Below are 144179 nucleotides of genomic sequence, written 5' to 3' on the forward strand. Positions count from 1 at the left end.
GGAACTTCAGAATTTCCTACAAAGCTTTTTAAAAACCAGATTTCAGAGCCTCAGCTCCAGTTTTTCTCATTTAGTAGGTCTGGGGTAGAGCCCAGGTATATACAATTTTAACAAGCTTTGCAGGTGATCCTGTTAAAACTGTATAGACAAACCAAGTCATTTCTTAGGGCTCAGTTTCTTCATCTATAAAATGGGAATGATCTCTTCCTTGCCTATTTCTCGGCTTTTTTTGAAGTCCAGAACTACAATGATATATGCAGAATGGCTCAGAACACTGTGGGTTCTCTACACAGATGAGATATTGGTATTGTCTAGGGTAGTGCATTAGAATCAACTGGAGGCCTTGTTAAGACAGCTTGCTGGGCCCTAGCTGTTTTGGTTCAGTGGGTAGAGCGCCAGCTCCGCAGACTGAAGGGTCCCGGGTTCAATTCTGGTCAAGGGCATGTACCTCCATTGCAGGCTCAAATCCCGGCCCCAGTCAGGGCATATGTGGTCAGGTCAATGTTTCTCTCTCTCTGTCTCTCTCAGTCCCTTCCACTCTCTCTAAAAAATGAAAGGGAGAAATATCCTCAGGTGAGGATTAACCAAAAAAAGGCATTGCTGGTTTCTGATTGAGTGTGTCCGAGGGGGAGGTGGGGCTGGAGAATTTGCCTTTCTATCAAGATCCCCGGGGATGATGAGGATGCTGGTCTGGGGACCACTCAGAAGCATTGGCCTTAGGCCAATTAACTGAAAGCTGCTGAGTTGGCTCAAAGGGTTCCTGCACTACCTTAGAATTGTCTGGGCATAGTTCTCACTGTTCATGGTCCCCAAAACTTTATTCATTCATTCAACAAATATTTACTGAGCATCTTTAATGCTCCAGGCATTGCTTTGGGCACCGGAAATACAATCCTCAACATAATGACCCAAATAAATAAAATTATTCCGGATAACAATAAGTGCCATGAAAAATATAAACCAGGGTAATGGGATAGAGAGTGGCTGGGTTGGAAGTGGTTCCTCACGTAGAGTGATAAGGGAAACCTCCAAGGAAGTAACATTTAAGGCAACACCACAATGAAATGAAGGAGTTAGCCATACTAAGGGGGCAAGAGCACTGCAGGTAGAGGGAACAGTGAGTACAGAAGCTGGGAGGCCGGAATTAGTATTGTGGGATACGACTGCAGAAGTGGGCAGGGCAAAGAATGTAGGATCCTGCAGGCCGTGGTTGTGTGGACTATGCATCAGGTCTGTAGTATGGTATATACTAGCCTTTCCCAAACTTCAAGTGCATGCAAATCACTGAGGATCCCCTAAATGAAAACCTGACTCCGAAGTCATAGAGAAGGTCCTGGGAGTCTCATTTTTACCACGCCAGATGTTGCTGTTGCTTCTGGGATCCAGATTCTAGCAAGAGCATAGAAGGGAATGTTAGGAAGCAAATAAGTTCTATCATCCTTTAATTAAGAAAAAATGGTATTTTTCCTGGAAGTGTGGCTAAAAGTTAAAGGGAATAGTGGAAGACGGGGAACCGAGGAAAAATCATGATGTTGGGGAATTCCAGACACTAAACACTATTACTCGGGAGGATCTATAACGTTTTTTCAAGCATATCGATAAAAAGATTAAAAGGTTATCACCCAAATAAAGAATCTTAGTAAGAATTCTCTCAATAGTTTATTTAAAAGCAACTGGAATAGATTTGTAGAGTGAGTTTGTCTGCTCACAGTTTAGTGCTGCTGCTTCATCCCTGGCTCCCACCACCCCTATTTTTCTCCTGCTTGATTGTTTCCACAACCTCTATGACCTTCTATAGCTCCCAATGGCTACAGCCCACAGCCAGAGCTCAGAGCTGCCTACCACTGCCTCTCGCCCTGCTAACCAGTGTTGCCAGCCCTTCTCTCTCCATCGCCCTGGTGAGAGCGCAGGACTTTGCAGGTGAGAGGAGAGCAGAGGACCGAGAACAGCAGGGAGGAGAGGCTATTGCAGAGGCCTGTTGCCTCTACCATACTGCCGGGAGCACAGCCTTGAGAATACAGCCAGCATCTGCCTCCCCTCCTCTCCTATCCTCCCGCTGCGTGGGAACTGAGCAATCTTCCTAGAATGAGTCTAGAAGTACGGCACATAAAAAAAAAAAAAATCTCCCATAAAATCGGATGCATCTTTTTGTAAACTTCTATACCACACGATAGATCCCTTGTTTGTTACCATAAGCACGTGTTTCCCAAAAATTTCCTGTTTTTTAGATGATTTGTGAATTGAAAATTTTTGTCTGTGGAAGGAAAGCCACATTATTGAAGCTGTAAACAATAGAACGACTATGGTTTTAATCCTTTGAATGAGGCTTTGTTTCCCATTGACCGAAAACTTCCTAAAGGAAGGAAAGCTAGGAACATTCAGGAAGGATTTGTATTTTATTTTACAACAGCTTTGTGAAGGGGGAAAATCACTTGGAAACCTGAGACTCCCTTTCCTGGTTGATGGGCATCAGAACACAGCCGTGCTGGGCTCTGGCTGCACACGGTGGCTCCCCACCCACCAAAGACTTCCTGACCCCTGTGCCAGCTTTGTTTTGTTATTGTCACACTGACACCAATAGACGTTCATCCTGTGCCAGAGTTTCATATATTCTCAGACAGGCTAGGAACAGGTGCACCACTGTTTATCTCAATTTATTTACACAGATCAAAAATGCTTCCCTAACAGAGTCCACCTGGCTTACTAATTCATGAAGTATCTGTTAATTAAAGAGATGCAATAATAACTGCAAAATTAGTCATCACCCAGTGAACTCTTAAATTGCTTTAAGTCCCCTCCCCCAGGCCTGTATTTTCGTTGACTTTATATACCAACATCATTTTCTTTAAAAATAAAGTTGAATCGATTAGCTGAATCATCCTTACAATTTGGAGAAAGGGCCTGTGGGTAAGAGAAGCTGGCCTTAAACCCCAAAACGCTGATGTGGCCATTCTTGCTTTCCACGATTCTGTGCCGGAGGCATCAATCACGCAGCCCAGGGCCCAGGCTGTCAGGCCCCACTGCAGAAGCGAAAAGGACCTCTTGGACACCTGCCACTTCTGAGTCTGGGTGAAATCACCCTCGTTTATTAATCCCCACTGAATGAAGAATACCACACGCACCCCCTTACGGCCCTCAGCCCTCGGGGCTTTGCCTCAGGTATGTGTCTGGGGACATAATTTAGATATTCGTCATCCCGGGAATTATATTTCAGGTAGCAAAGCCTAATTATAGGTCTGTTCCATAAGTGACTTCCCAGAGGCAGAAGGTGCAGCTGAGGCGAGGCTTTGGTCTTTGTCCTCTGTAATTTGAGACGGCAACACCTCCTCGTCCACGTGGCCCCCTCTGTACAGCATTACCTGTGCCCGTGGGAACAGCCAGCCTCCCACTCAGTACGGACACACTGGGGAAAAGAGGCTGGGCCTTGGCTGAAAGACGGGATCCATTTCTAGTGTTTTCCAAAGCTTTGCCTGCTTTGTCTTAAGTCAGGGAAGGCCTCCAAGTTGCTTTCTGTAGAAGATTTAAAAGGCTGTTTCTGTATTCGAGTTTCTTAGTCTTTTGTCCAAGCATGGACCCTTGCAGTGGTTCTCAACCTTCCTAATGCCGCGACCCTTTAATACAGTTCCTCATGTTGTGGTGAGCCCAAATTTCATTGTTACAAACTGAACATAATTAAAGCATAGTGATTAATCACAAAAACAATACCTACTTATATGTGTGTTTTCCAATGGTCTTAGGCGACCCCTGTGAAAGCGTTGTTCGACTCCCAAAGGGGTCGCGACCCACAGGTTGAGAACCGCTGCTTTAGAGAGTCTGTTCATACTTATGAATCATCCCCCTCCCAAATTGTACATAAGTGTAGACACACAGAACGTTGCATGCCCTTTCAAGGAGGGGGCATGGATTCCTCGGATTAAGAATAGTCCATGGAGCCCTAACCGGTTTGGCTCAGTGGATAGAGCATCGGCCTGCAGACTGAAGGGTCCCAGGTTCGATTCCGGTCAAGGGCATGTACCTTGGTTGTGGGCACATCCCCAGTAGGGGGCGTGCAGGAGGCAGCTGATTGATGTTTCTCTCTCGTCGATGTTTCTAACTCTCTATCCCTCTCCCTTCCTCTCTGTAAAAAATCAATAAAATATATATTTTTTAAAGAATATTCCATGGAGACTTAGATATTTTTTAAACTTATAGAAGTCAATTTCATACCACATAGTTCCAACGCATTGAAGCAATGAAAGTAAAAAGGGAAGGTTCTAAAAGATAGTACTTTTCTAAAATAGATTGTGATGACTGTCTTTTTCCTCAACAAACATTGTGTAGTGGAGCATGAAACACCAGCTTCACCCTTAGCAGCTTACGCTCTGAGGTCACATGGGAATTCATGGTTATATACAAGGCCAATATATCCTGTGTATGTAAATAATAGCACCCTAATTGTTGCTTGGTGTACCTGAGGCCAAGAGCTTTGCCTATAAGACTTATTCCTTGTGACAACCACACAAGGTAAATATCACTAATCCAGTCTACAGCTCAGGACAGTGAGGTTCAGAGTAGAAAGCAACTTTCCCCAAGCCACACAGCTATTAAGCAGCAGAGATGGGGCACAGATCCCAGGACGGTCTGTTTCCAAAGGCCTTGCTCTGAATACACACGAGAACACAGACCTTTGGAATTTTACAATTAGCTATTTTATTTCCCACAGAGTTCTAGAGGTAGCTATCAGGCAGATAGGAAGCAGAAAGACATTACAGCTATTTGAAGCAAAATCAGTTCCCCTTACAGTGACATCTCTAAAACGGCTGCCTAAGGGGGACCCGAGGGCCACAGTCCATTTGGCAAGTGGCTCTGGGAGCTTGTTCTAAGGCTTCCAATGCATAACAAGCACAGAGACTTCCATTTCCCTCTGCTTCGCGTCTGACTGGCATGGCTTTGGCTGCCCCTGACCCTGTTATTAGAAGCAGCAGTCTATCCTTCCTTCAGTCTGATGGGTGCTAAGGGACTTTGTGCTGTGTGCCCGCCTGGCTCTCAGACTGGCGCCTCGTTGGTCCTCCCTGCCAGCTCTGCTTCTCTGCCCCCTTCTCCTGTCACTGCTTGCCTGTCACTCTGCTGCCCTCTGCGGTGGCTGCAGGGGGATGAGGAACCTGGGGAAACCAGGCAAATGCTCTATTCTACTCTGAACTGTGAGTATAGAAATTGTCAAGCATTTAGACTTCTAACACTAGGCTTTTCTAAGTGTAAGTGGTAGCATGGGACCCAGCCCAGAATGTAGTATAATTAAAGTCTTAAAGGACTTTCCTAATTAAAGTAAGAGGACCACATATCATAAGTGAAAGAAACTACCTAAGTCACTTTCAGATAAACCTGATGAACTTGAGGCATTGTCTACGGGAGGCAGTACATTGCAATGGCTAAGCATATGGCTCTGGAATCTGATGCTTGAGTTCTGATGGTGATTCCACCACTTGCTGCTGTACTTTTGTACAAGTAACTTTACCTCTCTGTGCCTTGGTTTTTCCATCTGTAAAATGGGACTAATAATAATACCTAGCTCAAAAAATTGTTCTAAAGATTAAATATATTAATAAATACAGTATATTGCACTTAAAACAGTGCCTGGTACATCAAAGCTTTCAAAGAGTGTTCCTCAATATTGTGATTATCAGTTGGCCATTTTCATGATCACGAAGGGTGAACGACTTCCAGAAGGAGATCCAAAAAGTAAGCTTCATTTCCTTGCAGAGGTCTGAGGGTGGTGAGGTAAGCAGGTCACTTGGTGCAAAGCCTCAAAACAAGACGAGTGGAGCCCCAGTGGTCAGTTAGGTACTGCTGCATTACTGACTTCCTCAAAATGTAGTGGCTCAAAATAGCAGTAATATGCTAAGTGAAATATTTCAGTCAGAGAAAGACAAGTATCACATGATCGCACTTATATGTGGAATCTAATGAACAAAATAAACTGACAAGCAAAATACACCCAGAGACTTGGAAGCATGAAACCAACTGAGGATCCTCAGAGGGAATGGGGGAGGGAGGGAGGGGACAGATCAACCAAAGAACTTATAGGCATATATGAATAACCCATGGACACAGATAATAGTGGGGTGAAGAACCACTATTGGGAAGGGAAGAGAGTAGGATGAAGGGCAGTCAATGGGAGGGGAAAAGGGGGACGTGTAATACTTTGAACAATGAAGATTTTAAAAAATAGAAGCAATTTATTATTTCTCTTGTGTCTATGGGTTGATCAGGCAGCTCTAGTTCATAGAGTGTTGACCTGGGTCCTGAATTGGCTGCAACATCCAGAAGCCTCATTCACATGTTGGCTGGGAGCTTAGCTGGGATTTTTGGCCAATGGCCTTGGTTTCCCTCCATGAGGCTTCTTCAGAATGCTCCTTGGGCCTCCTCACAGCATGGCAGCTGGCTCCAAGAAAGAACTTTCCAAGACACAAAGGCAGAAGATCCAGATTTCTTAAGGCCCAGCCTTGAAAGTTGCACAACATCACTTCTGCTGTATCCTATTGGCCAAAATACATTGGCTCCAGGACCTCTGTGGGTACTCAAGTCCCTCATAAAAAAAAAATGGCATGATTTTTATATATAACCTATGCACATGCTCCTGTAAACTTTAAGTCATCTCTTATAATACCGAACCTAATGTATATGCTATGCAAATAGTTGTTATACTGTCTTGTTTAGGGATAATAACAAGGGGGAAAAAAGCCTGTACATGTTCCGTACAGATGCAATCATAGTCGGCCTAACTACATAGTGTGTCAGTAACACAGTAACTTTTTTTCCTGAATATTTTTAATTCATAGTTGGTTGAATCCACAGATGTGCAACCTGAGGATACAGAGGGCCAACTGTAGGTTAGTGGCCAGTCTAGATTCAAGGGGAATGAAAATAAACTCTACTTCTGGATGAGGGAGTAGCACGGTTGCATTGCAAGAGAACATACAGGATAGAAATGTTGCTGCTGCCATCTTTAGAAACATGGTCTACCACAGATCAGGGAATAGGGAGGAACTAGATTTCCTTTTTTTTTTTTTTTTTAATATATTTTATTGATTTTTTACAGAGAGGAAGGGAGAGAGATAGAGAGTTAGAAACATCGATGAGAGAGAAACATCAATCAGCTGCCTCCTGCACATCTCCCACCGGGGATGTGCCCGCAACCCAGGTACATGCCCTTGACCGGAATCGAACCTGGGACCCTTGAGTCCGCAGGCCGATGCTCTATCCACTGAGCCAAACCGGTTTTGGCGGAACTAGATTTCCTTAACATTTGGATTGAGTGACTCAATTAGGAAGACCAATACGAGTTTGGATCACAGAGTTACCTACTAAAAAAAAAGAAGCAAATGGAATTAAGTGTTTTAAAATGGCATCACTTGTTTACCCATGATTTAAATATGGATTCAGAATATAGAAAATAGTTCCTTTGGGTCTAATGTCATTCAGAATAAGTAAAAGTCATTAGGTTAGGAAAAATTATTATCAGTGCAAAGCATTTTTAAGAGTAAAAACTTTTCCTTAAAGGCACATGATAAAACCACATACTCCCTAAATAGTAACATGGGGAGCTTATAGTGAAAAACTAATGTGAACAAAGTTAAAGGGAACAAAGCAGAAAATAGCAAAGCAGCAGCTGAATAATGAACAGGAAGTCAGACAAGAGGGTCCTATAATCACTATGGAGATTCTGATTTTCCCCCACCTCCTGGCTCCTGTACAATTCTTCTAAAAGTGTGATATACTTTACATTTTACATTTAAATTTATTGGTGGGAGGGGCTTTAAAGGTCTGGGTGGAATTTGTGGATATAGCTACAGTTACATATGGAATTACAAAATAAGATTGGAGATAATCTAGCCAAATGAATTATTACTTACCTTGAACTCTCCAGTTCCCCACAACTATAGAAAGTCTGGTCTTTGAGATAAGTTATGGATGGATAATGTTAAAAAGGCAATAGCAGGAAGATTTTGCTAGATTTTTCAATGTTGGGGAGAAGAGAAAGCAATAAGAAATCTCACCAAGATTTGGGGCCTACGTCATAAATGAATAGTTGTCTTCTAGAGTGATTAAGAAGGTAAGTAGAAGGGAAAGTAAATTGGTTATTGCAGGGGGAAGATTACAAAAACAAATTTGTGACTGAAAGAATATTTTAAAGCAAAGCAGCAGCAGCTAGCCAGCATTGTCATAACATACGGATATTCCTGGCCTGCTTTCTTAGGGAGAGGGGCCCCACTCACTCTCCTTTTATGAACCTATAACTTTTTATTATTCATTTTACTGTTTGTCGTTATTGAGTTGTTTCTACCCAGTGTGTTTACAACTCACATAAAATACTGAAGACAATCAAATATAAAGAAACAAAGCTTGGAAATGCAGCTCGACCAGTGAAAATGTCATTAGTACCTACTGGCAGCTGCCCACTGTAAAGCAGTTGGAATTGCCTCCGATGGAAGGCAAATGAGAAACAAGGGGAATGATTACCTAGATGCCTCAATGGAAAACTTATTTTTAATAGAAGGTGGTTTTCAATGGGCTGGCAGAGAAAGAGGGTAAGTTGCCTTAGTGAGAAACTAGACAATCCATCAAGAATAGAGTACAAAGAGGAGAAAAGGTAAAGTTCTCATGGGAACAGGATATAAAATTGATGACAATGGGCCTTCGTAGAAGATGAAGAGCAACATAACAATGTGTGCTATGTATTATTTGCATAAACTCCAAAGAACTTGGCACCGTCTACATTTTCCATATCACAATCATAAACCAGGAAGTTAAGAAAAAAAGGGTTTCAAGCAGCGAAAATAGGGGTCGGAATACTCAACTTTACTCAAGGGAGTTTCCAGGTCCTTACTTCACAAATAAAGTAAGCTTGGCTACTGTCTTTCTTCCTAAACCCAGCTGTTTAAAATGAGATTCAGGTTCAATATTTACATATTATCTACTCTTATAATAGTTCACTTGTTGAGTATTAATTAGGCACCAAGCACTGTTCTAAATTCTATTTGGATAGATTCATTTACCACCATAGCAACCTAACATATAAGGACTAGGCTTTATCCCCATTTTATAGATGAGGAGATTGAAACAGAAGTTTTAGAACGTACCCAAAATCACACAGCTAGTAAGTGGTAGAGTTGGAATATGAATCCAGGCTAGTCAAGTTCCTACTGGTATATCCTGAACAACTAGGCAGCTCTTCTCAAACCTGAGTGTGTACCAGAGCCGTCTAAAGGGCCTTTAAAACACAGAATGCTTCCTTGGGCGAGGGAAACAAAAGAAACAATAAACAAGTGGGACTACATCAAACTAAAAAGGTTTTGCACAGCAAAGGAAATCATCAATAAAACAAAAAGACAACTTACTGAATGGGAGAAATATTTGTCATGATACATTCAATAAGGAGTTAGTACCCAAAATTTATACAGAATTCATACAACTCAACACCAAAAAGCAAACAAACAATCCAATTTAAAAATGGGCAAAGGACCTAAATAGACAGTTCTCCAAAGAGGACATACAGATGGCCAATAGACGTATGAATAGATGCTCAAAATCACTAATCATCAGAGAGATGCAAATTAAAACAACCATGAGATATCACCTCTCACCTGTCAGAATGGCTATCATCAATACATCAACAAACAATAAGTGTTGGGGAGGATATGGAGAAATGGGAACCCTTGTGCACTGTTGGTGGAAATGCAGATTGGTGCAGCCACTATGAAAAATATTATGGAGTTTCCTCAAAAAATTAAAAATACAACTACCTTATGACCCAACTGAAAGGACAGAATGGGGCTGATAACCGTGTTCCTAACTCCTCTTCAAGCAAAAGCCATAGAATGTATCAGTTGCTCAGCCAGCCCTTATCTCAGCCAATAGGAACGCAAGGAAACTAGCCCAAGGCCAAAAGTATGCTAACCACCTCCTGTCTTTGTGTAACCAGACCCTAGCTGCACCCTACCCTTGCGTCATTAGCCCCCCCCCCCCCCCCCCCCCGCCATCACTCAACCAACCAGAATCGGCCAAATCAGTGGTCCGAGTGAGCCCCCACCCCCTGACCCAAGCCCTATAAATTCTTTGTTCTCTTAGAACTCCGGGCTCTCTCTTGCATCCAGTAATGGAGGCAGGAGGGGGACCAAGTCCCGGGCTTGAATAAAAGACCCTTTGCTTTTGCATCGGAAAAGGCTCCCTGGTCGTGGATTATTGGGGACCCCGAACTCTGGGCATAACACCAACAATTCCACTTCTCTGTATATATCAGAAGAAACCCAAAAACTAATTTAAAATAATTTATGCACCCCTATGTTCATTGCAGTGTTATTTACAATCACCAAGATATAAATGCCCATCAATAGACAAGTTGATTAAAAAAAAAAAAAAGTAGTAGTACAAACCTAGCCGGTTTGGCTCAGTGGATAGAGCATCGGCCTGCAGACTGAAGGGTCTCAAGCTCAATTCTGATCAAGGGCACATACCTCAGTGGCAGGCTCAATCCCCAACCCAGTGCAGGAAGCAGCCAATCAATGTGTCTCTCTCACATCAATGTTTCTTTCTCTGTCTCTCCCTCTCTCTTCCACTCTCTCTAAAAAATCAATGGAAAAATATCCTTGGGTGAGGATTAACAAAAAGAAAAAAAGTAGTGGTACATATATACAATGGAATACTGCTCAGACATAAAAAAGAATGGGTGTTACCATTTGCAACAGCATGGATGAACCTAAAGGGTATTATGCTAAGTGAAATAAGTCAGACAGAGAAAGTTAAATACCATATGATTTCACTTATATGTGGAATCTAAAGAACAAAATAAACGAACAAAGTAACACCAGACTGATAGAGATCAGACTGATGGTTGCCAGAAGGAGTTGAGGGGCTGGATGAAAAAGGTGAAGAGATTAAGAAGTACAAATTGGTAGTCACAGAATAGTCATGGGGATGTAAAGTACAGCATAAGAAATATAGTCAATCTACACTAATAAAAGAGAAACATGGTAATTAGTGTACGACCGCTACCCTTCTCATTGGCTAATCAGCATATCCTTATGCAAATTAACTGTCAGCCAAGATGGCGGCCGGCAGTCATGCACTGAAGCCAACAGGGAGGCTTGCTTGCTCCAGTGACGGCTGACTCTAACGTTCCCCGCCTGAGTTGCCTGCCTCTCAGCTGCAACTCTAAGCAACTATGTACGATGTTGCAAATAAGAAGCTAAACAAAACCCCAGAAACCAGCTTTCAGTCAGCCAGGTTCAGCCAGCCGGACCACAACATTGTATCAAATACAGAAGGAAAAACAAAGGCCAGAAACCTGCTTTCAGCAGCCGAGGCCTCAGAGCTAAAGCTGGCCCAGAATTAAAAAAAAAAAAAGATAAAAAGGAGCAGTTGGGAGCTTTAGTCACCCACCAGCCGGAAAACGGCCCTCAGCCCCTCACCCAGACTGCCCAGGAACCCCAGTGGGGACCCCCACCCTGATCCAGGACACCCTTCAGGGCAAACCAGCAGGCCCCCACCTGTGCACCAGGCCTCTATCCTATAGAGTAAAAGGGTAATATGCCTCTCGGCACCGGGATCAGCGTGACAGGGGGCAGCGCCCAAACCCCCTGATCGCCCTGTGGCTCTGTGAGTGACAGGGGGAGGGGCCACAACCTCCCTATCCGCCCTGCTCTGTTCATGACAGGGGAAGGTGCCCCAACCCCCTGATCAGCCCTGCTCTGTGCCTGATAGGGGGGAGCTCCCCAATCCCCTGATCGCCCTGCGGCTCTGTGTTTGACAGGGTGCGGCGCTCCAACCCCCTGATCGGCCCTGCTCTGTGTGTGACAGGGTAGAGCTGTAACCTCCCCATTGGCCCTGCCCTGAGTGTGACAGGGTGCAGTGCCCCAACCCCCTGATCCGCCCTGCTCTGTGTGTGACAGGGGGTGGTGCCCCAACTCCCCTATCGGCCTTACTCTGTGATTGACAGAGGGAGCTTCTCAACCCCCTGATCGGCCCTGCTCTGTGCATGACAGGGGGTGGTGCTCCAACCCCCCAATCGGCCCTACCCTGAGCGTGACTGAGGGTGGCATCACAACCTCCCGATCCGTCCTGCTCTGTGCATGACAGGGCGGCGCCCCAACTCCCCAATCGGCCCTGCTCTGAGCCCCACCAGGGGCTGCACCTAGGGATTGGGCGTGCCCTCTGCCACCCGGGAGCAGGCCTAAGCCAGCAGGTCATTATCTCCTGAGGGGTCCCAGACTGCGAGAGGGCACAGGCTGGGCTATGAGGCCCCCCCCTCCCCCCCGAGTGCACAAATTTTTGTGCACCGGGCCTCTAGTTATACTATAATAGCTATGTATGGTACCAGGTAAGTACTTGAAATATCAGGGGGACCACTTTGTAAAGTATATGATTGTCTAACTACTTTGCTGTACACCTAACACTAATACAGAATAATATTGAATGTGAACTCTAATTGAAAAAGAAAAAAAACACAAAATGCTGAGCTCCACCTCAGAGTTTCTGACTCAGTAGTTCTGGATGGAACCAGAGACTTTACATTTCTAACAAGCTCCCATAGTTGCCATACCAAAGTACCACAGACCGGGTGGCTTAAACAACAGAAATTTATTTTCTCACAGTTCTGAAAGCTTAAATTTTGAGATCAAGGTGTAGTCAGGGTTGGTTTCTTTTGAGGCCTCTCCCCTTGGCTTGCAAATATTTATCTTCCTGTTTCTTCACACAGTCATCCTTCTGCGTGTGTTTATGTCCTAATATCCTCTTCTTATAAAGACATCAGTCAGTTTGGATCGGGGCCCATGCTACTGACCTCATTTTAATTTAATTACCTCTTTAAAGACAGCTCCATCTCCAGCCTGGCCCTACTGAGGGGTCAAGGATTCAATTCCTAGTTAAGGGCATGTGCCTCAGTTGCGGGCTCAGTCTCCAACCGTGGTTGGGGCTCATGTGGGAGGCAGCTGGTTGATGTGTCTTTCTCACATCAATGTTTCTCTCCCCCCTTCTACCTCCCCTCCACTATCTGTGAAGAGATTGATGGAAGATGTATCCTTGGGTAAGGCTTAAATAAATAAATCTCCCTCCCCCGCCCCCCCCCGCCCCAGATCTCCAATACAGCCACATTCTGAGGTACTGGGAGTTAGGCTTCAACATAAGAATTGGGAGGAGGACAGAGATACAATGCAGCTCATACACCAGGTGATGCTGATGTTGACACTGTTCGTCCAGGGACCACATTTCAGAGCTATTGAACTAGGACTGTCCTGGATGACTTTTTGTCATTTCAATTGTTATCTCATTTAATGCTCACATGAGAAAAATACCGTGATCCTCATTTCCTAAAAAAAAAAAAAAATCAAATTCAGAGATTTTAAATGACTTTCCTCAATTCACACACCTGGTACAGTAGACACTATTGGTTGAACTATTACTGCTATGATCTGTTTCTACTCACAGCACTTTTAACGCCAAAGATATGAATTTCCACACCAAGCAATTCTCCAATTCCCTGCAGACACCAACCTGGTGTTCTGAAATTAAAAATAATTCTGACACTAACTACCCAGAGTTAGCACAGATCCCACAAGTCAAGGGCTCAGCCCCGCAAGGCTGTCCCCACTCCAGAGGCTAGTTGAAAGTAGTGGGTTCCCAGGTTACCCACACTTCTGTCTGACTTGGCTACAAATCAGGGGTTCCTATGACACCCTCCCACCCCCCAACCCCCGCTCAGACCTGATAATTTGCTGTAACAGCTCATAGAATTCAGGGAAGCATTTTACTTACTATTACTACTTTCTCCTAAAGGATACAATTGGACAGCCAGATAAAGAGGTACATAGGGCAAGGTCCAGAAGGATTCCGAGCATAGGAGCTTCTGTCCCTCTGGAGTTTGGGGTGCACTACCCTTCTGGCACTTGATGTGCTCACCAACACAGAAGCTGTCCAGACTCTCTCTTTTAGGGTTTTTTTTTTTAAATATATTTTATTGACTTTTTACAGAAAGAAAGGAAGAGGGATAGAGAGTTAGAAACATCGATGAGAGAGTAACATCGATCAGTTGCCTCCTGCACACCCTCTTCTGAGGATGTGCCGGCAACCAAGGTACATGCCCTTGACCAGAATCGAACCCAGGACCCTTGAGTCCCCAGGCTGACGCTCTACCCACTGAGCCAAACCGGTTATGGCTCTTTTAGGGTTTTTATGGAGTTTCCATATATGTAGGCATGATTGATTAAATCATTGGTCATTGGTAATTGGCTCAATTCTCAACCCCTCTTCTCTCCCCAGAGGGAGAAGCTTTTAAAATCAGGATTTTTAAAAATAAGAATTGCTTGGCAAACTAGAGTTGTTTAGGCTTATGCTTCAGAGGCCCGGAAGACATTACTCTATTACATGGACCATTGGCCTTGTTCCTCTCACCTTAAAGCCTTTGCATTGGCTGTTCCCCTGCTTGGAATGCTCTTCCCCCAGATATGGGTCAGGTCACATCTCTCATTGCCTTCAAATCTTCAAATGTCACTTTCTCAGTGAGGCCTGCCCTGGCCACCATTTGTCATATTGCGACCCTCCTGCCCCTCCAGCACCCCCCATTCACCTTTCTTTGCTCGACTTTTTCTTTCTTATTATCACTTCCTAACATTTTACACAATTTACTTATTATGTCTATTATTATTTACTAGAGGCCTGATGCATGAAATTCGTGCAAGGGGCTCGGCCCTCACAGCCCCGGGTGCCTCATGGCCCGGCTGCATCACAGCCTCGCAGCCCCATTCCCCACCCACTGGTCGTTCCAGAAGGTTGTTCTGCCATCTGTTCTAATTAGCATACTAGAGGCCCGGAGCACAAAAATTTGTGCACTGGCGGGGGGGGGGGGGGGGTCCCTCAGCCTCACTTGTGCCCTCTCACAGTCTGGGACCCCTCGGGAGATAACCATGTGCTGGCTTAGGCCTGCTCCAAGGTGGCAGAGGGCAGGCCCAATCCCTAGGTGCAGCCCCTGGTCGGGCTCAGAGCAGGGCCGATTGGGGAGTTGGGGTGCCGCCCCCTGTCACACTCAAGGCAGGGTAGATGGGGAGGTTGCTGCACCACCACCTGTCACGCACAGAGCAGGGCCGATCAGGGGGTTGGGGCGCTGCCCCCTGTCACCCACAGAGCAGGGCAGATCAGGGGGTTGGGGCGCCACCCCCTGTCACCCACAGAACAGGACCAATCAGGGGGTTGGGGCACTCCCCCCATCACACCCAGGGCAGGGCCGATGGGGAGGTTGCGGCTCCACCCCTTCACACACAGAGCAAGGCCCATGAGGGGGTTGGGGCACCGCACCCTGTCACACACAGAGCAGGGCTGATCAGGGGGTTGGGGCGCCTTCCCCTGTCATGAACAGAGCAGGGCAGATAGGGAGGTTGTGGCCCTGCCCCCTGTCACACACAGAGCCGCAGGGTGATCAGGGGGTTTGGGCTCTGCCCCCTGTCACGCTGCTCCAGGGGCCAGTAGGCCTCGCGGCTCCTCTGATCCCAGTGCTGGGAGGCCTCGCGGCTCCGCTTGACATAGGGGCAGTGAGGCCTCACTGCTCCGCTGATCCCAGTGCCGGGAGGCCTCGCAGCTCCGCTGATTCCGGTGCTGGGAGGCATATTACCCTTTTACTATATAGGATAGAGGCCTGGTGCACTGGTGGGGGCCGACTGGTTTGCCCTAAACAGTGTCCTGGATCAGGGTGGGGGTCCCACTTGGGTGCCTGGCCAGCCTGGATGAGGGGATGATGGCTGTTTGCAGCTGGTCACACCCCCTTCAGGTTGGGGGTCCCCACTGGGGTGCCTGGCCAGCCTGGGTGAGGGGCTAAGGGCCGTTTTCAGGCTGGTGGGTGACTGAAGCTCCAAACCTCTCCTTTTTTCCTTTTTTTTTTTTATTCTTGGATTTATTTACCTTCTATGGCTGTCACTGGAACTGAGAGCCGGCTTTCTCTCTGAGGCTCGGCTCCAGCTCTGAGACCTCGGCTGCTGAAAGCAGGTATCTGGTTTGTTTGGGTTCTATAATCAAAACACTGTTTCAACTCCAGCTCTGAGGCCCGGCTGGCTGAAAGCAGGTTTCTGGGGTTTTGTTTAGCTTCTATATTTGTAACAATGTTTCTTAAACTGCAAGCTCAGAGGCTGGCAGCAGCAGGCGGGGAATGTTGGCTTCCTCCGTCACTGAAGCAAGCAAGCCTCCTGTTCGCTTCAAGCTGCCTGGCTGCCAGCCACCATCTTGGTTGGCAGTTAATTTGCATATCTCACTGATTAGCCAATGGGAAGGGTAGCAGAGGTACGGCTAATTACCATGTTTCTCTATTATTAGATAGGATTAGCTCTTTATTCTATAGATTGTCTGCTCCCCCCTCTAAAAAATAAGATCCATAGAACCAGATCTTCATCTACTGTGTTCCCCAATGTACCCCAAATGCTAAACTAATGCTTGGCACATAGCACTCAACAAATATTCGTTGAATAATGAAGGGTGTTCCTCATGGTAACTATGGGTCAACTGCTAAAAACCTTGTATACACTGACATTATAAATCAAAACAGGAAAAGTGACTTCTATGCTAAAGTGGCAAATCCAGTTTTGCTCCTGCCCCTAGTCCTACAAAAACTATAATCAAGAGGATTGAAGAACAAAAGGGAAGCAAAACCTGCAATATGTGGAAAGCTGGAGAGCAGACAGCCCAGCCCAACTTTGGGGATATGAAAAGCTGAATCCTAAGGTAGCCGTCAGGAAAGCTGAGAATCAACCTAATTTATACCACAGAAACCTCAAAAGACTCATGACAAGCAGCACCAGCTACTTCTGGAACTGTAGGTGGGAAGTGGGAATTATAATAAATACATGGAGAAAGCTACATGAGAAGTCTGATCCCTATTCCACTCTTTTGGCAAGAGTCTTCTTCCACCCTGACATCATGTTTTCTCTGGAGAGGGTGAAAGCGTAGGTCCTTGGACTTTAGGAGCTGGGTACCAAAACTAGGGGGATTCGGTGACCAAATGCGTGTTGAATGCCAAGTGTTCCCAGAACACTGGCAGACCTTCGCTCTTCAGGCAAGAGGTTAGGAGAGGTTTTTCCTGCACAATCTGACTAGCCAAGAGGAAAGAACTAAAGATACTGACACCGGGGTTGACTATACAATGGCCCAACCAGATCATCAACCAGTAAAACTCAAAATTGACAAATCCCATTCAAGTGCTGAGCTTCTAATTTGCTTTCAATACCCACTTTTAACATAAGGAGACAATCAAGGAATCACCAAAATATCACCGTTTACAGAAAATAAAAATAAGGATTTCTCAGTCAGCTGAGGTGAGTCTCTAACATGGAAGATAGAGACCAAAAACAAACAGAAAAGCAACTTGTAAGAAATGGGCTTTACAGAGAGAATACTTTTAAAATTACCCTCCCCGAATCACCTTATTAATATGCTCAGAAAGGTAAGATACTGCATTCATATAAAAGATCGAAGTGTTATCCTTTTAAAGGACCATTCAGAGAACAGAAAGGTGCTTTGGGGAAATTATAAACATGATGGCATAAAAGGAGAAAATCCCATTTCAAAGGTTAGAAGATAAAGTTGAAAAAAATCTCCCAAAAGCAGTGCAAAAGGCAATGAGATAAGAATGGAAAGAAATGATAAGAAATTAGAAGACCAGCTCAGAAGGGCTAACGTTTGAATTCAAGAAAGAGAGCAAAGAAGAAAAGAAAGGGAGAGAATCATCAAAGAAAAGTTTCAGGAAAATGCCCCCAAACGAAGTAACGAGCTTCCACATGGACAGGCCCTTACCCAGCACCATGGTGAATTTAGCTGCAAAATTCTTTTTTCTGGGGGAAAAAGAAACACATAAAATAACCCCCACTTACCCACAGGGGATATGTGAAATCAAATCGGGGATAGTACCAAACCCTACATATACTTTGTTTTTTCCTATATACATACCCATGATAAAGTTTAATTTATAAATTAGGCGCAGTAAAAGACTAATGACAATAACCCATACTAAAATAGGACAACCATAACAATATACTGCAAAAAGAGTTATGTGAATACGGTCTCTCTCAAAATATCTTAGTGTACTGTACTCACCCTTCTTACAATGACGTGGAAGATACAATGCCTATGTGATTAGAGGAAGTGAAGTGAATGGCATAGGCATTGTGACATAGTGTTAGGTTACTATCAACCTTCTGACCAAATCAGACGGAGGATTATTTACTTGCAGTGAATAGGCTTGGCTGTCACTGGTTTCAGGGGATCCTTTGCTGAAGTCTCCATATAAGCTTAATGTTTTCTGGAGCACAACATTGCCATCAATTGCAACATGTTTTTCATTCATGTCTTCCACCCACAATTTTAACACCCTTTTCATTTTAACTAAGCACTTATCATGCACTGTGGTGGTAATTTTTTCAGTTTGAGATGAAACAGCAAAATTAGCATAAATTTCCTTTTCCTTCTTCACAATTTCACAAAGATTCCTTATTGCCATAGATCTTAGCCACCTCAGCAAAAGATTTTTTTCTTTCCAAGTCAAGAATTTGCACTCTTTCACTTAAAGGAACCACTTTATAGCTTCTCTACTTTTTGCATTAAGACTGTTGTTAAGTACAATGAGAGTGACTTGACCACAAGTACTGTGATGCCTCACCCACGATGACTATGAAATGACTAACAGGGAGCATATACAGCGTGGAGACCTAGACAAGGGATGAGTCAAGTCCTAGGTGGTATTTCATCACACTACTTAGGCGAGATTTCATCACACTACTTAGGACGGCACACAATTTTACACTTACAAGTTGTTTATTTCTGGAATTTTTCATTAAATATTTTCAGATTGCAGTTGGATAGAGCGTTGGCCCACAGAATGAAGGGTCCTGGGTTCAATTCCGGTCAAGGGCATGTACCTTGGTTACAGGTTCGATCCCCGACCCTGCAGGAGGCAAACAATCAATGTCTCTCTCGCACATCGATGTTTCTCTGTCTCCCTCCCTTCCATTCTCTCTAAAATTTAATGGGAAAACATCCTCGGGTGAGGATTAACAAAACAAAACAAAAAAGGGAAATGGTGAAAAAGACTGTACAAAGGATTAGGAATCACAATGGTGTTTCAAACCTCTTAAAAGCAACACCTAGAACTGGTCCTTGGGGGCCTACCCATAGTTATCTTGCTGGTCCTGAAATGTATAGTTTGGAATGGACACATTTAGTAGTTGGCAGAAGCCCACATTGGTTCCTATCAAGCCAGGAACACACAAGACAAGTGAGGCTAAGGTCAAGCTCTGGTTGACTCAATCAGTAAAGATACAACAAGCCACTTTTACTTTTTAATTTTTTTTAAATTAAACTTATTGGGGGTGACACTAGTTCGCAAAACCATACAGGTTTCAAGTGTACAACTCAATAAAACATCATCTGCACACTGTGATCTGCCCATCACCCCCAAGCAAAATCTTTCTGTCCCCATTTTCCTCTGCCTTGCCCACCCCCACCACCCCTTCCCCTGTGGCTATCACCACACTATTGTCTATGTCTATGTGACATGTATGTATGTGTTTTGGTTAATCCCTTCACCTTCTTTCATCTTGTCCCCCCTTCCCCCACCCCTCTGACACTTGTCAGTCTGTTCCACGTATCCATGTCTCTGTTTCTATTTTGTTCGTCAGTTTATTTTGTTCATATAAGTGAGATCATATGATATTTGTCTTTCTCTCACTGGCTTATTTCACTTAGCATAATAATCTCCAGGACAATCCATGGTGTCCCACAGATTTTTTATCCACTCATCCACTGATGGGCACTTGGGCTGTTTCTAGATATTGGCTATTGTAAATAACACCACTATGAATATAGGAGTGCATATATTCTTTCAAATTAGTGTTTCAGGCTTCTTAGGATATATTCCCACAAGTGAGATTCCTGGGTCAAAAGGCAGTTCCATTTTTTAAAATCTTTATTCTTGAAAGTATTACATATGTCCCCTTTTTTCTCCCATTGACCCCTTATAACCCACTCCCGCCCCTCGCCCCAAGCTTCTACACCCAATTGTCTGTGTCCATGGGTTATGGATATATGCATAGAAGTTCTTTGGTTGATCTCTTCCCAACTCTACCTTCCCTCTGAGGTTCCAGTCTGTTTCATGCTTCTATGACTCTGGATCTATTTTGATCAACAGTTTATTTTGTTCATTAGATTCCACATATGAGTGAGATCATGTGATACTTGTCTTTCTCTGACTGGCTTATTTCACTAGCATAATACTTTCCAGGTCCCTCTATGCTATCTCAAAGGATAAGAGATCCTTTTTATTTTTTTTTTTTTTACAGCTGCATCGTATTTCATGGTATAAATGTACCACAGCTTTTTAATCCACTCATCTACTGATGGGCACTGGGCTGTTTCCAGATCTTAGCTATTATAAATTGTGCCATGAACATAGGGGACATACATTCTTTCTGATTGGTATTTCTTGTTTCTTAGGATATATTCCTAGTAGTGGGTCAAATGGGATAACTGGGTCAAATGGGAGTTCCACATTTAATTTTTTGAGGAAATTCTATACTGTTTTCCATAATGGCTGCACCAATCTGCATTCCCACCAACAGTGCACGGGGGTTCCCTTTTCTCCACATCCTCACCAGCACTTCTTGATTTATTGATGATAGCCATTCTGACAGGTGTGAGGTGATATCTCATTGTGGTTTTAATTTGCATCTCGGATGATTAGTGACATTGAGCAGTTTCTCATATGTCTATTGGCCATTTGTATGTCCTCTTTGGGGAAGTGTCTTTTCAGGTCCTTTTCTAATTGCTCATTTTTTAATTGCATTGTTTGTCTTCCTGTTGTTGAGTTGTATAAGTTCTTTATGTATTTTGGAAATTAGTCCCTTACAGATATAGCATTGGCAAATATATTCTCTCACTCAGTGGGTTCCCTTTCATTTTCTTAACGGTTTCTTTTGTTCTGCAAAAGCTTTTTAGTTTGATGTAGTCACATTTGTTTGTTTTCCTTGCCCCGGTGATGTATCTGTGAAAATTCTGCTATGAGAAATGTCTGAAATTTTACAGCCTATGTTTTCTTCTAGGCTTTTTATGGATTTGTGATTTACATTTAAGTCTTTTATCCACTTTGAGTTTATTCTTACATATCATGTAAAATAGTGGTCCAGTTTCATTTTTTTCATGTACTGTCCAATTTTCCCAACACCATTTATTGAAGAGACTAGCTTTACTCCATTGTGTGTTTTTGCCTCCTTTGTCAAATATTAATTGACCATAAAGGCATGGGTCTATTTCTGGGCTCTCTGTTCTGTCCTGTTGATCTATATGCCTATTCTTATGCTGTACCAGAATACAATTAGCCACTTTTAGATTCAAACGCTTTGTTACTTATTTAGAGAGTGAAAAGAAGAAGCCAAAGGTGCCAGCTCCCCGTGATCCGTGTCCTACACACCGAAAAAGACGACACTGAAACAAAGGGGTCATATGACTGCAGTGTGAGTTATGAGGACCCTGTTGCTTAGGAGCCACTTCTAGGCCCCAGCTATGCGGTTTCATATTGTGTAGCTCCATCGGCAGGAAGGTTGCGGCTCGAAGTCCTGCACCTCTTCAGACAGTCTCCCAGGGGAAACAGGGAAGTGGGTGGAAGATGGCTTCTCCCCTTCTGGTTTGAAAGGATCACAAGGCATTTTCTCAAGACAGATTAGCTGCAGTTCAAGCCACCAGCTCTTGCCTACATGGCTTATTTGGATATCTGCAAGGTGGTTGGGTGACATGGCCAGAGAGCTGTTCCCTTATTGGCCTGTGGGATAAGGCTATCTATCACATTGCAGAAAGCTTAACAGGAAACCTCTAAATTCTTCCCTAGTCCCCATTTAGGATAGTAAATCATAAACAATATCATGTCCCCAGGGGAAATAGCAGGATTTAGTGCAGTGATGGCGCATCAGCATTTTGAAAAACCCTAACTTAACTCTGGTGCCGTGTCACATATAGAAATTTTTTGATATTTGCAACCATAGTAAAACAAAGACTTATATTTTTGATATTTATTTTATATGTTTAAATGCCATTTAACAAAGAAAAATCAACCAAAAAAATGAGTTCGTGTGTCACCTCTGACACGCGTGTCATAGGTTTGCCATCACTGGTTTAGTGCAACCCTTAGAGACCTGATAGTTGATAGCCACCATCATATTTCTATTTCCACCAGTCTGGCTCCCACAAACACAGACAGATTCAGGAGGCGACAGTAAACTACTGCAAATTCAACAAAGTTGCAGCCGCAGTTGCAGCTATGGTGTGGTTACTAGCGCAGATCCACAGACCTCGGCATAGGGCGCGTGGCTGTTGGTCTGGCAAATTCCGTTCCATCACTATCAGGAAGGGAGGCCAGAGCAGAAGTACCTATTTATTCTCCCCTCACGGCTATGTCCTAAGTAAGAATAACCTATCAAGTCAGGGGAATTAAGGAGAGCCTGTAGAGGCCTCATAGGCAATGGAAAGATAGAAAAAAATAACCCTTACCCCTAGCAAAAGGCCAATATATGAGATTTGTATTCAGATTTCTGAGCATCAACTCATTCACTTGGATAATATCTAAATAAGGGGATACAAGCTTTTTAAAAATCCCGAGATAGAGCAGTATGTTGGAATCTCATAGAATGTTTTCTTGACCAGAAAGTCAGTACTGCTCCCCGAAGAATGAGTAAATTACCCTACTCTGTTGAACTCAGGAAGGACCATGTGACTGGTTTGGCCAGCGAAATAGGGAAAGAATCCCCTCCGAGAACCCAGCACTCCCGGGTCCCAGTCCACAAAGCAGCAGCGACAGGTCTCCAATGACTCCAGGCAGCCGCGCTGCCGCTGGGAAGCGGGGAGGCAGGAAGTCCACGGGAGGAAAGGCAGAGCCCGAGTTTAGTGAACAGTCCCCGGGGGAAGCGGCAGGGACCGAGAGGCTGAAAAGGGAAAAGGGCAGCAGTTTCACTTGGGAGCTTGACCGTCCGCCCCGGGACCCCGCCCCTCGCAGCCGATCCCGCGATAATACGACAAACTCCCGGGATTTCCCTCCAACTCCAGCTCAACACCCGTAGGGGCGGGGCCAGAGGACACCGCGGCGTCTGGCCGTCCGCTACTAGCTCTTCGGGATCTCGAGAGAGTTGCGTTTCTCGCGACATTTCCGGAGTCGCCCTTCCACGCGGAGTCGGGACGCGTGTGCTGTGACCGAAGTGCAGGGAGGGCGGAGACGGTGCGGGAGGGAGAAGCCCCTTTGGCCTGCCCTACGGAAGCCTGCGAGGGAGGGTGGTGACCGCTGCCCCGTCCAGTTGCCCCGATGCCCAGCGCCAGCGCCGGCCGCAAGACTCAGGAGAAGCCGCGGGAGGTCATGGACGCGGCGGAAGTGGGTCTCCCCCTTCCTCGGGCCCGGGAGGACAGACCCCTGGGCCGGAGCGCGCGGAGGGCGGGCGGAGGGTGAGCGGGACCATGCCTTCGGGGTCCCTGTCGGCACCTCGCCTTCGGGCCGCGGGCCGGGCGCCCAGGGCCCTCGCCGGGACTCCGGGGCCTTGGCCAAGAAGCGTAGCCAGACCCTCTCCGGACCGGACCGGACCGCTTTCTCACCGGCCGGGCTCCCCGGCAGCGGGCCGCGGGGAGGGTGGACGTGAGGCTCCCCCTGCCCCGGAAGTGGCAGCGCGGGGTCACACTGGCGTCTCCCTGGTTAGGCACGTCCCTCACGTAAACCACCACCTCGGACACTGACAGTGATGAGTAAAACGGTCTGACTGTGTGTTTAGTGACCGTTTGCCGTGTGGCAGCTCTAAAGGACACTTGTCGTTTTTATTGTCTTTCTCCATGTAAGTGATGGGGTGAGGCAGGAAGCTTAGAGGGCGATTGAGATGAAGGGACCCAGAATCTTGGGGGGTAATTCCTAACACCCAGCGGTCCCTCGGTGCTTTTCAGAAATGGAAGTCTGATACCATCCTGCTGGTTAGGTGTGTGGTATTAAAACTGAGCCTTTACTCATGCCCGACTCCTAATTTTCCTGTTGTGGAATTACGAATTTGTGATAGACTACATAAGGAATGGGACATTTTAAGAATATGAGGTGGAATAGGGGTTGCTGAAATATAAACTAATCCAGTGATGGCGAACCTTTTGAGCTCGGCGTGTCAGCATTTTGAAAAACCCTAACTTAACTCTGGTGCCGTGTCACATACAGAATTTTTTGATATTTGCAACCATAGTAAAACAAAGACTTATATTTTTGATATTTACATTATATATTTAAATGCCATTTAACAAAAATCAACCAAAAAAATGAGTTCTCGTGCACGCATGTCATAGGTTCACCATCACTGAACTAATCCATCTGTTGCCCTAATGCTATATTGTATAACTATATCTTTTTACTAGGGCTGGGCTTATCTTTGTCCTTAAGGTTAGTTGGTTTATTTCTGAATAAACACAAAAACCCGAGTCCTCCATATTAAAGGAGAGGATTCCAACAGATAGCTATAGAGTGATAGAAACGAATTATTTCATATATATCTCAAGTTACCTTGTAAAATCTAAGGGAATTATTTTGGGTATTCTTTATCTGATTATAAGCTACTGCAACCTTGCAGATAGCTCAGGTCTAGATATAAGGTAGACATTGTGGCAGAGTTATGTCATTTTATAGCTAGAAGGCTCTTAAGAGATCATTTTAGAGGTTAAGTGAGATTAAAATAAAAGATCACTTATCTATATAATAAAGCCTAAGTGACACTTAACCAGAACAACCGGTTGCTCTGATGCACACTGACCACCAGGGGGCAGACACTCAACGCAGGAGCTGCTCCCTGGTGGTCACTGTGCTCCCACAGGGCAAGCGCCTCTCAGCCAAAAGCCAGGCTCAAGGCTGGCCAGCAGTTGCCACGGCCGGGAGCCTCTCCTGGCTCCACTGCAGCAGGCGCAGTGGGCCAGGCTGAGCGTTAGTGGTGTGGCGCCTGGCTCCGATTCAGGCTCCTCTCTGGTCGCCTGCAGCTTGGCGGACTGCTACATCCCTCAGGAGATGTCCAACTTCTGGTTTAGGCAGTCGGACATCCCCTGAGGGGTCCCAGGCTATGAGAGGGATGTCTGATTGCTGGCTTAGGCCTGATCCCTAGGCTGGCAGGTGGACATCCCCCAAGGGGTCCCGGACTGCGAGAGGGCACACCACAAGCCGGGCTGAGGGCTTCCTCCCCCCCCCATCCCGCACAAATTTTGTGTACTGGGCCTCTAGTCTATTTAATAAATATAGTATTTTAAGAAAAGCCTGAACCCTAGATCTCATGTTTCCTGTTTCTGACTTTAAATCTGTAAAAAGAAATTTGATATATTGTCATTGTCACTTGCAACCTAGTATGCTGAAGCTGATTTTTAGAAACAGGAAGCTGGTGGGGGGGTTTTTTATGTTTTCCAAATGGAAAGTTGTAGTTAGCTTATATCCAACATCTTCAGTTTCTAAAAATGTGACATCTGGTGCTCAGAAAGCTTACCAAAAAATGTTGGTTCTCTTTGAACATCTCTTCCTGTAATAGGAAGTTAATAAAACTGTGGTGCTTCATCCTACTCCCTTCACAGGAAATTTATATCCCTCCTTTGAAGTAGGTTAATCTCATTTTGAAGAAGATAGTTAACGATGTGTTGTACATGTGTAAATTTTATCTGAGAATGCTATTATTTATGGTATATCCACCCAAGAGTAGTGATCTTTCAAACAAACTAGCCAGAAACTGGGTGCTTATCCTTTTTCTATAGAGTACATCTGTAAATAATATGACAAATGTCCACACTTTAAAACTACGACTCTTGAATTAATAAAGTGGTCCTGAAAGTGAAAAGGAATTTATTTTGTTGTTTGTATTTATGTGTTTACTATGCTATTATTTTTTTAAATAAAACGTTATAATGCAAAACATTTTTTGTAGGATTATGCTAAAGAAAGATATGGAGTATCTTCAATGATACAGTCTCAAGAAAAATCAGGTTAGTAGCTATGTGATAATAAATAAAGTTGTTTTTCTTCTAATTCCAGGGAAACTCTTCATGAAATTTTAATTAAGGTTGACATAACTTTGAAAAATGTAAATGACAGTAATAACTCAAACAGATGTTATAATCCTGTATAAACATTTGTCAGTTTGGTTGGGGTTCCTAATCTAGAAAGGGAAGAAAATACATTAAATGAGTATATTTTAAGAGTTAAATTATATTAAAAAGATATTCCTAAGTGATTAGGTAAAATATTTAAGATTTAACTCTGGCCCAGGAGATAAAAGAATGTTAATAGTAACTACCTTCATTGTATACAGCCTTTTTGCATGCTTTGTGAAGCTACCTTCTTTACTCGCCCCTTGATTTTATTAGATTTCTTTGAAATTGATTTGTCACATATTAATTGTTTCTCTCAGACCTGTAGGTTTTCTATTTTTAAACATTTGCCTTTTGTTTTTATTTACTTATTTATTTGTGTTTTCAATAGATTATCTTACTTAACAATCATTTTTCTTATGGTAGACACTCCAAAGTCCAAATTATGTCTTTCAGTCTTTGGTACAACTGCAGATCTTTAAGTTCTGGCCTATTGGAAGTACTTCTAACTTACAGACTTGCCTATGAATGTTATGCTTTGGAAATAACATATCTCCAGGTTAATTTTATTGTGATTTTGGATTCAATTTATTGCATGATCATAAAATCACTTTCCTTCCCAACTTTTTTCCGAAAAGTGCAAAATAATTGGCTAAAAATATACCATTTCCAAAAGATACAGATGGTGAAGTAAAATAATTGAATATAAAATGGGATAGAAGCAATATAGTTTGGAGATGACATTCCCCTGCCAGAGTAAGCAAGAGGGGTCATTTGAGACTTTGTTTTTAGCTTAATTATCTTCCTGAACTGGACTTCCTTCAGCTGTAACACAAAGATGCCCAATGGAGTTTCAATCTATTACGTAAGTCCCAATCACCCCTTGCCATAATTACTGTTCTCATTTGGCTGGCAAATCCAGACAACTGTTTTCAACTTATAAGCTCTCCCCACCAGAGGGAAAAAAAACTGTATGTTTACAGTAGCATAACAGTAAAATTCTGCCTTTGGTTTTATCTCTGCTAAAATCCTTATATTTTGTTCAGGCAAAGTTTCCTTCCCCATTTGCTTCCATTTCTCCAAATTTCTTCATTCTAATGCCAATGTCTTAAGAATGTGGAGGAGGCAATAGTTTTTTAAACTGAAACCCTACTGCCACTAATCAATCATTGGTGCAAGTGTGACATGTGCCTCAAGTATGTGTAGATATGTTAAAGGTTGAGAACCCCTATGCTAAATAGTTGGAATACCACATGAAAGAAGGGCTATTCTGTCCTTTTCAAAGTACTATTAAAGTTACCCTAATCATGACATTTATTTATGTCTCCTCAGATTTATGTTATGTTTCATTTGATTTTGAGTTTTATTGCCTAGTTATTAGTAAGTCATTGGTTTTTCAATTTTGGTATTTCCAAATCTGTCTTAAATGTTTATGCTATTCTGTCTGTCTTTTCTCTTTCATACTTTGCTTTGCCTAAGTTTACACAGCAGACTTGGGAGTTGGTTTAACTCATAAGGTCTGTTGGCAATGTTTTGTAGAAATTCTCTTGTGATACCCAGTGGCTTAAAAATTCCTCATTCATTGTCTGCTTTTGGCAGTGAGAACCATTGTATTCTCCTGTAATTTTCCTATTTGTTTCAAGAGACAAATTATAAGTATGTTTAGACAAAGTAGGTAGAATAAATATATTTGTATTGGTTTTGTGTTTTGGGGGTGGGTTTGTTTGTTTTGTTTTTCATCCTCACCCAAGGATATTTTTCCATTGATTTTTAGAGAGAGGGAAAGACAGAGAGAAATATCAATATGAGAGAAACACATCGATTGGTTGCCTCCTGCATTAGTTCTGACCAGGGCCAGGGCCGGGGCCGGGGCCGGGGCTGGGGCTGGGGCCAGGGCCAGGGAAGAGCCTGCAACCAGGGTACATGCCCTTAACTGAAATTGAACCTGGGACCCTTTGGTCTACAAGCCACTGAGCCAAACCGTCCAGGGCTTTGCTTAGTATTATAATTAGGTTTCACTGCACAAGATACAGTAGGTCCTTGGGTTACCTCGGAGATCCATTCCTACGGTGACGACGTAACGCGATTCGCCGTAAGTCAGAACCCACCTACATAAGCACCTACATCACTCACATGGAGCACATACACAGCAGTAATGAAGTGAAACAGTCAAAAACATTTAAAAGAAAGATAACAATTCCTGACCTTTACTTGTGGTAAATAAATAATAAAAAACATAAAGCACATATGTACATACGTCGAAATGACGGAACTTTTCTTTTTTTATAAATACTGTAAATGGGAGATGGCGACGTAACCACGAAATGACGTATATCAAGTCCAACGTAACCCGAGGACTGCCTGTAATGACAAACTTTATTAGTTAAGGCAACATAACCCTTGAGAAAGATCTTTAACTACTCTTGATGTGATGTGGTGTCTATTATTATGTTTTTAAGTAATACGTTTTAAATTTAATATTCAAATTGTTGCATATTTAAAAAATAAAATGATTTCTGGATCATTATTGCCTCATATCACTATGTTCACGTAATAGTTTTTTTGTTTGGAGGACACTAGATGGATATATTGGAGGACACAATTGTTGGGCCTCACAAACAGAATTTATTGGCTTACATAACTGTTCTAGGGCAGTGGTTCTCAACCTTCTGGCCCTTTAAATACAGTTCCTCATGTTGTGACCCCCAACCATAAAATTGTTTTTGTTGCTACTTCATAACTGTAATTTTGCTACTGTTATGAATTGTAATGTAAATACCTGATATGCAGGATAGTCTTAGGCAACCCCTGTGAAAGGGTCATTCGACCGCCAAAGGGGTCTCGACCCACAGGTTGAGAACCTCTGCTCTAGAGAAAAAAGGTGAGATGGCATAAGGCATGATTGCATCTAGAGCAGTGATGGCGAACCTTTTGAGCTCGTCATGTCAGCATTTTGAAAAACCCTAACTTAACTCTGGTGCCGTGTCGCATAGAGAATTTTTTGATATTTGCAACCATAGTAAAACAAAGACTTATATTTTTGATATTTATTTTATATATTTAAATGCTGTTTAACAAAGAAAAATCAACCAAAATGAGTTCTCGTGTCACCTCTGACACGCGTATCATAGGTTTGCCATCACTGATCTAGAGGCTCAGTCAGCATCTTTAAGGCTTTCTGTCTGTATTTCTTGGCTCTGCTTCCTTTAGGTTATTTGGCTTTATTCTCTCATCCTACAAACTCAGGTAGTGGGACAGATGGTGGCTGCAGCCCTGGGCCTATAGTATCCAGTGGTCTGCAAACTGCGACTCGGCAAGCCACAGCTCGCGAGCCACATGCGGCTCTTTGGCCCATTGAATGTGGCTCTTCCACAAAATGCCAACTCTTCCACAAAATACCGACTTCTGCGCATGGGCCATGAAGTTTCAATCGCACTGTACGTGCGCGCCCACACATGGTATTTTGTGGAAGAGCTACACTCAAGGGGCCAAAGAGCTGCATGTGGCTCGCAAGCCGCGGTTTGCTGACCACGGGCCTATACCATCCCAGCTCAGCAAGCCCAGGGGAGAGCTTCATTCCCAGTGTCTGTATATTAAGTCCCAGAGAAGGACTTTGATTAGCCCAGTTGGAGCAACATGCCTTTCCCTGGATGAGTCACTATGTCCTAGGGAATGGGGTACCAATGATATTACTGTAATTAACCAAGTTACTAATTAATTGGAAAGGAGCAAAGGGAAGGCCAGATGATATAGGCATGCCATTTGTACAGCTTTGCCAGAAAGCTGCAGTTTAACATGCTCCAGGTCTGCTCCCCACAGATCCTCGGGGGAAGGGTCTGGACAATAGACGCATGCCTGATAAGGTATAGGTGGTGTGGGAGGGTGCTTGTCTGTCAGTCACACCTGGGAGTAGGTTATTGGCCAGAATAGGCATGGCCACTGCTAGGGTGAGAAATCTGAGATACATAAACTGAACGGAGAGAGTTCTCTCTTGGCTGTCTTGTGCACTGGGCTCCCAGCTCTTGTTGCAGGAGACACTCTCCTTTGCACTTGGCCTACATGGCCCACAGTCACGTGGACCCCACACAATGGACTGATGGACTGTAACTAGCCTGATGCTCTGCTGGACTCAGCTCCACCATTGAATAGAGACTGTGGATACTGGCTTTGCTTTTAGCTCTGCTGCATCCCCAGCTGCACATTTCCAGAACTGTTTTAAGGGAAATAGGACTTTTAAACTGAGAGATAAAATGCTATACAGATAAAAATCACTCATTTTCCCGTGAGAGTCTTAAAAAACATTTTCTTAGGATATTGTAAGAACCCCATTCCCACTAGCAGCGGAGAAATTCCACCTGAGCAATTCTCCAATAATACCATGACTATCCAGGCCTGGCAGAAAAACCTCCCACGTACTGTGGCAGGCAAGCTAAAATACCATGTCCACTTAGGCAAAGGTGGATGAAGATAGATTGTAGTTGGCCTTATAAATCAATAAAATGTTCAGCACATATGCATTTTGAAATTCTCTTTGACTCCAGTATAGACTGAATTAGGGAATCGGGATTATCAGAAGGTTATTGCCGTAATTTAGACAAGTACTTTGGCATGGTGGCAGTGAAGACAATAGAATTGGATAGAGTTCTTTTTAATCCTCACCTGACGATACGTATTTTAGAGAAAGAGGAAGGGAGAGACAGAGAAAATGAGTGTGAGTGAGAAACCTCTCATACATGCCCTGACTGGGGATCGAACCTGCAACAACCTGCAAGCTTTTGGTGTATAGGTGACCCTCCAAGCAATTGAGTCTCCTCGTTAGGGCCTCGAGAATTGTATAAGTTTTAGAGATATATTTAGAAAGTACAATTCACAAATTAAGAAGGCGTCAGAGGTTGAAAACTAAAGTAATACCGAGCACTTATGCTCACTGTCAAATCAAAATAATTATGATCTCTTTGTAAATTCTGAATTACTAAATTTGTTTCATTTATTTGCTGCAGATCGAGTTTTGGTTCGGGTTAGCAATTTGACAATACAAAAAGCTGATGAAGTTGTTTGGGTGCGTGCAAGGGTTCATACAAGCCGAGCTAAAGGTAAGATTGTTTTAATGAGTAAAGAAAGGCCTTTTGTTAAGGAATCTAAATTTTTTGTTTTGCGTATATTTCACAGACTAAAGTAAATTTTTTTTTCTTTTAAAATATACCTTATTGATCCTTTACAGAGAGGAAGGGAGAGAGACAGAGAGCCAGAAACATCGATGAGAGAGAAACATTGATCAGCTGCCTCCTGCACATCTCCCACTGGGGATGTGCCCGCAATCCAGACACATGCCCTAGACCGGAATCGAACCTGGGACCCCTCAGTCCGCAAGCCGACGCTCTATCCGCTGAGCCAAACCGGTTTCGGCTAAAGTAAATCTTTAAAAATAAAACAAAATCACCTCTGTTTTCTTTTTTAAATCACTGTAAAATATTAGTCTGTGTTTAATTAATTTTAGATTATTATAAGATCGCCTTAAATATAAGTTGACCTTAAAAACTCAGATGAAACCTAATAAGGTATTGATTTAACATTTCTCATAAGTTTAATTTTTTGAAGTGAAGAGTGTTTTTGAGAAGCTTTTCATTTGTTAATATTCTTATATTTGTGATATTTAGATAGGGAGAGAGGTAGAAGAGATAAAAGGCTAAGACTGGGTTGCCCGATACAATAGCCATTGACTACATGTAGTTATTAAAATCCAATAGCTCAGTCACTACATGTATTTTGAGTGCTTATCTGCTGCAATGGCTAGTGGCTCCTATATTGCACAGACAGTACAAATACAGAATATTTTTTCTCATTGTAGAAAGTTCCATTGAATTAGCATTAACAACAGAAAAGAAGGATAAGCATAGTTTAGACAAACCTTAGTTCCTTATGGAAAATTGTCCTAACCTAAAGTGTTCAGAATTATCTAAAAATATTAATGACATTAGTTTATAACTTTTTCACATTTGATCATCCCTACAAATTTGTAATGTAGGCAGAACAGGCATTGCTATTGCCCTTTATAAATGAGGAGACTAAAACTACTTGCCCAAGTTCTCATAGTAATTGGTGGAATACAAACAAAATCTAGAAGCTTTCTAAAATACCTTCTGTCTCTCTAAGAGTTCATTGCTTCTATAGCATTTAATACATTCTGTAATATAGCATTTTTTACATTGTGTTTTAAAATATAGAATTAATATGGGCTCATTTTTTAAAAATATATATTTTATTGATTTTTTACAGAGAGGAAAGGAGAAAGAGAGAGATAGAAAGGTAGAAATATCGATGAGAGAGAAACATCGATTCAGCTGCCTCCTTCACACTCCCCACTGGGGATGTGCCTGCAACCAAGGCACATGCCCCTGACAGGAATCGAACCCGGGACCCTTCAGTCTGCAGGCCGATGCTCTATCCACTGAGCCAAACCGGTCAGGGCTGGGCTCATTTTTAAATCCCAGCATTTTATACATATGTCTCATGCTCTCAAGGTCACTACTTTAAGAATTTGTCTATTCTTCCAGTATTCTTCTCCCAAGTAGATGAATGCTAGTAGACTTTGAGAAGAATAGTGCTGGAATATTAACTTTTTAAAAATGTTGATTTGCCTTCCTGAAAGGTTGGGCTATTTATTCTACCAGTAGATAGATCACATTGTATTGTAATCCCTGATTTACTTTTCTTTCTCCCACTAGTGTGGGATCTTTGTTCTGTCCAAAATATACACTTTGTTTCCTGAACATGGTTATTTAACAAATTAAAAGATAGAATACATGCTACACGTAAGGCTGAACCAAGCATACTTCTCTTTACATCTATCTCCAAAATGGAACAATTTGAGTATCAATATGGATAATTGCAGTGAATTGAAACATATCAGATATGTTTAAATCTGTAAGTACATATTAATGCTAAGACAAACAGAAAACCTAGTTGGTCACAATGCAAACAGTTCATTATTTTGAAACAGTATCATTTCTGTATGAGTTGTATATCACTGGCTAACCAAATGGTAAATGTAGAGAAGTGTCTTTTTATTTTTTAAGGAAGTATCTCTTTAGAGAGGTATTCCAACTAATAAAATGAAAAAGAGCATATTAAACCATACCATTTTGTTCCTTATAAATTACCTAGGTACATTGATGGTCAATGATTGCTAATAACAGAATAGAAAGATAACCAGAAATATTTTACATCTATTTATGAAAGAACACAATACCATCCAATGAAATACTATTGCCTAAAAAATTGTTCCTGAATCTCATTAAGCCTTTAGATTAACTACCAACTTACAGGAAAAACATAGGACAAGGGAACACATATTAAGTGACAATGGTTATGAGCAAAAACAACCTTGTCTCTTCTACTAGTATAAATAAATAGAAAAGGGGGGAGGAGGCTATGAGTTTAAACAGACTTATGATTCTCTGAACTAATTACTTGTTTGTATCCTGATTTAAATATACAATAAAAAGATACTTGAGATTCTTGGAAATTTGAACATTGCCTGGATATTTGATGTTAAATATTTGTTCATTTTTTCGTTGAGATAATAGTACTGTGGTAACATTATTTTTAAAGGGTTTTATCTCTTAGGGGTTCGTACTAAATTATATATAGACTAGAGGCCTGGTGCACGAATTCATGCATGGATGGGGTCCCTCAGCCAGGCTGGCCATTGGGGCTGATCGGGCCAGCCAGTGAGGGGGAGGGGCTTCAGGCAGTTGGCTGGCTCGGGGGAGGGACCGCGGGAGGTGGGTTGGCCACAGGAGGTTGGCTGTGGGAACCCACTGACCACCAGGGGGCAGCTCCTGTGTTATCATTTGCCCCCTGGTGGTCAGTACACATTATAGCAACCGGTTATTCGGTTGTTTGGTCACTTAGACTTTTACAGTGGGGCCTTGACTTACAAGTGTCCTGACTAACGAGTTTTTCGAGATACGAGCCATCTCTTGGCCGATTTTTTGCTTTGAGTTGCGAGCTAAAATTCTGGTTACGAGCCAGCTTCAGATACCCCACCGCTAGTTGGCGCAGCGAACGTCACAGTGAACGCCACAACATCAGCCCAGCATCATGTGTCTCACTCGTTCACTTTTTGATTTGACATACGAGTAATTTGAGTTACGAGCTCCGTCACGGAACGAATTAAACTTGTAAGTCAAGGCCCCACTGTATATATATAGATGAAATACCATGGCTGGGGTTTGCTTCAAAATAGTACAGGCAGCCTTGGCCCGTTTTGCTCAGTGGATAGAGCATCAGCCTGCAGACTGAAGGGTCCCAGGTTCTATTCCAGTCAAGGGCACATACCCAGGTTATGGGCTCAATCTCCAGTAGGGGGCGTGCAGGAGGCAGCTGATCAATGAGCCTCATCATTGATGTTTCTATCTCTTCCTCTCCCTTTCTCTCTGAAATCAATAAAAATATATATATATTTTAAAATGGTACAGGCATTGAGGGATAAATGGATTGGGTTAAAGCTGAGATAAGAATGGCCAAGAGGATTATAGGTAGACATTGGTATCATTTACAAATAATGCCCTTTTCTTTCAAATGTTTATTTCATTTCATGTTGTTTCTCTTTACAATAATTAGATTCTTTCTAGTCCTGTAGGGATTTCCACAATTAAGGATTTTTTATACAGCAGAGATTGAAACTCCTGATGAGTTATTTCATGATTGTAGGTATTCTGCATAAAATGTCATTAGAAAGCAATACCAGATTTTAGAAAGTATTAAAAGAAGTTTTCTTCTAGTCCAGTTTTCTGTTGTCAGAAATAGATATTAAATTTTACAAGACCTTTTTCCAGCAATTTTTTCCCTCAAAATATAATTGGTTGAGTGTATTTATGTAGAGGTTCATTATACTATTCTCTCTGCTTTTGTGTTGGTTTGAAATTTTCTAGATAATAAAAAATGAAAAATACAGTTGGTCCTCATTGTTCATAGATTGTGTATTTACAAATTCACCTAGTTGCTAAAATGTATTTGTAACCCCAAAATCAGTATGTGCGGCATTTTCACTGTCATTCACAGACATGCTGACATGCACGTGTGCAGTGGCAAAACATTTGAGTTGTCCAGTGCGTCCTAGTACATTCCCAGCCGAGGTCAAACACAATGAAGCTCTGCCTTATTGAATCAGCTCTCATAAACAGGTGTCCTTTTCAGCATCTGTTTCATGCCACATTCTTCAGTTCTGTGCTTTGTGTTGGTGATTTGGCTATTTAATATGGCCCCCAAGTATAGTATCGCTGAAGTGTTTTCTAGTGTTCCTAAGTGCAAGGAGGTTATAAGATGCCTTACAGAGAAAGTATGTGTTAGACAAGCTTCATGTGAGCATGAGATACAGTGCTGTTGGCTATGAGTTCATGTTAATGAATCAATTCTATATATATTAAATAAGATGTATTTAAACAGAAACACACAAAACAAGGTCATATATTGATGGACTGATGAAAATATTGTGATCAGAGGCTCACGGGAACCTAACCCTGTATTTCCCCTAGGAGCAATAGTTCAATATCTGCTAATTCATTGTTCCTGGAGACTTTATGGAATATAAATATCACAAATAACAAGAATCAATTATATATTATTGTAATGATTTATAATAATGGGTTTCTTAATGTTAAACAATTTGTAGATACATGAAATAAACTGAATTTGGCAAAGGTGTGTGGTATTTTAGTATAGTACTAGATTAAGTTTCAGATATATTTTTGAAATTTTGCATTTAACCTGATCTTCATAACTTCTAATTGGAAAATCTTATTTTTTTAAGGTTATTTATGTGTGTGTGTTTAAGTAAGTTACCCAAATAACATTTTCACATGAATTTTTCAAAGAATACAAAAATGATATTCACTTTTTTCTTTTTTACTGTCTCTCATCTGCTTCAACATTTTCCTATTTATTCTTAATAATTTGTTCAGCATCTTTTCAAAAATCTTCCTTTTTAATGTATGTATATTCATGCACACAAACACAGATACATACAGTTTTTTGTTTTGTGTGTGTGTTTTAATTTGTCTTATTTTATGTAGATGACAACATATTTTACGTGTTATTCTGCAACTTGTAAAATTTTCAATGAACATGTTTCTTGGAGATTTTTTCCATGGTACTAGTTATAGATCTACATAAGGCAGTATTTCTCCAAGATAGGTATCTAGAAGTGAGATTGCTGGATTGAAGGGTATGCATATACATACTTAACCCTTTGCGGTCCAATTTTATTTTTGGAATTCAAACAGTCTGGTCCAAATTAATTGATGGGATTGAATGTTGAACCGGTTTGCGGTGTCGACCTCAGCCTCGACGTTGGACCTGATCCTAGCACCTGGTCTGTCGAGTCAGCCTCGATGTTGGACCAAAAGGGTTAATATTTCTAATACCAAAAGAACCTTTCAATAGCATTATATGTATTTATCCCACAAGTATGTGACTTTCTCCACATCTTGCTAATAGTGATTGTCAATGTTTTCTGTTTCTGCCAAAATAGATTATCTAGAAATAAATAAAATATTATGCTTTCAATTTGCTGCTTTTCCTTCCTTCCCATGTCTTACATTGGGAAAATGTCAATAAATAATGACTTACTTAGAATAATTCATGTGCTTTAACTCTAAAAGTAGTAACACATTAAAAGTGGACTTAGAAAAACAAACCATGGTAGCAATTTCAAGTAGAGTGAAGCTGTGAAAAACCATAAATAAGGAAATGGAAGTGTCAAAATCATAGTGTCAAAAGTATGACGATATAGGATCCTGTTATGCAAACAAAAAAATCTAGTCTGTTTACATAATATCTGTATATTTTGCTTTAAAGGACAGTGTTTAAGATCAGATTTCTTATACTAAGTTTATACATTCCTAAAATCAGGTGTTTTATATATGTCTGTAACTCTTAATGATACCTTTAAAATTTGTTTCTTTCCATTGTGAAAGCTTATGAGCTTAAGAAGAGTATCAGAAGAGTAGTTGAAATATCAGTGGGTCCTTGCAAATTGTATATACGCTAGATGGAAGTCATTGGCAGTACATAATTCTCTTTCAATACTCTTTTTCCTAAAAACTTACTTTACTTCCAAAATAGCTGATTACTTTTGTTAAACAGGTAATTTAGGATTTTTAATACCAAAGGTCAGATCAACATCCATGCGAGAATATTTTAGAGAAAATAAGAAATGGAAAGTATTTAAAATAGTAAGGTCTTTGCTATTTAACTTCCTAACTGATTAACATAAATGATGAAGGAAAAGGTTAATGTTGGGAATCAGGAAGTTAAGGTACATTATCTAAATAATGAATACAGGAGCTTGACAAGATGAAAGACAGTAGGAAGAGATCAAGACATAAGATTGCCTCACATCTTTAATAAGCTAGTTCTTCCACAAAGGCCTCTTCATTAGGAGCCGTCACCATAATGGAGATGAGAATAAACCTTTTTGTTCTGACCACCTACCATGTTGGTTCTTTAGCTCAGAAATAAAGATTGTACTCCTGGTGTGTAAAAGAAGGTTTCCAACTTGACATTTCTCTAGAACAGTAATCCTGTGAAAATTTAAGAAAGAAAGTGCTGCTTCTAAAACCTTAAGAATCAAAGTTCAACACAATTTTTAAAAAAAATATATTTTATTGATTTTTTACAGAGAGGAAGGGAGAGGGATAGAGAGTCAGAAACATTGATGAGAGAGAAACATCGACCAGCTGCCTCCTGCACATCTCCCACTGGAGATGTGCCCGCAACCCAGGTACATGCCCCTGACCGGAACCGAACCCGGGACCCCTCAGTCCGCAGGCCGACGCTCTATCCACTGAGCCAAACCGGTTTAAGCAAGTCATATACTTTACATAGTGTTTCTCTTGATATTTCCAGTACCCCAGCTGATAACATACATAGTCATCACAATATTATTGACTATATTCCTTATGCTTTACTTACATCTCCATGACTATTTTGTAGCTACCAATTGTGCTTCTTTTTTTTTTTTTTTTTAATATATTTTATTGATTTTTTACAGAGAGGAAGGGAGAGGGATAGAGAGTTAGAAACATCGATGAGAGAGAAACATCGATCAGCTGCAATAAGCATAGGGATGTACTAGTATGTGTCTTTTCGATTTAGTGGAATGGCTGGGTCCTTCTTTCTCTCTTGTTATATAGCTTTTGCTTTAAAGTCTATTTTGTCTGGTATAGGTATTGCTACCCCAACTTTTGTTTGTTTGCATTTTCATGAAATATCTTTTTCTATCCCTTTATTTTTAGTCTCTGTGTGTGTGTCAATATGAAGTGAGTCACTTGTAGGCAGCATATGTAAGCCTTACCTTCTATACCTACCTCTTTCATTGTGTCAGCATATGTAAGCCTTACCTTCTATACCTACCTCTTTCATTGTGTCATTGTCTTTAAAAAGTTTTGTTTCTGATTAGAAAAGCAGTATATGCTTATTGTAGAAAGTTCAGAAAATACAGAGAAATATGAAGAACATAATAATTCCCTGAAATTTCACCACCCATTAGTAGCCACATTTTGGTGTGTTTGTTCCCTATATGTTAATAACTTTTTTTTCTTTTGTTTTTTTAACACCATCTCCCCTATACCCTCTTCTACCTCCACCCACCCCCTCATTCCCACATTCACCACAGTGTTACCCAGGCCCATGAGTTCTTTCTCCCCCCCCCGCCCCCCCCCCCCGCCAATCCTTCCACCCTGTCCAACACCCCCCCACCACAGCTGTAGGTCTGCTCTATGAGTCGTTCTCTACTTTGCTTGTTAGTTCACTTTGTTCATTAAATTCCACATGTGAGTGAAATCATATGGTACTTGTCTTTCTCTGGCATATTTCACTTAGCATAATGTTCTCTAGGTCCATCCATGCTGTTGCAAAGGGTAAATTTTTCTTTTTTAGGCCCAATAGTCCATTATGTTAAGGTACTATAGCTGTTTTATCCGCTCATCAATTGATGGACACTTGAGCTGCTTCCAAATTTTGGCTATTGTAAATACAGCTGCAATGAACATAGGAGTACATATTTTTCAAATTAGTGTTTCAGGTTTCTCTAGATAAATTCCCAGAAGTGGAATTTCTGGGTCATAAGGTAGTTCCACTTTTCATTTTTTGAGGTAACTCCATACTGCTTTCCACAATGGTTGCACCAATCTGCATTCCCACCAACAGTACACAAGGGTTCCCTTTTCTCCACACCCTCAACAACACTTGTTTGTTTATTGATGATAGCCATTCTGACAGGTGTGAGGTGATATCTCATTGTGGTTCTAGTGTGCATTTTTCTGATGATTAATGACTCTGAGCATCTTTTCATATATCTATACTGTTTACACAAAATCGAGATCATATATGGTTTTATTATATTTTCACACAGTGGTCTATCATGAGTATCTAACAAATATTCGTTTTATATTCCAAACACCTGACATACTTTTTGCACATAGTAATCCAGCTGTGAAATAGGAATGATAATCCTCAAATAAATAACCAATGGTAGTGCTGCTATTAATAATAGTAGTAAACAGTTCATACTAATTAATATTTTATATTCACATTTAATATTAATTGAATGTCACAACTCTAAATATATTATTTATATAACTTTCAATATTATTTAAGAAACATCAAGAAACTCCATGAGTTATATCTATTGTTTTTTTTCCCCTTTTGCAGATGAAAAACTGAGGCATAAAGTGGTTTAATAATTTTCTCAACAGGCTCCACCCTTGCCGGTGGTTAGAGCACTGGCAACAAAGGGTCAAAGGTTCGATTCCCAATCAAGGATAAATACCTGAGTTGCAGGTTCTATCCTGGCCTGGTCAGGTGTGTGCAGGAGTCAACCAATCAAAGAATAATAATTTTCCCACAGGCTCCTTCATAAGTGGTGGGCTGAATGTGATCCTGGGTCTTTTGATTTCAGAGCTTTTACTTTTTACCAAACCCTTATACTAAATGTTACCCCTTAGTGCTGACCCAGAGACATTTTCCTGTGCTCGCTGTTTATATGCTCTATAGAGCTCTCCATTTTCTCTCAAGGTCTTTTGTGTGGCATTAGAGTTCATTGCATGACGGCTTTGTAGTACAGCTAAGTCTGTGCTGCCTGTCTGTCCTGTTAGAGAAGCTAAAATACTTATAAATCATGCTGCCTTCCAATTCATGCTAACACTTTGTTCTAAGTGGCCTAATATCTGGCTATAGTTTCAGTAGTTCCTGGGATAATGTCATTTTGATCCACCTGCAGATTTCTCTCTAACTTCATCAATCTTTATCTATTCAGTGTCTTAAAATCCCCTGAATTTATTATACAGGGAACTTTCTTAAAAACTGTACTTTATGACTGGATCATATTCCAAAGGAAGGAAAAAATGAGTGTCTGTTTAGTGGTAAAACTACCATATATGACTCAGAAGTCCATAGATTATGTTTGTGTTGGCACTTTGCTTACAATCTATCTTTCTTTTATAAATTCATGATTACTGTCTGATTTTCTTTTGAAAATAGTCTATGTTGAAAGTAATAACTATAAGTCCACTTGCATTTTTGCTTTTTTTTTTTCAAGGCTAGTTCTCAGTATAAAAAGGAATAATTCTCAGTTTAAAAATCAGATCATCTTTTGCAGTTTTATAAGACAAGCTGATGAGAAAAGTGGTCTTAAAAAGATTTACCTGGTATTATGAGGAAATAGTTCCCCCAAACTTGACAGAGACTTAAAAAGAATCTGCTTTGGAGGAAAAGGATGTCACAAGGATATATAGTTACTAGAATCTGTTATGAATAGTTGTTTTCAAAAGATTAAGAATAAGGAATGATGGTTCTTTAATGAAAGGAGGGGGAAATCAAGAGGCCCAGAATATATAAAAATAAAACTGGCTATAGGGCATAAAGAGAATGATCTTTCATAGACAAAGTAACTTACTTGGAGTAAAAGAAAAATTGAGAACTATTACAAAGGATGAAAGATTGGGAAGACGATAAAGGAAATAGACCATGAAAGAAACTAGCCCAGTGATGGCGAACCTATGACACGCGTGTCAGAGGTGACACGTGAACTCATTTTTTGGTTGATTTTTCTTTGTTAAATGGCATTTAAATATATAAAATAAATATCAAAAATATAAGTCTTTGTTTTACTATGGTTGCAAATATCAAAAAATTTCTATATGTGACAGGGCACCAGAGTTAAGTTAGGGTTTTTCAAAATGCTGACACGCCGAGCTCAAAAGGTTCACCATCACTGGACTAGCCTGTCATTCTAAATGCTCTTTAAATGAACTCTGGTAGAAAGTAAAATGGACCATCCCTATAAAATGCTTGTGTTCTTATTACTAAGTTCTTTATTAGTACTTCTGTGCTTGCATCATTGAAGCTCCCATGGTGGTTAGCACAGTGCCTTTGGCTATAGAATATAATAGCTATTGAATGAATGTTGAAAGTGATCTGAAGTTATTTGAAATTTGTTTAATAAATCAATGCAATAACAAAATAATTTCTTTATTTGTAATATTTTTTAATTAATGATTTGCCTGTGTTCTCATAACAAACATGTTAAAAGCATTATTTTACTCATAGCAGGAACTTGGGTTTCTTTAAAGTTTGTCAATTGAGGATGAGTATTTTGTCTGTAAAAGCCAGATATATGTGTGTTATGAGCCTGATGAATATAGTAAATTTTGACCCAAATTTAAAGTAGATAAGCATTTTTTTTCTGTAAAACCTGAAGTAGCATGTCCTTAATACATTTGTGTTCTTTCTGTCTTATTCAGGGAAGCAGTGTTTCTTAGTCCTACGTCAGCAGCAGTTTAACGTTCAGGCTCTTGTGGCAGTGGGAGACCATGCAAGCAAGCAGATGGTTAAATTTGCTGCCAAGTAAGTAAGCAATTATATCCTGTTGTCAGAATAAACAATGGTGGGAACCAAGACTCCCAGGGATTTGGACCATTTTCATACATTAACATCAATGCTTCGTTTGTTTAAAAATGTAGTTATTTAAATTGTCGGTTCAGTGTTGCTGAATACATTAAACTTACAAAAGAGAAAATATGGAGCACAGGCTTAAAATTCATTGGGAACTGCTGAAGCAGCACTCTCTACAGACAAGTCACATTTACTTTCAAGTAGAGTAACAAAAAGCCTGGCAGCCTCCACATAGCAAAGCAACTTTATTTTGTGGTGTTTGGAGCTTCATTTCCTCTCTCCCTCCCTCAGTTTCTGATTTGCATATTGAGCAACAAGTTTTCTAACTGAATAAAAGTGTATAAAATAAAATAATGTAGTTTTACAACTGATTCCCTCCTGAAGGATTTTTTAAAAGGTAAAAATTGCTTTGTCTCTCCAAAAGTCTTGCTGTCTGGCTCAGAGTTCCAGTAGAAGAGCATTGTTTTGTACAGTTTGCAAGAAATGGGATATTGAGATAGTGTAGTGGTTATACATGCTATAGTTCTAAGTTAATAATAGTTGGTGATATGCCTAGTTTTGTTCATTTGTATGTTTTTCTCAATTTAACTGAAATTTTATTTCCATGATAATGATCAAAGAAGACTTGGAAAATGGACGATCTTTACATTTTAAGTAGTAAAGTATTTCATAGGCATAAATGTTTTTCAAAGAAATTCAATCTAAAGTAAGAGTATATTTTTTCTATTGATTTTTATGTCTGTTCTTTAGATGTATGCTTTCAAAGATTGAGTTAATACACATAGAATTATCAATTTATAACTAGGAAAAAACTAAAAAATTATATAATTTAAGACTCTAATTTATGTTTGGGGCCTTCATGACTCCTCCAGCATAGTATTTTACATATAGTGGATGCTTAGCCACTGGTTTTGGTTTAGAGATTTATTTATCAAATTTAGTTTTATCATCTTATATCACAGTGTTTTGATATAGTAAATGCTCAGCAACTGGTTTTAGTTTAGAGATGTACTTATCAAAGTTAAGGGGGTTTTTTTGTTTTGTTTTAAATATATTTTTACTGATTTCAGAGAGGAAGGGAGATGGAGAGATAGAAACTTCAATGATGAGAGAGAATCATTGATCAGCTACCTCCTGCACACCCCACGCTGGGAACCCCCAGTTGGGGTATGTGCCCTGACTGGGAATCAAACCCTTACCTCCTGGTTCATAGGTCGATGCTCAACCACTGAGCCATGCCAGCTGGGCTCAAATTTAGTTTTATTGTATCATAGCAATACCTGCACTCTGGTTTAAAAACTCCAATGCCATTAATTACATGGCTTCTCACTGGTGAACTCAATAGTATTAGTACTACTAGTACAGTAACCCCATCTCTTCCTCCCTCCCACTCCTGATGCCCAGAGACTGTCACTTTCATCTCTTCTACCTATATCTTTTGGTATTTAGGTTTGCAGATTTCATGTCATAGTCTGATAAGGTTTGTGCCTTTTAAGGTCAATCTATGTTCTATGAAGTGGGGCATAAATAAGCTTGGACCCTAGAAATAAATGTTATATAGATAGCCTTTATATAGATATAGATATAAATGTTATGTAGATCGTGAGCCCCTGGAAACCACAGACGTAGATGCTAAATTATATTTAACTAGAGGCCTGGTGCATGAACTCGTGCACCAGTGGGGTCCCTTGGCCTGGCCTGCAGGATCAGGCTGAAACTGGTTCTCCGACATCCCCTGAAGGGTCCCGGATTGCGAGAGGGAACAGGCCAGGCCAACAGACCCCAAAAGTGCACTATCGGGGCCGGGGAGGGACTGCAGGAGGCTCCAGGGTGTGTCCGGCCTGTCTTGCTCAGTCTTGATGGGCCGGACTCCAGCAGCAAACTAACCTACCGGTCGGAGCGTCTGCCCCCTGGTGGTCAGTGCACGTCATAGCGAGCTGTTGAGCAGCCCTAGCATATCATTAGCATATTACGCTTTGATTGGTTGTTCAATTGTTCTGTTCAGTCTATTTGCATATTGTCATTTTATTATATAGGACTAGAGGTCCGGTGCACAAAAATTTGTGCACTCGGGGGGAAGAGGGAGGCCCCTCAGCCCGGCCTGTGCCCTCTTGCAGTCTGGGACCCCTCGGGAGATAACGACCTGCTGGCTTAGGCCTGCTCCTGGGTGGCAGAGGGCAGACGCAATCCCTAGGTGTAGCCCCTGGTCGGGCTCAGAGCAGGGCTGACTGGGGAGTTGGGGCGCCGCCCCCTGTCATGCACAGAGCAGGGCGGATTGGGAGATTGCGATGCCACCCTCAGTCACGCTCAGGGTAGGGCTGATTGGGGGGTTGGGGCACCGCCCCCTATCACACTCAAGGCAGGGTCGATGGGGAGGTTGTGGCACCACTCCCTGTGACGCACAGAGCAGAGCCAATCAGGGGGTTGGGGCGCTGCCCCCTGTCACGCACAGAGTAGGGCCGATAGGGGAGTTAGGGCACCGCCACCTGTCACACACATAGCAGGACGGATCAGGGGGTTGGGGCGCCACCCTCTATCACCCACAGAGCAGGGCCAATCAGGGGCTTGGGGCGCCGCCACTCTTACACTCAGGGCAGGGCCGATGGGGAGGTTATGGCTCTACCCTGTCACACACAGAGCAGGGACTGTGGGGGGAGGGGGGGTTGGGGCGCCGCACCCTGTCGCACACAGAGCCGCAGGGCGATCAGGGCGTTTGGTCCCTGATCTGGTGCCAGGAGGCCTCGAGGCTCCGCTGATCCCAGTGCTGGGAGGCATGTTACCCTTTTACTATATAGGATAGAGGCCTGGGGGCCGGCTGGTTTGCCCTGAAGGGTGTCCTGGATCAGGGTGGGGGTCCCCACTGGGGTGCCTGGCCAGTCTGGGTGAGGGGCTGAGGGCTGCTTTCAGGCTGGCAGTTGACTGAAGCTCCCAACCGCTCCTTTTTTTCTTTTTTTTTTTTTATTCTGGGCCAGCTTTAGCTTTGGCTCTAGCTCTGAGGCTTCCGCTGCTGGAAGCAGGTATGTGGTTTGTTTGCATTCTATAATCGAAACAATGTATAACTCCAGCTCTGAGATCCTGGCCGGCTGAAAGCTGGTTTCTGGGGTTTTATTTGGCTTCTATATTTGTTACAATGTTTCTTAGAGTTGCAGCTCAGAGGCAGGCAAGTCAGGCGGGGAACGTTGGAGTCTGCAGCCACTGGAGCAAGCAAGCCTCCTGCCGGCTGCCATCTTGGCTAACAGTTAATTTGCATAAGGATATGCTGATTAGCCAATGGGAAGGGTAGCGGTCGTACGCTAATTACCATGTTTCTCTTTTATTAGTGTAGACTAGAGGCCTGGTGCACAAGATTCATGTACTCGGGCAGGGGGGCACTCAGCAGCCTGGGAGCCCCACAATTGATCGCCCCACAGAGGGAGGCCCTGCCCACCCACCACAGTGCTGCCAGCCAGATAGCCTGGGCCTCCCTCTTTGCGACTATCGATCATGGGGATCCGTGATCGATCGCCCCCCAGAGGGAGGCCCCACCCACCCGGCCAGGTCTGTGCAGTCAATCACTGCACAGAGAGAGGCCCTACCTACTCGCCGCAACACTGCCAGTGGGTAGCCTGTGCCTCCCTCATGGAGACCTGCCCCCAATTGATTCCCCTGCTGGCCGGTGGCTTGGTCCTCTCTCTGTGGGGTGATAGATCGAGGAGCCCCCTCTTTAATCACCCCGCTAACCAGTGGCCTGGACCTCCCTCTGCAGGACGATCAATCCTGGGGTTCTGCAGAGGGAGGCCCCACCTACCTGCCACAGTGCCGCTGGCCGGGTAGCCTAGGTCTCTCTCTTTGGGACAATCGACCAATCACATCGCACCAGTTTTGGCTGACCTGGCGCCAGTGCGTGTCATAGTGTGGTCTTTCAGACGATCGTCCAGATGGTCGTTTTGCTGTTAAGTCAATTTGCATATTACACTTTTATTATTACAGCTTGGTTCTGAAAACTAATATATGAAGATGACAATTTTATTTAGAATATATTTTTCCATTAAACTTCATTGTAACCTCAGGATTATGTTCCTGAAGGAAAGATTCTAGTCTAAAAATCTTGTTAAAATCCCACTTACCCTTGATATTTACTAAGAGGCATTTACTAATAAGAGGATAGTCACTTCATTTGATGTCTTTAGAAGTAAACACATCAAAATAGTCCACAAATAGTTATTTTTTTACTAGAGGCCTAGTGCATGAAATTCGTGCACGGGGGGGGGGGGGTTCCCCTCAGCCCAGCCTGCACCCTCTCTAATCTGGGACATCCATCTCACAATCCTGGACCACTGGCTCCTAATCGCTCATCTGCCTGCCTGCCTGATCACCCCTAACTGCCCCCCCTGCCGGCCTGGTCACCCCTAACTGCCCCCTCCCTGCTGGCATGGTCACCCCTAACTGCCTCCCCACCCCTACCCCCACCCCCGGCCCGGTTGCCCCATGTAGCCTGCTTGTTCAGTTGTTTGGTCGTCCCTCACTAACCCCCCTGCTGGCCTGGTCGTAGGCAGCCATCTTGTGAAGGCATGAGGGTTAATTTGCATATTACCTCTTTATTATATAGGACAATTTTGGATCTTCTCAGAGACTCCTGGGACTCGATTAACAGCAATTGACCATGTCAGATAATCAAAGCTGTAGCTGGAAGAGCTATTTGTATATGGTCTCTCAAACAGAAATTAGTTCACTGATGCCCTCATAATATATTAATTAAAGAAAGGCTTTCATCTAAATGGGAGAGTGTAAGAAGGATCTTCTAGGCAAGAAAAGAATTCAGCTAACTCAGCCATACTACAAAATCCTTAACTGTGGCTCATATGGACTTTCTGTTTTGAAGCATGAAGGATAATCCAACATTCAGATACAGCACCAGAATGATAGTAATACTATAATTATTAACTCATATTTTAAAAAACATTTGAGAGTAAAATCTTTATTTGTGAGTTTTCTTCTAAGTGAGTCTTCTAAGTTATTTGGTTTTAATTCTTTTCTCTCTTTAGTGTTATTCTTTATAATTTCTGCCACGTTAGTTGGATTTGAACAAAATAGTCCAATAATTTATTAAACTAATATTTAGTGATACATACAAGCTCTTTCTGCTCCCTCCTAAGTCTATACTTGCTAGAAGCTTTTTATTTAAGTCCTATTTTTATCTAATATCCTAATGGCTTTCTATTTCCAACCATGTCCAATATTAATTCTGCCTGCTGGTTCCCTCAGTACAGTGTTATTTGTCACTTCTTCCCAAGATACACTCTGTGTATCTGCAGTGGCCTCTATTCTTAAAAGCTTTGGCTTTATTCATTAAATCCTCACTCTTTGTCACTTAGTTTAAGCCCATGTCTTTCATGATCCTCATTGATGGGTTTCTCTTTGCATTTCTTTGGGGTCCACAGATATGTTTCCTAGGAGGCTGAAAGTTTTCTAGATTTTTAAAAATTTCAGTGTACATTTTTATTATTATCTTAAAGTTATATAAGGGTATTATTTTACATTTTAAAGCCTAAGTTATAACAAAATAACTGTAAATTTAGTGCTTCCATTTAGTGTTTTCTGTCAGATTTACAATTTTGTTCATGCCAGCTGAAGCCAAATGATATCCACGCTCTGTACAAATGAAGATTCCACTGTATTTGAACAGTAGTACATGCTGAATGAGTTGGGTTATGAGGTGATACTTCATAGTTAAGAGGCATCCTGAAGTTTTAAAAGCCTGTGCCATTCAAACAGATTTATTGAATCCTACATTTATCTGTATAAGGGCAGCAGAATCACTAATAGCATAGTAGTTTCCATGCAAGGAAAAATGTTTCTATTTCCAGTTCTAATAGTTATCAGATTGAATACCCATTTGATTAAAACTTCAATTGACAATGCAACGTTATTAACTTTCACATGAACATGAACGTTTTATAAAATTATCGACTAATACTTTATTTAAGTTGTCATTCTTGGATTGCTCTTTACAGAATTTTGGTTGATGATAAGGCCTAATTATCCTGAACCAACCTCAGAGTTAATGTCTTATGTAATTGTGAACAGGCATTCTTCACATTACTGGAATTAAAAATGCAAAAACATTAAATATAGAACTGGATCTGCAATTACAGCTTTATACAGTAAACCCAAAAGTCAGCAATTTAGTTTTCGCAAGCTTTAAATTAATACTGTTTATTTGAATTTTGTGTCTTTATACTTGTTTTTATTTTGTTTAAATTTTTATTTTGATTTAAAGTTAAGAACTATAAGTGTAGGCATTTATACTAGTTTTATATTTGTAGATATTTAAATAATACAGTAAAACTTGTTTAAGTGCTCACTAAGGATTCCTGATATTTTTGTTCCACTAAAAAGAGCCCATGCAGTAGTTTGGGAACCACTGGTCTGTGCTATATTGAGTAGTGTTTAATTCTTACCAAGCTTATTTTGAACTTAAAATTCTTGACATTTTTGGTGAAGAAAAATGAGTTCACAAAATAAGTCATTATGGAACTACTAGTATGATTTAAATCTTTAATTTTTATAAAGCACCAAAGGCCAGCTGGGTGAAATAGAGGGCCAGAGAGCCCAGATGCTTGGTCCCCACCAACTAGCCATGTGATTTCATAAATTGTTTACTGTATTTAGTCTTACTTCATTTTTAGAGCTATGACCCTTCTTTAAAAATCTTTATTTCTACCTGCCTGAGAAATATAAAAGTATGAGATTCGGTATGGTATTAATTCACTATAATTGCAAGAAGTTACTTGACATGTAAAACAAGCCTATGCCTGCCTTAGAATTTGAATATAGATTTTTATTAACTAAGAGTAGTTTAATATTTAAAAAAATAATTTATCCTTTTTGGGTTCTGTTTTTTACTAGCAAAAATACATGGTTTCTCATGTTCGGGCATTTTGAATTCTTTCCTCAATGATTTGTACAATTTAATTTACATCGTTGTGCTATATTGAGTAGTATTTTACTAAAAAAATAATTTACAGCCCTGGTCGGTCTGGCTCAGTGGATAGAGCGTCGGCCTTCGTACTCAAGGGTCCCAGGTTTGATTCCGGTCGGGGGCATGTGCCTTGGTTGCGGGCACGTCCCCAGTGGGGGGTGTGCCGGAGGCGGCTGGTCGTGTTTCTCTCTCATCGATGTTTCTAACTCTCTATCCCTCTCCCTTCCTCTCTGTGGAGAATCAATAAAATATATTTTTTTAAAAATTTACATTATTTTGTTGGTGCATTACTCGAAAAACTAGTGTGTGGCAACTTCATAGCCTGTCCTCTTCTATCTAATCTTATTTATAGCTTTTCCAAGATTTAAAAATTACTAATTTGATGTGGGTAGTTATGTAGATGTGTGGACATATTTCTCATTGAGTATAGTAAAATTCAACTAATTATTTCCGACAACTAGAAGGCTAGCAAATTTGTTGCCAGTTTTGCTGAAAACCTTTAATATTCAAGTGTCTATAAGTGTTAAAATTTTAAGTTTTATTGACATTAGAATATGTAAATATGCAGAAAGAAACGCTTAATATAGTATATTTTTCACCATTATTGATACTGGGATTGGGGGAGATAAGGAAGTAGATACAAGCAACAGAATAGTGGTTACTGGGAGGAACTGACTTGAGGGGAGGACAAAGAGGATAAAGGGAGTCAAATACATGGTGATGGAGGGAGACTAGGCTTCAGGTGGTGGGCACACAATGGAGTATACAGATGTCATATTACAAAGATATACACCTAAAATTTACTTAATATTAACCAGTGTCACCCCAGTAAATTTAATTTTTAAAGAGCATGCTATAAAAACAGTGGTGGGAAAAGTATTTAGAAACTAGAGAGTTTTATGTTTATAATAATTTCAATATAAAAATATATCTATAATTATAAACATGAAATCTAAAATTCAATAGACAACTTTAATAATTGCATCTATGTTTGCTTACTCTTTTGCCTTTTCTTATCATCAGCACTGCCACAGTTCATTTTACACATTCTTATTACTCTATATGAGAAAAAACAAAGTCACTCAACAAAGCAACTATGTGGTATATGCAACTGTGTTAAAATTAGAATTTATCCTTTTTTTTGTTTTGTTTTGTTTTTTATTTATTTTTTTTATTTTTTGCTAAAAGTATTACAAAGGGTATTCCATAAGTGTCCTTCCCCCCCCGCCCCCCCGCCCTTGACAAACCCCTGCCCTCCCTTACCCCCCAGTGTCTTATGTCCATTAGTTATGCTTATATGGATGCATACAAGTCCTTCGGTTGATCTCTTACTCCCCTCCCTCCTGTCCCCCAACCCTCCCCAGCCTTCCCGCTGCAGTTTGACAATCAGTTTGAGGCAGCTCTGCCTCTGTATTATTGTTCAAAAGTTTGTAATGGTCTTTATTATCCATGAATGAGTGAGATCATGTGGCATTTTTCCTTCATTGACTGGCTTGTTTCACTTAGCATAATGCTCTCCAGTTCCATCCATGCTGTTGCAAATGGTAAGAGTTCCTTCTTTTTTACAGCATAATAGTATTCCATCGTGTAGATGTACCACAGTTTTCTAATCCATTCATCTACTGATGGGCACTTAGGCTGTTTCCAGATCTTAGCTATGGTGAATTGTGCTGCTATGAACATAGGGGTGCATATATCCTTTCTGATTGGTGTTTCTGGCTTCTTGGGATATATTCCTAGAAGTGGGATCACAGGGTCAAATGGGAGTTCCATTTCCAGCTTTTTGAGGAAACTCCATACTGTCTTCCACAGTGGCTGCACCAGTCTGCATTCCCACCAGCAGTGCACAAGTGTTCCTTTTTCTCCACATCCTCTCCAGCACTTCTCGTTCTTTGATTTGTTGATGATAGCCAGCCTGACAGGTGTGAGATGGTACCTCATTGTTGTTTTGATTAGCATCTCTCGGATGATTAGTGACTTTGAGCATGTTTTCATATGTCTCTTGGCTTTCTGAATGTCCTCTTTTGAAAGGTGTCTATTTAGATCCTTTGCCCATTTTTTGATTGGATTGTTTATCTTCTTTTTGTTAAGTTGTATGAGTTCCCTATAAATTTTGGAGATTAGGCCCTTATCAGATATGACGTTGGCAAATATGTTTTCCCACGAAGTGGGTTTTCTTGTTGTTTTGTTGATGGTTTCTTTTGCTGTGCAGAAGCTTTTTATTTTGATGTAGTCCCATTTGTTCATTTTCTCTTTAGTTTCAAGTGCCCTAGGAGCTGTATCAGTGAAGAAATTGCTTTGGCATATGTCTGAGATTTTGTTGCCTTTGTATTCTTCTAGAATTTTTATGGTTTCCTGTCGCACATTTAAGTCCTTTATCCATTTTGAGTTTATTCTTGTGTATGGTGTAAGTTGGTGGTCTAGTTTCATTTTCTTGCATATATCTGTCCAATTTTCCCAACACCATTTATTGAAGAGCCTATCTTGGCTCCATTGTATGTTCATTCCTCCTTTGTCAAAAATTAATTGAGCATATTGGTTCGGGCTAATTTCTGGACTCTCTATTCTATTCCACTGATCTATATGTCTGTTCTTGTGCCAGTACCAGGCAGTTTTGAGAACAGTGGCTTTGTAATACAGCTTGATATCTGGCATTGAGATCCCACCTACTTTGTTCTTTCTCAGGGTCGCTGCAGCTATTCGGGGTCTTTTTTTATTCCAGATGAATTTTTGGAGAGTTCGTTCTAGATCTTTGAAGAAGGCCATTGGTATTTTAATGGGAAATGCGTTGAATTTATAGATTGCTTTGGGTAGTATGGACATTTTAATGATGTTGATTCTACCAATCCAAGAACATGGTATGTTCTTCCATCTGTTTATGTCTTCCTCTATCTCTTTTTTCAACGTCCTGTAGTTTTCTGAGTAGAGGTCTTTTACCTCTTTAGTTAAGTTTATTCCTAGGTATCTTAATTTTTTTGGTGCAAAGGTAAATGGGATTGTTTTTATAATCTCTCTTTCTGAAAGTTCACTATTGGTGTATAGAAATGCCTCAGATTTCTTGGGGTTAATTTTGTATCCTGCTACATACCAAATTCATGTATTAAGTCTAGTAGTTTTTTGATGGAGTCTCTAGGGTTTTGTATGTATAATATCATGTCATCTGCAAATAAGGACAGTTTTACTTCCTCTTTTCCAATTTGGATGCCTTTTATTTCTTCTTCTTGTCTAATTGCAATGGCTAATACTTCCAGGACTATGTTGAACAGGAGTGGTGAGAGTGGGCATCCCTGTCTTGTTCCTGTTCTTAGGGGAAATGGTGTTAGTTTTTGTCCATTGAGTATGATGTTGGCTGTGGGCCTGTCATAAATGGCTTTTATTATGTTGAGGTATGATCCTTCTATTCCCACCTTTCTGAGAGTTTTTATCAAAAATGGGTGTTGGATTTTGTCGAATGCTTTTTCTGCATCAATTGATATGACCATGTGGTTTTTTTCTTTCAATTTGTTTATGTGATGTATCACGTTTATTGATTTACGGATGTTGTACCATCCTTGCATCCCTGGGATAAATCCTACTTGGTCATGGTGTATGATCCTTCTGATGTACTGCTGGATCCGATTTGCTAAGATTTTGTTGAGGATTTTGGCCTCTATGTTCATGAGGGATATTGGCCTGTAATTCTCTTTCATTGTGTTGTCTTTACCTGGTTTTGGTATTAGGGTGATGCTAGCTTCATAGAATGTGCTTGGAAGTGTTCCTTCCTCTTGAACTTTTTATAGTAATCTGAGGAGGATGGGTTTTAGTTCTTCCTTGAAAGTTTGGTAAAACTCCCCTGTGAAGCCATCTGGTCCTGGGCTTTTGTTTGCTGGAAGCTTTTTGATGACTGCTTCAATTTCTTCCATAGTTATTGGCCTATTGAGATTTTTAGATTCTTCCTGATTGAGTTTTGGAATGTTGTATTTTTCTAGGAATTTGTCCATTTCCTCCAGGTTGTCTAGTTTGTTGGAGTAGAGTTGTCCATAGTATTTTTTAACAATCATTTGTATTTCTGTGGGGTCTGTTGTTATTTTGCCTCTATCTTTTCTGATTTGGTTTATTTGGGACCTCTCTCTTTGCTTCTTGGTGAGCCTGGCTAGGGGTTTGTCAATCTTGTTTATCCTTTCAAAGAACCAACTCTTGGTTTCATTGATTTTCTGTATTGTTTTTTTGGTCTCTATTTCATTGATTTCTGCTCTAATCTTTATTATCTCCTTCCTTCTGCTCACTCTGGGGTTTTCTTGTTGCTCTCTTTCTAATTCTTTGAGTTGTAGAGTTAGATGATTAACTACCATTTTTTCTTGTTTTTTGAGGTAGGCCTGTAGAGCTATAAACTTCCCTCTCAGGACTGCTTTCATTGCGTCCCATAGGTTTTGGATTGTTGTGTTTTCATTGTCATTAGTGTCCAGGATGTTTTTAATTTCTTCTTTGATGTCATTGGTAACCCAATCAATATTTAATAACATGCTATTCAGCTTCCAAGTGTTTGAGTATTTTGGGTTGTTTTTATTGTAGTTTATTTCTAACATTATGCCATCGTGGTCTGAGAAGATGCTTTTTATGATTTCAATCTTCTTGAATTTGTGGAGACTTTGCTTGTGACCCAATATGTGGTCTATTTTTGAATATGTCCCATGAGCACCTGAGAGGAATGTATATTCCATGGCTTTGGGGTGAAGTGTTCTGAAGATGTCAATTAAGTCCATCTGATCTAGTGAGTCATTTAGGATTGCTGTTTCTTTGCTGATTGTTTGTCTAGCAGATTTATCCAGTGATGTCAGTAGTGTATTAAAGTCCCCTACTATGATTGTATTGTTGTCGATCTCTCCCCTGATATCTTCCAGAAGTTTTCTTATGTATGTGGGTGCTCCCGCATTGGGTGCATATATGTTTACCAGGGTTATATCCTCTTGTTATATTGATCCCTTTAGTATTATGAAGTGGCCTTCCTTATCTGTGGTTATGGCCTTCACTTTGAGATGTATTTTGTCCGATATAAGTATTGCTACCCCAGCTTTCTTTTCCTTTCCATTTGCCTGAAAGATATTCTTCCATCCCTTCACTTTCAGTCTGTGTGAGTCCCTTCCAATGAGGTGGGTCTCTTGTAGACAGCAGATGTATGGGTCATGTTTTTTTATCCTTTCAGCCACTCGATGTCTTTTGGTTGGAGCATTTAGTCCGTTTACGTTTAAAGTTATTATTGAAGGGTACTTGTTTGTAGCCATTTCTTTTTTTGTGTGTGGCTGTTTTCTTTCTGAGCTTGATATTTCTTCTTTTTACACCAGTCCCTTTAGCATTTCTTGTATGGCTGGCTTGGTGGTGATATACTCCCTTAGACTTTTTTTGTCTGTGAAGCTTCTTATTTCCCCTTCAATTTTGAATGATAGCCTTGCTGGATAGAGTATTCTTGGATTCAGTCCTTTGCTTTGCATTGCTTTGTAGATTTCCGTCCATTCTTTTCTGGCCTGATGTGTTTCTGTTGAGAAATCATTTGATAATCTAATGGGAGATCCCTTGTATGTAACTTTCCGTCTCTCTCTTCCAGCCTGTAAGATTCTCTCTTTGTCCTGAACATTTGCCATGGTAATTATGATGTGTCTTTTTTTTTTTTTTTTTTTAATATATTTTATTGATTTTTTACAGAGAGGAAGGGAGAGGGACAGAGAGTTAGAAACATCGATGAGAGAGAAACATCGACCAGCTGCCTCCTGCACATCTCCCACTGGGGATGTGCCCGCAACCCAGGTACATGCCCTTGACCGGAATCGAACCTGGGACCTTTCACTCCGCTGGCCGACGCTCTATCCACTGAGCCAAACCGGTTTTGGCAGTTATGATGTGTCTTGATGTGGGTCTTTTCGGGTTCACCTTGTTTGGGACTCTCTGGGCTTGTGTGACTTTTTTCTTCCCCACCTCAGGGAAGTTTTCTGATATTATTTCTTCGAATAGGTTTTCTAATCCATGTTCATCTTTCTGTTGTTCTGGCACCCCTATTATTCGTATGTTGTTTCGTTTCATGTTGTCCCAAAGCTCCCTTAGGCTCTCTTCCTGTCTTTTAATTTTTTTCTCCAATTGCAGTACAGTTTGAGTGTGTTTTACTTCCTTGTCTTCTAATTCACTAATTCGGTCCTCCGCTTCTCCTAGTCTACTGTTGATACTTTCAATGGAGTTTTTAATTGAAGCTATGTCGCTCTTCATTTCTTCTTGGGACTTACTTAAGTTGTTGATTTTTTCATCTGTTTCTTCTAGCTTCTTGCATATGGTATTGATTTTTTCCTCCGTCCGGTGCCTGTACTCTAGGACCCTTATTCTGAATTCTTTTTCCGTCATGTTGCCTGCCTCTGTCTCACTTAGCTGCTTTTCTGGCGAGTCCTCCTTTTCTTTCCTTTGGGGGTTTCTTTGTCTACCCATGTTTGATCTCACTGACATATCTAGTTGTTGAGTTGTGCAGTGGCTGCTCCCTGGGTGGCAGTGACTGCTCCCTGGGTGGCAGTGGCTCCTCGGGCTGTGGTTGCTCCTTGGGCAGTTGTGGTAGCACCTGCTCCTCTGTTGGTAGCAGGGCCTCTGGTGGGTGCTGTTCACAGCTGTGGTGGCTCTTCTGGCTGGTGGAGGGAGGCTTCACACACAGTAACTGTTCCCCAGACAGAGTGTGTGGTGATCAGGAGGCCGCTGTTGCTTTAGAATTTATCCTTTACTAAGATTCTGGACACAGGAAGGAAGGATTTGCCTAGATAACTGATGGTGTTCCTTAACACATCAGGCTCTTTGTTAAACATTTGTACCAACTAAAACCCTCTCCTAAATTGCTCTCTTGTCAGCAAGAGAGGAGATCTTGGGACATTCAGGTCTGGGTGTCCTTTTGGGTTAACTTTTTGTAAACTGGTGCGAATATTCAGTCAGTTCTGCTGTAATATAACAGATGCATTCCTAAAAATCACTGCTATGCAAAATTATGCAATAAGAAATTCGAGATTTATATGGAAAACTAGATGCCCAGTGCACAAAATTCATGCACTTGGGGGGGGGGGCCTCAGCCCGGACTGCGCCCTCTTGCAGCCAAGGAGCCCTCGGGGGGTGTCCAACTGCCGGCTTAGGTCCACTCCCCTTAAACTGGCAGTTGGACATCCTTAGCATTGCCACAGGACAGCTGTGCTTGCCAGCCATGAGCCCGGCTCAGGGCTTCTGGCTGAGCGGCGGTCCCCTTGTGGGAGCACACTGACCACCAGAGGGCAGCTCCTGCATTGAGCGTCTGCCCCTCCCCCCCCCCCCCCAGTGGTCAGTGCGTGTCATAGCGACCAGTCATTCCGCCATTCAGTCGATTTGCATAATAGCCTTTTATTATGTAGGACTAGAGGCCCGGTGCATGAAATTTGTGCACTGGGGATGGGTGGGGGGTCCCTTAGCCCAGCATGTGCCCTCTTGCAGTCCAAGACCCCTCCCTTGTTACTGCCCACCTGCTTGCTGCTTCCTACCGATTGGCTTGCTGCTCCTTAGTGCTGCCACGAAGGCGTTGGGTCTGCTGGGTGCCGGGCCTGCGGGTTTGTGTCTCTGATACCCCCAGCAGCCCCAGCACCAAGGGGCCTTGGGGCTGCTGGGTACAGGCCCCCCATTGCGTGTTTGTGTCTTCTATCAGGCCCCCAGCAGCCCCAGCACCACCTAAATAACTTAAGGGAAACTTTATTTAGTCTTCTTTTAAAAGCAATCTAGTTTAAAAATGAGTTGCAGTTAAGACATAACAAAGAACATGGTACCTAAGAGCGAGATAGACTGACAGAGGAGAGACTGGGCACTGGTCAGGGGCTTACATGCCAACTGTTCTACACCTGGGAAATGATGTAAAATCGGTTTCTTTAGTTTTCTGCTTAATGGTCTTCTCCAGCACTGAGGTCAGAGGAGCTGCCTTCCAGCCCGTAGGCTGCTTCTCAGAGTCAAAAATTTCGCCATAGGCCTCTGCCTAGGACAGGACCTCTGAACCCCCAGGGTGCATAAACACACAGGGCTTCCATCAGGCTCCGCTGATCCCAGGCCAGGAGGCCTCTCGGCTCCGCTGATCCCGGGGCCGGGAGGCCTCTCGGCTCCGCTGATCCTGGGGCCCTGAGGCCTCCCAGCTCTGCTGATCCCCGGGCAGTGAGGCCTCTCGGCTCCGCTGATCCTGGGGCCCTGAGGCCTCTCGGCTCCACTGATCCCTGGGCCGGGCGGCCTCTCGTCTCCGCTGATCCCGGGGCTGGGAGGCCTCGGCTCCACTGATCCTGGGGCCCTGAGGCCTCTCGGCTCCACTGATCCCTGGGCCGGGAGGCCTCTCGGCTCCGCTGATCCCGGGGCCAGGAGGCCTCTCGGCTCAACTGATCCTGGGGCCCTGAGGCCTCTCGGCTCCGCTGATCCCGGGGCCCTGAGGCCTCTCGGCTCCGCTGATCCCGGGGCCGGGAGGCCTCTTTGCTCTGCAGCTTCAGGGCTGTTTGGCTTCGCTCTTCCGCTTGGAGCCTGAGTATGCAGATTAACCGCCATCTTTTAGCTTCTATAATTGAAACATTGTATCTTTTGGAGCTGTTGCTTCAGGAGCTCAGAGCCCTGCAGCTGCAGGCGGGAACCTTGGTTTCCTCTATCGCTGGGGTAACCAAGCATCCTGTTCTCAGCTGCCTGGCTGCCTGCTGCCATCTTGGCTGACAGTTAATTTGCATATACTCACTGATTAGCCAATGAAAAGGGTAGCGGTCGTATGCTAATTACCATGTTTCTCTTTTATTAGTGTAGGTGGGTTAATAGCACAACCAAAAACTTTAGTAGTGAAATCATTTTATAATAAACCTAATATAAAAAAAAAACAAGTAGAATAGTTTTCCACATGTTAAATGACTGAGAAATTCAACAATAAATATCTCACTTTATCTTTAAAAATACATGTTGTGTTCTTGTGGAAGTAGGTGTCAAAAGAGTTGCAGCTTGTAAATTGTGGTAGAAGGAAAGCTGTCCAAAGGAAAGTTGTACCACCAGGTGGATGGATGTAGGTTATAACACAGATAGAAATTTGGGGTGTGTGTGTGTTTCATGTGTTCCTACAGGGCTTAGTTCACCAAAGAATAGTTTTCTATATTGACCTAGTGCAGCGGTTCTCAACCTATGGGTCGCGACCCCTTTGGGGGTCAAACGACCCTTTCACAGGGGTCGCCTAAGACCATCGGAAAACACATATTGAATATATAATTACACATTATTTTTATGATTAATCACTATGTTTTAATTATGTTCAATTTGTAACAATGAAAATACATCCTGCATATCAGATATTTACATTACGATTCATAACAGTAGCAACATTACAGTTATGAAGTAGCAACGAAAATAATTTTATGATTGGGGGTCACCACAACATGAGGAACTGTATTAAAGGGTCCCGGCATTAGGAAGGTTGAGAACCACTGACCTAGTGGTTCACACTGATGAAATCTGGCATAGGCAAACACAAAATTCTCATTATTCTCAGATTGATACCTAATACATCAGCTGTGTTAGAAATAATTCACATCAAAATAATGTTTATAGCAAAACTGACTATGCTCTTAAAAGAGACAATTATATATGCCAGTGAGTAGGTAAAAATATGTCTTATCTGCTGACTGCTTATGTGTGGGGTAAGGAAAAGAACATGAAAATTGACTTCAAAGTTTTTAGTTTGAGAAACTATGCCGAAATGACACCATTAATCTGGAGTAAATTCCCAGAGGAGCTAGGACTAAACCCTAGATACTCTGGAGCTGGGATGAGCTTACCTTTCCTTAGAACACTTGGCCAGGTAACGAGTGGGTACTAAACAGGAGTGAGGCTCTGATAGCAATGAAGAAAGGGAGAGTGCTTATGTAGTATGTTGAGTGAATGAAGAGAAGAACCAGCCTTTTGAGTTCGTGAAAAGCCCAAACACTAAAATAGGTCGTTTTACTGAAAATCATTTTGTTTTTCTGGCTGATAGTATTCTGCTCCCCTCATTCTAAATGTTTTCAAGTGTTTGTGGAACACTATGGCCTTAAAATTCCTTCCATTTCCTCCACTATCTTCACCATTACTTTAACAACTCACTCCTGTGGCCACACCTTGGTTTTTGCTCCCCAGAACTTTATTTTAAAAGCAATCTCCCCATTTTCTCCTACTGTTTTCTGTCCCCTTTTGACTTCACGCAACCTCAGTTCCATTCGTAGCACTTTCACTGCATCCTTAATCACTGTTCCCTCTTTGTTTCTCTTGCCCTGCGAATACCCTCCACACTCCCCTGCCCCGTAGACTTCTGACCCAATAATCCTAACACCAAGGTTAAATAGTAATTGTGTATTTGTGGCACAGCAATTGATTTTTATTCCTCAGCTGGCTCAACAGAATATATTGTACCTTAGCATGAAAATAGAAGTTTATAGGCCACCTATTTTCATTGTTTCTCTGACCTCTTCCTGATCTATTTCTCTTTATCCCTTAGTTTCCTAAGTATAATTAGAATTAGAATAGAAAAATTTGGAAAACACTGTGAATTCCATCACTTAATATATTAGCACTTATATTATGATTAAAAATAGCATATGAACGACATCATCTAAATTTTGGTGGATTCTGTTATTTATTTAAATAAAGCAAAAAATTCTTGTAGATATTTTTAGCTTCAGAAATTTGAGGATCAATGAAGAATGAGGTAATTCAAATGAATATTTAGTAACATTTACTTTGAGAAGCTAGCAGCTTAGTGAGCCAACTAACCAGTCTGCTAGAATCTTGGGTTTGGAAAATAGCATAGGGTAGAAATATGTTCATGAAAAAAAGGCCGTTTAATATAATGAAATGTGTATACTAGGACAGTGTCTGAGGACTGTTTATATATTCTCAAGGTGTTTCCATTTTGAATAGTGCTACCCAAAGAGACTGTACATTTAAAATATTGTGAACTTCCTACACAACAAAGTGGGGAAAATAAAGGTATTTATATGTTAATTCTATGAGGCCCTACATTTAACTCTATTCCCTCTGGCCATATACCAGGTGGAATAAAGCAAGGATTCTGCTCTTAAAAATATCAAATCAGATAGTTCCAGCTGGGGCTTTCTAATCATTTAAAAGGCAAAATATGAGGTCACTTTTAATATCTTAAAGTAGATAACTACCTTAGCATTTACTTTAGGTATTAAAATCTGAGATTTTTATCTTTGCCTTATTGACTAGATTATACTGCTAGCAGTTTCTGGCTGTTGATTATTTGCCTTATTATTTAGAGCCTAATGTGGGGTCAGTTGTTTTTCCCAAAATTACCTTTCCTAGGAATATCCAATTCATCAATGTACTAATCTGAAAACTTGAGTTACCAATTGAATATAAGTGCCACATGACTCTTCAACACATTATTATAATCAATTTGTTGGAAAGATCAATTTTCTTACGGTTGAATGCATATAAAAATGAAGCAATCAAATGAGTTACATAGGAAGATTGTCAGATTTCATTCCCTAGAGATCTTTAAGAACAGATCCTTAATTGTGTATTTAAAATGATATGAGCAATACTCATATCCGACAAAATAGACTTTAAAAGCATCATGCTAAGCGAAATAACCCAGTCGGAGAAAGATAAATATCATATGATCTCACTCATTTGTGGAATATAATGAACAACATAAACTGATGGACAAAAATAGAGCCAGAGTGAAAAAAATATATACTAGAATACAATAGAAGTAATCTTGTTATTTGTGGATTTTTTAATATTACAACTTTTGTGATATACTATGTTAGTACAGTTTTGGTAATATTATTATACTTAAAATCCTTTTATTCTTGAAATATTAAAGTTTATTGCATGTATTACTAGTATACGTAAGATCATTTTTCTTGAATAATTGGTGTTTATTGCATGTAACATATTTAAAATTGGTTTTCTTGAGATATTAATGTTTATTGCATGTAACATTACTATACTTAAAATAGTTTTTCTTGAAGGTTTATTGCATGTAACATTATTATATTTAAAGTCGTTTTTCTTGAAATAAAAAAAAATGGGGGAAAAAAGGACCACAGTTCATTTGAAAAAGCAGTTGTTGAACCACGGTTTTTTAATCCACTCATCTGCTGATGGGCACTTAGGCTGTTTCCAAATCTTAGCTATAGTGAATTGTGCTGCTATGAACATAGGGATGCATATATCATTTCTGATTGGTGTTTCTAGCTTCTTGGGATATATTCCTAGAAGTGGGATCATTGGGTCAAATGGGAGTTCCATTTTTAGTTTTTTGGGGAAACTCCATACTGTTCTCCATAGTGGTTGTACCAGTTTGCATTCCCACCAGCAGTGCAAAAGGGTTCCTTTTTCTTCACATCCTCTCCAACACTTGTTTGTTGATTTGTTAATGATAGCCATTCTGACAGGTGTGAGATGATACTGCATTGTCATTTTGATTTGCATCTCTCATATAATTAGTGACTTTGAACATGTTTTCATATGTCTTTTGGCCTTCTGTATGTCCTCTTTTGAAAAGTGTCTATTTAGGTCCTTTGCCCATTTTTTGATTGGATTGTTTATCTTCCTTTTGTTAAGTTGTATGAGTTCCCTGTAAATGCTGGAGATTAAACCTTTATCGGTGATAACATTAGCAAATATGTTCTCCCATAGTGGGCTTTCTTTTTGTTTTGTTGATGGTTTCCTTTGCTGTGCAAACGCTTTTTATTTTGATGTAGTCCCATTTGTTTATTTTCTCTTTAGTTTCCATTGCCCTAGGAGCAGTATCAGTGAAGAAGTTCCTTCGGCATATGTCTGCGATTTCGCTGCCTGTGGATTCCTCTAGTATTTTTATGGTTTCCGTCTTATGTTTAAGTCCTTTATCCATTTTGAGTTTATTTTTGTGAATGGTGTAAGTTGGTCGTCTAGTTTCATTTTTTTGCATGTATCTGTCCAATTTTCCCAACACCATTTATTGAAGAGACTGTCTTGACTGCATTGTATGCTCTTGCCTCCTTTGTCGAATATTAATTGGGCATAGTGGTTTGGGTCCATTTCTGGGTTCTATATTCTATTCCATTGATCTATATGTCTGTTCTTGTGCCAGTACCAAGCTGTTTTAAGAACAGTGGCTTTGTAATACAGCTTGATATCTGGTATTGAGATCCCACCTACTTTGTTCTTCTTTCTCAGGATTGCTGCAACTATTCGAGGTCTTTTTTTTATTCCAGATGAATTTTTGGAACGTTCGTTCTAGATCTGTGAAATATGCCGTTGGTATTTTAATGGGGATTGCATTGAATCTGTAGATTGCTTTGGGTAGTATGGACATTTTGATGATGTTGATTCTACCAATCCATGAACACGGTATAAAGAAGGCGTTCTTACCATTTGCAACTGGATGGAACTGGAGAGCATTATGCTAAGTGAAATAAGCCAGTCAGAGAAAGATAAATACCACATGATCTCACTCATTTGTGGAATATAGTGAACAACATAGGCTGATGAAGAGGGATAGATCCAGAGACAGAGAAGCAGCGATAAGACTCAAACCTCAGAGAGAAAGTAGGAGAAGGTGGGGGTAAGGGGAGAGATCAACCAAAGGACTTGTATGCATGCATATAAGCCCAACCAATGGACACAGACAACAGGGGGTGAGGGCATGAGTGGTGGTGGGGGTGGTTTATGGGGAGAATGAGGTCACATATGTAATACCTTAATCAATAAAGAAATGAAAGATTAAAAGAAAAAGCAATTGTTAAAGTTAAAAATTATATTTTGCTAGTTGTGATTATTTAACATGTCTGCCTCCCAACATAGAAATTTTTGGATTCTGGAAAAAGAAAAGAAAAAAAAGACTTTTTCAGACTGTTATTTATATACATATATTTTTTTAAGTTTTCTTCGTATTAGTCATTGTGGTTAAGTGATTTATTGGTAGCTGATGAGTCACAAGTATCTTTCCCATTCTCCAATGAGTCACCTAGCTACCTGCAAGTTTGTTTACTTTACTTTTAGATCTTTTACAAAAGAAATATTTTACATAGTTGGTAAGCTAAAATTCAGTTTGCTGCATTAACTTTTAAAATTGTAAAATATCAAAATCCTCAGAAGTCTCGTTGATTTAGAAAACTTATTTAGTACCTGCTCTGGTAAAGGCACCATATTAGGCTTGTACACAATGATACATATAATACTTAAGAAACTTAATTTGGTAAGAGAGTAAATATAGATAAACAGCTGCATACAGAGACATGTTACGGGTGCTGTGGTAGAAGTATATGTATAGATCACCTATAGTTGAGGCCCATAGGGAGTTGGGTATGTGGGTACCCCTTGAGCATCATGTGGACAATTTGGTAAACATAGGCCGCTAAGTCATTATACTGTTGTGGGTTGCAACTCTGAGCTTAAGTGGTTTATAAAGAGGCAGTTATCTATTGTAGGAGAAGCAGAACTTCTGTATTTGGCCCTGTCCAGTTCAGTATTTGTATTGAAAACTTCAATAAAGATATACTTTAAAAGTAGGTCTAAAATCTGGCGTCAAAATTCCAGAGGGTTTATGGGATTAATTCTTCTAAATTAACTATAACTTTAAATATAACTTCATGTTGTTTTATACAAAGATTCTGATGAATTTCTATTGAAGCTGGCAGCAATAGCAGGACATCAAGATGCATCAGCATTATTGGAGAAGGTAGCACGATTCTGGAGCATTTTGAAAATTATTCATGAAGGGCCTGTTTTTTCCAGTTTCTTTCTTATAAACTATAATGGAGTCTGGCAGCTTGTGAGCTTCTAAGATTGAGAATGTATTATTTCAAAGTGAGCTGATGATACATTCTGTAGTATTTAAAATTGGGTGCTAATTTTTAAATCTAACAATTCTCTAGTCACCTGTATGTGATTTTACTAGCTGTGTGATCTTAGGCTAATTAGTTGACCTTTTAGTCTGTTTCTTCAACTGTAAAATTGTGACAGTACCTACTTTGTAGACTTTTGTGAAGTTTAAGCGAGATGGTATATGTGTAAACTACTTCACATAGGAACTAGAACATAAAAGGAAATTGATGTGGGAATAGTGATAGTTAAGGTATTTACATATATTAAGATAAGTTTCATTTGCACTATAAATATAAAAATAAAACTATGCTTCAACATTAAAAAATACAGAGAAAATGAACAAAACTTCTGTAGAAGGATGACAGAAAATTTATGAAGCATTCCATATTTTTTGCAAATGAGAAAAAATGTGGAGGTGTATAGACCAAATAGTAAAACAGTGATTATAGGAAGAGGGGTTGGCTATATAATGGGGGACTTAAATTTTTAAATTTACATGTGTTTAACACTAGAGGCCCGATGGATGAAATTTTGCATGGGTAGAGGAGACATTGCCTGGCTGGCAATCAGGGCCGATTGGGGACTTCTAGCTGCCAGCTGGGGCCTTGCTTCCCCAGCTGCCGGCCAGGGCCTTCCTTCGCTCAATGCCACCCCCTGGTGGTCAGCACACATCATAGCAAGCAAGCGAACTCCTGGTCGAACTCCCAAGGGGGCACTTTGCATATTAGCCTTTTATATAGAGAGATTGGAATTTTTAGTAATAAGAGAGTATAATCTGTAATATCAGCAATGTTCAGAGATAACTACTCAGCCCAATAGTTGATATATTATCTATAGCTACGTTAACCCTATATGTAAAGCTTAATATCTTCTATCTGTATTAGTCCTATGGTTGATATATTAACTGTTCTCTTCTTGAAACATGTTACTTCCTTGTACTTGTAATGGGGTTCTCTTCTGATATATATTTTTTAATGTCTCCTCTACTCTCCCACCCAGATTCCTATCATGGTCTTTTGTGTTTCTAAAGGATAGTAAATAATAAGTATAAATGAGATTGGTCCCCCCCCAAAAAAAACTAATATGTGTGACAAAACCAAGAGGTAATACCAGATGTCATTTTCGGATTGTTTTAGGCAGTTCTGATTTTGAAATGTGTTTATAGATCAACCTCTTTCCCTGAGCAGTCACTTTGAAGAGGACAGTATTCACTTGAACAGATAAATTCTGCTGTGTTTGATAAAAAATCAGCCTAATGTTTTATAGTAAAGTTTTGTATATTGGTTTTTAAAAAAACCTTTATAGTGCATAATGTACACTGTTGGTTGGTAATGTGTGTATGATAAACTCTAAATAAACATTTAGAGACCCTTATTATGATCAGATAATAGCTTTGAACTTAAGGGTGTGGTGTGTTTTTCTAATTTTATAACTTTTTTGAGCTTAAGATTGTATTAGTCAGCTGTTGCAGAAGAAAACTGCTGTGTAACAAACCACTTCAAAATTCAGTATTATGACAATACTACCCAAAGTGATCTACAGATTCAGTGCAATTCCTGTCACAATCCCAATGGCATTTCTTTCTTTCTTTCTTTCTTTTTTTTTTTGGCAGAAATAGAATAATCCATCCTAAAATTTATATGGAATCTCAAGGGACTCTGACTAGCCAAAAAAATTTTGAAAAATAACAAACTTGGAAGACTCACACTTTTTGATTTCAAAACTTACGACAGCCCAGCTGGTGTGATTTAGTGGTTGAGTGTCAACCCAGGAAACAAGAGGCTTGATTCCCAGTCAGGGCACATGCCTAGGTTGTGCACTCGATCCCCATTGGGGGCATGCAGGAGGCAGCTGATTGATTATGTTTCCTCTCTCACTGATGTTTCTCTCTCTCTCTCTCTCTCTCTCTCTCTCTCTCTCTCTCTCTCTCTCCTAAAAATCAATAATAAGAACATTTTTTTTAAATGTACTACCAAGCTACAGTAATCAAAACAGTGTAGTACCAGCATAAGGACAGGCATATAGACCAATGAAATAAAATAGAGAGCCCAGAAATATACCCTGACATATGTGGTCAATTGATTTTCATCAAGGGTGTCAAGACCATTCAGTGGATAAAGAACAATCTTTTCAAGAAGTTGTGCAAGGAAAACTGGATATCCACATGCAAAAGACCTTATCTTATACCATATATAAACTTGACTCAAAATAGATCAATGACCTAAATATATAAAAGTTAAAACTATAAGATTCTTTAGAAGAAAACATGGACCAAAAGCTTCATGACATTGGATTTAGCAGTGATTTTATGTATCTAAAACTTTGTATCAAAGGGCACCATCAAGAGAGTGAAAAGATAACCCACAGGATGGAGAAAATATTTGCAAATCATATATCCAATAAAAGATTAATATCCAGAATACATCTAGAATTACAACTCACAACAGCAACAAAAATCCTATTTCAAAATGGTCAAAGGACTTGAATAGACATTTCTCCAAAGATATACAAATAGCCACTAAGCACATGAAAAGATGCTCAATATCACTAGTCATTAGGGAAATGCAAATCAAAACCACAATAAGACATCACTTTAGAATGACCATTATCCAAAAAAAACCAACACAGAAAATAACATGACCCATGTGGCTCATTTGGGTGGAGCATCACCCCATGTTCCATTCCAGTCAGGGCACATACTCAGGTTTCAGGTTCGATCCCCAGTTGAGGAACATACAGGAAGCAACCAGATGTTCCTCACGTCAATGTTTCTTTCCCTCTCACCTCCTCTCTCTAAAATCAATAATGAATCAATGAATGAGTGAATGAATGGAAAATAATGATGGTGAGGATGTGGAGAAATTGGAACCTGTGTGCATTGCAATGGGATTGTAAAAGGGTACAGCTGCTTTGGAAAACAATATGACAGTTCTTCAAAATTAAACATAGAATTTTTATATGATCCAGCAATTCCACTTCTAGGTAGATACCCAAAAGAATTTAAAGCGGGGACTCAAGCCGATCATTGTATGTTATTGTTCTAGCATTATTCACAATGAACAAAAGGTGGAAACAACCTATCATTAGATGAATGAATAAACATACTGTGGCATGTACATATAATGGAATATTATTCAACCTTAAAAAGGAATGAAATTCTGACATATGCTATAATATGGATGAACCTTAAAAACATTATGCTAAATGAAATAAGTCAGACACAAAAGGACAAATATGATTCTACGTCTTTGAGGGGCCTAGGATAGTAAAATTCATAGACACAGATAATAGAATAGAGATTACCAAGAGCTTGGGTAGGGAGTAGTTGGAGGGAAAGGGGAGTTAATTGTTTAATGAGTACAGGGTATCTATTTGGGATACTGAAGAAGTTCTGAAAATAAATAATGGTGATGATTGCACAACATTGTGACTGCCACTGAATATGTACACTTAACAGTGCACCCCATTGTTCATAGCACAATTGACAATAGCTAATACTTGGAAACAGCCTAAGTGCCCATCAGCAGATGAGTGGATTAAAAAAAACTGGTACATCTACACAGTGCTGTAAAAAAGAAGGAACTCTTACCATTTGCAATAGCATGGTGGACTTGGAGAGCATTATGCTAAGTGAAATAAGCTAGTCAGAGAAAGATAAATATCACATGATCTCACTCATTTGTGTAATATAACAAACAACATAAACTGATGAACAAAATAGATCCAGGGACATAGAAGCATTGGACAAACCGTCCAACCTCAGAGGGAAGGCAAGGAAGGGGGGAAAGAGATCAACCAAAGGACTTGTGTGCATGCATATAAGTATAACCAGTGGACACAGACAGCAGGGGGGTGAGGGCATGTGCTGGGGGTGAGAGTGGCTGGGGAGAAGTCAATGGAAGGAAAAGGAGACATATGTAATACTTTGAACAATAAAGAATTTAAATTTTAAAAAATTATTTTCAAACTATCTTCCCAATTAGAATGAAGACAGGACAGGTACCGTGATTGTATAATTCAATACTACATACCTTGTACCTGTATATAGTATCAGTTAAGCCCTAGCTGGTTTGGCTCAGTGGATAGAGCGTCAGCCTGCCGACTGAAGGGTCAAGGACACATGCCCGGATTGTGGGCTTGATCCCCAGTAGGGGGTGTGCAGGAGGCAGCGGTCAGTGATTCTCATCATTAATTTTTCTAGCTCTCCCTCTTCCTTCCTCTCTGAAATCAATAAAAAATATATATATATTTTTTTAAATAGTACCAGTTAAAATTTTTGTAATGTCAAAATGAATAAAGCCTATGGAGTATTATAGAAATGCGAATCTCTTATCTATACATATAAAAGCCTAGGATGCAAATTGTCCCCTCGGGAGTTCGACTGCTCGCTATGATGTGCTCTGACCACCAGGGGACAGCACTGAATGAAGAAGGCCCCGGCCGGCAGCTGGAAGGCCCTGATCACTGGCAAGGCCTAGGGACCCTTCCCGTGCATGAATTTTGTCCACCGGGCCTCTAGTATAAAAATAAAATAATATGGATTATCTAAGAAAAAAGAAGGAAATAGAAAGAGGAAGTGGTGTGTTGAATTATTTCTTAAGTATTATTGGGATATGGATTTTTAAAATTAATTTACTTAATTATGTTAATGTCATATATTTCATGAATGCTTAATAAATAGAATTATAGAATTTTAAGAAAAATCCCAGCTGCATATAACAATAAACTTTGATATTTTAAATATCCTATATATTAAAAGGTAATATGCAAATAGACCATCATGCCCTCACACAAGATGCCCCCCCCCCCCATGTGGTCACAAGATGGCCAGCAGGGGAGGGCAGTTGTGGGCGATCAGGCCAGCTAGGGAGGGCAGTTAGGGGTGACCAGGCCGGCAGGGGAGGGCAGTTGGGACGACAGGGTCAGCAGGGGAGGGCAGTTGGGGGCAGTCGGGCTAGCAGGGGAGCAGTTAGGCGTCAATAAGGCTGGCAGGGGAGTGGTTAGGGGGTGATCAGGATGGCAGGCAGAGGCGGTTAGGGGCAATCAGGCAGGCAGGCAAGCAAGCGGTTGGGAGCCAGCAGTCTCGGATTGTGAGAGGGATGTCCGACTGCCGGTTTAGGCCTGATCCCAGACCAGGGATTTAACCATGACCTTCTGGTTCACAGGTTGATGCTCAACCACTGAACCATGCTGGCTGGGCAAACTTTGATTTCTTGCTTCTACATCTGAGGGTCAGTTAGAGTTTGGCTCATCTAGGCTTGTTCTGAAGTTGTGATTTGGGTCCTGGTGTTTCTCAGATTCTTTGGACCATCAATTTACCTGAGCATCATCCTCTCAAGAGAAATGCAGGGATGCTAAATGGCAAGTTCAACTGCATAAGTACATTTCAAGCCTTTGCTGGCATCACATCCACTGACATCTCATTGATAAAGCAAGTAATATGGCCAACCCCGAATTCTAAGGGAAGAGAAGTAACCTTCTGTCTACCTTGAAGGCAAAGGTGTGGATGATTACTGCTACCACATGGGAATAAAGAGTTGGGACAAATAATTTAGTGTATCACAGAGATATGCTAAGAACTCTAATTTTTTTCCCCCAGAAACATTAATAAGACATTACTCTTTATTTTAGGCTATGAAGCTGACCTCCTTCAATTATTGAAACTAGTTTGATCATTTTAACAGAATCTTTGAAGTCTATTTTACACATTCTTCCTTTTTCTTAATGACAGAGGGTCATCACTGTGAACATCTCTTACTGTGCTAGGTAAAGATGTGGTTCTTACAATATAAACTGATGAACAAAAACAAATCCAGAGACAGAGAAGCATCAATCAGACCGTCAAATCTCAAAGGGAAGATAGGGGAGGATGGGGGTAAGGGGGAGAGATCAACCAAAGGACTTATATGCAAGCATATAGGCCTAACCAATGGACACAGACAACAGGGGGGTGAGGGCATGAGTGGGAGGGATGGGGGGTAATGTGGGGATAAGGACACATATGTAATAACTTAATCAATAAAAAAAAAGATGTGGTTCTTTGCTACTTTCCAGTTTTTTGTTTTGTTCTGTTTTTTAATATATATTCATCGGTCAACTGTTATTTAATACAACAGTTGTACCTATTTCTAACAGTTCCACCAGACTTTTTTAGTTTCCTACTTTTATTTATTGTAGACATGCAGAAGCTTTTAATGAAGATTGAGAGAACTATAGATAAGGAAAGTGTCCCTGGAGTTATTAGTGAGGCCCTAAGTAATAAATGTATGGCACTTGTGTTGGAAAGATGGGATTTTATTCCTTCAGATAACCAAGTACTGTTTGTTTTTCTCCCAAGTTGCATGTTTTATGATTGTTTGAGTTACTCATATATCATTTGTTTTAAAAAAAAAAAAAAAAAAAAAAAAAAAACTTGAGCCCGGCCGGCTTTGCTTAGTGTTTGAACGTCATCCACCTCTGAACCAGGAGGTCACAGTTGGATTTGCTGTAAAGGCACATGTCCGGGTTGTGGACTCTATCCCCAGTAGTGGGTGTGCAGGAGGCAGCCGATCAATGATTCTCTCTTGTCATTGATGTTTCTATCTCTCCCTCCTTCTCCCTTCCTCTCTGAAGTCAATAAAAATATATTTTTTAAAAACTTGATAGCCAACTCTAAATATTTTTATGAAGTACTTTATGTAAAGAATGGTGCTTTTTATAATTTTATTTTCTAAAGACAGTAGAAGTTAGAAGTTAACTATTAAATTGACGGTTGACAGTTTCTAATGGATGACATGAAGTCTGTTGTGCCTATCGAGGCATTTTTAATATCAAGGCTATACTAATTCATCTTGTTTGTAGAGTGATTAATTATATGTAGGCTCAAAAGGGTAGTTGGGAAATGAAAGCAGTATAAAACACAGTGCAGTGGTAGTGTGTTTTGGGAGGCGGTGGCAATAATAAAAATAGCTGACTTAGCTCTTGAAAAAAGATGTGTTTTATTTGCTTCATCCATTTCTCCTACAATAAAATAGTTCCCAGGAGTTCCTCTGCTTTCCACTATGGATTTTCTTCCTTCTAAGGCTTTTAGTTGCCCGTTAGACATAACCTCTTTCAAAATATAGATATAGTGGCATTAGTTTTGAAATGTAAAACTGAAACCTTAACAGGGTCTCTTTATGGTAACAGTCAAACTATATAATATATACACATAAAGTATTAAGCCATTTTAACATTCAATATTAGTTAAAATCATTAGAATTTTTGTACAAAATGGAATTTTATCTAATACTGGCAGTAGCTTATTCAAGTATTCCTATCCCTCTTGTATTGACTCTATACATACTATAACTTTTTTATTAGTTCTAACTAGCAAGTTCTAGTCTGACCCTTTTTCACAAATTTGACTTTTTTTTAAGGTTCTTTCCTTCTAAATTCATTTATGTCTATAAATAAATAGGGATAAATAGAAGGATATAGAGGTAGATATATAGATATGGATGTAGATGTAGATATAGAGATATTACAGCTAAATTATCCAAGGTTTAAAAATCATGGAATGATTTTACTAATATCTAAATAGGCTACTAGTATTCTTTTAACAACATGTAGCTTGTAGATATAGTAAGGGGAAATACTGAGATTGGAAGGGCAAAAAAAATTATAGGCATCCCCTATATCTGGTTAATCCTACCTTTTTAATTGATTCAATAGACCAGTTGTGATTAAGAAGTTTAACTCTGGCTCTAGTTTAAGAAATAGGTCAGGTTTTCAGAAGTTCTTTTGGAGTTATTTAGTATTGGAAACAATATTTAAATGCTGGTTGTTTTCTAATCTAACTGATCAAGTATTTTAGCACATAATACTACTGAATTAAATGAAGTAACTGAAGGTAGGCTCAGTTCCAAGTTTCAGGTCCTGGATAAAAGGAATCATCTGGTACTTCTGAAGGAGAAAGAAGATAAAATTTTGTTTTATTTAATTGAAACTTTAGTTAGCCTTAGGCAAGGTATCTTTACCATATCCCAGTTTCTTTCTGGAAAGATACTAGTTGAGAGTAGATGTGTTTATTGAGTTGGTGCCGGGGTTCTTGTCCCAGCATCAAGAAGGGTTCAGGAATCTGGAAAAAGCTGCGCGTAGATGGCATAGGAATCCAGAGACTAATAAAGAGTCCGGAGACGAGATATAATTTTGAAAGTCATTGGGGGTCAGAGGACCTTCAGCTAAAGGAACTGAAGGCTCCCTCCTTGTCTAGGACCCTTGCTTTTATTAACAATTTGTCCTAAGGCAAGGTGGAGATAATACACTTAAGCATTGTCAGTTTGGAGAATAGCCTACAGCTGTTCAGGTGTTTGGTCAGTAGGAGACAATAACGTGTAGATTAAGATGCCCTTTAACTGTCTGGCAGCCACAATCAGTTTCCTGTTCAGGTTTGGGGAAATGCCTTTAGCCACTTAGAATTATGACATGCTGGAATTGGTCTACGGCAAGTTGGCTTGAAGAAGGCTGTCTGGAAGGGAGTCAGAGAGGGTGAGATAGGAGAACCAAGATGGCCAGGGAAATAGTGGAATGGAGCAGGTGGAGGTCTGGTTGGGACAAGTCAGGTTACTCTACGAGGCAACACACTCATCAGTGAGGAAGAGAAACACCTTCCTTATGGAAAGGTCTAAGGTGAGCAGCAGAATTCTCACGAGGCCTGAATTAGGTTTGCTCATGCAAACAAACGGGGCACTGGTAGGCAGTAGTCACATTGACCAAAGGCTCAGTGACGTTAGACTGCCAGTACAGTGGGGCCTTGACTTACGAGTTTAATTCATTCCGAGTTTAATTCCTTCCGAGACCGAGCTCGTTAAGGAGCTCATTAACTCAAATTACTCTGTCAACTCAATGCAAAAAATCTGCGGAGAGACAGCTGGTATCTCAAAAAACTCATTAGTCGGGACACTCGTAAGTCAAGGCCCCACTGTATTAGAAAGCCTTTTTAAGAATAAACTGAAGCCTCTTGTGCCTTTGGGTCACAGAGGAGCCTTATTTTAGTTCACCAACTGTCTCTTTTGCCATAATAAATTGTGAGTTTCTTCAATACACAGGTTTAGTCAGTGTAGGGTGGTAGCCCTCATTCAAAAGACTTATGTGTGTACTATTGATTTTTTTTTAAGGTAGTTGGTAACAGACACTATGAAATTTTAAGCAGTGTAGCAAAGTGAAGTGAAAAAAAAATGTTTTTCTTCACCATTTTCCATCTATTCTCATTCTGATCCTTTTCCCAACCCTGAGCAAGTGTTCATTGAAATGGATTGTGGTGTTCTCTTTTGTAAAATAAGCATTGTTGGATTTCTGGAATCTTGTCCAATAGCACCATAACTACTAAGGAAGGACTCAATACTTCATCAGAATACATAGAATCTTTACTATGAGAATTACATCTTTTGTTTATATTCTCTATGATTCTGGATAGGGAATTGAACCATGAGAGGTTAATACAAAAGTTAACTAGGGTTTATGACATAGCAGATAAACAGGGAGTCTAGAGCAGATTTTCCTGCAAAATTCAAGTTTGCTATGGAATTAAACTGCCCAGAAGATGCATTTATTTTACTCTTAATGTATATTTAGCTTCATATAAACATTCTTTTTTAAAATATATATATTTTATTGATTTCAGAGAGAAAAGGGGGGGGGAGAGATAGAAAAACATAAACGATGAGAGAGAATCATTGATCGGCTGCCTCCTGCATGCCCCTTACTGGGGATCAAGCCCGCAACTCAGGCATGTGCCCTGACAGCAAGTCGAACTGTGACCTCCTGGTTTAGAGGTCGACGCTCAACCACTAAGTCATGCTGGCTGGGTGACATTCTTAAATGGGATTACACAATCCAATAATTGTCTGCCATAAATTCAGTTAATGACAGTATATGTTCTATGGGCAATGAGGATTTAATTGCAGCACCCCAATGTCTTTTTATTATCTTGAAATGTTTCCAGTTGGCCTTCTTCTGTTATTTAGTTCCATTACATCCCAGTAATTGCATTTATTGAAGCCAGTATTTTTTGTTATAGGAAATGCTGATCTTAGTAAATTTCAAATATAGTCAGGGAAGTGTTCTTTAATAAATAATTGAAAGACTTTTCCCTATTACTTGTGATTCAGTGCTGGTCCTTTTATAACCAGAATATTTTATAAATGGTAATTAAATGATGGCATCTAGAAATCTTCTCTTCAAGGAATCTCACAAGGTGTGCTGCATAATAGTGTATTGTTAAATAGTCTGGGTTTATCTCAAGTGGTTTACTCTATTAAAGAAGTGTCTAATATATTCAGCTTTACTGTTGAAACACCAAATGAGTTCTGACACTCTGACGAGATGATTAAAGTTGGAAATTTTTTTCTTTTAACAGCATCAACAAAGAGAGCATCGTAGATGTAGAAGGTGTTGTGAGAAAAGTGAATCAGAAAATTGGAAGCTGTACACAGCAAGATGTAGAGCTACATGTTCAAAAGGTAACTTTTTTTAAAATATAAAATTGTGGCCCTAGCCAGTTTGGCTCTGTGGAGAGAGCATCAATCTTCGGACTGTAGGGTCCTGAGTTCAATTCTGGTCAAGGGCACATACCTGGGTTGTGGGCTCAATTGGGGGGAGGGGGGGTGCAGGAGGCAGCCAATCAATGATTCGCTCTTATCATTGATGTTTTTAACTCTCCCTCTCCCTTCCTCTCTGAAATAAAAATATATTTTTAAATATATCTATCTATAACAATAAAAGTGTAATATGCAAATCGACCAAACGACCCAATAGCAGAACAACTGTCCAGACAACCACACTATGACACACACTGGTGCCAGGCCAGCCAAGGCAGGGACCTGGCCATCACCCCATGATCGCCCCAAAGAGGGAGGCCCAGGCCACCGACCAATGGGCTGCGACAGGTGGGCGGGGCCTCCATCTGCGGGGCAATCGATCGTATGATCGCCCTGCAAAAGGCAGTCAGCAGGGCGATCAATTGGGGGGGATCCAAGATCGCCCCAAAGAGGTAGGTCCAGGCTACCCAGCCAGTGGCACTGCGGCAGGTAGTCTGGGCTTCCCTCTGCAGGAGGCGATCCATCGCAGAACCCCAGCCGGGTGGACAGGCCTACCTCTTTAGGGTGATCAATCACGGGGCTCCTGGACTGTGAGAGGGCACAGGCCAGGCTGAGGGACCCTCCCCCCCCCAAATGCACAAATTTCGTGCACCAGGCCTCTAATATATATATGTGTGTGTGTGTGTGTGTGTGTATGTATGTGTGTGTACGCACACACACATATATATATACACACATATATATATATATATGGCTAATATGCTAAGTGTCGCCTGGTCACTACAACATGCACTGACCATTGGGGCAGACGCTCAACACAGGAGCTGCTGTGATGCGCACTGGCCATTTACAGAGAAAGGGCACCATGGACCTGGCACCCACAACGCAACACTCAGCTTCCCCCAAGTGAGACACAGGCCCTGCCACCACCCCAGAACGACAGCCCACCAAATCACAGCTGACACTGCCGAGACCCCATGGCATAAAATGCAGCCCACAGCCCAGCCCGGAAACGGTCGTTGTGGACACCAGGTAATGATGTCACGTAGCAACGCCCAGTTTCTTCTCCCTAGCAACAACTAGCCTCCCTGCAGTTTCTTCAGCCCAGGAACACAACTACACAACTTGCTTTTATAGCCAGGTGCAAACATTTCACACTTTAACCAAATGTCTGTGAAACGTTTTCCCATGCCTCATCTCATTTGACCCTCACAGAGGTCCTGGAGTAGGTAAACAGGAGATTCGGTGGAATCCTATTTTCTTTTCATTAGCTGGAAAACGGAGATTTATAAAGCTTAGAAACTTGATCCGACTGAAAAGAAGTAAGAAATGGTGGACCTTGAAAATGACTTCAGGTTTTCTCACTGTGCAGAATATAGTCATACACTGCTGCAGTTAAATATTTTACCCTTTGTTCTCCCTTCGTGATCTACAATAATAATCTGCTTCATGTTGATATTTACTGTTGTGTTGCTGACAATTACCTAAAAGAGAAGTTGGGGTGCTTCAGTGGGCTGGAAAAAGTTTAGCTGAATCAGAAATCAGGTCTAATTAAGCAAGTTTATTCTATATCTATAAAAGGCAAAGTTGATTCATGCATGCGCAATACTTAATAAAGCTCTTGCTGTCGTCAGTTGCACGCATGTGTTTCGATCTGTCATTGTTGATCGTGAATTTGGTTGACACTTCCATTATAGAGAAAGGGCAAATAGCTATCTACTTATATAAAAAACCTGAGTGTAACGTCATGGCCAGAACCGTGACCAACCGGAAGGAAGTCAGTTCTGCAGGGGTCGTCTTGGAAACGGCTGCACCCTTCCCCAGCTGTTTCCTGGAGGGCGAGGTTTCAGGCAGGAACCTGCCCTCGGAGCGGAGCGTGGAAGTGAAATAATTTGTAATGGATCTATTATTGAAGCTACCTTTGGAAATACTGTATATAGATCAGTGGTTCTCAACCTTGGCTGCACATTAGAATCACCTGGGAATCTTTTTAAAATCCTGATTTCTGGGCCTCATACTCCGGAAATTCTGTTTCTTTGTTACTAATGTTGTGGCCCCACCCCATAACAAAGAAACAGTTTCCGGAGGATGAGGCCCAGGAATCAGGATTTTAAAAAGATTCCCAGGTGACTCTAATGTGCAGCCAAGGTTGAGAAATTCTTTTTCTTTGTTACTAATTAGTCCTGGATTTGATTCCGGTCAACCTTGGTTGCAGGCTCCTCCCGGGCCTGGGGTGGTCGGGGCTCTTGCAGGAGGCAACTAATCAATGTGTTTGTTTCACATCGATGTTTCTCTCTCCCCCTCTCTTCCACTCTCCCTAAAAATCAATGGAAAAATATCCTGGGGTGAGGATTGACTATATATATATATATATATATATATATAATTGTGTACAAAAATAGGTTTGAGTAGTTCTCACAACTATTCATGTTAAATCTATATCTTCTTAATAATTAGAGGTGTTACAAAATGTTGAGATTTATAAATAGACTAACTGAATCTGTTAGCTTTTGTTTTATAACAAACCACCCCATACTTAGTGACTTAAATCAACAAACATTTATTTGCTCACTTTTCTGTACATTGGGCAGTTAGAGTCGGCCCATCTGGATTGGCTCATCTGCTCCATGGGTCATCGACAGGGTTCACTGATATTTATGAAACATATTTTCCTGTGGCCTCAGTTCATCTAGCAAGCTAGCTCATGCTTGTTGACATGGTACCAGACTGGTTCCTAGCAGCAAGAGAGGGAAGCCTTAGTGTGCAAACACTTTTCAAGCTTCTGCTTGTGTCATGTTTGCTAAGAATTTCATTGATCAAAGCAAGTCACATGGCCAAACTCAGATATAAGTGTTGGAAAAATAGATTCCACCTTTTGATGTTCGGAGAGGCGACATCATTGGAAAAGGGCATATGTACAGAACAAGAGGAATGATGGAAGCCATTTTTACAATCAGTCACACAGGGAAAAATATGTAACACATTGGAGAAGCTTTATTCACTATTATGAACCTATTTTGCTATGAACTTTCTTATGATGATGTACTTCTAAACATTAATTATACTAATTTTTAATCATCTTTTCTTACAATTTTATTTCTGATATTTTACAGTATAGAAAAGTCAAGAGACGATACTATAATGGTCTTACATTCTAGCAATAACTTCTTTTCATACAAGATTTATTTCACATCTGTTTTCTCCTCAGACATAAAAACTGGAAGTGCTCATTTTCATTGCCTTTGAAAATACTATAAGTGAATTTATATATATTTAGTACTGTTGAAATAACCCTGCAATTTTGAACCTGCAGTTCTCAGATCCGAGCCTACTTTGTATTTATAAAATGCATCATTAAATTTCTCTTACACAGTCTGTCTGATTGCCCTATCTTATATATACTCATACACACACACACACACACACACACACACACACCCTGTGAGCTTATATAAGATAGAGCAGTCAGGCAAACTGACAGACAAATGCAGAAAGATAGACTCATACATGCACACTTATTTGGGAATAAGGTTATTTAACTGGAATTGATTGTCACGGAACTCTTCAAAGCTTAGAATATCTTGTCTTTCTTACTGACCTAATTTGCCAAATTACTTTGTTCTCTTTGTGCAAGTCTCACTTTAGACCAATCCAGGAAGTCTGTAACCTAGAAAGGCAAATGTAAGGGTACACTGACCAAGAAAAACCCTTATCTTCCAAGCAACATACCTTTTTCAGTATTTTAATAAATAAATTTTTAGTGACTATAGCAAATAATTGTATTTCTAAAACATTCTGATTATGTAGCATTTATTATAAACTTAATATTGATAATAAATATAAAGCCCAAGAGCTTACAAATTTTCCCTCAATAAAAATAATTATAAAGTATCTCACAAAGCATAAATATTTTATACTAAATAGAATTTTATAATCGATGATTTATTTATTTATTCAACCAGCAGTTACTGAAAATATACTTTGCACCAAGCACTCTGTGAGGTTCTGGGGATCAGAATACTCACAACCTAGTAAAGGAGACAATGAATTTTCACTAGTTCTAAAAAGAATTTTGTAAAATATATTTTTATTGATTTCAGAGAGGAAGGGAGAGGGAGAGAGCTAGAAACACCAATGATGAGAAAATCATTGATCGGCTGCCTCCTGCACACCCCATTCTGGGGATCGAACCCCCAACCTGGGCATGTGCTCTGACTGGGAATCGAACTATAACCTCCTGGTTCAGAGGTCGACGCTCAACCACTGAGCCACGCTGGCCAGGCAAAAGAATTTTTTAAAAGCCCTAGCTAATGTGACTTATTTGGTTGAGCATTGTCCCATACTGAGTGGTCTCAGATTCAATTCCTGGTCAGGGCACATGCTGGGATTGCAGGCCTGATCCCTAGTAGGGGAGGTGCAGGAGGCAGCCTTTTGATGACTCTTCCCATTCTTCTCTCTCTAAAATCAATGAAAAGACATGTTTTGATAATAAAAGAAGTAGCTGTCCAGTTTTCCAAGTTTGCATTGCAGATCAAGTGTCCGTTAACTCATCAAAAGGAAGTGCTACAATTTGGGTATAAGAGGTGGTGACAAGTAATGCTATTTTACTGCGAGGACTGGAGTATCCTTCTGATATTTTTTCTTTAAGTGTCTCACCTGAATGCTAAATGTGATCTACCAAATGGAAAAATACAATTTCCTGAATTAACAAAATAAGCTCTATTTTCTTTTTGTGCTTTAGCAGGTTTTCTAGGCATAGCTGGGAACAATTAATGGGCTAACATTAAGAGTAGCTAATTCATTATGACCTAACTGCTTTTTAGCACTAAAATATGCAATTAGTGTGAGTGGATGTTGAGGGATATTAACACCATAAAGGAATAACCTCATATGGTGCTCCCAACCAGGAGAGCAGAAGGAAAGGAGATGTAATATGTTCGATGAAAGAAAGCAAGGAAGGCATATTTGGGAAAAGCATGAGAAAAGGAAGGAGAGGTACAGCAGAGTTGGGCTGACTGTAGTTCTGGTGGTAGAAATAGCTAAACGCCATTAACAACACATTTGATAATGGCTCCTTCAAATGAAAAAGTGTTTTTATATTCATTATTCCATTTGATTTTTACTGCAGACCTCATTTTACATAGTACGGTATTGAAGTTCTGAGGTTAAGTGACTTGCCTAACAACAGCTATAGTGACAAAGCAAGTCCTTAAACCCAGACCCCTCAACTCCAGTTATTACTTATTCATCACATTGATGTGCACCTTAGAGTTTACAAAGTATATTTAGCTCATTTGACTGTTTCAACAACCCAGGGAGGTAGGCAAGAAATACTATTATCCCCATTTTGTAGGTGAAAAAACATGTACCATATTGTTTGATTTTAGTACATAGTTTCAGTTAAAGATATATGTAAATATTCCTTCATGTTTAAGTCAATTATAGATTTTTTTTTAAAAAGCAAAGAATAACAGGTTTTGTGTGCTTCATGATCTTTTTGGTAATCTCTCACTTTCAGATTTATGTGATCAGTTTGGCTGAACCCCGTTTGCCCCTGCAGCTGGATGATGCCATTCGGCCTGAGGTGGAAGGAGAAGAGGTAAAAATTATACTTTTTGAAACACTATGCTTCCTCTGTATGTTTAGTTTGCAAAACATTGAAAAGTTGATGCCCTGCTTCTATATAAAAGGTACCTGTTGTTATGAGCTTCATTTTTATCTAAGTTTATTCTTAAATCAGCAATTCTCAAACGTTTTGATCTATGAATCCCTTTACACGTTTAAAAATAATTGACCTCACAAGCTTTTGTTTTTGTGGGTATACTGTCAATATTTACAGTATTCAAAGTTAAAACAAATTTTTAATATTTATTAATTTATAGAAAGTAACAGTAATATAAATACATCTACAGATCTTTGTAATGCCTGGCTTAATAGGCAACAGTTAGATTCTCATATTTGCCTCTGCATTAAATTTGATGTGAGGCAAGGCTTTTGGGATGAGAGATGGAAAGAAAGAATCCCTGTTCATTTTCATTTCTCTTCTTTCCATCTCTCTCTTTCTTTTAACAGTAACTTTTCTCTAACCCTGCTTCTTGTTTTTTGGATCCAGATTGGGGTTTGATATTAATACACATAAACACACCTGCCACTTAAAAGTATACATGGCTTCTAAAAATGTTTTTTGGCCCAGTCACCATGGCTCAATGATTGAGCATCAACTTATGAACCAGGGGGTCACGGTTGATTCCCAGTCAGGGCACATGCCTGGGTTGCAGCCTCGATTCCCAGTGTATGTCATGCAGGAGGCAGCCAGTCAATTTATGTTTCTCTCATCATTGATGTTTCTATCTCACTCTCCCTCTCCCTTTCTCTCTTAAATCAGTATGTAAAAGAATATATTTTAGAAGTGCTTTTTGTGTTCTGAAAAAAAATTTGTAAAATCTGTTTTTCTTTTTCTCTCTCTCTTTTTTTTTTAGGAAGGAAGAGCTACTGTTAACCAGGATACAAGATTAGATAACAGAGTCATTGATCTTAGGGTATGCCTCATTTATTTATTAAGTGACATGATTATGCCAAAATCAAGGAGGGCAAGGATAACATACCTGTCTTGGGCTCATTGAACTGATTGTTGTTTGCTTATATGTAAGTATGATAATACAAGAAACAGTTTACCTTTCCGACTGACCCTCCTCCAAGAAAGAATTGCAGGCAACAAAGACAGTCAAGTAATAGTTCACAGAATATTGACTTGCACTGTTTTAAAAAGACAAAGGAACATGAAGCCAGTAAAAAGGCTTGCTTCAAGGTGGTAACCTGTTTTAGACAAGTTAGTAAGCAAGTGAAAACATAACTACTCATATCACTAGAAAATTGTGAAAGAAATTATGTGCAGATTTTAGAGCAACCTGGTGAAGTTTAGTAATTAATACCTCAATCCTCTGAATTTGATCTAAGCACAGAATCCTAATATATTAAAAACCCTGGGTCCGTCACATCTGCAACGACCAGGAGGCTCAACCAACAGGAAGTCAGTCTTGCATTCAGCGCTGGGTTGCCATGGTGACCCAGTGCTGACTGCTATGGCTGCAGGCATGGTGACCCAGCACTGACTACTGAGGGGGCTGCGAATCAGGCCCAAAGAGAGGCCTAAAGAGAGAAGCAGGGTCTGATCCGTAGCCTCTGTGGCAGCTGTTGATCAGCACTTACCTCTCTCTTTAGCTCTGGGCCTGGTCAGCAGTCACGCCTCCATTTCTCTCCAGGCCTCACCCAGGACTGCTGATCAGCCCAACCTTTCTGATCAGGCCCCATTGATAGGCCCAGAGACGCTGACTGGCATAGAAACCGACCAATCAGAACCAAATCTGGGTCAACTGTGAAGAGCCAATGACTGCCTAGGAAGCGGAGCTTTTGACACTGATTGACATAGACGCTGACCAGTCAGAACCAAATCTAGGTCAATTGTGAGGAGCCAATGGCTACCTAGGAGGCAGAGCTTTTGACACTGACTGGCATAGAAACCAACCAATCAGAACCAAATTGGCTGGCAGGGGAGGGCAGTTGGGGGAGACCAGGCCAGCAGGGGAGGGCAGTTGGGGGTGAGATCAGGCTGGCAGGGGAGGGCAGTTGGGGGTGATTGGGCTGGTAGGGGAGCAGTTAGGTGTTAATCAGGCCGGCAGCGGAGCGGTTAGGGTGTGATCAGGCTGGCAGGCAGAAGCGATTAGGGGCAATCAGGCAGGCAGGCAGGCGAGCGGTTAGGAGCCAGCAGTCCCGGATTGTGAGAGGGATGTCCGACTGGCATAGAAACCAACCAATCAGAACCCTGCTAGCCTGGTCGCCCCCAACTGCCCTCCTCTGTCGGCCTGGTCTCCCCCAACTACCCTCCCCTGCAAGCCTGGGCCCCCCCAACTGGCCTCCCCTGCCAGTCAATTTGGTTCTGATTGGTTGGTGTCAAAAGCTCCGCCTCCCAAGCAGCCATTGACTCCTCACAGTTAACCCAGATTTGGTTCTGATTGGTCAGTTTCTGTGTCAGTCAGTGTCAAAAGCTTCACCTCTTAGGCAGCCATTGGCTCCTCACAGTTGATCAGGCCTAAACGGGCAGTTGGACATCCCCCAAGGGGTCCCAGATTGGAGAGGGTGCAGGCTGGGCTGAGGGACACTGGCACACACACACACACACACACACACACACACACACACACACCCCCAGTGCACGAATTTCATGCACTGGGCCTCTAGGTAACCCTTTGCACTCCGAACCATTCTGGACATTGGCTACCAGCTACTCAACGCTACTTTGCAGCGGAAACGTGCATTTACAGACCCTCGTATTATTTAGTATAATTTTGGAACCAAGTAACGTATTATAATGATATTGGACTTATATGAATTGGGTGACATCGAGGAATGTATATTTGCAAAAAAAAACCAATATTTTATTGTTTATAATTTTGTACAGTATGATAAGTTTTGTAACACTCCCCAATATGCATTGCAGGCTGATTAGTGCATATTTGACAGTAATAAGTGGTTTGACGCCTGCCACCAGGTGTTTTCCTGTTAGAACACACAATGCAGTCCCGTTTTCTTTGTCCCACATCGGGAATATGTAGTTTATTGTTTAATCTATTGTCCGCAGAAGATGTGGATGGACGCGTTCTCGATACACGAAAATCGCCCTTTAATTGGTCAACAAGTGTCTTGACAAACTTGTGGTGTGTCATTGGTGTTTCATTACTTGTTTGTTTTTCGATGCGATACATTATGTATGAGTTTATCACACACATTTCCAACCCCCAAAAAAATAACTTCCTCCACCATTTGAGCGATTTACGGAGGAAACAATACGTCGAAGCGTATTGATCCGCACGATCCGCACCACCCATATTTGCCGTATATTCTAACACCATTTCAGGCTTACTGACTGTTACGATATGTCCACCGCGTAATGTTCTCTGGGTAGATTGTAGGTTTGTGTTATAATAATTGGTGAGCATGGTAATAATTCTTTTATCTTTCCACGCAAGAAGCGTAGTATTATTCTTTCTGTATGCAACTGTTTCTTTCCAATTTCTTCTTTGGCATAATTGTTTGTCTCTTTTATTATGCTGTCTACTAATTCTTCAGTAAAATAGAATGTGAAATAGTCTATGGGCTCTTTTATGTTACTCGGGACTTGTGGTCCGGCTATTTCTTCGTGTAAATCAAAATTTATCGTGGCTGGAGGAACGTCCGATTCGGTAACATCTTCCCACTCTTCACTTGACGATACGTTGTCATGTTGCCGTGTGTTTTCTTCCGTACTACTATTATCGCTTTCGCTATCTATGCGAACAATTCGTCGCCTTCTAGGTTGAACGATATCACTATCACTGCTGTCGTTTTGTTCTACAGTTAGTCTTTCTAACGTGTCTGTATAGAGGTCTATCTGGAGCTCATCTTCACTACTACTTGTGTCATGAGACTCATTCGTGGTTGGACGCTTTGCCATTGTTCTAATAAAAAATATGAATAAGTGCATGGGTTGAAAACTTCTAATTGTTATTACTAACTGACAAGATGATATTTACCAAAATAGCTTTCACCAAACAATTTATTCACTAAGAAAAGAATCACTTTTCCGATTTTCTCCTCGTTAGATCTATGTGCACTGCTCGAAGCTTCAAACCAAAATGAGCTCAGCTTTGAAAATCTTTTCCTCCAGATGTAGACTTGTTTATTTGTAATTATATATCTCACTATACAGTGCGCACTATGTTCAAAAACCAACCTTTCTTCTACAAACTCCCCTTATCGCTCTTTTCAAGTGGCGTCGCGAAGTGCTCGGACTGTCGTGAGCACGCATCTCACGTTCTTGTCCGACACAAATCCCGCTGACATTTCTTGTATATATCTTAGTAATTTTACGATATTTTGATTTAATTTCTTGTGCCATTTCAAGATAAAACTTCAGGGAAACATGCATGTCTCAAAAAGTTGCGTTGAAATAATTCAATTCCCCGTAATCACTAATAAACTGCGATGTCCCCTGAGAGGGGACATCCGAGTGATATGCTAGAATTCCGATGTCCCCTGAGAGGGGACAGCGGAGTGCAAAGGGTTAATAATAAAGAAGTAGTTGACCCTTTGGTTTATATAGTAACCTCATAGGTTTCTGTTTCCCTTTCTAGCTTGGTTGCAAGTGAAAGATTTCAGCAGTTTCATCACTATAGTAAAACCAATGTCATCTTTCTTTCTTAAGGTTTTGACCACATCTTCCTCCTTTTCATAACGTATTCCACCTAAAGCTTAACGTTCTGTCACCTTATAAGTTCTTTCCAGCTTTTCTGCAATCTACAGGCCTGCCCTCATTGTACACCCATGTTTCCCCTGACCATTTGCTTTTTGTAAACTGTTACTTTTCCACATTAACTTGTAGTATATAGAAACGGCTAGCAATAATCAAAAGTCCTCTTGATACTGCCTAGAAACCTCATGGTTTTCATCATTTTGGCCACAGCAGTTAAACATCCTACTGTATTTGTCTATGCTATTTGTTCACACAAGTTACTGATTTTGCCTCTAGAATTTGACCCAAAGAATATTTTTCTTTGGCTCACATCATTTTTTTTTTTTTACTTTAATTTGTTGCCACCATTGGAAAATGGGGGTTTTCACAGTAGATCTAAATGGCTTTCCGTAAAAAGTTGGAGGTGAATCTGGAAATCCTGGGCACTCATGGCAATATCAGCTAGCACCCTAGATGGGCATTATGTTCTCTGTAATCCCTGCACTACCCAGGACTTATCATCTATTTATTTCCTTCATGTGTCAAGTTGATTTAATTAGAATTTTTTATTATTTTATAGACATCAACTAGCCAGGCAGTCTTTCGTCTCCAATCTGGCATCTGCCATCTTTTCCGAGAAACTTTAACTAACAAAGGTTTTGTGGAGATTCAGACTCCTAAAATTATCTCAGGTATGCTTTAAGATATTCCTCTTAATTTTTAAAAATAATTTGTTTTCCCCAAGTTGCTATTAGTTTTGTGTTGTTTTTTTTAATTTGAGGATCCCAAGTATTCCTCAAGGTTTATTGCTCTGAGACTATTTATTTCAAAGACTATGATACATAGCAGCAGTCCCATCTCACTAGCATCAGTAATACTATATCCCCTTATTTCAGGGTCATTATGTGATAGTGATTGTAAAGTGAGACTATAACACACAAGGCAAGATTGTTATTATATAAGTTGCACCAGAAATTACTTTCATTATGTAGATTTCTTTTTAAATTCATATTGTAATTTTGGTTTGTATAAACTGCATTGTAAAATTAATACTAAATATTGCAGACGGGAAAAATGTCATGAATTCTCATCCTTATATGACAACATTATCTTAATCATTTTACCCTCTTTAGAGTTGCTTAAATAACACTAAAAAGTGTGTTACTGCCCTGGCCAGTTTAGGATCAGTGGTTAGATCATTGGCCTGCAGACCCAAGAGTCGGGTTTGATTCCCAATTGGGTTGCGGGCCCAATCCTGGCCTGTGTTGGGTGTGTGCATGAGGCAACCTATCGATGTGTCTCTCTCACATCAATGTTTCTCTGTCTCTCCACACCCCCCTTCCACTCCCTCTAAAATTCAATGGTGGGGAGGGGTGTTACTAATGGCATTTAGTTGAAAATAAAAAAATTAAACATTGAATTATTTTTTTGTTTGTTTTGTTTATCCTCACCTGAGAATATTTTTTCCATTAATTTTTAGAGAGAATGGAAGGGGTGAGGGCAGAGAAAGAGAGAGAGAAAGACAGAGAGAGAAACGATTGGCTACCTCCCACACATGCCCTGACCAGGGCTGGGGATGAATCTGCAACCCAGGTATGTGCCCTTGACAGGGATCAAACCCGCAACCCTTCGGTGCTCAGGCTGATGCTCTAACCACTGATTCACACTGGCCAGGACGAACATTGAATTCTTAATTAGAAAAATTATTATCTTTTTTTACAAAAAGTTTTACAAAGCTAAAGTAGCTTATACTAGATTTTAAATTTATGCAGAAAGGGAGCGTATATATCCAAAGAAGTAAAATGAAAGTATAGCTAAAGAAGTAAATCTCGCCTAAATATAAACTGTTTCGAATCGGGGATAAAACATATATAGACTATGGTTTCTCTGCAGTCTTTTATTTTCTAGTGTGGTTTTATTTAAGTGAAGTACTTGAATCAAAAGGATAAACTATTTTTATTAGAAGTTTGCATTGATAAGCTTACAATTGATTATAGTAACATTTATGTTTATATTTCAGCTGCCAGTGAAGGAGGAGCCAATGTATTTACTGTGTCATATTTTAAAAATAATGCATATCTGGCTCAGTCCCCACAGCTGTACAAGCAGATGTGTATTTGTGCTGATTTTGAGAAGGTTTTCTGTATTGGACCGGGTAAGGTTTTGGTAGTTAAGGTTATCTCAAAATTCATTAATTGTACTACAGCTAGGGTTTTAGAAACACATTTATTTTTTTTAATTGTTATTTTTATCTTCATCCAACGATATTTTTTCATTGATTTTTTTAATTATTATTTTTATCCTCATCCAAGAATATGTTTTCATTGATTTTTTTTTTTTTTGAGAGAGAGAGAGAGAGAAAATTAATATGAGAGAGAAACATACACCCTCTGAATTAATCGGTTACCTCCTGTACCCTGACCAGGGATTGAGCCCACCTAGGTATGTGCCCTGACTGGGAATCAAACCTAAGACTTTTTAGTGTACCAAATGATGCTCCAACCAATTGAGCCACCAGCCAGGGATAGAAACACATTTTACACAGACCTTTTTAAAGCTTAAATCCTTTTTTATATTGACTACATCAACACTAGACTTGGGGGTAAAAATAACAATATTGCCTGGTAGACATTTCCAAAAAATTGTATGTTCAATAGTTCTTTGAACAATTGAGCATCATTCATATGAATAGAATCATAAGCTATATATATATATATATATATATATATATATATATATATATTCCTACAGAAGAATGCTGAAGACAAAAAAAAGAAAATATGTATCTTGGGACTATCTCATTTTAAAAATTCATGCTTTGAAAATATACACCCTCTGAATATATTTAACTATATTATTTATTATACTTAAGTGTAATTAGAATAAAATTAGCTTCCATTTGGACTATCCTTTCAACTCTCCATCAATACTAAAGAAAAAGTGATTGCAATCTTCCAAGTAATATATTTTGTTGTCCTTGAAAGCTCCTTGCTACTGTTGTAAGTTTACAAATGTACCTCTGTATACTTTGCTGCCAATTTTATTCCAAAGCTGTTCTTTTTTACTATTACTAATTGTACTCTCCTTAGTATTGATAATATGCTAAAGTCCATTAGAAAATACTAACAAATGCCTGGGTTTAATAAATTATATTAACATGTTTTTTAAGAATATATTTGCACCCTAGCTGGTTTGGCTCAGTGAATAGAGAGTCAGCCTGCGGACTGAAGGGTCCCAGGTTCGATTCCAGTCAAGGACACATACCCGGGTTGTGGGCTCGGTCCCCAGTGGGGGGCGTGCAGAAGGCAGCAGTTGGTGGTTCTCTCTCATCATTGATGTTTCTGTCTCTTTCTTTCTCAAATCAATAAAAATATATTAAAATTCTATATAATAAAAGCCTAATATGCTAAGTGTCTGGTTGTCTAGTCGGCCATTCAACCAATCAAAGCATGATATGCTAATGATACGCTAAGGATGCTCAACCGCTCACTCTGACATACACTGACCACCAAGGGGCAGATGCTCCGATCAGTAGGTTAGCTTGCTGCTGGGGTCCAGCCAATCGGGACTGAACAAGACAGGCCAGACATGCCCTGGAGTCCTCCCAAAGTCCCTCCCTGGCTGGCCAACCTCCCGCGTCCCTCCCCGGCCCCAATCATGCACCAGTGGGGTCCTTCAGCCTGGCCTGTGCCCTCTTGCAATCCAGGCTGAGGGACAACCCCCTCCCGAGTGCACGAATTTCGTGCACCAGACCTCTAGTATATATACATTTGCTAAAAGTCAAGCATGGACACAATCATGAAGCAAATTCTTTTATGATGCTAACTATAAGCAAAAAAAAAAACCAAAACAGCTTTACTATATTCTTTAAAACTTACCAGGTTTAAAAAAAAAAGTTATTTTATATATATGAATTTTTTGATAGTTTAAGATAAATACCTGCTAATAGAGAAACTGGCAAAATCATTAAGTGTCTTAATTTTCTGAATTTATTAAGCAATCATTTGCTGAACACTTGCTGCATATATAGCCTTGCGCTATAAAAGAAAATCCAACCAGCACTTCTCCAATGTTAATGTGCACACAAATCACCTGGGGATCTTGTTAAAATGCAGGAGGTTTGGGGTAAGACTTGAGATTCTACAGTTCTCATAAGTTCCAAGGTACTGCTGCTATGCAGACCATGCTTTGAGTGCTAAAGGAACAATATTGTCCCTGCTCCTAAGACACAATAAGACATGCATAGCCCTGACTGGTTTGGCTCAGTGGATAGAGTGTCGGCCTGCGGACTGAAGGGTCCCAGGTTCGATTCCAGTCAAGGGCATGTACCTTGGTTGTGGGCACATCCCCAGTAGGGGGTGTGCAGGAGGCAGCTGACCGATGCTTCTCTCTTATCGATGTTTCTAACTCTCTAACCCTCTCTCTTCCTCTCTGTAAAAAATCAATAAAATACATTTTTTTTTTAAAAAGACATGCATACATATCACAGCCACAGCGAATAATCTAATTGTGATGTCAGCAGGTTGGTGTTAATTATGTGGTATAGGTAGGGTAAAAAAGAGGAAGAAGTTGGAGTTTGCTAGAGATGCCATGAGAGAAAATTCAAACTGAAATGGCAGTAGGAGGTAAAGACAACAGAGATGGCATTCTAGAAGAAGCAAGCTAAATTAAAAACACGGGAGCAAGTAAAATTGAGACTAGTTAGTATTGAGAAATGGGAAATATAGGGTGGGATTAAATTATGAGAGCATGGAGAGATGGAACAGGACTAGCCAGGAGGACTGGAAAGGAGGAAAGTGCAGTGAGGATAATAAGAGCTGGACTGAGGTAGCTGCTTCATTTGTACAGATTTCATTTAGCTTGAGTCAAGCTTTAATAAAATTGAGAACTCATTATATTGAATATTTTTAGTTATTGAGAAGGCACCTCAGGACCTTGCATTCCCTCGGGGTTCTTAGGAGTCTCACTTACTAATTTACATTTGTTACAGCTTTTACTACATGACTGTAGGAGTTTGTAATGAACTTAACTATCCATGAGAGTGCTCTAACAGATGGCTTGTCAAAGGTCTTTCCAACCTTATAATGATAATGAAAAGAGTACCATTTGAGTACAAGTAAATAGAATTTTGTTTTTAATCTCAATTTCTCCAAAATTTAAAACACTGCTATGTATATCTTTTATTAATGTTACAGTATTCAGAGCTGAAGACTCTAATACCCACAGACATCTAACTGAATTCGTTGGTTTGGACATTGAAATGGCTTTTAATTACCATTACCATGAAGTTATGGAAGAAATTGCTGACACTTTAGTACAAATATTCAAAGGACTTCAAGAAAGGTAAAAAATACATGTATTATATCCCTAACTGACCTTAATTTCAAAACAGTTTGGGCTCTTCAAAATAAAGCAATTCTTGATTTGAAATGTATAAACTAAATTTTTATTGGACATACGTGTGCATATAGACTTGCTAGTTAGATGATCAATTAATTAATGAAAAAAAATCCACACTCAAAATACTATTCTGGATCTAAGTCATTGTGGCTTCATTTTGGTGGGTACAGTTACCAGATTGTATTTCCCTTATACTAACATCCTGGATATTTGAAGAAATAGAGCCTGTGTTACTTTCGTAGCAGTTAAAGTCAGAGTTTTTATTGCCTCATGAAATGGGTAGTTTGTTCCTAACAATGTTACCTGATATGAGTTACAAAAAAAGTTTTAATCCTTTAATGCCACCATGGTGACAAACAACATAAGACTGAGAAATGGTATTAAATCTTTTAAGTGTTTAAACTCTAGTCTTTAACTTAAACAATTTCTTAGTAACATTTTCTTGGTACATACACTGATTCAAAGATGATTTTATGTGGCAAAGATGGTACTCGGTACCTACCAGATATTTTTTCTTAGCTGTTGCTAGTATTACAGAAGAGCCTAAAAGTGCCTGAGGCAATTTCTGCACTGAGGCAGATTTTACATAGAGAGTTTTGCTCTAAAAGCATTTCCGTTTGATAAATAAACTTTATTGTTCCTTTTGAACAATAAAGCTACATATGTCCCTTATTCCAGAATTATCAGTGGAATGCATATAGGACTGATAATATGTAGGCTCTTGGGTCCCTGCCAACTGGCCAGCTAGGAGGGGCGGGGGCTGAGTGGTTCAGCTGGACAGGTACTCAGCTGATCATGGAGCTTCTGCCTCTGAACTTCTCACATAATCACACAGATAGTGACTACTGTGAAATGTTTAAAATGTTTCTTTGTTAAAAGAAAAAAGAATTTGTAGTAAGTATGTGGTAGAGTAAAAGCTATATATGTTCCTTATTTTAACAGTTTTAGTAAAAAGTTTTTAGTAATTTTTAACATGATGCCACAGTGACCTCTTGTGGGGAAAACATTTATCTCACACATTATTAACTCTAAATCGTTATTCAAATAGGTTTCAAACTGAAATTCAGACGGTGAATAAACAATTCCCATGTGAGCCATTCAAATTTTTGGAGCCCACTTTAAGACTAGAGTATTGTGAAGCATTGGCTATGCTTAGGGAAGCTGGAATTGAAATGGGAGACGAAGAAGATCTGAGGTTTGTCTTTGTGACTTTTAAAACTTTAATAACTAGGTTTAAGATATGCAAGAATGAATATATTAACAAATCATAATTTTTTAACCCAGCTTTTATTAACTTTTGGGTATATCGTATGATGCTGTTCTTGTTTAATGTGTGATCTGAAATAATGATATAATGTGGTTTGCCTAAGCTTCAATAAATACCATTTTTGTGCCCCCTCTCCCCCGAGTTTGTAATGCTTTAAAGAATATAGAGACTTTTGCCTGTGATTTTGGCATCTAATATTTTACCTCTCTTTTTCAATCAGTGGTATTAGAGAAGATAGACAGTAATCTAAACCCATCCCCACACAGGATCAAGGTATAAAACTATTAGGATCTCTAAAAGTTTATAAAAAATCACTATTCTTTATTTATTTGATATTCAGTATTATTTTATCTAAACTCAGATCATACAGTGTATAATTTTTAAACAAATTATGTAGTTTAACAGATATGAAATTATTATCTACTATTTTATTCAAGGGTTCTTAAGTTAAAATATTTAAGGCATCACAAATCATATGGATATAAGAGGGAAAGGCATGATTGTCATTTTTTAGGGCTTTTTAAAAAATATTTCACTCAAAACCCTTTATTTTTGTTTGTTTGACAAATATATCTGTATATGATTTTAAGCATCCCCTACATTGCTAGATGACATCTTAAGGCAAATCGTACATTCTATCATTATTTTCATAATTCTATCATTATTTTAGAAATTGTTCTTAAATAGGGTAGATGCTAAAGTGGCTATAGAAATTTAATTGGTTTATATAAACATATTTTAAAGATTCAGAATTAGTGATTTTTGTTTTATGAACCTTAGATAAAGAGTAATGAGCCCTAACCCATTTGGCTCAGTGGATTGAGCGACGGTCTGCGGACTGAAGGGTCCCGGGTTCAATTCTGATCAAGGGCATGTAACCTTGGTTGCGGGCACATCCCCAGTGGGGGGTGTGCAGGAGGCGGCTGATAGAGGTTTATCTCTCATCAATGTTTCTAACTCTCTATCCCTCTCCCTTCCTCTCTGTAAAAAATCAATAAAATATATATTTTTTAAGAGTAATGAAAAGGAGCCCTAGCCGTTTTGGCTCATTGGAAAAGAGCGTCAGCCTACAGACTGAAGGGGGTCCCAGGTTCGATTCCAGTCAAGTGCACATGCCTGGGTTGCAAGCTCAATCCCCAGTGTGGGGCATGTGGGAGGCAGCCAATCAATGATTCTCTCTCATCGTTGATGTTCCTATCTTTCTCTCCTTCTCCCTTCCTCTCTGAAATAAATAAAAATATATTTTTGTGAAAAGGAGAGACCATTTGAAGTGGAACCATTTAACGCCAAGAATAGTCTATGTTCATATAGTGAACTTTTGTTATATTTGATTGTAGGAAATTATATCCATGTTATTTCTGAATCAGTGAATTGCTAAATTCTGTTTATGGTTTTATTTAAATATTATTGAGCAGCATCTACTAAATACCAGGTGCACTTATAAGTTGTTTTCAGTAGTACTTGCCTTTTTAAAAAAGAGCAGAATAGACAACTGTGTGTTTTGGCTGAATTTTTTATTCTTTGAGAACTTCAAATAGAGGTGCCTTAATAACTCTAAGAACTAATCAAACATCTGATTTCATGCTTTTGTCATTGTTTTCCAGTACGCCGAATGAAAAACTGTTGGGTCGTTTGGTAAAGGAAAAGGTAGGACTCCTGTACATGCTGGATTTCTTTCTCTAAATCTGAGATGTATCCTGGTACTAAAGAACAGTTGCAGAGGGAATGATTTTCCTAGAATAGTATGATTCCAGAATAAATAAAAACCCAGGGGGGCAATTTTTTTTTTCAATCTTAGAAAAATAAAAAATATTCAAACAGGCTTTGCCCAGACAGTTTGATTAACTCAGTAGTCAATTTTTGTACTTAGTTGTACTGAGGTATCTCTAAAAATGATATCTATGTCAGATTAGTTAGAAAGGACCTCAAGATGAGGGAGAATGAATTTCCTTTCGCCTCTTATGTGAAAGCTACTTTCCTATCTCATTTTGTAAAGCTCTTAAAGAAAAGATAAAAGCTAAACTTAGAAGGGTGCTTAAAGAAATTGAAAGAACCGTGTGATGAAATTAAAACAGTCCTTGAGCGCCTCCTGCTGGTTGCACTCTAAACTGTTAAACTGGGAAACTAAAGTATATTTCTGAAACTGCACAGTATTGAGTTTATACCTTTAAAATGCTGTTTCAGCAGAGCCAATATCAGTTTGTCGGTTTTATTGACATTCCCTCTACACTCCAGTTTTAGCAAAAATGTTTCACATCAAAACAGTCGAAATGTGATCGGTTTCTTTTTAGTAATATCTAGGTCACATAGTAAGTATTCTAAAAAAATGTCATAATTTCATGTTAATGTTATTGATTTCATTTGTAGTTTTCATTGAAGAAAACTACCAAATTTCTTTTAGGTATCTAAACTAAATTTTTAATTACCGGGAAGATAAGGTTTTTTGAAGGTGAATATTATAAAGGTGTTTTTCCTAAAATAATTTATAGATTTAAAATGTTTGTTATTCTTGTAAAACCCAAATATATTTGGTATAACTTAACATAAACAGCTATAAAATACATCTGAAGAACTAAATGAGATAGAATAGCAAAGGAAAAAATGAAAATCAGTTTATCGCAGCATAGTTTTCAATGTGGGAGAAATTGAAGAAAGAGTACATGTCACGTCACCCCCCAAAAAAAATTAAGTATTGGAAGAATATACAACATTATAGAAAATACAGATATTACTTGAAAGAAATAGAATACTCATTTTATTTACAGTGTAATTGCAGTAATTTTGAAGTATAAAACGTGTGTATTAAAAAAACATTAATTACCAAAGTGCTAGCCACCTTTTCACTTTCATTAAACTGTTAAAAACTATTTTAATTGTATTTATTCTTTTTATAGTATGATACCGATTTTTATATTCTTGATAAATATCCATTGGCTGTAAGACCTTTCTATACCATGCCTGACCCAAGAAATTCTGTAAGTAATTTGATTTTAAATAACCTGTTTGGGGGAAGAAGGAAAACTTTGTTACTTTGTCAAATTGTAAATGGGAATAATGGTTTTCATTCATAATTTGCAGTTTCAGTGGTCATGTTATGTGGATTACTACTAGTTTCTGTCAATTGAGGTCAAGGTGAAATCTTGAATATTCTAGCAAATTGTTCCAAAAACATATTAAAAATCATTTCTATGTGTCACTTTTTGAAGATTTGAGGAAGAAACACCATATACATAATAAATAGTATTGCTAGATTTGCAGATATTAGCAAAATTTATTTTTGACCTTGAACAAATCTAAATAATATGGCCTTTTACTATTTTTCCATGTAGTGGTTTCCAAACTTTAGTGTGCATCAGAGTCCCTGGAGGGCTTTCTAAAACACAGATTCCTGAGCCCCCTCATCAGACTTTCTGATTAGTTGGTTTGGGATAGGGCTTGAAAATTTGCTTTGCTAACAAGTTCCTGGTAATACTGAAGCTACTAATCCCGGAATCACACTTCGAGAACCACTGGTTTATTGAAAGACAGGGAAAGTAAGTTAAAACCTGATAGAGAATAGGATGAGCTGTGGTAAATTGATGTTTAATTTGCTTCCCTTAAAATAAAAAAGAAATGTTAATTGATAATTTGAAGTTTCAAAAGTGACCCCCTTAAAAACATTTCTGTTGATAAAGTAAAATGAGAATCAGCACTACTTCTTATAAGTTAGATATGGTGCTCTGATTTGATGTTGGAAGATATGGGAGAAGGGGAGTATGAAATCTGATAAAGGCAAGAAAGAAGTTACTATTCAAACCTCGCTAATTTAACCTGTGTTAGAGAAACAAAATATGTTCATTGGAGCAGGTACATCATCAATTGTAAGAAAAAATGAACTTGCTCTTCTTGCAACAAAGGTCTTTTTTTCCACATGTGTAATGGAAATAGAATGGTAGCCACTATTGATAAGTGATATTTTTGGTTTGTTTGTTTTTCCTGCAGAAACAGTCCAACTCTTATGACATGTTCATGAGAGGAGAAGAAATACTATCAGGAGCTCAAAGAATACATGATCCTCAGCTGCTAACAGAGAGAGCCTTGCATCATGGAATTGGTAAACCACTTAAATGTATTTAGGAAAGTGATATGTATTCTGAAAATAACTCATTTTAAACCTTTTAAAGACTCCTCAGAAATAGTCATTTGGTTAAGTCTTCATTTAACAGTAATTGCTTTTTTATCTTTTAAAGCTAAATAAAATGGTAAATTATGTTTGTGGTTTTTTTTGTAGATTTGGAGAAAATTAAAGCATACATTGATTCCTTCCGCTTTGGAGCCCCTCCTCATGCTGGTGGAGGCATTGGTAATACATTCCTTTAATATTATGACAATATTAACTTATGGGTTCTAAAATATTGTAATAGCCCTAGCTGGTTTTGCTCAGTGGATAGAGCGTCAGCCTGCAGACTGAAGGGTCCCGGTTCAGTTCTGGTCAAGGGAACATGCCCAGGTTGCGGGCTCGATCCCCAGTGTGGGGAGTGCAGGAGGCAGCTAATCAATGATTCTCTCTCATTGATTTTTCTATCTCTCTTCCTCTCCCTTCTCTGAAATCCATAAAAATATATTAAAATATTGTAATAAAGTTCTAGCCATTCTTTTATCTTAATGGTTTAAAAGCAAAATGTCTTATAAATGAAATACCCTGTGTTTTTCATCCATGAGTTCATTCAAATTAGCCCAAATTAAAGCTGTCCCTCAAATTAGCTCAGATTGCTGCTAAATGATTTGTTAAAATGTAACATTTCATTGACTTTCAGGACTATTTCTAGAGTATGTGTAATCTGCTGCTCTCTGATTTAAAATGAATAAATGTTTAACTCAACTTTGGGATGTCCATGTCAAAGACTTTTAAAAAGTAATTATCAATTTATAGTTCTGTTGAATTTTTATTTGTTGTTTGGAGGTTTTTGGTAAATACATAATATACTTACCATAATTTCAAATTAAAAGGGTATAGAGGAGTGTGCATTCACCTCCCTATGTAAAGGTAGTCTTTGCATGTGCAAAAATACACACACTTGTAAAAATAATTTTTTTACAAATTGTAGCATACTATGTAAATCATTCAGTACCTTGCATTTTTCCCTGACTATATTTTTAAATAATTTTTTATGAATACCTCAAAAGCTTTTTCATTCTTAATCACCACATAGACTCCATTGAAAGGACGCACTGTAGCCTTGTTAGCCAGCTTCCTAGGACATGTAGGTTGTTACTAGCCTTTTGTTACTACAAACAACGCTACATTGAACATATAGTTTAAGTCTCAATGAGACATTTATGACTATTTTCTCTTCGAGTATTCAGTAATGTTCAGTTGGTATAACATTACAAACTTTTGTGACTGATTTAGCAATGTATATATATATATATTTTTTTTTTAATATATTTTATTGATTTTTTACAGAGAGGAAGGGAGAGAGATAGAGAGTCAGAAACATCGATGAGAGAGAAACATGGATCAGCTGCCTCCTGCACATCTCCCACCGGGGATGTGCCCGCAACCCAGGTACATGCCCTTGACCGGAATCGAACCCGGGACCCTTCAGTCCGCAGGCCGACGCTCTATCCACTGAGCCAAACCGGTTTTGGCTAGCAATGTATATTTTAATTTTACTTGTGAAAGAGGACATTTGAATGGTTATCAAAATACTACCTTGATTAGTGTTAGATTAATACAAGGTTCAAATATATGTCTGCAGATGTTTTTGGTAAGGAATAAGGATAAAAATATTAATTCTCTTATTTATATTTCTGTTTTTAGAGTTAAGTATATTCCTTTAAAATTAGAAGTTTTTATATAAGATTATTCTCTGACCTTTATGTGGTATATTAGTCTTCGTATAGCTTTAGTGAAATAGATAAATCAAATTGCACATAAAATGTTTCATTTGCTAGTGTTGTTCTGTTTTTTTAGATGGCACTTGGTCTTAATTCTTATCAGTAGTATAGTATTTAAGTCAAAGTCAGTCTCTTCTGCACTCAAAGAATTTAGTAAATAATGTACTCTAGAGTCTTTTATACTAGGAACTACCATGTTACATGTCTATCAAATTACAACGAATTTCTGGTACTTCCATTAATAAACTTCCTTGAACAGGTTTATGACTTTTGTCTTATACTGATGACCTGGACTACATACTTAGAATCTGGTCTTATTTGAAACCATACAGGCTTATACATGGAGGGGAGAGGGGGAGATATTTGTTTAAGCCGTAAATTTTGGACATTGACATAGATTTCTGTAGTTCGCATTTCACAGAATCACATAGCTTAAGGGTATCTCATTTTGTCCTTCTCACAAGCATCATCTCTATTTCTGAATCAGACCTAAAACATTCCATTTTAAATAAACTTGAAATTATAGAAGTCATTTTCCTTCCTAACAAGGAAAATTATTTTGTTGATCAGCAATACTATGTTGGTAATTTTCAAAATGTAAGAACCTGAGAGATTTTCTGAAAAGGAATTAATGTTTATTTTGTTTTCCCTAGGGTTGGAACGAGTGACTATGCTGTTTTTGGGATTGCACAATATTCGTCAGACCTCAATGTTCCCCCGTGATCCCAAACGACTCACTCCTTAAAGAAAGCCATGCTTTACACTTTTTCAGTAACCTGCTATTGATCGGGCAGCACCTTGGGTACTTAAGATATGCAGTAGAATAAATGTCTTCTCTAAAGTGCCACAATTGCTTTTGGACTAATTCAGTATAAGTTACTTTAAAAGAGAAGATTTTTATAACTTTGAACATGCTTCAGTAGGAAATGGTTGAACATTTTAATGAAAAATTCATGTGATTATGTTAAAAATTCATACTGCATTACTACAATAAATGTTAACAATTTTAACAGTTAAGATTGTAAATTTCTATATTATAGTTGCTGCAATATTAATGTCTTAAATTTTCCATATTTTATTTTATTTTTTTAAATTCTGATAAGTATCTGAGATTTTAATAAATGCATAATTGGCATATTATGGAAAATTAGGCAGAAAGTATCAATTCTTAAAAGTTGTGTCCAGATATCATGTAAAAGCAGGTAAGAGTACTGGTTAGAAAATATTCTATATAATATTGTATTAAATTGTTCAGTTCTAAACCTGAATTTCAATAAAATTTTAAAGCTAATTTATAGTTTTCTTTGTGTAACTTCACAGCAGTCAAATTTTATAATTAGCGCTTGGCATTTTAATTTGGGAATAGAAAAAATGTATGGTTTATGTAAATGACCTAAAACAAATGAAAACTTATATGTTCACAACATCCTATATACCAGTAATAAAACCCTAATATGCAAATCCACCTAATGGCAGAATGACCAGTCACTATGATGCGCACTGACCACCAGAGGGCAGACGCTCAACACAGGAGCTTCCCCTAGTGGTCAGTGCACTGCCACATGGGGAGCGCCACTCAGCCAGAAGTTGGGCTCACGGCTAGCAAGCACAGCAGCAGTGGCGGGAGCCTCTCCTGCCTCCGCAGCAGTGCTAAGGAGCAGCAAGCCAAGCAGTAAGGAGCAGCAAGCAGGCGGGCGGTAAGGAGCGAGGGGTCCTGGACTGTGAGAGGTGCAGGCCAGGCTGAGGGGACACACACACACACACACACACACACACATACACACAGTGAACGTATTTCACCAGGCTTCTAGTGTATTCATAACAAGATACAAGTTCAGGTAGGTGTAAGGATAGAGCTCTTAAAGCTGAAAGATTGGGTTGCTTTATAGTTTATTTCACATAAATTAAAAATTACTGCAGAATTTTTTGTTTTTAACCAGTACTGATATTTCGTGAATGTCAATAAAATGCACTCCCATTTTCCCTACCAAAAAGAAATTTCTGTGTAAGAATTACAATTAGAAACAGTTTCTCTCTAGATAATTAAATATGTTGATACTAATGTTTATAGTGAATCACATGGAATGGGCAGGAACAAAACAGTGTCACTCAAATATTTTTCTACGGGAAAAGAAAATAACACAGAAAGGTAGGACTCTATCCCTGGATCATAAATACCTGCTTATTATTTTTGAAAGTTAATTTTTTTCATCATCTAGATTATGAGCTCTTTGAAAATAGAGACACAATTTTTATGTCTTTTACATTTTACCAGAGTATTGGGGTATAGTAGGCACCCCAATAGTGTTTAATAAATTTAAGCCACACAAGAATAAAATGCACTACCATTCATCTTTTTTTATATTGTGTAATCCCCAAGCCCTAAAATCTACAATAATAAAAGTGTAATATGCTAATTAGACCAGACAGCTGAATGACCTTCCGGAGAAGCTGGTGCTGCGAGGGCTGAGCCCCTTGCACGAATTTCGTGCATCAGGCCTCTAGTAGTATAATAAAATCACCCTAGCCCTAGCTGGTTTGGCTCAGTGGATAGAGCATCGGCCTGTAGACTGAAGGGTCCCAGGTTTGATTCTAGTCAAGGGCACATGCCCGGGTTGCAGACTCGATCCCCAGAAGGGGATGTGCAGGAGGTAACCAACCAATGTGTTTCTCTCACATCGATATTTCTCTCTGTCTTCCACTATCTCTAAAAATCAATGGAACAATATCCTCAAGTGAGGATTAAAAAACACACACAAAACTCAAATGAATGAACATGGTATATCTCTTCATTTTTTGGTATTTTTTTTAAATTATAAAACATACTGATATTCTTTAATATCTTTCAAAAGATATTAAAACCCTAATATGCAAATCCACCTAATGGCGGAATGACCAGTCACTATGATGCACACTGACCACCAGAGGGCAGACGCTTTTTAATTTTTAGTTTATACTAGAATACCTTACAATTTTTTTCATTGGGAATGGGAATTTTTCTATTATATTTTTAAATTGTATGTTAGTAAGGCATGAGAACATTATCAGTTATAAGGTTTTGTTTGTATTTATTTAAATCTTTATTGTTGAAATTATTACATATGTCCCCTTTCTTCCCCCATTGACACTCTCCACCAGCCCGCACCCCCTGCCCCAGGCCTTCACCACTCTATTGTCTGTGTCCATGGGTTATGTATATATACATTCAAGGTCTTTGGTTGATTACCTCCCACCCACCCAGCCTCCTCCACTTTTCCTCTGAGATTCCACACTCTATTCCATGCTTCCATGTCTCTGGATCCTCTCCATTCATCTGTTTATTTTGTTACTTAGATTACTCACATGAGTGAGATCATATGATACTTGTGTTTCTCTGACTAGCTTATTTCACTTAGTATGATACGCTCCAGGTCCCTCCATACTGTCTCAAAGGGTAAGAGAGTCTTCTTTTTTAGTGCTGCATAGTATTCCATAGTATAAATGTACCACAGCTATTTCTAATATATTTTTATTGATTAAGATATTACATCTGTGTCCTTATTCCCACGTTATCCCCTACCCACCCTCCCCCCCCCCACCCTGTTGTCCATGTCCATTGGTTAGGCCTATATGCTTGCATATAAGTCCTTTGGTTGATCTCTCCCCCTTACCCCCACCCTCCCCTACCTTCCCTCCAGGGCCCAACAGTCCAATCAATGCCTCTCCGTCTCTGGATCAGTCCTTGTTCATCAGTTTATGTTGTTCATTATATTCCACAAATGAGTGAGATCATGTGGTATTTATCCCTTAAAGAATATCCTTCAGCATTTCATATAATCCTGGTTTGATGGTGATGAACTCCTTTAGCTTTTCCTTATCTGTGAAGCTCTTTATCTGACCTTTAATTCTGAATGATAACATTGCTGGATAAAGTAATCTTGGTTGTAGGTTCTTAGCATTCATCACTTTGAATATTTCTTGCCACTCCCTTCTGGCCTGTTGGTTTCTGTTGAGAAATCAGCTGACAGTCGTATGGGTACTCCCTTGTAGGTAACTGACTGTTTTTCTCTTGCTGCTTTTAAGATTCTCTCTTTGTCTTTAGCCCTTGGCATTTTAATTATGATGTGTCTTGGTGTGGTCCTCTTTGGATTCCTTTTGTTTGGGGTTCTCTGTGCTTCCTGGACTTGTAAGTCTATTTCTTTCATCAGGTAGGGGAAGTTTTCTGTCATTATTTCTTCAAATAGGCTTTCAGTATCTTGCTCTCTCTCTTCTTCTGGCACCCCGATAATTTGGATGTTGGTACGTTTGAAGTTGTCCCAGAGGCTCCTTACACTATCTTCATATTTTCGGATTCTTTTTTCATTTTGCTTTTCCAGATAGGTGTTTTTTGCTTCTTCGTATTTCAGATCTTTGACTTGATTCTTGGGATCCTCTCGTCTGCTGTTGGATCTCTGTATATTATTCTTTATTTCAGTCAGTGTATGTTTAATTTCTGACTGGTCCTTCTCCATTTTTTTGGCATTCTTATTAAGATCCTTGAAGGTCTCACTAAGTTCCTCGGAGGTTCGTAGAAGATTCTTGAGTAGCCTTATAACTGTGGTTCTGAACTCTATGTCCTCCATTAGTTTGCTTTCCTCCATTTCTTTCATTTGTGACATGTTTCTTTGTCTTCGCATTTTTGGCTGACTGCGAGGAGCCACTGTGTCTATAAGAAGAACTGCTGTGCTGGAGACACCCTTATCCGGTAGGACTTGCTTCAGTGCGGCTTTGGTGCTCACTGAGTCTGCTTCTTGAGTGTGTTTCTTATAGATGTGAGGAGTTGAAATCTAGTATCTGACTGGAGTACCCTGGCTCCTGGATCTCCAAGTCAACCACTGTGTGGGTCCACCCAGCAGGGGCTACAGCAGTATCAACAGATTTCTCCTCTTTGTTTGGAGTTTGGAAGTTTTGGAGCTCACTGATTCACTGCAGTTTGTTAGGCTGCAAAAGCGCAGGTGCCTCCTTTGTGCCGCGGCACAGCTTGGGAGGGGATGTAGTGGGGCGGGGTCTCAGAGAGTTCCTCTGTTCTTGGCGCCTCTCCCCTCCTACTTGGTCTCAATGCGCTTTTTTCTTTCCTTCTAGTTGTAGAACTTCCACTCGATCAGCTTTCCCGTGTTCTGGATGATAGCTGTTTTGTCTTATAGTTGTGGTTTTAATGTTGTTGTGGGGGGCAGCACGTACAGGTTTGTACCTTATGCCGCCATCTTGGTTCTCCCTACCACAGCTTTTTTATCCACTCATCTACTCATGGGCACATGGGCTATTTCCAGATCTTAGCGATTGTAAATTATGCAGCTGTGAACATAGGGGTGCATACATTCTTTCTGATTGGTGTTCCGGGTTTCTTAGGATATATTCCTAGAAATGGGATCACTAGGTCAAATGGCAGTTCCATATTTAATTTTTTGAGAAAACTCCATACTGTTTTTCATAATGGCTACACCAGTCTGCATTCCCACCAGCAGTACACTAGGGTTACCTTTTCTCCACATCCTCGTCCACACTTGTCGTTTGATTTGTTGATGGTAGCCATTCTGACAGGTGTGAGGTGATACCTCTTTGTCATTTTAATTTGCATCTCTCTGATGATAAGTGACTGAGCATTTTTTCATATGGCTCTTGGCCATCTGTATGTCCATTTTGGAGAAATGTCTATTTAGATCCTTTGTTCATTTTTTGATTAGTTGTCTTCCTTTTGTTAAGTTGTATGAGTTTCTTAAATATTTTGGATATTAACCCTTTATCAGATGTATCATTGCCAAATATGTTCTCCCATATAGTGGACTCCCTTTATGTTTTGTTGGTGGTTTCTTTTGCTGTGCATAAGCTTTTTATTTTGATGTAGGCCCCATTTGTTTATTATCTCCTTTGTTTCCTTTGCCCTAGGACAGTGGTCAGCAAACTGCAGCTCACGAGCCACATGCGGCTCTTTGGCCCCTTGAGTGTGGCTTTTCCACAAAATACCACGTGCAGGCGCGCATGTACAGTGCAACTGAAACTTCGTGACCCATGCACAGAAGTCAGTATTTTGTGGAAGAGCCACACTCAAGGGGCCAAAGAGCCGCATGTCGCTCGCAAGCCACAGTTTGCCGACCTCTGCCCTAGGAGATGTATCCATAAACACATTGCTACAAGAAAGGTCTGAGATTTTGCTGCCTATGGTTTCTTCTAGGCTTTTTATGGTTTTCCAACTTATATTTAAGTCTTTTATCCACTTTGAGTTTATTCTTGTGTATGGTGTAAGTTGGTGGTCTAGTTTTACCTTTTTGCATTTATCTGTCCAATTTTCCCAACATCATTTATTGAAGAGACTGTCAAGATTTGAATCCTGCCCTGACCGGTTTGTCTCAGTGGATAGAGCGCTGGCCTGTGGACTGAAGGGTCCCAGGTTTGGTTCCAGTCAGGGGCATGTACCTTGGTTGCAGGCACATCCCCAGTAGGGAGTGTGCAGGAGGCAGCTGAATCGATGTTTCTCTCTCATCAATGTTTTTAACTCTATCCCTCTCCTTCTCCCTTCCTCTCTGTAAAAAAACCAATAAAATATATATTTTTTAAAAAAAGATTTGAATCCTGTTTGTTTGTTCTAGTTTTATCAGTTGCTGAAATCAGACATAGTTTCAGAACCATTTTTCCACGTAATTCTATAAATTTTTGATTTATGTATTTTGAAACTTTGTTAAGTCTCCCTGATGACTTGGCCCTTGCATCTGATGAAACCCCCCTTTGTAACTCTGGTAATGCTCTCTTGAAATCTGTTTTATCTGATCATAATATAGATATTCCCATCTTCTTGTGCATGTTATGTCTTTTAACCTCATTCACCTTTAGCCCATCTGTGTCTTTATTTTGAGTTTCTTATTTTGAGACAGCATATAATTGGGTCTTATTTATCCACTCTGACCATCTCTACATTTTAATTGGAGAATTTATCCCAAAAGATTTAATGTAGTTATTTATATGGTTAGACTTGTATCACTTTATTAATTTCCTACTTCCCTCCTCTGGGGTTTTTTCCTTCATTTTTGCTGGCCTGTCTTTTTTTAAAAAATGACTAAGTATTTTTTAGAATTTTAGTTTTCCAATTGGCATTTGAACTAAACTTCTTTGATTTTTTTTTATGCTTGCTGTCAAGATTATAGTTAATATGGACTTAACTTTTACAGTCCACTTATAGGTATTAATTTTATATTTAAGAATTTTATATGTTTATAACCATAATTTTCCTTTTTTTTTCTCTCTTCCAGTTGGATATCTCATTTCCAGCCTGGTTGGTTGGTTTTATATTAGAGAGAAACATCAATTTGTTGTCCTACTTATTTATGCATTTATATGTGTCCTGACCAGAGATTGAACCCACAACTTTAGCGTATCGGGACAACACTCTAACCAACTGAGCTATCCAGCCAGGGCCACCAGCCTGGTTTTTTAAATAGTTTTTTTGAGACAGAGAAAACTTTATACTTAATGGGATAATGTTCATAGTATTCTCTAATGTTTTAAAAATAATCTTAACTTTTTGTGCCTATTCTTTAATTTCAAAATTATTAACATTTTATTAGACATTTATCTGTATTTTAAATGTCTTAAGCTAACATTTTTAGCTTTTGATCCTTTCTGTTCTTTGTTTTTTAGTTCATAAATTTATGCTCTTCCTGGTTTCTTTAAGGTTTTTCTCCTAGTTTGCTAAGTTTCAGTTTTCTTTTTTATTGTCATAGTTAATGAAATATATATTGACTTTTATCAAGTTCTGTGCTCACCATTGTTTCTTATATCTGTATATTTCCATCTGGGTTCACTTTTCTTCTTACTAAAGTACCTCCTTTAATGTTATTTTTAAAGTTAGGGTCTGTTAGTTATAAACTCTAACGTGTCCTGTACTCTTGAATAATAGTTCGGCTCACGATAAAATTCTAGGTTAGCAATTATTTTCGCTTAGCACTTTGAAATATTATACCATTAAATTCTCTGTGTTGCCTATGAGCAGTTTGCTGTCAGTATAGTTGTTTTTTATTTGTAGATAATCTGGCCTCTTTCCAGGCAAGCTTTTAAGTTGCCTCTTTATCTTTGATATTCTACCAATTCTTTGTAATCTGTTCAACAGTTACCTTGCTTATTCAGCATACTTTTGGTCTATGAGCCACATTTGTTTTCAATTATGGAAAATTATCTGCAAGTATTTCTTCAAATATTGCTTATTTAACATTTTCTCTCTCTTTTTTAGCTTCAAATAGCTAAATTTATGTCTCATCCCAAAATTTCTACTTCTTTAATCTTACATTCTTTGGTGGCAGTTATGCCATCATTTATGCCTTTTGATAAATTCTTTATCATACTGTCCCTACAAAATATTTTTGCCTATGTCTTATTTTATTTTTGTCCATTCTTGACGTGTTCACGTAGAAGGGATTATCACATGTAAATTCATTTGACCATCTTGAAAAAGATTATAATATGGAAGAAAATAATATTTAAATAATAAGTAGATGCTATCTCCTAGCATAGTAGTTTTCAAACTAAGTTGTGGATATTTGCAATGGCTACAGGTGGTAGGCGTCATAGGAAGTTCTCTCTTTGCCTATTGCATGGAACAACCAAGAGTTCTGCTAGGGTAGTCAAATTGGTATTGAGGCTCTGTCCTGGATCATCTCTTCTGTTGCATAACTTCCTGCATTTCAGGGTTTTTCTATTTCTCTTTAACATATTTCTAATAAGAGCATTTCTGAAATAAAACTTTAACTCAAGCTGAAACATGTTTAAGACTTTGAGAAAACATTTCCTTTAAGTGAATGTTTGCAAAGTTATACCTTTTGTACACTCTTCAAATCATTGTTTGTACCTTGATCAATTAAAATAAGGCACCAGACTTTTAATTATTACCCAGAATTATTGTTGCTGTTTCTCATAAATTAAGATGCCATCGTGTCCCTAGAGCAAATAAATGTTCTAATTTCAACATCAGTAATCTTTTAAGGAACTCTTTTTACAAATAACTTTTTAAAAGCTTATCTCTTCAAGATGTTCATCTTCCCTGGAAATTCAATTGAAACACCAGTGAGATATCAAACTGGCAATGGTGATAAACGTGCTTATTGTTTGCAACAAGATGGAGAGTTGGGAACTTTGAGGTACTATTGTAGAATATCAACTGGCTCTCAGCCAGCCTTTCTGGAAAGCAGGTTAGCAATATGTATCAAAATGTGAATGTACGTAGCCTTTGACCCCGTAAACCTCCACTCTGAGAATTTATCTTAAGAATACAAGTGCACAAAATGATGTTATAAGGATATTTATGGCAGTAGTGCTTATACCAGTGAAAAAATTGGAAACAACCTAAATTTCCCTGTATAGGGCATTAAATAATACTTTATCCATATTATAAGATATTGATCATTGAAAAGCATAATGTAGGCAGTCCTTGTTTTGCACAATTGTGGAGGACTCTAAAAATGACCATATAGCCCTAGTCGGTTTGGCTCAGTGAATAGAGCTTCAGCCTGCGGACTGAAAAGTCCTGGGTTCAATTCCAGTCAAGGGCACATGCCCAGGTTGCAGGCTCAGTCCCTAGTGGGAGGCATGCAGGAGGCAGCCAGTCAATGGCTCTCTCTCATCAATGTTTCTATCTCTCTCGCTCTCCCTTCCTCTCTGAAGTCAATAAAAATATATTTAAAAAAATTAAAATGACCATATAAACCAAAACTGTGCAACGCAATGTTAGTAATTAAAGGCAAAAGAAACAAGTTACTGTTAAACATTTAAGGAAGAACTTGCCATTGTTCCACATCTGGGTGTTGCTGTTTACATTCCTGTGTTGAGCCTATGTCTTCATAAGCTTTTTATTTTTTTAATATATATTTCAGGGAGGAAGAGAGAGATAGAAACATTAATGATGAGAGAGAATCATTGATCGGCTGCCTCCTGCACGTCCCCTACTGGGGATCGGGCCGCAACCCGGGCATGTGCCCTTGACTGGAATCAAACCCAGGACCCTTCAGTCCACAGGCCGACGCTCTATCCACTGAGCCAAACCGGTTAGGGCTTCATACGCTTTTTAGCAAGTATATGTCGAACACTTCTGTTTCATGGTCAAGACAGTATCAGAGGCCATGGATACTGACAACAGATTGGTCTGTTTTATTCTGTCTTTTTTTCATGACTATATCTACTGATGTGTCTTGATTTATAAGCAAAACCTAGAAAACCTACAAAAATGTGTTTTGTGATTTATCTAGGAATAATACAGAAAATATTGCTGTTACTTTTGGTAAAAAAAAAAAGTCAATTTTGTACAGTTTATTTTGACAAATAAAATGTGAATTTGTTTTAAAAAATAGTTAAAGGTGAAAAATATTGTTCTGTGACCTTTAAAATTTGTTAAACATTAAAAATTCTCTATTGGTTATAAGTTTATAAGTAAATAAGAAATAAAACATAATTATTTAGTACATTATAATTTAAAACAGAAGCACTGTGAATTAAAGTGCCTTATTGCTTTGTAACAAAAAAAAAAAAAAAGTCTTGCCAAGAGAAATGTTAACAGTGCTTTGCTTCCCTTCTTGTCTCATAACTTTCAGTATGGAGTGACCATCTCTCCTATTCTTTGGTGAATTGTCATACTCTTCCCAAGTTCATTCATAACAGCTACTAACACTTTATCCTTCTTACATGAAATATCTCCAAGCGTTCCTTAATGTTAAGTTTTTTGCTCTTGTCACTTCCTCTGAAATATCTTTATCCTCTCCATCAAAACCACTTACTTGTTTGTGTCAATAAGCTCATCTTTACTAAGTTCCTCTGGCTGCACATCTGGAGTTTCTCAAACATTGGCAATATGCACACTCCCACAGCCAGTTATTCTATAACTCTATTTACATTTGATTCAAACATCATTTATGGAGTTACCACTTTTTGTTTCTTTACTGCACTTCAATGTGTAGGCCAATTCTTTCAATTATCTGTTTTTGTAACAGATGGGTTCATCACATGGGTTCCTCAGTGGAAGACAAGGGGGCAACACAACTACACACTTTGCTGTCTATGAACTGAATAATATGTGCAGTGACCAATCACTGACAGACTTGGGAAGAAGTGACATGATTGGTCACTGATCATTATGAACATCTGTTAGTTACTGAGTCATCTGTGGACTGAAGAGCTAGCAGTGAAGTTTGTACAATTATTCCGTTATTATACCAATTTGTTAGGGGAATGGTGTAATTTAACAAAACTGTGATAACTGAAAGTTAAACTTATCAGAACCATGCAAAACCAGGACTACACATATGTATATTCATTGTCATCAAAAGCTCTTCATGTGAACTGGACATTCTCTTTTCCCCCTTCCCCTTCCCACTCACTGCCCTTTTCCACTTTGCTGTGTGCCCTGGGAGCCTAACCTCATGGACTGCATCATCCAGGACCTTTCCCAATGGCTTCTAATTGGGTTTGTCATTGGAAGGCACCACGAGGAGATCAGATGAAGGGAGAGGAGAAAGGTCAGGATAGTTATTTTCCTTCTCTCCTGGGCCACATTTGGGGCCTGGCTTCTTTCTCAAGGTCACAGCTTTTTCCCAGGTCCCAGGTACTACTCCCTCTTTGTCCCTTCAGGCCTAGAGGTGGTAATAGCTTCACATAGTTGCCAGCTCCAGGGTGCGTCACCACTCCAAGCTTCCCAAACCTTTGTTATGTCTTCTCCACGAAACTCCCTGCAAGCATACTTCTCCTGAGTGTGCCATGCTTCCCACCAGGATCCTCACCTAGCTACCAGGCCACACTGTTCATGGTAAATCATGTGTACATATCCAAACATGTGCATGTCCTCAGAGTTCTGAAAGGAGATAGGTAGTAACATTACTTTTAACACTTTGCATTTTTTCTATCTGCTTTTAAAAATAAGAAAACATATATAAGGAAAAGAAAAGAAGTAAATTTCATATATTGAAGGATTATTTTAGCTTCAAAGTAGTTATTTTTCTAATTTAGCCAAATCTTTATAGTTCTCAAATTAATTACTTTTTAACATTCAGCCAGCCATATCTCTGACTGAGTGTCTTTAAAACTGTTCTAATAAAGAAGAGTTGATCATGCAGCAATTCCTATTAAGGAACTGCTGAAGAGAGACAAGTTTCAGGAATTAAATGAGATTAGTTGTCTGCTGTCTTAGAGTGACTCAGAACATGCCATATGCCCTAACAGACACCTGCATCTGGGCTGTTGCTGAGTCCAATTTAAGATAGCTAACATTTCCAATTGAAGAAAAACTGTTGACATATAAAGATAGCTTCATTACTGCTCAGACTGGTTATCAATCATAGCTCCACATATTCAACTTAATATTTCCTTCAGAACTAGACCTAATTGAAAATTCCACTTGTGAGAAGCATTAAAATGCTAACTGCTAAATGCTAATAAGAATATTTAACAAGGCCAGAAGATATAGTAGGCACTAAAAATATATACACATTGGACTTTGAAAATGCTTTTGTGACTTTGTCATTTGAAATGCTTAAGGTGTGGGTTTTTTTTTTAATGTTAGTCTATGTCTTTTATCAACCCATATACAATTAATTGTCTCCTATTCTGTTGAGGCAATAGGTCAGATATTTGTCACAATAATACTTGTCAAAGTAGCTGGCCATGAAATCTCCAGCACCACATTCTTCTAAGGGGCACTCCAGACGAAGTCGAGCAACTTTGCCCTTCTCGTGCGCTGCGGTATTTCAGGACCGCAGCTAACCTTTTCTCCGGGGCTTATTCTTGGCAGCGATGCAAGACTTCTCTTCCTTTTCTTAGCACCACCATGAAGTCTCAACACAAGGTGAAGAGTGCACTCCTTTTGAATGTTCTAGTCAGACAAAGTACATCCATCTCCCAGTTGCTTGCCAGCAAAGAGCAGTCTTTGCTGATCAGGAGGAATTCCTTCCTTATCCTGGATATTGGCCTTAACATTTTCTGTTGTATCCGAGGGTTCAGCGTTAAGAATGATGATCTTCCCTGTAAGGGTTTTCACAAAAATCTGCCTCTTGGCAGTGGTTACACCATAGATGGTGGATGGGAAAAGCTGAAATGAAGGTTTGGTTGGTTGGTTTGGGGTTTTTTTTTGTTTTTGTTTTAATATTTTTAAATATATTTTTATTGATTTCAGAGAGGAAGGGGGAGAGAGAGATAGAAACATAAATGATGAGAGAGAATCATTAATCAGCTGCCTCCTGCACGCCCCCCCATGGGATGGAGCCCACAACCTGAGCATGTGCCCTGGACCGGAATCGAACCCGGGGGGCCGTTCAGCCCCAGGCCAATGCTCTATCCACTGAGCCAAACCAGCTAGGGCTGGTTTGTTTTAAGATGGTAAGAGAGTAAAACATTTCTTGAATGTTTTTTAAGAAACCTGTCATAGAAGAGCACCCTAAAATATCAGTTCACTGGAATTCCTTACCTTTGCTCTTACAGTTGCAAAATGCACTGTGAGTTAAAGAGAGATTTCCTCCATAACATTTTTACAAATGCCCCGCTTTTTATAAGACATTCAAAAAGTATAATGATAATAAAATCCTACTTTATTTTTACTTTCCAAGTCTAGAATACATAAAACTAAAACTATTCAACAGAATACTTAACAGAATACTGTGCTAACCTATCTACGTGGAGTGCTGTCAGGTTTGAGTGGTTCCTGGGGCAGGAGAGGCTCTTAATCAGGTCCAGGCTGTGGTTCAAGCAGCGGAACCCACAGTTCTAATGGTATCAGTGGTAGGAAAAGGCACCATGTGGAGTTTATAGGAGCCCCAACATAGACCCCTAAGCTCTGGAGCAAAGCTATGCCATCTGCATCAGAAAAGTGTACACCATTCAATAAATAGCCCCTGGCTTGCTACACGGTTCTGGTGGAGATAAAGCACCTGCCGGTAGGACATTAGTGACCACGCAGCCAGACCTTCCCATTATGTGCTGAGTTCTGTCAGATCCATCAGATTTTAAGGGCCAAAAGCGACCCATCAAAAGACAGTGGTTAGTACATGTGGGGCTGGACATGAGTAGAAAAAAGACTGGATAACCAGGACTCCCAAAGCCCCTTGTCATTACCCTGTTGCTTCGGTGCTTCTCAGCTTAAACTGACGGCCGTGTGTGGGGGTGGAAGGGACAAGGGAGACTCCCTTAGGACCAGCTGTAAAGTTGTGCTGCAGACCCTCTCCAAAAACCCTGCCAGCCCTAGCCGGTTGCAGACTTCTCCCCAGCCCGGGCCCTGGTTAGGGCATGTGCAGGAGGCAACCAATTGTGTTACTCTTACAGCGATATTTCTCTCTGTCGTTCCCTCTCTCTTCCACTCTCTCTAAAAGTCAATGGAAAAAATACCCTTGGGTGAGGATTTAAAAAAAAATCCTGTTGAAACACAATTTTTCTCCCAAAAATCACCCTCATTTTTATCAAAAAACCAAATTAAGACCAATTTATTTACTGTATTAAGTCATTACAATTTGGCCTGATGGTTTGCATAAACACAACAAGAATAATAGTTGAGCCCTAGCTGGTTTGGCTCAGTGGAAAGAGCGTTGGCCTGTGGACTGAAGGGTCCCAGGTTCGATTCCGGTCAAGGGCATGTACCTTGGTTTCGGGCACATCCCCAGTGGGGGGTGTGCAGGAGGCAGCTGATGGATGTTTCTCTCTCATCGATGTCTCTAACTCTCTATCCCTCTCCCTTCCTCTCTGTAAAAAAATCAATAATATATATATATATATTTTTAAAAAGAATAATAGTTTATCACTTAGGCTATTTTTTAAAAAATATGCTTTGCTGGAATCTCATGAGAAAGTTTCTTCCCAGGGCAAACAAGCCACACCACACAGTGGCCATTCAGGCTTTGCCTGCAATACCTACAGAATTGGGGTGCATTCCTCAAGTTGCAGTCCCCACAAGTGTCTTGAGGTTCCTTTCATGCCATCTCTCAGGAAAGTAACCTTCCTTCCTTACCTGGAAAAGCCACCATGAACCATGTGACCAAGTAAGGTGCCAGGCTCTTTATCCAAGGGGTTTATCGGCTTCAAAGTCAATCTTCATTCCTGAGAGCTCTCTGGTGACATCCAGAGTCCCGGCATGTCTCTCTCAGACATGACATTCCAGCAAAGCTTTGGTTAATAAAACCACAACTGGAAACTGACTTACGTCCTGTTATGAAGAAATGAGATTCTTATTGGATTCATGCAAACAAACACATTGCCATGAGAATAATACTACTACTCATTAAAAGTTTCTAAATTTTGGAGGTGTCAGGTATGGAGAAATATTGCTTATCAAAGTATAATTTACCAAATTGCTTTAAGAAAATAAACAAGTTTCTTTATGTCTGGAAAACAAGAAGGTTAAAAATCAATATTTTCAGTAACAGTTACAAAAACCATACAATTATTTTTAGCTCACTCAGTCCTATAATCAAATTCTGTTTCTCCTGATTTTTCTTGCCAGTATTTCTATAAATCCAGAGAACCTTTGCTTTCTACTGCAGCAATTCCTGGGCCTCCAACCACTTCAGTATAAAAGCACCATTTTTTTTTCTTTACAAGAAGAGTGCCCACCCCTCACCCCGCTGTGGCCGCTTCTGCAGCCTATTCAAGGGTACTTCTGCAGCTCCGGCCCTCTAGGATAAATACTTGGGGAGTTTAAACGATTCTTTCCCATGTTTTTCTTTCTCAGTAGAAACCAGAAAGCAAACTAAGTCCCCCCAAAATAAGAAAGCAAGCAAAGAACATCAGTAACCAAGTTACATTATATACAGACAGACAAGAACTTTCATTAGAAACCAAACAACAGAGAGACACAAAACAACAATCAATAGACACTCATATATGACATTGACATTGTACAACCCTCAGACAAGAACTTCACACCGTGCGTTCCCAAACATTAATCTCCTCTTGTTCCCAGTTTAGAGGATATTTAGGAGTAAAGCCCAAGTATAAATGGACCAATCAACTCCGGCGGGGTTGCCAGTGCATTTCCCATGCTTTTTGAGTTATTCAACACTCACAAACAGAAACAGAAGGTACCTTAATGCCACTCCCGGCTTACAGTGCTTGAGACTTACAGATAATAGGCACCCCAACAGAAAGCCGATTCAACAACTGCAAAGGTGACTGGGAAAGTTTGTAAGCACCTAAGGAAAGTCATAGAGTTAAATAACTCGGCAGCTGCTAAAGAGTTTCCACAGGTGCCTGCAAGAAGTTTCCCAAGTCCAGGCAACCACCTGAGTCCTTTGGCAAACCCCGAAGGGTCTAACCTTAGGGCTCAGAGGAGGGTGTCCCAGCAGAGTCGCCAAAATATGTTACCGGGAAACCCTCGGTTGGGCTCGGGCTGCCTGTTGCTGTGTCCAATAACGAAGGCAGGGTTGAGTCATAGTAGGTGTTTATTGAGAAGGGTAGCCAACCAGTAAGACGGGGCGTTTACAAGCCTTCAAATCCTGTCTTCCCAGCAAGGTGTAGGGAACAGGATTATAAAAGGGAAAGGGGCTAGGGTGCTACATGCAGCCCTGGAGGTCCGCAGATGTCAGCTATTGGAGTCATCAGACGATGAGATGATGTTGATGAGATGCTGTTTTGACTCCTGGTGGGTTGGCCTGACCATGCTTATCAGTTCTGCTTGCTGGATTCACAGCTGGGTCACCTCCTCGATTGCTTTGCACAAGCCTTGGAAAGGAAACTTAAGAAAAACTTAACCCCCTATTCACATAAGTATACGTGTTCTAAGATTTAAAATAATATGATTCTTGTTCAGATTAATTCAGGTGCTCTATCTCTCAGATTATAGGTCCCTCCCCCGCGTCCGCCCCCCAATCAGGAAGAGAAGTCCCTGTAACTTCAGGCTGTAAAAACCAGTGGGGGAGGTGGCTGAGTGACATGAGGCTGCTGGAGTCCCAGGCAGTTCCTCTTAAAGGGCCCATGCACAGACTTATACAGACTCATTTGCTCTGAGCTCCAGCTCTGGGGCAACAGCTTGAAAGGATACCAGGAGAAACTAAATTGTCTGGCATCAGCCAGAATGCAGAGACAAAGAAACATGTCAGGGCAAGAACTTGGTGGCAGCTTTCTCCCAGATGAAAGTACTGGGACCCCCCACACACAGAGCTGATTAGCAGACACTATATCTGAGTCTCCATCAACCTGGTCCACACTTGGCCCAGCCCTGGTGATTCCCTGAGATCCCACCCCACCCAATTTGCAGCCCCCCTAAGCTGTTTGCAGTATCTTTTCCATGTGAATTGCCTGTTCTGGCTCAGGCTTCAGATTTTTCTAAAATCTCTCAAACAAGCTGCAGCTGGACTCAGTGTACCCCATACCTCTCTATAAGTGTCCACAGCCCTAGCACTAACAGCAGCTTGCCAAGGTTCACAGCTTGCCTCTCCTGGGCACCTCCTAGCCCAGGGGTCCTCAAACTTTTTAAACAGGGGGCCAGTTCACTGTCCCTCAGACTGTTGGAGGGCCAGACTATAGTTAAAAAAAAAAAAACTATGAACAAATTCCTATGCACACTGCACATATCTTATTTTGAAGTAAAAAAACAAAACAGGAACAAATACAATATTTGTATTTGCATGTGGCCCGCGGGCCATAGTTTGAGGGCCCCTGTCCTAGCCCAACACAAGTAGCAGCCATTACAGATTGCTCTGTAGCTTGTGCTAGGTGACCCCAGGCAGGGCACAGGCAGTGGCTGACTTTGCACCTCCCGGGAGGCCCCAGAGCCAGTGTACCTAGTGGACAGCTTCAGATCATAGCAGATTACAACTCTATACATCCACAAGTAACACACTCAAGGGGCAGACTAAGCACCAAAGCCCCACTAAATCAAATTCTGCTCCATAGGGGTGTCTCCTGCACAGCAGCTCTTCTGCTGAGTTGCAGCAGGTCCTCACAGCCAATTGGCCTGAGGGGTGACTTCCTCCCAGTGATACCAACAGCAATTGAGGCTCAACTACAACAGGACAGTGCACACAGGGGCACACCTAGAGTGCCCAGTTCGGGGACTAGGGAGACTGGGCCACTGGGTCCTACAGGACATCTACTACACAAGGCCACTCTACCAATTCCAGGAGATATAGCAGCTCTACCTAATATGTAGAAAAAAACACAGGGAAGTAGCCAGAATGCAGAGACAAAGAAACATGTCACAAATGAAAGAACAGAAGGAATTTCCAGAAAAAGAACTAAATGAAATGGAAGCAAGCAAACTACTAGATACAGAATTCAAAACAGAGTCCCAGCAACAACACAGAGCAGGGTAACGATTAAAGAACCAGCTCTGGGCAGTTGACCTCCCCAAACCAGTTTTAAGTGCAATAGAGAAAATAAACCCTTGCTACTGGATAGAGAAGCCGTATAGCCTCAGAGGCCAACCCCAAAACACTGCCACCCAGATGCTGAGCCACAAACTGACTCTTAGGTAAACACAAATTAAGACAGTCTGGGAAACAAATACGGCCTGCTTTAAAATCAGGACTGTGGTTTACAACACGGAGGACCAATGTATTGCAGGGAAATTCAACACTCTCCTGAATACCTGGCAGGACTAAGGCAAGCCAGACTGAAGAGTAGAAGAACCGAAGGACCTTCACTAATGCCAATTTTTTTTTTCTTTTTTCACCTTTTAACTAAGAAACCAATTTTTTTCTTCTTTTTACATCATCTGATTTTACCCTTTTAATTACTACATTTTTATTTTTAACCAGTATTATTACTGCTATCATTTTACCATTTTTTAAAGTGCCATTTTATTTTCTCTTTATTTTATTTTGGGATTAGTATTCTCCATTCTATTTTCATCATTCCTTTAGCATCAATTTTCCCTACCTCAACTTTATTTCTATGCTAAAAACCTCTTCCTCACGTTTCCCTTTCTGTTGTCCTGTTTCTCTTACCCTATTCCTGCTTTAGAGTTTCCCTATTCCTTCTTTTTACCCCCTGTAAAAATTTCACCCTACTTATATATCCTATTTCCAATCCACTGCTCTAAATCCTTATACACCTATCTCTTACCTTTCTTCACTATCCAAAAAATTTTTTTTCTCTTCTTTTATCTTTTTATTGTTTTCTTGCTGTTTACTTGATTGTTGAGTATATTGGGAGGTTTTTGTTTTGTTTTGTTTTGTGTTTTTTTTAGGACTGGTTGTGAGGTTGTTTTGGTTTTTTCTTTTTACTTTTTTCTACTTGTTTTTCTCCCCCTCCTTCCCCCCTCCCCCCACCCGCTTTTATTTTTGTGCTTCTGCTTTCCCTTGCCTCTCTTGATATTATTGGTTGTTTGTAGTTTGCATTCATCTCCAGGGATCTGTTGATGGAATTTGTTGGGATTAGTGGCAGTTCTATCAGAGTTTTCTCCTCATATAAATAGTCTCTTCCCCTCTTCTACTTCATTCTCTCTTTTTTCTTCTTTTTTTTCCCCTCCTTTTCCCAATTTTATTTTTGCACTACTTTTTGTTCTTAATTTTATTTTCTTTTATTGTTTCTCTTTTCTTTTTTTCTCTTCTTTCTTCCTTATCCCCTAATTCTCTTAATTTGGGTGGTCACCTTTATTCGGGGTTATTAATATCATGAATATATTTGTGTTCAGTGCCTGGTATGTTGTGCCTTGCTGTGTTGTATTTTGTGCCTTTAAATCAACGCAGCAGATTCAAGCAACAGCAGCCTCCTGATCACCACACCCTCTGTCTGAGGACCAGCAGCTGTATGTGAAGCCGCCCCCCACCAGCCAGAAGAGCCACCACAGCTGTGAACAGCACCCACCAGAAGAGCTGCTGCCAACTGAGGAGCAGCTGCTACCGCAACCACCTGAGGAGCAACCACAGCCCAAGGAGCCACTGCCACCCAGGGAGCAGCCACTGAACGACTCAACATCTAGATATGTCAGTGAGATCAAACATGGGTAGGCAAAGAAACCCCCAAAGGAAAGAAAAGGAGGACTCGCCAGAAAAGCAGCAAAGGAATACAGAGGCATGCAACATGACAGAAAAAGAATTCAGAATAAGGGTCCTAGAGTGCATAAACTGGATGGAGGGAAAAATCAACAACTTAAGCAAGAAGCAAGAAGAAACAGATGAAAAAATCAACAACTTATGCAAGAAGCAAGAAGAAACAGATGAAAAAAATCAATAACTTATGTAAGACCCAAGAAGAAATGAAGAGCAATATAGCTGCAATAAAAAACACCATTGAAAGCATCAACAGTAGACTAAGAGAAACGGAGGACCGAATTAGTGAATTAGAAGACAAGGAAGCAAAACACACCCAAACTGTACGGCAATTGGAGAAAAAAATTAAAAGACAGGAGGAGAGCCTAAGGGAGCTATGGGACAACATGAAATGAAACAACATATGAATAATAGTGGTGCCAGAACAACACAAAGAGGAACAAGGATTAGAAAACCTATTCGAAGAAATAATATCAGAAAACTTCCCTGAGGTGGGGAAGAAAAAAGTCACACAAGCACAGAGAGTCCCAAACAAGGTGAACCCACACCAAGACACATCATAATTACCATGGCAAATGTTCAGGACAAAGAAAGAATCTTACAGGCTGCAAGAGAGAGATGGAAAGTTACATACAAGGGATCTACCATTAGATTATCAAATGATTTCTCAACAGAAACACATCAGGCCAGAAAAGAATGGATGGAAATTTACAAAGTGATGCAAACCAAAGGACTGAATCCAAGAATACTATATCCAGCAAGGCTGTCATTCAAAATTGAAGGGGAAATAAGAAGCTTCACAGACAAAAAAAGGCTAAGGGAGTTTATCACCACCAAGCGAGCAATGCAAGAAATACTAAAGGTACTGGTGTAAAAAAAAGAAATGAAAAGCTCAGAAAGAAAACAGCCACACACACACACACAAAAAGAAATGGCTACAAACAAGTACCTTTCAATAATAACTTTAAACATAAACGGAATCGAGTGGCTGAATGGATAAAGAAACATGACCCATACATTTGCTGTCTACAAGAGACCCACTTCATTAGGAGGGACTCACACAGACTGAAAGTGAAGGGATGGAAAAATATCTTTCAGGCAAATGAAAATGAAAAGAAAGCTGGGGTAGCAATACTTATATCGGACAAAATAGTCCTCAAAGTGAAGGCCATAACAAGAGATAAGGAAGGCCACTTCATAATACTAAAGGGATCAATACAACAAGAAGATATAACCCTGGTAAACATATATGCACCCAATGCAGGAGCACCCAAATACATAAAAAAAACTCCTGGAAGATATCAAAGGAGAGATCGACAAGAACACAATCATAGTAGGGGACTTTAATACACCACTGACATCACTGGATAAATCCTCTAGACAAACAATCAGCAAAGAAACAGCAATCCTAAATGACTCACTAGATCAGATGGACTTAATTGACATCTTCAGACACCTCACCCCAAAGCCACAGAATATACATTTCACTCAAGTGCTCATGGGACAGATTCAAAAATAGACCACATATTGGGTCACAAACAAAGTCTACCCAAATTCAAGAAGATTGAAATCATACCAAGCATAATCTCAGACCACGATGGCATAATATTATAAATAAACTACAATAAAAACAACCCAAAATACTCAAACACTTGGAAGATGAATAGCATGTTACTAAATATTGATTGAGTTACCAATGAGATCAAAGAAGTAATTAAAAACATCCTGGAAACTAATGACAATGAAAACACAACAATCCAAAACCTATGGGACGCAATGAAAGCAGTCCTGAGAGGGAAGTTTATAGCTCTACAGGCCTATCTCAAAAAACAAGAAAAAATGGTAGTAAATCATCTAACTCTTCAACTCAAAGAATTAGAAAGAGAGCAACAAGAAAACCCCAGAGTGAGCAGAAGGAAGGAGATAATAAAGATTAGAGCAGAAATAAATGACATAGAGACCAAAAAAAAACAATACAGAAAATCAATGAAACCAAGAGCTGGTACTTTGAAAGGATAAACAAGATTGACAAACCTCTAGCCAGGCTCACCAAGAAGCAAAGAGAGAGAACCCAAATAAACAAAATCAGAAACGATAGAGGCAAAATAACAACAGACCCCACAGAAATACAAATGATTGTTAAAAAATACTATGGACAGCTCTACTCCAACAAACTAGACAACCTGGAGGAAATGGACAAATTCCTAGAGAAATAAAACATCCCAAAACTCAATCAGGAAGAATCTAAAAATCTCAATAGGCCAATAACTATGGAAGAAATTGAAGCAGTCATCAAAGAGCTTCCAGCAAACAAAATCCCAGGACCAGCTGGCTTCACAGGGGAGTTTTACCAAACATTCAAGGAAGAACTAAAACCTATCCTCCTCAGACTACTACAAAAAAATTCAAGAGGAAGGAACACTTCCAAACTCATTCTATGAAGCCAGCATCACCCTAATACCAAAACCAGGTAAAGACAACACAATGAAAGAGAATTACAGGCCATTATCCCTCATGAACATAGATGCCAAAATCCTCAACAAAATCTTAGCAAATCAGATCCAGCAGTACATCAGAAAGATCATACACCATGACCAAGTAGGATTTATCCCAGGGATGCAAGGATGGTACAATATCCGCAAATCAATAAACATGATACATCACATAAACAAATTGAAAGAAAAAAAACCACATGGTCATATCAATTGATGCAGAAAAAGCATTTGACAATATCCAACACTCATTTTGATAAAAACTCTCAGCAAGGTGGGAGTAGAAGGATCATACCTCAACATAATAAAAGCCATATATGACAAACCCACAGCCAACATCATACTCAATGGACAAAAACTAACACCATTTCCCTTAAGAACAGGAACAAGACAGGGATGCCCACTCTCACCACTCCCATTCCACATAGTACTGGAAGTATTAGCCATGCAATTAGACAAGAAGAAGAAATAAAAGGCATCCAACTTGGAAAAGAGGAAGTAAAACTGTCCTTATTTGCAGAGCACATGATATTATACATACAAAACCCTAGAGACTCCATCAAAAAAACTACCAGACTTAATACATGAATTTGGCAATGTAGCAGGATACAAAATTAACCCCAAGAAATCTGAGGCATTTCTATACACCAATAGTGAACTTTCAGAAAGAGAGATTATAAAAACAATCCCATTTACCATCACACCATAAAAATTAAGCTACCTAGGAATAAATATAACTAAAGAGGTAAAAGACCTCTACTCAGAAAACTATAGGACGTTGAAAAAAGAGATAGAGGAAGACATAAAGAGATGGAAGAACATACTATGTTCATGGATTGGTAGAATCAACATCATTAAAATGTCCATACTACCCAAAGCAATCTATAAATTCAACGCATTTCCCATTAAAATACCAACGGCATTCTTCACAGATCTAGAACGAACGCTCCAAAAATTCATCTGGAATAAAAAAAGACCCCGAATAGCTGCAGCAATCCTGAGAAAGAACGAAGTAGGTGGGATCTCAATACCAAATATCAAGCTGTATTACAAAGCCACTGTTCTCAAACTGCCTGGTACTGGCACAAGAACAGACATATAGATCAGAATAGAATAGAGAGCCCAGAAATTGGCCCGAACCAATATGCTCAATTAATATTTGACAAAGGAGGCAAGAATATACAATGGAACCAAGATAGCCTCTTCAATAAATGGTGTTGGGAAAATAGGACAGATACATGTGAGAAAATGAAACTAGACCACCAACTTACACCATACACAAAAATAAACTCAAAATGGATAAAGGACTTAAATGTATGACGGGAAACCATAAAAATTCTAGAAGAATCCAAAGGCAACAAAATCTCAGACATATGCCGAAGCAATTTCTTCACTGATGCAGCTCCTAGGGCACTTGAAACTAAAGAGAAAATGAACAAATGGGACTACATCAAAATAAAAAGCTTCTGCACAGCAAAAGAAACCACCAACAAAACAACAAGAAAGCCCACTGCGTGGGAAAACATATTTGCCAATGTCATATCTGATAAGGGCCTAATCTCCAAAATTTATACGGAACTCATACAACTCAACAAAAGGAAGATAAACAATCCAATCAAAAAGTGGGCAAAGGACCTAAATAGACACCTTTCAAAAGAGGACATTCAGAAAGCCAAGAGACATATGAAAACATGCTCAAAGTCACTAATCATCCGAGAGATGCAAATCAAAACAACAATTTGGTACCATCTCACACCTGTCAGGCTGGCTATCATCAACAAATCAACGAACGACAAGTGCTGGAGAGGATGTGGAGAAAAAGGAACACTTGTGCACTGCTGGTGGGAATGCAGACTGGTGCAGCCACTGTGGAAGACAGTATGGAGTTTCCTCAAAAAACTAAAAATGGAACTCCCATTTGACCCTGTGATCCCACTTCTAGGAATATATCCCAAGAAGCCAGAAACACCAATCAGAAAGGATATATGCACCCCTATGTTCATAGCAGCACAATTCACCATAGCTAAGATCTGGAAACAGCCTAAGTGCCCATCAGTAGATGAATGAATTGGAAAATTGTGGTACATCTACACAATGGAATACTATGCTGCTTTAAAAAAGAAGGAACTCTTACCATTTGCAATGGCATGGATGGAACTGGAGAGCATTATGCTAAGTGAAATAAGCCAGTCAATGAAGGAAAAATACCACATGATCTCACTCATTCATGGATAATGAAGACCATTATAAACTTACTAGTAGCCCAGTGCACGAAATTCGTGCACTGGGGTAAGGGGGGGAAAAGGGGCCCCTCAGTCTGGCCTTCACCCTCTCCAATCTGAGACCCGTCAGGGAATGTCCAACTACCTATTTGTGCCCACACTTTTAACAGATAACAGCTCCATTGTTGTTCCTTTCTTATGCTTAAAACCATTGGAATTAGTAGGTATTCAAAGTGTGTATACATTTTGGGGGGACATCCTGTATATCTCTAGTCAGTGGTGAAAGAAACCAACAGCAGATTTGGAACCCCCAGACAGGGAACCTTGCTCATTCCCCACATGTCTCCCCACTTCACTTTCCACCTTCGTGGGCAGCAGGAGAATCAACGTTTTCTCTCATTAATTCAGAAAAGCACATCCTGTCACCTGTTGCCTGGCAGGAGTGCGCTAGGCCCCAAGCAAGCAAGGCTCAGTCAGGGCAGCCTTCGCTCATGGGTGCTGGCACCCAAAGTGCACATTCCTCCTCTACAGTCGCCTCGACTATCCCACTGTTTCACTGAGAGGATGGAATTCCTCTCTGCCTCTGGGCTCTTGATCTTGAACGCTGACCGAAGGCACCTCAGAGAGGGCTGCCCGCACCCACCAGGTGTGTCTGTCTGCACCTGCTCCTGCCTCAGCACCTGCATTAACTCCCCAGAGGTGATCTCATAGCTGCACTGGCCTCCGTAGGAACAGGGCATCACCACTTTGCCCTCTCACTGTCATCTCACAGGCGCCCACTCTCAGCACCCAGAACACCAAGACACTCTCCAAAGGATGTGAGCGCATCAGAGGGGATGTGTGCACATCCTGTGGGGGTGTTAGGCATGCCAGGTTGATGGAAGTGCAGTGAAGAGGCAGGGGGAACTTGTGCACGCCTTGGTTTGCAACTGTTGCAGGCGTGGGAGGGTGACAGTATGCTGGGGGATGTTCACACACCAGGGGGGTATGTGCACACCGGAGGCCTCTGGCTTTCCAGATCCGCAAACCCCCGTGGTGCGGCCAGGAGGACGTCAGTCTGGCCCGCCATGGTGGCCTTCCCTGCGATCCTGCACCTTCTGGGCCAGGAGGCGGATCTTGCGCAGTCACTCCTGGGCGCTGATGGCTGCCTCCCTGCCATGAAGGGTCACAGATCCAAGTCCCGGGACCATACACAGCCTCAAGCGCTCCCCCTCGCCTGGCAGGGTCACAGATCCGTGTCTTGGTCCCATGGACAGCCTCAAGCATTGACCCCCACCCGGCAGGGTCACAGATTCGGGTCCTGGACTGCAGACAGCCTCCCGTGCTGCCCCCCTGCCCACCAGGTCACAGATCCGGGTCCCGGGACCGCAGACAGCCTCAAGCACTGCCCCCCGCCTGGCAGGGTCATGGATCTGGGTCCCGGGACAGTGGACAGCCTCAAGTGCTGCCCCCCGCCCGGCAGGGTCACAGATCCGAGTCCTGGACTGTGGACAGCCTCCCACGGTGCCCCCTGTCTGGCAGGGTCACAGATCTGGGTTCTAGGACCACGGACAGCCTCAAGCACTGCCGCCCCGCCCGCAAGGACATGGATCCAGGTCCCAGACCGCAGACAGCCTCAAGCACTGCCCCCCGCCTGGCAGGGTCATAGATCTGAGTCCCAAACCGCAGACAGCCTTGCCTGCTGCCACCTGCCTTCAGTATGCAAATTAGCCGCCATCTTGTTGCTTCAGGGTGGGGGTCCCCACTGGGGTGCCTGGCCAGTCTGGGGGAGGGGCTGAGGGCTGTTTTCAGGCTGGCGGGCAACTGAAGCTCCTAACCTCTCCTTTTTTTCTTTTTTCTTTTTATTCTGGCATTTATTTACCTTCTATGCCTGTCACTGGAGCTGAGAGCCGGCTTTCTCTCTGAGGCTCGGCTGCTGAAAGCAGGTTTCTGGCCTTTGTTTACCTTCTGTATTCGAAACTTTGTTGCGACTCCAGCTCTGAGATCCTGCCTGACTGAAAACAGGTTTCTGGGGTTTTGTTTAGCATCTATATTTGTTACAATGTTTCAAACTGCAAGCTCAGAGGCCGGCAGCGCAGGCGGGGAACGTTGGAGTCCTCCATCACTGAAGCAAGCAAGCCTCCCTGTTCACTTCAAGCTGCCTGGCTGCCGGCCGCCATCTTGGTTGGCAGTTAATTTGCATATCACCCTGATTAGCCAATGGGAAGGGTAGCGGATGTATGGCTAATTACCATGTTTCTCTTTTATTAGATAGGATGAACAATAATAGATACAGAGGCAGAGCTGCCTCAAACAGATTGTCAAACTGCAGTGGGAAGGCTGGGGAGGGTTGAGGGGCAGGAGGAAGGGGTGTAAGAGATCAACTGAAGGACTTGTATGCATGCATATAAGCATAACCAATGGACATAAGACACTGGGGGGTAGGGGAGGCCAGGGGATTGTCAAGGGCAGGGGGGAAAAAAGGACACATATGTAATACCCTTTGTAATACTTTAAGCAATAAAAAAAGGACCAGTTGGAAATGAAGGATACACTAACTGAAATGAAGAATAATTTACAGAGAATCAACAGCAGAGTAGAGGATGCCAAGAATCAAGTCAAAGATTTGAAATACGAAGAAGCAAAAAACACCCAACTGGAAAAACAAAAAGAAAAAAGAATCCAAGAATATGAAGATAGTGTAAGGAGCCTTTGGGACGACTTCAAGCATGCCAACATCCGAATTATGGGGGTGCCAGAAGAAGAGAGAAAGCAAGATATTGAAAACCTATTTGAAGAAATAATGACAGAAAACTTCCCCTACCTGGTGAAAGAAATAGACTTACAAGTCCAGGAAGCGCAGAGAACCCCAAACAAAAGGAATCCAAAGAGGACCACACCAAGACACATCATAATTAAAATGCCAAGGGCAAAAGACAAAGAGAGAATCTTAAAAGTAGCAAGAGAAAAACAGTCAGTTACCTACAAGGGAGTACCCATACGACTGTCAGCTGATTTCTCAACAGAAACTTTGCAGGCCACAACAGAGTGGCAAGAAATATTCAAAGTAATGAATGCCAAGAATCTACAACCAAGATTACTTTACCCAGCAAAGCTCTCATTCAGAATTGAAGGTCAGATAAAGAGCTTCACAGATAAGAAAAAGCTGAAGGAGTTCATCACCACCAAACCAGTATTATCTGAAATGCTGAAAGGTATCCTTTAAAAGAAGGAGGAAGAAGAAGAAAAAGGTAAAATACAAATTATGAAGAACAAATACACATCTATCAACAAGTGAATCTAAAAATCAAGTGAATAAATAATCTGATGAACAGAATAAACTGGTGAATATAATAGAATCAGGGGCATAGAAAGGGAGCGGACTGACTATTCTCAGGGGGAAAGGGGTGTGAGGGGTGCAGGAAGAGACTGGACAAAAATCGTACACCTATGGATGAGGACAGTGTGGGGAGGGTAAGGGTAGAGGGTGGGGTGGGAACCGGGTGGGGGAGCTATAGGGGGGGAAAAGAGGAACAACTGTAATAATCTGAACAATAAAGATTTAATTAAAAAATAAAATTTCTCTCATTGATGTTTCTGACTCTCTGTTCCTCTCCCTTCCTCTCTGTAAAAAATCAATAAAATACATTTTTTAAAAAGTGAAAAAATAATAAAATAAAATAAAATTAATAAATGCCGGAAGCCGGTCCATCCTTGCTGCTTGACACAGTCGCTGCAGGAAAGAAACATCTGCACAGGATATGTTTCAATGGACCTGGCGTATATAGCATACTGTTCATATGTTTGCTCCCTTTAGCGCCATGTGTTTTAACCAAGGTCACCTCTCCAAGAAAGGTTGTTTCCCCAGGTGGGGATCTTTCCCTGAGGTTAGGGAGGGGATACAACCCCTTAATTAAGTGCCAGGCGGGTAGTTAAGCTACATAATCTTTACTCCCTGGAATGGAGATAAGAAATGCCCTAACCTTTGTAATAGAAATTGACAGGATTAAAATCGACTGGTATAAATACAGATGTAACAAGACAATAAACATGAGATCCTCATCAGATCCTCATCAGATCCTCATCAGTTCCTAACCAGAACTCCGACCAGAACTTTGGCTGGAGCTCCTGGCTAGAGGTCCTGATTAGGCTGCTGATCAACTGAAGGCTGTCTTCGTGTCATTCCTTCTTCACCGACTCCGTCCACACCTTTGGGGACCCCTGGACCTGCTGGGATTGGACCCCAGCAAATAAAAATAGATAAAAACTCAGCACCGCCTGGCTGGCTTGCCTCAGTGGTTAAGTGTCAACCTATGAACCAGGAGGTCATGGTTTGATTCCCAGTCAGGGGACATGCAGGAGGCAGCCAATCAATGATTCCCTCTTATCATTGATGTTTCTACTTCTCTCTCCCTCTCTGAAATCAATAAAAATATATTTAAAAATAAATAAAAATAAAAACAAAAACTCAGCATCCTCTATTTCATTTGTATTTCTAATTGAGCCATAATATAGCCATAACCCTGTTTTAAGCAATAATATGTTACTGAAAAGTTATAAGTCAACTACATTTTTACCAACTGAATAATTCTATATATATAAAACCCTAATATGCAAATAGAACAAATGGTGGAACAACCGAACACCCGGTTGCTATAACATGCGCTGACCACCAAGGGGCGTGTGGGGGACATGGCAGGAATCGGCCCCAGCAGGATGGTGGAGCAGATAAGTGGAGGTGCCAGACCAAGGTGGGGCACTGGGCGCTGTCATCGGGGCGAGCCTCTGGTGGTTACTGAAAATTCTTTGCTCCTGCGTGCCGCTGTCCCACCCGGTGCTTGCACCTGCTGCCTGCACTGGCCCTGCTGGCACCTGCTGTCGGCACCGAAGCCACCTCTTGCACTCACTGCCAACACGTTCCGATCGTCAGCACCATCAGCCGGTGCAAGTGGTGGCTGCCGGCCCTGATCGCCCCTGAGGGCTTCTCCACCTCCCCCTGCTCCTGAGGGGTGATCAGGGGCAGCAGCCGCCACTCACATCCACTGACGGTGCCAGTCCCGCTGGCACCCGCTGCCGGCGCTGGCCCCAATCACTCAGTGCCATCAGTGAGTGTGAGCAGGACCAGTGCTATCATCGCGTGGGAGCGGTGGCAGTGGGAACGGGGCTGCCGGCAAACAGGGGACCAGGAACCTCGGTGGGAGGGGCCTGGCAGGGGTGCAAAGGATGGTCCAAGACCTGCCCCTGTGCCCATCGGAGCCTCTCGGCCCACAGTTCCTTTCAAGGTGCACGAATTCATGCACTGGGCCCCTAGTTTTAAAATAAAGGATAAATTTGCTATAGAAAAATGAATCCTATCATAATTTATAGATATACATTTTTATATCACACCATATTTTCTAAGAACGGGATAAAACTGCATTTAAAAAATAAAATAGTTCGGCTAGTGTGGCTCAGTGGTTGAACATCAAGTGGTCAATGGTTTGATTCCTGGTCAGGGCATATGCCTGAGTCATGGGTTCGATCCCCAGTAGGGGGCATGCAGGAGGCAGCCAATCAATGATTCTCTGTCATCATTGATGTTTCTATCCCACTCTCTCTCTTCCTTCCACTCTCTGAAATCAATAAAAACATATTTTAAAAAAGAAGAAGAGTACTCCAAGCAGACAGCATCAGCAAAGACCCTGAGTTTAAAAAGGGCTTGATGTTTTCTAGCAGCACAGAGGAAGCCAATGTGGCTGAACCAAGAGAAAGAATGGTATGAGATGAAGCTATTGAGATAAGCAAGAGCCAGATCATAGAAGGTCTTGATTACGACTTTGGCTTCTATTTTAAGAATGAAGGGATGCCAATGGAGCTGTGCTGTCCAATACGCTATTAGCCAGGCTATCTGAGTTTATTTAAAATTAAAAATTCAGCTCTTCAGTTGCATCAACCATGTTTCAAGTGCTCAATGTCCACATATGGCTATTGGCTATCATATTGAACCTTGCATATATAAAACATTTCTATCTACACTGAAAGTTATACTGGGCAGCACTTACTGGTGAATTTTAAGCAGCAGAGTGACAAAATATGACTTACATTTCAAAAGCTATCAGTGAAGGACAAAGCTAACAATAGAAAGGTAGGGGATAAATGTTCCTAAAGGACATGCCAGTCCACAAAGCCACCACTGCCCCAAGTAGCTAACTGGATTTAGAAGTGATTTATGACTCAGACCTGTATGATAAGGTCCTCATACGTAAACACCAATGAGTGGGCATCCCTAGCACCATCTCAACAACAAAAACAAAAGTCTGAGTAAAGAATAGAGAATGGTTCAAAAAGGGAAAAGCATAAAAGCAAGGAACTGCAATAGATAAAGCAAGAATCATCTGGAACTAGAATGTGGATGGTCACATACATGTACACACTGAAGAGGAGGAGGGAGGAATGGGATGGATTGGTTAAAAGGCACCAAGGAGCCTCAGATAAAATGATTGGACGGTAGAGCCAAAAATGATGAAAGTAAATACTACCTCCAACTTCACAAGAACAATACAATAGTTAATGACAATGGAAGCTACAAAACCCAGGCAATATCAGGTCTTTGGATCATTAGTTTCTCTGCAAGGGGATCATTCGTTCCTCTAGCTTTAAAATGTTTTGTACAGTACTAGAGGCCTGATGAATGAAATTCATGCAAGAGTAGGCCTTCCTTCCCCAGCTCCTTCCCCCGGCTTCCCTCTGGCACCCGGAATCTCGGCTTCCCTCCAGCCATGAGCAGGAACCTGGGGTCCGGGCTTCCCTCGCAGACCCGGCTTCATCCGGAAGGTTGACTGGAAGGACTTCCAGTCTAATTAGCATATTATGCTTTTATTAATATATTTTATATAGTATTACTATTTTTCCCTATTAATTCTTATGTCCTCCTTAATGAAATCTAATAATGGGTGTTTTAATGAGGGTGTCTATCTTAGCCATATCGTTAGTAGTAAAAGATGACCCAAAAGTTTTTCTTAGATTATATATGGGGATGACTATAGCAATTTAGTTATTATGGAAATCTCGAGTATCATGTGGAAAGACAAAATATTGTAACCATACACAAGATGACCAGGGTTTACACTCATTGATCCTGCTCACTCCTTCTTTATTTATTAAGCACATCACCAAATTCTCTAGGATTATAAACTTTACATTTATAATTTAGGTCAAGAAACTTTGAAGGAAAAGACAAATGGGAAGCAAAAGGCACAAAATAAAAATAATAATTCAGGTGATAGAGAGTTATTCACACATGAAGGTAAAAATCCCTTCTCAAAGAAACCTAGTGCCAAGATAAAACTGAAGAGACACTTGAAAGAGTCCAGTATTAAGTTATAGACAGCCGAAACCGGTTTGGCTCAGTGGATAGAGCATCGGCCTGTGGACTCAAGGGTCCCAGGTTCGATTCCGGTCAAGGGCATGTACCTGGGTTGCAGGCACATCCCCAGTAGGAGATGTGCAGGAGGCAGCTGATCGATGTTTCTCTCTCATCGATGTTTCTAACTCTCTATCTCTCTCCCTTCCTCTCTGTAAAAAATCAATAAAATATTTTTTTAAAAAAAATAAGTTATAGACAAATAACATTGAGAAAAGTAGAAGAGCCAGAAGTAACAAAATTCTTTGAAAACGTAATTTTTTTAATGACATCTATTGTTTTGTAGTTTCTTTTATTTTTATTGAGATACTGGAGTTATATTGGTTTAAAAACATGTTTTAAGGATACAAGTCTATAATACATCATCTCTATTGTGTTCACCACCGCAAGTGCAGTCTCTTTCCACCACTATTTATAATAGTGTGTTGGTGATAGCACTGGAAAATACTGCCCATGATTACATGGGGTAATACCCAGAGGCAGGGCCTACTGGGCATAAGGAAGACTGAGAAGGCTAAGTCACAGCCAAGTTCGAATGTAACTGCTAAGTAAATACATGTTGCTCTGAAGGGATGAGGCATATTCTGTGGTGGGTGGGATGTAGAATGGACTCTATAGAGTTCAAACCCTGTTTAGAGCCCAACCGTTTCCAGGAGATCTAGATGGGGGCCTAGAACAGAGCCTGGAAAACGAGACCTTCTAGCTTGACAAGAACAGGATTCATGACAAGGGCCAGAGGCTCCCACTTTCCCCAAGCCTCTGGGGACATGATAAGGAAAAGCGTAGCCAAAGAGAGAATGGCATGTTGTAAAAATGTATGAGACTATTCGCCATAGTGGGGGATACTCGATAAATGACAGAGTTGTATGGAATTTTCAAATCCACACATACTAGTATACACCAATATATACCTCACATATAACTCATGTTTATACATTAGTTAAATAGAACTGCCAATAGCATATACTACATAAAAATACCACCACTTTCTGTGAGACAGGCATGGTTCTAAGCCTATTTTTCTCAGGTATTGCTTAGTCTCACCACTGGGGAGAATTAGTAATGTGGTTATCCCAGTCATATAAAATCATTTCCTTTGTTTCATTCAAGTCTCCTATCCTCTTATTTTGATATGAAGTAAACAATAAAAAATTCAAGTTCATGGTAGTGTCTCCATTGGATAAAGGGACCACTCTGGCCAGTGGCTGTGGCAGCCTTGTAGTTCTGTGAATACTGGTTGGGTGGCTGGGGTGCACTGATGTCATGCACGGGTCATAGAACACCACTGAAACCATGGTGATGACGTGCATCATAACTGTCCTGGTGGTGTACTGAGCACTGGTCAGAATAGTGATTTGGTGAGAGGAAAGGTCTCTCAAGTGTCTTATTATTGATAGTAATTTGTTTATATTGATTGTATTTGTTAATTTTATTCTTTGTCATCATCAACTGACACTCTCCCCCAAACTCTGAGAGCAGAGTTTGGGGGAGAACCCCAAACCCCCCAAACTCTTTAGAGTTTGGGGGAGAAAGGTATCTGATTTGAGTGACTCTTTAAAGAGTTCAACCATGAAGCATAAGAAGAAACAGAAACATCTGGAAGGCAGGCATTTCATCAAAACTGCAAGGATGTCAAGAGGTATGTGTTATGCACATTCTCGGGGCATAGGGTAACCAGGTGCTGTTTTCTAAAGAAAGAGAGAGAGAATTCCTAGTTTTGATGACAGAGGGAGAGAGTGAGAGAATGAGGAAAGAAGAGGGAGGATGGGAGAGAGAAGAGAGGAAAGGGAGCGAGTTGTGGGTGGGAGAGAGAAGAGAGAGAATGAAGAGAAGGGGATAAAGAAGATAAACCAGGGGAAGAGGGAGCGGGCGGTGAGAGGGAGGGAGAGAGAGACGTTGAGACACTGAGATGGATGTGTGCCTGCTGATCTTTTTAGGGCCCAGGGAGTCTGAGAGTAAACTTAGATGTCCAGGTCCTTGTCACTGTGGTTTAGGACATGTGCTACCTGCAGCATGTCACTCTGGGCTGCTCTGTTAGAAACCTAGTGGTTGATTAGTATAATATTTCTTAGGAAATGTATTTCCCTGTGTTTGATTTCTGCCTAAGGGCATTGGTATAGTAAATGTTGTTGTTACTAGTTTTTTAATAGTATACCCTCCTGTTAATCAAGAAGAAAGTCTGGCTCCTAGAGGTGAGCAATAAATTGGGGGGAGGGAGGGGGAGAAGGACTTTGAACACTGAAACTTATTGTGCAAGGATGAGTGTTTAATATCAGATAGAATTTATTTACTCAGGGGTAAAAATGAATTGTTATGTTTTAGATTATGAAGATGTAAATGTGGGCCTACTATGTGAAATGTAAGAAAAAATGGGATACACACACACACACACACACACACACTCACAACAAAACAAAAAAACAACCATTAACAATGAGGGTTAAATTAAGGAGAAAGTTTGGCTCTTTCTGAAAACTGGAAAACTGGAATACTTTGGTTACTATGGAGATTAAAAGTAAACAAGCAACCAGTATATGGAAGAACTGTTGGTCAGGGGTGGGGGGAGACAGATTGGAGCCAACCCCGAAGTTCTAATGGTAGCTCACGTTCCTCAAGGGAACTGGTATTTCCAACTTGTTTGGGATTTCTGCATCCTCCAGGGGACCTTAGGCAACATCATATTTTAACTTTATTTTTATCATTGGTACTATTACAGAGTTGTCATTGCCCGACCGCCTTAAGTCTTGCCCACCTCCTCCGCACCCACTCCCCCTTTCCTGTGGCCATCACAACACTGTTGTCTGTGTCCATCAAGTATGCATATGTGCTCTTTGGCTAATCCCTTTGCCTTCTCTCATCCCATCTCCTCTCTCCTCCTCTGTGAGAGGGGTCAGTCTATTCTATGTGTCCATGCCTCTGTTTCTATTTTGTTTGTGAGATTGGTATCCCTGCTTTTAAATTTTAGGTAAACAGAGGTGCAAAATACATACTTTGTGTCTGGTTCCTTTCTCTCTTCGTTATATTTGTGATATTCATTCATGTAGCATTTGACTTTAGCTTTTTTATTCTTGGTATCTGTATGAAATTGCATGAATATAATTTCTCCATTGATTATACTTTTCTGAGCATTTCGGTTACTTTGTGTCTGAACTACATGAAAAGGTTATGTTCTAGGCATTCTATTACAAGTATTTTTCAGTATGGACACATTTCTACTTGATGAATGCTGAAGAGCTAGACTGCTGGGCCTAAAGTGCCATATTCTATCTTAACCGCTTCAGAACTCAATCTTTCATGCTTTTAACTTCTCAGGCAATTACATGTTACTGGCCTCCTAATTTACACACTCTTTTTTGTGCTTGTTGCATCTTTTTTAAAGCAAAGGTATTCTTTCTCTTATACACCTTCATTTTTACATCTTCACATTCTTTCATTATGCCCTCACACATTTTGCAATTTCACTAGTCTCAAAGAGAATATTCTCAATAATAAAATTCCCTATCTAAACTGCATGATATGAAAAACACACAAATCCTTCATTATAGGAAATTCAATCTACACACATAAATATGTGCTGACCTAACACACAAAGAGCACATATACCATTCTCCGGCAAACAAAGCCCAACCCATATTCAGATTTGCAAACACCAAATCAATCACACATTAAACCTTAATCTAGTTTTAACCAACACATTATAAACTTAAACACCAGGCACATTACCTTCACCATAGCATTTTGCTACAAATATGAATAATATATGTAGGATATACATTCATGAGATATGATGATAATAATGAGCATTGAGCTTGGCTAACATTGAAACAGGGACAGTGACGTAATAATATAATTTCTTCAAAAATAAAAATTCATCGTTTTGTATCTCTGTATATCAATATCACTAAAGGTAGAAATATAAATATATAGATATATGCAGGATGCTTCAAGAAATTCACACTACAAACTTTCAAATTGTACACTTTTTCATGAGGAAATTGGATTGATATCCAACTTTTGTTCCTGCACACTGTCTTTCACACAAGACATTAAGTTGTTGATAATCTATGTAGATCTCCAGAAATATCACATGCAAGATACCCAATCCAACTGACATCCACCAAACACACCATTTAATAAGAGCTGCCTCAAACAGATTGTCAAACTGCAGTGGGAAGGCCAGGGACGGTGGGGGGCAGGAGGGAGGGGCGGTAAGAGATCAACCGAAGGACTTGTGTGCATGCATATAAGCATAACAAAAGGACATAACACACTGGAGGTAGTGGAGGCCAGGATATTGTCAAGGGTGGGGGAAAAAAGGAGACATATGTAATAGGTTTGGAATACTTTAAGCAATAAGACAATAAAAAAAATAAAGTCAAGCAAGTATCAACAAAAAAATTTTTTTTTAAAAGAGTTTACTTATAGCTTGGAATAAATATAATTTTAAATGGGAAAGTCACCTTAATTACTGTGAGAGCAAGTGTCAAGTGAAATGATGATGCCTAACCTGTAATGTCCACTGAACATGAGTTTTTGAATTGACAAAGACCCCAGAAAATGCCTCATCTCAGTGTTCTTTTTTATTCCATTGCCCAGGACACTGCAATACCCAAGACAAGACACCTCTACCCAAGTCACCATTGGAGGCCCCAGCCTGTGGTCAGGCTGACGGGAAAAAGTCTGCCTTCTGTAAACCTATCAACGTTATTTTCTCACCATCTAAGGGGTGTGTGGAGGTACACATGTTCAGAAAAACACGTCGTGATGAGGATGGTAAGGAATAAACAAAGGAGGGATCTGAACTTGATCAAGAGATGTAGCTTAATTGCTCAGCCTACTCTCTACTTAGTTCATTTTCCCCTCAAATGCGGAAACGGACTTCAGGAAAGAGGGACTAGGACTAAGGCTCCTGCAGACGGACAAGTAGGCAGTGTGCCTTCAAGGACAGGGCAAGGTCGCTCAGCACAAATTTCCAGCATAGCGCCAGCTGAAACTGAGGCAATAGACAGTGCTGATGTGTGTGTATGACATTTTACTCAGACCTTACTCTCTGGGAAGCACAAAGTCAGATCCTCACACACCCACTCACACATCTGTCACCCTCCATACCAAGTAAGGCTCAGTATGTCCTTCTTTTCCCTTGTTCTCCCATATACACAGGCTTTCCCTCTTCATCTCTCTTTCCCATTCTCCATTCCCATTACGGTGATACACTCTTGCCTTCACTTCATCACATAATCATTATCAGATTCACTAATTCCATAATATGCACACACTAATCCCATAAATAATCCACATCCCCTCACACAGAAAACCTCTTTAGGTCAAAGTCTAATGAACTTTTATGCCCTGAAGAAAATTTACTTTCTAATCTATATGGGACTTCAGCTACCAGGCCTTCAGATCTTCACTGAACTGAACATTCTGAGATCTCATACAACCTTCCCCTAATACTCACAGTCTCACTGTCTTACAGTAAGAACAAGGACCAGTCCTGCACCATTCACATGTGCTGCCATACCACATTGCAAACATGCACACAATTCTTCCCTATCCTCTTTACCAACATGGAAAACACTCACCAGAAATATTCTAATACATACATAGAATTCTAAAAATACTTGCATTCAAAACTACATCCTCATTCCCACATTGTTATACCATGTAAACACCTCAAAGTATCCCACACATAGAATTCTGAAATATAATATGCATATGAACTTTCACTCCAAATTCTTGTGTGGGTCATGGATATCTTAACCCCTATAGATTTCACACACATCTTCTAGCTTGCTTATGTTAAAAATTTTCTTTCCCAGTATTCCAAAAGTTCCTTTCCCAGTATTCCAAAAGTTTCTTTCCCAGTATTCCAACCACATCAAAAAGTTTCCTTGGGGTTTAGGGGAGACCAGGGGATTGTCAAGGCGGGGAGGGAAAGGACACATATGTAATACCCTTTGTAATACTTTAAGCAATAAAAAGAAAAAAGAAAAAATTAATAAATAAAATTGGGATAAAAAAAAAAAGTTTCCTGTACTGGAGCCTCTGAGATGCCAGCATTCCAGCCAGTCAGCTGAAGCGAACAGGAAGGCTTGCTTGCTCCAGTGATGGAGGAAGCCAAGGTTCCCAGCCTGCTGCTGCCGGCCTCTGAGCTGCAGTCAATGCAACTATGTTGCAATTACAGAAGCTAAACAATCCCCAGAAATCTGCTTTCAGCCAGCAAGGCCTCAGAGCTGGAGTTGCAACAGTGTTTCAATTATAGAAGCTAAACATAGCCCAGATACATGCTTTCAGCAGCAGAGGGCTCAGAGCTGGAGCCGAGCCTCAGAGCTAAAGTGGGCTCTCAGCTCCAGTGACAGCCATAGAAGGTAAAAAAAAATCCCAGTATAAAAAAAAGAAAAGAAAAAAAGGAGAGGTTGGGAGCTTCAGTCACCTGCCAGCCTGAAAACAGCCCTCAGCCCCTCACCCAGACTGGCCAGGCACCCCAGTGGGGACCCCCACCCTGAAGGGGGTGTGACCAGCTGCAAACAGCCATCAGCCCCTCATCCAGGCTGGCCAGGCATCCAAGCAGGACCCCCACTCTGATTCGGAACACCTTTCAGGGCAAACCAGCCGGCTCCCACCCGTACATCAGGACTCTATCCTATATAATAAGAGGGTAATATGCAAACTGACCCTAACAGCAGAAAGACTGGGAATTACTGGTCACTATGACACACACTCATCACCAGGGGGCAGACGCTCAATACAGGAGCTGCCCTCTGGTGGTCAGTGCGCTCTCACAGGGGGGACCTCTGCTCAGCCACAAGCCAGGCTGATGGCTGCCAGTACAGCGGTGGTGGTGGGGGACAGTGCTGAGGATGTCTGACTGCAGCTTAGGTCTGCTCCCTGCTGGCAAATGGACATCCCCCGAGGGCTGCCAGGCTGCCAGAGGAATGTCTGATTGCCATCTTAGGCCCAATCCCCCGGGGAGCGGGCCTAAGCGAGCAAGTGGTCATCCCCGAGGGGTCACAGACTGCGAGAGGGCACAGGCCGGGCTGAGGGACCCGCCCCCACCCCTGAGTGCACAAATTTTTGTCCACCAAGCCTCTAGTATAATATTTAAAGCACATAAATACATCATTATTGATAATGCATTCTATATACATAAGTGTGTGCTGAACTAACAAGAGACAGAAAGCACACATAACCTTAACCTTTTCAGTCACATAAAGTTCATCCCATATTCACAATAGCAAATACCAAATCAAACTCACATTAAACCTTAACCCAGTTTTAACCAACACATTATGCATTTAAACACCAAGCACATTACATTCAAATAACACTTTGATACCCAATCCCACTGATATTCACAAAACACACCATTTAGTACGTTTACTTATAGTTTGGAGTTAATGGAATTTTAAATGGAAAACTCATTAATTTCTTTGGGAAGAGGTGTCATGGGTAGCAATGATGCCTCACATGTCATGTCCACTCAACATGTACTTTTTGAGTTGACACAGACCTCAGGAAATGCCTCATCTCAATGTTCTATTTTATTCCATTGCCCAGGACGCTGCATCAGCCAAGACAATGTCCCTCAGACCGAGTCACCCGTGGAAGCCCCAGCCTGTGGTCCGGCTGCAGGAGAAAAGTCTTCCATCTCAGAACATCCTATCGGTGTGTCCACCCCATCCAAGCGTACCCGTCTATATGATGATGGTAAGGAATATACAAAGGTGGGGTCTGAGCTTGGTCATGAGCTGTAGCTCAATTCCTCAGCCTGCTCCCTATTAGTTCACTTTCCCCTCAAAAACAGGAAAGGGCTTTAGGGCAGAAGGACTAGGACTAAGGCTTCTGTGGAGGGACAGGTAGAGAGTACAGCTTCCAGAACTGGGCAAGGTCCTGCAGCACAAATCCCCAACATACAGCACTGGGACAGCTGTGCCTGAGGTAGAGCACAGTGCTGACATGGATATGAGAGTTTACTCAGAACCTTCCCCTCAGATGAGCACAAAATCAGATCCTCACACATTCACTCACACATCTGTCATCCTCCAAACCTGCAGGTAAGGCTTTGTATGTACTTCTTTTCCCTTGTTCTCCCATATACACAGGCTTTCCCTCTTCATCTCTCTTTCCCATTCTCCATTCCCATTACGGAGATACACTCTTACCTTCACTTCATCACATAATCATTATCAGATTCACTAATTCCATAATATGCACAAACTAATCCCATAAAAAATCCAAATCCCCTCACACAGAAAACCTCTTTAGGTCAAAGTCGAAAACTTATATTCCCTGAAGAAAATTTACTTTCATCTGTTTCCTTTCTAATCTATATGGGACTTCAGCTACCAGGCCTTCAGATCTTCACTGAACTGAACATTCTGAGATCTCATACACCCTTCCCCTAATACTCTCAGTCTCATTGTCTTACAGTAAGAACAAGTACCAGTCCTGCACCATTCACATGTGCTGTCATACCACATTGCAAACATGCACACAGTTCTTCCCCATCCTCTTTATCAACATGGAAAACACTCACCAGAAATATTCTAATACATACATACAATTCCAAAACATATTTGCATATAAAACTACATCCTCATTACCACATTGATATGCCACGTGAACACCTCAAAGTATCCCACACATAGAATTCTGAAATATAATATACATATGAACTTTCACTCCAAATTCTCATGTGGGTCATGGACATCTGAACCCCTATAGATTTCACACACATCTTCTAGCTTGCTTATGTTAAAAATTTTCTTTCCCAGTATTCCATCAACCACTTCAAAAAGTTTCTTTTACTGGAGCCTCTGAGATGCCAGCATTCCTGCCAGTCAGGAAACAGAAGAGCACAGAGCGGCACATTCAAGGTTTGTATGGCGAAGCCTGAAATGGTACATGTCATTTCCAATCATTTTCCATTGTAAGTAATGTATTCTCTTGGTCAGAACTACCTTCAAGGGAAGCTAACAAAGATAACATAGTTTTATGTCCAGGTTGAAAGAACACAGCAATCTCGGTTCCATTTTCAAAGAAGCCACTTTGAACAAACCCAGTCACCCAGGACATATATTAGCACAATAACTACTCCGTGCATTTAATATTTTCATAGGAACCACATAACACTACCCATCCAGGCTGTGTGTGCTCAATGAATGTGGTACATGGTAGACGCTTTGTGTAATGGACAGGTAAATATACAAATTACATGAATGGGATGAGTATCTATTACTTTTATTTAATTTCTCAGCAAAGCTGAATTCAGGAGATGCTTCGCAGCACAGGCACAAGGCAGAGGCCCCAACTCAACGCCAGAAAGCATGGAAGGCCTCCTCTTCAGAGAGTTTTCCCTCCATCTCTTCTAAAGACAAGCAAAATGATGCTGGTAAGGAGGGACTATTGAGCAGGATGCAAACGGAGGTGGGATCTAGACAGAACCCATGGTCGAGCTGAGTGTTTCTGCCCATTAACCGACAACAAGCTGCCCAGTACAAACAGATACTCCAATGATTCTGCATCTTCTTAGTACAGTGATGGCGAACCTATGACACGCCTGTCAGAGGTGACAACTGAACTCATTTTTTGGTAGATTTTTCTTTGTTAAATGGCATTTAAATATATAAAATAAATATTAAATATATAAATCTTTGTTTTACTATCATTGCAAATATCAAAAAATTTCTATATGTGACACGGCACCAGAGTTAAGGTAGGGTTTTTCAAAATGCAGACAGACCGAGCTCAAAAGGTTCGCCTTCACTGTCTTAGTAGGATCAGCAGTGGAAGAAGGGAAAACACCGCAAAGAGCTGGAGGGAGCCCAAGGAGTGGAGAACAGTTTTCTATTTGAGGAAATCATGGGAGAGGGCCTCAGGGGATGAGAGTTTTACCAGAGAACTATGGAAGAATACGTTCCTATGATCTGGCCAAGCACATGTCATATTACCAGGATCCTAGGAAGCACTAATAACTTAACATAGGCCCAAGGTGGTAGGATCCTCAAGAACTGAACTTGAGGTACAGTGCAGAGATACCCAGGCAAAGACACCATCATATCCATATATTTACATAGCCAGTACTTCCCATTCACATTCATCTCATATAAGATCCTTTTGCTGTCACTGTCCCCATCATTCATTTCCCTATAACATTCCACATGCATCTAAATTCTCCATGCTGGATTTTTGTCCATGCCATGCAAACCGTTATGATTTCTCTGACTCCTAAGACGCTAGATTAGTATCCTTGTTTTTTAAAATTTATGGAAATATAAGGGCACAGTATATACTTTTTGTCTAGCTCCTTTCACTCATTACTATATTTGTGGAATTCATCCATGTTGTACATGATGTTAATTTTGTTCCTTTTTGGTATATGTATATCATTTTATCAATATTATTTATTCATTGATTATACTCTTCCGATCATTCAGGTTGCTTTGACTTCGAACTACTTGAAAATGTGATGTTCTGGGCAATCTAGTACATATATTTTTCAATATGACCATAATTCTATGCGGTGAATGCTGAAGAATCAGAATGCTAGGCCATAGGGGCCATATTTTATTTTAACCTCCTCAAAAGTCAATACTTCACATTTTGCTTTCTTATGCAATTTCTTGTTATGGCATATCTAGTATTACAAAATATTCTCTGCCATTATTTTTTAAGCACAGGCATTCTTTCTCTTATAAACCTCGATTTTCACATCCCCAGATTCTACAACTATTGTCTCACATTTTGGAAATATACTAACTGCTCTAGTCTCAAAGACAATATTCTTAGTGATAACATTCCTTATCTAAACAACATAATATATAAAGCACTTAAGTCCACTATTATTGATAATGCAATCTACACATTATGCAATAAATATGTGCTGAACTAACACAGTGACAAAAAGCACACATACCCTCCTCAGTCACACAAAGCTCATTCCACATTTACATTTGCAAACACCAACTCAATAACATTATACCTCAACCCAGTTTTAAACAACGCATTAGAAATGTAAACACTAAGTACATTACATTCACTATGGCATTTTGTTATAAATATGAGTAATACTATAGTGCACATGTTACAGAAACATGAAGATAATCTTACAGTGAATTAAGCAGCAGCGAGTTTGCTAAGATTGAAACAGGAATGGTGACAAAATAGTGTATAATTTCTTGAAAAATAAACATTTATCCTTTTACAGCTCTGCCTATATATGTATACAAATATATATATATGTATATATATATATATCAGTATAAAGAGCAATGTAAATATCTTGATATTCATTAAGAACTTCATAAAAGTCACACCATATATCTACTAAATGCACAATTTTTCATAAGGAATTTGAATTGATATCCACCTTTCAATCTCTGCATACTGTCTTTCAGGCATGATTCAAAGGTGTTGATAATCTGTAGAGATAGATCTCCAGAAATATCATGTGCAAGATACCCAATCCAACTGACATCCACCAAACACACCATTTAATAAGAGTTTACTTATAGCTTGGAATAAATATAATTTTAAATGGGAAAGTCACCTTAATTACTGTGAGAGCAAGTGTCAAGTGAAATGATGATGCCTGACATGTAATGTCCACTGAACATGCAGTTTTTGAATTGACAAAGACCCCAGAAAATGCCTCATCTCAGTGTTCTTTTTTATTCCATTGCCCAGGACACTGCAATACCCAAGACAAGACACCTCTACCCAAGTCACCATTGGAGGCCCCAGCCTGTGGTCAGGCAGCAGGGAAAAAGTCAGCATTCTATGAACCTTTCACCGATGTTTTCTCACCAACTAAGCCGTGTATGGAGATACACATGTTCGGAAAAACACGTGATGAGGATGGTAAGGAATAAACAAAGGAGGGATCGAACTTGATCAAGAGATGTAGCTTAATTGCTCAGCTTACTCTCTACTTAGTTCATATGCCCCTCAAATGCAGAAAAGGACTTCAGGAAAGAGGGACTAGGACTAAGGCTCCTGCAGACGGACAAGTAGGCAGTGTGCCTTCAAGGACAGGGCAAAGTCGCTCAGCACAAATTTCCAGCATAGCGCCAGCTGAAACTGAGGCAATAGACAGTGCTGATGTGTGTGTATGACATTTTACTAAGACCTTACTCTCTGGGAAGCACAAAGTCAGATCCTCACACACCCACTCACACATCTGTCACCCTCCATACCAAGTATGGCTCTGTATGTCCTTCTTTTTCCTTGTTCTATCATATACACAGGCTTTCCCTCTTCATCTCTCTTTCCCATTCTCCATTCCCATTACGGAGATACACTCTTGCCTTCACTTCTTCACATAATCATTATCAGATTCACAAATTCCATAATATGCACACACTAATCCCATAAATAATCCACATCCCCTCACACAGAAAACCTCTTTAGGTCAAAGTCTAATGAACTTTTATGCCCTGAAGAAAATTTACTTTCATCTGTTTCCTTTCTAATCTATATGGCACTTCAGCTACCAGGCCTTCAGATCTTCACTGAACTGAACATTCTGAGATCTTATACATCCTTCCCCTAATACTCGCAGTCTCACTGTCTTACAGTAAGAACAAGGACCAGTTCTGCACCGTTCACATGTGCTGTCATACCACATTGCAAACATGCACACACTCATCCCCATCCTCTTTACCAACATGGAAAACACTCACCAGAAATATTCTAATACATACATAGAATTCTAAAAATATTTGCATACAAAACTACACCCTCATTCCCACATTGTTATACCATGTAAACACCTCAAAGTATCCCACAAATAGAATTCTGAAATATAATATGCATATGAACTTTCACTCCAAATTCTCATGTGGGTCATGGACATCTGAACCCCTATAGATTTCACACACATCTTCTAGCTTGCTTATGTTAAAAATTTTCTTTCCCAGTATTCCAACAACCACTTCAAAAAGTTTCTTTTACTGGAGCCTCTGAGATGCCAGCATTCCAGCCAGTCATGAAACGGAAGAGCACAGAGCGGCACATTCAAGGTTTGTATGGCGAAGCCTGAAATGGCACACGTCATTTCCAATTATTCTCCATTGTAGTAATGTATTCTCTTGGTCAGAACTACCTTCAAGGGAAGCTAACAAAGATAACATAGTTTTATGTCCAGGTTGAAAGAACACAGCAATCTCGGTTCCATTTTCAAAGAAGCCACTTTGAACAAACCCAGTCACCCAGGACATATATTAGCACAATAACTACTCCGTGCATTTATTATTTTCATAGGAACCACATAACACTACCCATCCAGGCTGTGTGTGCTCCATGAATGTGGTACATGGTAGACGCTTTGTGTAATGGACAGGTAAAAACACAAATTACATGAATGGGATGAGTATCTATTACTTATATTTAATTTCTCAGCAAAGCTGAATTCAGGAGATGCTTCGCAGCACAGGCACAAGGCAGAGGCCCCAACTCAACCCCAGAAAGCATGGAAGGCCTCCTCTTCAGAGAGTTTTCCCTCCATCTCTTCTAAAGACAAGCAAAATGATGCTGGTAAGGAGGGACTATTGAGTAGGATGCAAACGGAGGTGGGATCTAGACAGAACCCACGGTTGAGCTAAGTGTTTCTGCCCATTAACCGACAACTAGCTGCCCAGTACAAACAGATACTCCAATGATTCTGCATCTTCATAGTAGGATCAGCAGCAGAAGCATCGGAAAAGACTGAAAACAGCTGGAGGGAGCCCAAGGAGATCAGTGGAGAACAGTGTTCTTTTGAGGAAATCATGGGAGAGGGCCTAAGGGGATGAGAGTTTTATCAGAGAAACATGGAAGAATACTTTCCGATGAGCTGGCCAAGCACATGTCATATTACCAGGATCCTGGGAAGCACTAATAACTTAACATAGGCCCAACGTGGTAGGATCCTCAAGAACTGAACTTGAGGTACAGTGCAGAGATACCCAGGCAAAGACACCATCACATCCATATATTTACATAGTCAGTATTTCCCATTCACATTCATCTCATATAAGACCCCTTTGCTGTCACTGTCCCCATCATTCATTTCCCTATAACATTCCACATGCATCTAAATTCTCCATGCTGGATTTTTGTCCATGCCATGCAAACCGTTATGATTTCTCTGACTCCTAAGACGCTAGATTAGTATCCTTGTTTTTTAAAATTTATGGAAATACAAGGGCACAGTATATACTTTGTGTCTAGCTCCTTTCACTCATTACTATATTTGTGGAATTCATCCATGTTGTACATGATGTTAATTTTGTTCCTTTTTGGTATATATATATCATTTTATTAATATTATTTCTTCATTGTTTATACTCTTCCGATCATTCAGGCTGCTTTGACTTTGAACTACTTGAAAATGTGATGTTCTGGGCAATCTAGTACATATATTTGTCAATATGAGCATAATTCTATGCGGTGAATGCTGAAGAATTAGAATGCTAGGCCATAGGGGCCATATTCTATTTTAACCTCCTCAAAAGTCAATATTTCACATTTTGCTTTCTAATGCAATTTCTCGTTATGGCATATCTAGTATCAGAAAATATTCTGTGCCATTATTTTTTAAGCACAGGCATTCTTTCTCTTATAAACCTTGATTTTCACATCCCCAGATTCTATAACTATTGTCTCACATTTTGGAAATGTACTAACTGCTCTAGTCTCAAAGACAATATTCTTAGTGATAACATTCCTTATCTAAACAACATAATATATAAAGCACGTAAGTCCATTATTATTGATAATGCAATCTACACATTATGCAATAAATATGTACTGAACTAACACAGTGCCAAAAAACACACATACCCTCCTCAGTCACACAAAGCTCATTCCACATTTACATTTGCAAA

General features: G+C 40.3%; 1 protein-coding gene and 1 pseudogene across 1 annotated transcript; one reads left to right on the forward strand and one right to left on the reverse strand.

The window, feature by feature from the left end:
* Positions 1 to 23201: 23201 nt before the first annotated feature.
* On the forward strand, positions 23202 to 98550 carry DARS1 (aspartyl-tRNA synthetase 1). The gene is made up of 16 exons (XM_070423074.1): positions 23202 to 23416; positions 25965 to 26022; positions 31128 to 31220; positions 41934 to 42036; positions 74265 to 74367; positions 79964 to 80044; positions 80925 to 80984; positions 85293 to 85404; positions 86733 to 86867; positions 89908 to 90055; positions 91161 to 91307; positions 92984 to 93026; positions 94274 to 94354; positions 95361 to 95472; positions 95650 to 95721; positions 97913 to 98550. The coding sequence occupies exons 1-16, from the start codon at positions 23351 to 23353 to the stop codon at positions 98002 to 98004; spliced, it is 1506 nt and encodes a 501-aa protein (XP_070279175.1). The 5' UTR covers positions 23202 to 23350; the 3' UTR covers positions 98005 to 98550.
* Positions 98551 to 109837: 11287 nt separating this feature from the next.
* Positions 109838 to 111184, reverse strand: LOC139015813 (ubiquitin-ribosomal protein eS31 fusion protein-like; annotated as a pseudogene).
* Positions 111185 to 144179: the final 32995 nt, after the last annotated feature.

Source organism: Myotis yumanensis, unplaced genomic scaffold, assembly GCF_028538775.1.
Source record: "Myotis yumanensis isolate MYYU_CA2020_CCGP unplaced genomic scaffold, mMyoYum1.0.hap1 SCAF_8, whole genome shotgun sequence".
Classification (NCBI taxonomy): Eukaryota; Metazoa; Chordata; class Mammalia; order Chiroptera; family Vespertilionidae; genus Myotis; species Myotis yumanensis.

Excerpts from the sequence above, each read along its gene's own strand:
- DARS1 (XM_070423074.1), top strand. The coding sequence starts at position 23,351 with ATGCCCAGCGCCAGCGCCGGCCGCAAGACTCAGGAGAAGCCGCGGGAG. Across the intron at positions 94,355-95,360 it reads TGCCTGACCCAAGAAATTCT|AAACAGTCCAACTCTTATGA; the intron begins GTAAGTAATTTG and ends TTTTTCCTGCAG. Across the intron at positions 95,722-97,912 it reads TCATGCTGGTGGAGGCATTG|GGTTGGAACGAGTGACTATG; the intron begins GTAATACATTCC and ends TGTTTTCCCTAG.